At 42.5% G+C, this 144179-nt stretch overlaps 2 protein-coding genes across 4 annotated transcripts; one reads left to right on the plus strand and one right to left on the minus strand.

The window, feature by feature from the left end:
* The first annotated feature begins 6827 nt into the window (after positions 1-6827).
* IDH2 (isocitrate dehydrogenase (NADP(+)) 2) lies at positions 6828-25986 on the plus strand. The gene is made up of 11 exons (XM_088472936.1): positions 6828-7034; positions 12685-12776; positions 14137-14302; positions 17811-17971; positions 18061-18204; positions 18619-18755; positions 19335-19486; positions 22375-22487; positions 23595-23692; positions 25439-25534; positions 25634-25986. The coding sequence occupies exons 1-11, from the start codon at positions 6926-6928 to the stop codon at positions 25719-25721; spliced, it is 1356 nt and encodes a 451-aa protein (XP_088329062.1). The 5' UTR covers positions 6828-6925; the 3' UTR covers positions 25722-25986.
* A 13461-nt stretch (positions 25987-39447) lies between these two features.
* On the minus strand, positions 39448-116970 carry ZNF710 (zinc finger protein 710). Of its 3 annotated transcripts, none has more exons than XM_088473015.1 (7): positions 116701-116970; positions 101240-101301; positions 55260-55315; positions 50498-51973; positions 49044-49235; positions 47227-47401; positions 39448-42926 (listed from the first exon to the last, which is right to left on the minus strand). In XM_088473015.1, exons 2-7 carry the CDS (start codon positions 101247-101249, stop codon positions 42757-42759), a joined length of 2079 nt encoding a protein of 692 aa, XP_088329141.1. In that variant the 5' UTR covers positions 101250-101301; positions 116701-116970; the 3' UTR covers positions 39448-42756. The 3 variants fall into 3 exon arrangements, with proteins under 3 accessions (XP_088329141.1, XP_088329143.1, XP_088329142.1); XM_088473017.1 differs by lacking the exon at positions 55260-55315 and adding an exon at positions 62341-62444; XM_088473016.1 differs by lacking the exon at positions 55260-55315.
* Between the last annotated feature and the right edge of the window lie 27209 nt (positions 116971-144179).

The following is a 144179-nucleotide window of genomic DNA, read 5'->3' on the forward strand; positions in this document are numbered from 1 at the left end:
GACTGCATGCCAATGAAAGATTATTTACTGATAAGCACAATGAATTCGATATAGAAACAATAATTTTATTAATGTAGTCATCTATAGAAAATTTTTTTTTTATTTCTTTCTGATCATACTATACGATTATAATTACAGCAAAACTCAACATATTTCTCCAGGTCACTACTGCAATGTTTGTTTGTTTTTAGTAGAAAACTGACTAAAATATGAAGTCTTTTGTGTGGCACTAATACAAAAAAAAAACCCATTTATTTCAGAAAATCCTTTTGATCATGTACAAACTCGTGTGAATTCAGCACCTCTCCTGTTACCCTGTGTAGCAGTCATGGCCTGGTAAACCACACAGCATATACCGTGAATAGTGGATAGCTAGCAATAAGCTGAAATGAATGTGTACAATTTCTTCAAATCAAATTAATTTGTGCACATGTAGAGTTGGATTTAGAGCTATTATCATTACCAGTTATTTATATAGCGCAATTTATATTCAGAAAAGAATATATACAGAGAATATTTAGTCATATACATCAGTCCTTGCCCTGGTGGAGTTAACTATCTATATACTCTACCACATGTACACTCACATACACACTAGTGTTCATTTTTGTTGGTAGCCAAATAAGGTATATTTTTGGCGTGTGGGGGGAAACCAGAGTACCTAGAGGAAACCCACAAATGCACAATCTCCACACTGTTGGGGCTGTGGTGGTAATCAAACTCATGACCTCAGTGATGTGAGGTAATAATAGTTTCATTTAAATTGTAGAGTTCTATGGACTGGGGACATTCAGGTACAGCAGCAGCCACTTCCCAAGGTCAACCTGCTAGCAGAGGTACATTTTGAAGCTACTTAAGTCCCGGTGTAAAAGTTTGTGCTGCTCATACCTCACAGTACTGATCTTTTCTTTGAAACTATAAGATAAAAAAGAAATGTGTGTGCATACATATGCCCATGTGATGTAATCTACATTGGGAAAATGGAACAACCTATAAGAGAACAGATGGCCTTCCACTGTTCTGCAATTTGCAAGGCCAACAACATGGAGAAGAACGACTTACCAGTCGCAGCAAAAATGCACCACCACCATATAAAATGCATGGTTATAGACCATGGGCGAAGTGCAATAGGGTCCAAGCTTTCTTGTTAGTTCAAACTTGCACTGATTCACTGCGAGTTTGGTGCGAGAATGTTCCAAAACTCGGACTCTCACCATGTGCGGAGCCCAGAAAATCTCACAAATCGGAATAAGAGATTCATTACATGCAGTGTTTTCTTTTAAAAAAAGGGAGCCATAGGTCCCCAAAAGTCTCCTGTTTTGTACATCACTGGTCCTCGGATTAAGGTCTGTGGGGGCTCCTGGGCAACAAACGTGTGGGGGCTTATATATACACACATACACAGTATATAAATTACTTACTGCTTCAGAGGCAGGGAAAGGCATATTAGCCAGCAGAAGCAGAAGGGGCGGAGCCAAATATCGGCGGGGCTTAATCGCAGGCCGCTCAGATTAAAGAAAAAAAAACAGTTCATCTTGGGGATTGGGGCCGGGGACACTGTGTGGGGGCCCTGGGACGACGGTCCCTGTTGCCCTCCCTATAATACAGCCCTGCTGGTCCTATATAAGTAGCACCTGTGCAGTTTTTTCTTTGATAGGTTTTGTGAAGGAGAGAGTGTAGGAGCAGCATTAGGAGTTATCTATTTTGTTTTGTAATTTGCAGCATGGCATTTAGGCTGAGAGTATAAATTCAGGAGGTTTGTGCGGTTTAGCTTAAAAAGCTGAATTACCTCATGATCTGAGAGGAAGTCCAGGTCCATCCTCGCTCTATAGATTTGTCTGGCACGTACCCTAATTGGGCGCCCTCCTCTTGCTCTGCTCCTCAATAGTGATGATCCCACACAAATACAGCTAATAGGAACTTGGCAGAAATGCCATTGTTACACCCACACAAGTGATTTAGGTGTGCTTTATATAGGGGTTTAATTAGTACAAATTGGCTTCTTCTGTGTTAATTTGCCTCAGATGATGATCTACAGTAAAGCGGCACGCTGAACTCACCAGCCTAAAATGAGTCTATTATGTTGCAATTTTTTTTTTACTAGTTCTGTGAGAGTTTATAACTCGCAGCCTATTACATCCAGCGAATTGTATGTTTTTAATGGGAAACCTCTGGCTGGTGTGTTTGGGTGATTCGAGGAGTCTATTACATACGATGAGTTGGAACTCGCACGTTTCTAGCAGTAAAGTTGCACGCTTCACACTTTGACCATACTACATTTTGCCCCATCTGTCTATCCCTCCACGGGAAAAGGGGGGTGGGGGTGGTGTTTGCATGAATCTCCTGCTTCGACTACAGGCAAAGTGGACTTGGCATGATTAGCCCACATGGAGTCAATGAACATTATAGCCTGACATGCTCCCTTTAACCTTTAATTGGATGTCTTCTGCAGAAGTAAGTTCCTTGGTAACCAGTTGACGGAGGATGAACTATCAGTCTGCACTCTCTCCTCCGGCTTTTAATCTCACACAGAACACTTTTTGCCCGGCACAGGGACATCTGCCCCCCAATAGCTCTTATGCAGCTTGTCGCTTGGGGGAACTTGGTATGAATACCTTATTTGCACATAGATCCAGTGCATCACCTGTCCATCCTGGGGCTTGCAGTTCCACAAGGCTGATTCCTTAACTTGATATTGCAAGCCTCATTTATGTTTATATCAATCCATTAAGATTAATGTGAAGTTTTGCTATACTATTGATGTTATTGTATAGGTTATTCATTTTTATATAACGCCGAGGAATTCTTTGGTTTCTATTTTTAAAGCACCTCCGTCTAGTCAGACTTTCCTTTGTGAGTTTCTTTTTACTGATCATTTATCAGGCAGCAGCCCGAGACACTGGTGATATGCATCCTTTACTAATGACTGTTCCCGGCAAGGTCTATTATTATTAATATTATTATTATACCTGTGCTTTCCCTGGAGTGTGAAGTGAAGCTAGGTACAATATTTTTGATGGGATGACAAATGGGAGGATTTTTCGGCAAATCGAAAGCCCCAATATCTATGCTACACTGTCTACACATGTGATTTTGTATTAGAAGTTACCGATTTTTGGCCACTCTACACTGATTTTGCATATGTCCGTCTACTGGCAGTAGTCACAGGAAAACCAAGGAACTATGGGCAGATTATCACAAATGCGCACACACACTGCTCGATATTGGGAGATTGAGGCCGAGATTTTCTGTCATGGCCGAGTGATCGGCTAATTGAAGGAATGTGATTGTGGACGTTTTATCGGCGGAATGACGATACTCCTTTGCCTACACACTACACAATTAATCAGGCCGATTGCCCATTGGAAAATCGGCTTAATAATTTAGCTTTCCCGCTAGGCTGTTTTAGCGGGAACCAGGGGCCGCGTGGCTTGCTGGTGGGGAAAATTGCAGTATAGCGTTTACCGCCAGTGAATGGATGCCGGGCAGCTATTCACAGAGACATGAGTGCTGGGTGACGTGAGGAGCTTGCGCGGCCACGACTCCTGGATCAAGTTAGGTCCAGTCAGTACGGCAACGTCAGCCCGGACGACGGCCGCGTGGAGTCAGGTAAGTAGGGGACGGGGGGTGGGGGACTACTACTACAGGGGCAAAGGGCACAACTAAAGGGGCACTACTACTACAGGGGCACAACTTTAAAGGGCACAACTACAGGGGCACTACTTTAAAGGGCACAACTACAGGGGGCCCTGCATATGGGCACAACTACAGGGGGCCATGCATATGGGCACAGCTACAGGGGGCCCTGCATAAGGGGTGCTGCTACAGGGGCCATTACATAATGGGCACTGCTACAGGGGGCATTGCATAAGGGGCCCTGCTTAATGGGAACTGCTACAGGGGGCATTGCATAATGAGCAGTACTACAGGGGGCATTGCATAAAGGGCACTAGTACAGGGGCATTGCATGAGGGGGGGGTCTATGCTGAGACGGGAGAGGGGTCAGTGAAAGAGCGGGTCTGTGCTGTGAGGGGAGTTCTGTGCTGAGAATCAGAAATTAAAATCTAGTGCTATGGAATGTTTGAGGGAGGGGGGGCCCCAAAACTGGTATCTTGCCTAGGGCCCCATGAGATCTAAATCCGGCTCGCTCTCGAGGACCAAGGTTGGCTACACCTGGCCTAATCCTATCCTTCTCCCCCCACAGCAGTGGCGTAACTATAGAGGGTGTAGGGGGTGCGCCTTCTATGGGGTCCAGCGGCTTAGGGGGCCCGCCAGCACAGCAAGCATCCCCCTACCCTCTGTAGCACGGCCGGACAAGTTACAGGTTCTAGTTAGATCCAGTCAGATGCAGCATCTACGCGGGAGGACTGGAGCGTTGCCCAGCGGCCAGCGTGAGAGGTAAGTACTACACAGGGGTGGGGGCACAACATAAGGGGCACTACTGGGGGCATTACTGGGGCACTGCATAAGGGGTACTACATAAGGGGCTTTAATACAGGGGGCATTGCATAAGGAGCTCTAATACATGGGGCATTGCATAATGGACACAACTACAGGGGGTACTGCATAATGAGCACAACATCAGGGGGTATTGCTTACCCTGCTGTTATTGCATAATGAGCACAAGGCACCAGAGGGGCACTGTATAGGTAGACCTATGGGGACCTCATACCTCTGGTTACACCCCCGCCCCACAGCCTAACCTCCCTGTGTGGCCTAACCCTAATGTCGACATTTTTATGACAGCATGATGAATGTTGACATTATGATTGTCAACATATCACACTACACCCGCTTGGGTTTCCTTAAGTGTGCCTCAAGCTCCTGTACGCTCCCAATTTACCACTGTATGTGTGTGGGGGTGTGTCTATTATCTATTGGATTGCCAAAAGGACAAATATAAGTTCTGAAATGTTGATAACATAAATGGATTTTAGTGTGTTTTTACACAAGCCGACCAGAGTGCCACCCATTTGACGGTACTTCCGTATCTTTGCGGCCCCCTGCTGGATGTGTGTTGAAGATACAGAAGTAGCGTAAACTTCAGGAAATACTATTCGGACCCTTGCGGGCTCGCCACGCTGAGGGCACGGTGGCTCGCTTCGCTCGCCACATGGATTTATTCCCCCTCCATGCCCACTTGGATGGTAGGGAATGACGTTTGCACAAGCTTATAAGCCAGTGTCCAACATCATTCCCTACCATTAAGTGGACATGGAGGGGGAATAAATCCATGTGGCGAGCGAAGCAAGCCACCGTGCCCGCAGCGTGGTGAGCGCAGCGAGCCCGCAAGGGTCCGAATAGTATTTCCTGAAGTTTATACTACTGCCGTATCGTTGCGGTCCCTGGTGAAGATACGTAAGTACCCATTTGACTGATATATAGATATATAATATACACACGCACAGAATTATGCCAATAATTTTGGATTTCTTTTTTTAATTAATTTACACTATTCTAACACACAAGGAGACACAGACAATACAGCTTACATCCTTTCACAAGGTTGAAGGTAGGTGCCAGCTATGCCCTCCATGGAACTAAACACACCCAAAGCACAGAACACCCCCCTATATAAATCACACCTACATCGCACTTGTCACAACCCCAGATCACCAGTCACACTGCTCTGGCACTTGTCACACCCCCTGCAACTGCACACAATAGGCACATCATACATTTCAGCTCCAGGCATAATCTGGCACTTGTCCTCTGTAATCACTGAGACAAATGCCTACCCTCCAACATGACCCCTCCCATCAGGTACAAAATGCTGTTTCTGGAGTTCACCTAATTAATGAATGCAATCACCTGTGTTAAACTAGGTAATTGATGAGACAGGTGTTTCAACACAGGTGGCTGCAATCATAAATTAAGAAGGAAGTCCATGAGCAGAGCATTGTGTAACTAATGGGGCCCATACATCAGAGATGGATTTCCGCAATGCCATGATGCTGCAACCTGGCATCGCATGATCGCAGAAATCCAACATGTTGGATTTTGGCATTTGGCGATCGCGATCCAAAATTATCACAATTGTCAAATCGCGGACATTTAACATGTCAAATGTCTGCAATCCGGCAACGGATCTTAGAACATCGATGGTGGGCAATCGGAAATTTCCGATAGCAGCTCTGCATCGCGACGATCCATCGCAGATGTATGGGCACCTTTATGGAAACAGGTCATGTTGGAGGGTCTGCAAATGTGGAATAATGGTCATGTAAGTTTCCATAGTTTCATGACTCTGCTCGTTCTGTCTGTTACTCTGGAAGGAGGTTATGACATTGAGAACATGATTAACTTCCACAGGAGTGACATATAGTGTAGGGAAGTGTGTAATCAGCCTGCGGGCCATAACCACACGCCTGCTGCACACAGCTGAGCAGAGGACACTGCCCTCACCTTGGGAGCCTCTTCCCCCGAGTGCCAGAGCTGTGTCCCAGCCTCATCCCCACTGCCCTGCACAGGTTCACAGATGCCACCGCTTACCAGGAAAACATCTGTCCCGTATATAGTCACAGCATTGCTGGCAGTGAGGGGTCAGTGGGTGTGCGGGACATAGAACTGCGGGAGGCGGCAATGGGGGAGGGGAGGGAGAGCGGCTGGAGGTGACTGTGTCAGTAGCACTAGTTACCAGTAGTAACAGAAGCGTAGCACAGACGCGGCCTGTAGGTGGCGCCCGCTCCCCCCTCCCCTGTATCGCGCACACAGAGAGAATACATGAATGAATGGAGAAGTAGAGCAAGCGCGTGCTCCGGCTTCCCGCTGTCCCCGCCCACTCTCACAGCCTCTGCCGCTTGTGACGTAACCGCAGCTATAAATTGCCGCGATGCTGACGTGTGTGTCCTTCACTACCACCAGCCAGCCGCCGGGCTCTCTGTAACCATCCTGTGGCTCCCGTCTCTCCCCGTCCCACGGCGATATGGCCGGCTACCTCCGCGCTGTCACCTCTGCCTGCAAGTCCTCCGCTGTGGCCTTCGGAAAGAACCCCGGTGCCCTCGCCCCGGCCCTCAGCCAACAGCAGCGGAACTGTGAGTATGCGCCCGCTGTGCGTCCTTGGATGCTGCATTCCCCGGGAGAGGAGGGGTTTAAAGCCCCGCACCATACACCGGGGGGGGGGGGGGGGAGCTGTGGCCCCATAGCCATGGGAACTTAAAGTCCCAGCATACCCTTCCATCTTGCGTGCTGGGATTTGTAGTTCCACAGCAGCTGGGTAGCCTCGGCTTGTGCATGCCGGTGCCTGGTGGGCTGCGCTTCTTACAGTGTAGTAACCAGGCTTTGTGCAATCTCCCTTTATATGGGCATGTCTCTGCTGCCGGTGCCTAATATATCTGCCCCGCTCTCCAGCTGCCGCCTATAGCTCGCTGTGATGGAGGAGGAGGGTAGCTGCCGGCACTGGACACTTCCTTTGTGCTCGGCCTCAGTGCCCGGGACCCCCATGTACACGGTCCGCACTTGAGGCTGTACCCCTGGTGTGAGGACCGTGCAGCTGCCGGCCAGAAGGTCATCCAATAGCGGACTGACCTCTGCCGTCTCGGTCCAAGGGCGGAGAGACTGGGACCGGGGAAACATAGATGCATCCTTAGGACATGTACACTTGTCCTAGATAGGGAGGATGTGAGAGAGAGGCGCTGGTGCTGTCCCCGCCTATGCAGCATCTCCTCGCATGGGCTCCTGGCCGCCGTGCAGTATAGGCTCCGTATCATGTAGGAACCTGGCTGCCGGCTCCTGTATTGGCTGCAGAGTGAGAGGCTTTGTCTGTGAGTAGCTCAGTTGTAGAAGCCAGTGGGTGGTTAACCATAGGGCGTGATAGTGCTGAGACCCCCTCATTAGGTCAGTGCTAGTTTAAAATCCCCAGTGTCTCATTTACTGCATGGTAGGATAGTAGTGCATACAATACAGTACTGTATGTGCATTTAGAGCTTGTAACAAATGCTTTGGAACACTTTTTAAAAAAAATATATTTCCAAGATGTGACCTAGTGTATTGCTCGAAGTTGGATGAACTGTGGTTTCCTTGAGGTTTTGCTGAACTGGTGTATAGGGCTTGAATATGCTTTCCTCAGTGTCCAACCTGAATACCACAACTGCTTCCATAGAGCACGTCACCCAACCTCAGATGGAAAATATTCAACTTTTATACAGTGGGCTGCTTCTGACAACTGCACAGCAGTCATCGTTATAACATTGTGCAGTGCTGACTAAAATGTAGACTGGTCTTTATAAAGACTGTCACACAATTTTTTTTTTATTTTTTTTTAAATAACCAGTTTATTGTAAAAGTCCTGAAACGATGTGAAATCATTTTGCGGCCAGTAACAGTTCTAACTTTCCCTTGCACCCCACAAAGTTACGCAGGAAAGTTATTGATGTTAAGGTGCCTACACACTTAGCGATATTTTACATGATTTGCCCGATTCTGACGGCAAATCGTGTAAAATATGCCCGAATCGTGAGTGTCCACTCACAATGCCGATGCGCATCCCCGCAGGTCGTAAATCGCATCTTCAGATCTGCCGTGCTGTAGGAAAGATCTGACAGTCTGTCACGATGCACTGGAATAGTTAGGAGGTACGATAGATCGTTTGTCACATTGGGCAGTTTTTAACACCAAATCGTGCCCACGACTGCCGGGGAGCTGCTGGGGAGAGTACAAGGGGAAATCAGACACTATATCACTTCGTGACCACATTGCCAAGTGTGTAGGCACCTTTACTGTGTGATATTCTACCTTGATTTAGGCAGACAATCATTGCAGTGATAGCTGAGTACACACTTGGATGACAGACCAACCAATTTTGTTAAGCATACACACTTAGCAATTGGCCACATGATATTCCTGGCCTGAAGAACCCATTTCAGTATGCCCATCCAGTTTTGATGTAGTTTGGAATAGTTCTTGCAGCCAACATAGCATGCAGTCGTTTGGACGTGTGTACACTCTATAACAGGGATGGGAAACCTCAGGCCGCGGGGCCGTATAAGGCCCCCGGAATCATTTGGTCTGGCCCTCGGAGCCTTTTTCTGCTAGCCTCATCTGACTAGCAGGGTGCCTAGAAGGGCACCCTGTAGCCAGAATCTATGTAGCAGTGCTGCCTGGAGCGTCCTTAGGACGCTTCAGACTCACACCGCTGCCCTTACAGCTACCCGGAGCATTCTCGGCATGCTCCGGGCATTGTTGTAATTACCCGCTATTGTGGCCCTGCCCTCTTGTGAAGTCACATGGAGGGGCGTGGCCTGCATCTAGCCAACGAATAATATATATCAAAATGGTCCTCCATAGAAAAAAGGTTCCCCTCCCCTGCTCTATAAAATGTGAGGACGATATATCTCTATAATATATCGTCGTTCAGATATATTGTGTTTGTAGACATGTGGAGATGGACTGAACAATATATTGTTCATTGGCTGTATGCCCGATATATCGTCCTTTGTGTACCCAGCATGTATGGTATATGGTTAGAAGTGATGACCTCTATTTGTCATTGCATGAAGAAAATCAACTGTGTCCTGAAGCTTTATAGTGGCATTTACACTTGCTGAAGGCCAAAGTGAAACTGTCTCCACAACATAAAATGGTTAATGGTTATTTTTACTGCTCATGTAGTACTGGATATTCCCTCTTGTCACGTTATGGTTGCAGCTTCCCATAGTGAACTACGTTCATACTCTTGTCACAGGACCTGTTTGACCTTCAGGGCCCTAATGACCAGAAAGTACTGGTGAGCGACATAGAACAAAATGGATCAGATCAGACATCTGGCACCTCCATAAACCTAATGTGATGGTCATTTAAACATGGTTACAGAAATCTTGTAAGAAATGTGATTGACTAGCAGGATTGGCAAATCTTGGAGTATTTTAGATATTGTGATGGCATCACGCTTGTGTAATCCTGTTCAAACGTGTGTATATGTGCAGATGGATCTGCATATTAAAGATAAGAAACTATTCTCCAATACTTTGTGTAGTCCTAGGGGCTGAATTTAATAAGTTCTGGTTCTAGCCCAAAGCTGCGTACACTCGATACGATGTATCGTACAATATATAATTCTGAAGCATATCTCAACAATATCTTACACATTGTATAGTGTGTACACCCGATCTGGCATTGATTGCATAGTCCCTTCTGCTGTGCTGCACGTCAGATGGGACAATGCAACGAATGAAGCGGTATAGTTATATGCAGCATGTAACAGTACATCACACCGTCGTACGGCAGATCGTGCAGTGTATGGTGCACAATGTATTGTTGCGTTGCTTGCTGGATCGCACAGTCGTATGGTGTTTACCCAGCTATGGACAATGTGCTTCTGTGCATGTTTCCAACAATTACTGTACAAAATTGTTTTGAGCTATTAATTTCGAAGGTTAGAAAGTATTGGCTGTGTATGTTTCTTAAATTGGCTATCTTAATGATCCCAAAGACTTAACTGCCCTGCAAGTTCTTAACCATTTGCACAATATTGCTTTGACAACGGCCTGCATAAACAGAGCTAAACACTGTCAGTGGTTGTCTTTTGGAAGAATGTGTTACTTCCAGTGTAAAGAATGATCTTGGACTAGGACTTTGCTCTAGTGCTTATCAGCCTCCCTTATTTGCATATATTGTACAAAAATCTTGTTAAAATTGTCTACTAGAATGCTCACATTTTTCTGCTACATACTATACAGTGGCACTTGCTGCTGAGTTCTTGCAAATTTTCAGAGCTGGTTAGTTTTCTACACTCAAAATTGCTTAGATCGATACCCCTTTCACACTGCCATCAAATAACCTGATTTATAGCACATGAACGCTCAGCAACCCGGGTTACTGCGCAGTGTGAAAGGGCCCAGTTGAAATAACCTCGGTCGACCCGGCAATTCAACTCTGGTAACGAGCAGGATTGAACACTAGTTCAACCCAGGCCATGGTGTGGTGTGAACCGGTAACTTGGGTCGAGGCGACAGGGGCCCGTTCACTGCATAGGAAGGGCCGGCGATTGGAGATGATATCTCCAAGCACCGGCTCAGCAGTGATGGCGGTGACATATTCGACCTGTCATTGTCGGGCCGCCTGTCTGAAAGGGGTCTCATTGGGTAGCACCCGGGATGGACCAGTGTACTAATTCTAGGTGCGACTTGCCATTTGCGGTATTGCTTATGCTGGTTACACACCTGCAGATAAATTCTGCAGACCTGCTAAATGCTCAGACCAGACAGTGATTATCAGATCGGTGTGCACCCTGTGCAATTTTTGGCTTTGTGGGCAATGTCTGCAGATGTAGTCAACAGTGTCGGGGTAGCCATCGCACATGTAGCACATCGGCTACCGATCTGACTGCTGCAGGAGCATTTGAAGCCATTTATCTGTTAATGCATGTGCGCTATACAATTATTGGCCTGATCATACAATTATCTGCTGAATGACACAATTATATAGTGTGTACCTGTCTCTAGATTTTCTGTGACAGCCGATTGCTAATTTTAATAGTTTTCTGTCATATTGAGCAGTGTTTGTACTAGGAAAACCTTCTAAAACAGCGAGTGTCCTTGTCTGCTTATTGGAGTCGTGTGATTTCTATAAACATTCTCCAGGATATACGTGATGTAGCCTTTCTACAGTTCAGATCTAGACAGGCCTAGTTTATACATGTCCTTGGAAAGCTCATTCTCAAGGTTGATGTAGGTCAGGTGAGCGGCTTCTTATTGACAGTGGCAATCTTAACATGTGAATGTCGCTTGACTTATTTCCATGAGTGTGTATATATAAAGTAGATTTACGAATGTGTATTCCATCCACCATTTTTGTTTTTTTTTACTTTTTTTATATTTTATTTTTTTTCCAGTCACCTACTTGATTCCTATATTTATATCTGTAATGTGTTTAGCAGTAAATGTTAATTGTCAAAGGAGATCACCTTGTTTGCAGTGTAAATGAGCTATAAGGCACAGATTCTCCGCCTGCTCCATCTGCATGCTAGGCTTATGTTGCAGTACTCAGCTATTTTTATCTGGGATTGTAGAGCTGGGGGATGTGATCTGATTACGCATGTCACTCCATGCAGCTGCTATCTGACTACTTTCTATGAAACTGTTGGGTCTTTAGTCCTTTTAAGCTTGTAAGGCTTATTACAATCTATTGATAAGTGTACATAAAGTAGTAGCAAGTGAATTGATGTGCACATTGCCTGTGGCATGTACACGCTCACATACTCTGTACTGGGGCCAGCTAAGGAATAAAGTAGGCACTGCAATTCCTTGTGCTGAGGCTACAATTTACCTAGTTTGTGTTGGAAGCAGTAAGTCCATTAGGCAGTAGTGTAGGGATTGTTTCAATGGGGCGGGGGGGGATTCAATTGTGTTGGGGTGCCCAAAGTAAAGGGTCACCCATCAGAGCATTTCAATTGTTGCTCTGATTGGGTGTCTATTACTTTTGATGTGCCCAAAAGCACCAGGTTTAGCCACACAAAGCGACGAATCCAGTCTAAAGTCCATGTTAGGGCGCCTCAGGAGGCTGCGAGCAGAAATGTGCAGCCGCTGCTATGGGCACCCAAATGGCAGAACAATTAAATTGTTGCCTTCTAGACACAATATATATATATTTTATTTGTGTCTGTTTTTTAGAGGCCATTTTCTTACATATAACTTCCATTGATGGCTTGTTATAGACTCCATGGTTAACCCATTTCTGTACCTACAGATGCAGACAAACGTATCAAAGTGGCCACCCCAATGGTGGAGATGGACGGTGATGAGATGACTCGTATCATCTGGGAGTTCATTAAGGAAAAGGTGATTGCCAGTTCTTGTAAAGATGCCAATCTGTGCATGTGTACATTTTCAATACAGCCACTTTGTATTTGACCCAACAGATTAATGGAGCGTACACACGGTCAGATTTGTCAGATGAACGACTGAACGATTAAACGATTTGGACGATTTGACCAAAGTTTTGAACGATTTGAACGATTGAACGATTTTTGACTGCATTAAAATGAATGGAATCGTCCAAGTCTGACTGCAAACCCATCAGATGTCAGATATCGTTATCTGACAAACGGGAACGCGCATCGTTGATCGTCCATCGTTCAGGCATGTGATATGAACGATTTTCCTTCAGATATGAACGACTGAACGATTTTTAAATCGTTATCGTCCATATCTGAAGAAAAAATCTGATCGTGTGTATGCACCATAAGTGTACGTAAGCCTTATGCATGTACGCTAGATTTTCCATATGTTTTGCCTTAAGCCAGAGTTACACAAATCTTGGTCTTTCAACCATAACTACTCTGTCCTCAAACTGGAGTTTCTGTGTAGGTGTGTGTGTGGCTCTTGGCACATGTAGTAACAGTATTGTGAAACACTTCATGTGAACAGTACACTTGGAACAAGACATGGTTACCCAGCTGATGTATTCAGGCTCAACCTGACATTATTGGGGAATGTGTTGTTACTTAACAAGCATATTGACATGAGTCTAATTTGGGATATATACCCACTTCTGTATGTGTAATTGTATGTACTCATGTGGAGTTGTGTGCAGTTATAATTTGCATTTGTTTTTTGGTGTGCATTGAAAGTTGCATTAGTCACAAATTTGTGCACATCCTGCCATATGGTGACTATGGCGCGTTTTGTGCTTATGTCTCCCATACGTGTAGTGAGGCAGAACAGGGGTAGAGGGGCAAAGTACAGTAGGTTGTCCATGCAGCTTACAGAAGACTCCTGTGAAGATAAGTCTTGTAACTTTTGAATATATGACCAAAAAAGTAGATGAATATGGTGAGAACTAGCGGAACTGGCCTGTCCAGAGTAATCGATGACTTAAATGTAGTCTGATCAGCAGTCCCATAAGACAGTTGCTGACAGTCTCCTTATAGACAAAATGGCTAATGGACTTTCTTTAGCGAAACAGTAACCTATTGTAAGTAAAAGTTTGCATTAAAATAACAGACCCTGATGGCTGTTTAGAATCTTGATGTAGTAATTTGCATCACTCTTTCGAGGAAGTAAAAAGCTAAGACATAACTAACATCCATTGGCCTGAAAATGCTAATCTAGTCTTGTGAATAATGCATTATAGTCTTTACTGATTGATTTTTGTTATTTTACTACTTATTTTGACTAAATGTATACGTTTTCTTTGTAGCTGATCTTGTCAAATGTTGATGTTGAGCTGAAATATTACGATCTCGGGCTTCCATATCGTGACCAAACCAATGACCAGGTCACCATAGACTCTGCTCTGGCAACTCAGAAGTACAATGTTGCAGTGAAATGTGCCACAATTACTCCTGATGAGGCGCGAGTAGAAGGTAGTGTACCCGATCTATATATTTACATGTATATGGGATATGTTCACATACGGACTTTCTTCAGTATTAAAGTGCTTGAGTTCATTAAAGCGTCATATAAAAGCTTAAAATTCTATATATCATTCTTCAAGAAACTACTTCTCTATCCCCACACCGTCCCCCAATATAGGACACTGTAGATGCTACAGTATAGTCCTAGAGTCACTTGGGCATTCTAAACTGAGTGTGAAGATGTCATGAACAGAATACTCCGTTTGTTACATGCAGTATCACTGTAGGAGTTTCACACAACTATTTGTGTTATATGGATGGTTCAATAAGTAAGGTAACAAGACCTCTCGTGTGTAATGTTCTCTATTTTGTTCTAATTTCCTGCCAGGCCAGAGCAGGTAGACCACTGCTGCCCCTCACGGCCATTAGACTGCTCCTCATATCAGTCATATTGTCCCAACATCATTTGTAAGATGACAGGGCTGGCGGAAACATGGTGCAAACATTGAGCTGCATAGTGTGATTAGATTTCTAGGTCTAAAGGGCACATCAACAGCTGAAATTTGTTGAGGTGTACGGTGATAATGTCATGTCACGTCACGGAAACCGGTTTGATGCACTGCCTTTTATAATGGCAGGACAAACCTTCAAGATGAGCAGTGATTCGGCCGACCAAGCTCGTCCACCACAGAGGCAGTTTTTGCCGTATTGAAGGTCTGATTCAGAAGGATGGAACCATTAGAGCTAGTGATATTGCTGACAACTGAACGTCTCATTGGGTACTGTGTACGACATCGTTCATGAGCTACTGGGGTACAGAAGTGTTCACACTGGGTACTGAAGCAGCTCACAAAACCAATAGGATAGGATTCTCTTGTGCACTTGACGACATACCATGAGGAGGCAGTGCAGTTCCTTCAATGTATTGTTACATAAATAGATATATGGCTTCATCATGTGACACTGGAGACAAATCAAATGTCCATGACACGGAAATATGCATCGTCCCTACCTTTAAAGAGATTCCAACCTACTGTCACCATGACCTCCTTTGCTGATGGTTTTGGGACCACAAGGACGTGCTGCTTGTTTTCCTCACCGAGGGCGATACTGTGACTGCTGTCCGCTATTGTGACATGTTGAGCTGGTTGCAGAGGGAAATTCATCAAAAACTACCTGGTTTGCTGTGAACAGATGTCATATTGCTGCACTAGAACGCCAGGCCACACTCTGCTAACCGCACGCGAGAGTGGTTATGGTGGGATTTACTGGATCATCCTCCCTACAGCCCTGACATGGCACCAAGTGCTTTCCATCTCTTTGGACCATTGAAGAAGCATTGGGTGGAAGGCTATTTGCAACAGACTGAAGTTCAGCAAGCCATCATGTCCTGGCTTCATGCACTTGACACTGATTTCTTCTATCCCGGGATAGATGCCTTGGTCTACCGATGAAACAAATGCTTGTGGAAAATCTGTACAAAGGCCATACTATTGATTTACACGTATATGTAAGAGCTGAATAAATTTATGCAATAATGTCTTGTTACCATATTTATTGAACCACCCTCATAAAAAAGAACCCAAAAAACAAACTTTAAAATGTCCATATAACATATTGCTTGCTGGTTACAATTTGCCTTTATTTTTTCTTTGGGTATTTTTAACCTTTCAGTCACTGTATATACTTTTAATCAGCTTCACTGCTTTGCTTGGTGCTATAAAACTTGATAAGATTTTGACACTGTAGCCATTATAAAAGAGCAGTGCCACCTAGTGGCGGGAATATGTTTCCTGTGAAACTCCCAGGGAGTAAGTGATGTTGTAATCCTATAAACTCATCAGTTTAGATATATTTAAGTGTCATACTTTATTCAAGCCCGAGTATAAAAAAATGGAAGCAAATTTAAAGTGAAACTATAAATGACATTTAACACTGCCCATTTCAATGTGAGTGTAAACAGAAGACCTCCCTAAAACAGCCAACTATGACAGTGACCAGTAATGGATGTGTAATTTGCATAGTTATTAGCAGGCACTAAGCTAGCAAATGTGACCGCTTATAAGATAGCCATGTCTTTACTGACTCTAATACCCTCTGCTGATCTGTCTCACTTCTAGATGTAGTTTTGGTTATGGTTTGCATCATGTTCGGTTTTGTCTAGTGTTTGAATAGTCAAATTAACTGAGACTAATTTAAAATGGTGCGGTGTTAGGAAAGTGCTGATGTACTGTAACATTCTACCAAGTGGAATCACTCTTGGTCGTTAAAATTAATAGTTTAATATGTATTTTTATTCCAATATTATGGTGTGAAGTTAGTGATGTGAAAAAACTCTTGAATCCTGTTGGTCTTTAATTTATTATAGATATTTGACTGCTTTATAAACCCAGTACTAAATTGTATAATGCATTAGAAATATATTTAATATAAATATCCTCAAGAGTGCCCCTGGGGACACTTACATTCAATTGTACTTTCTTCTTTACATTATGGAATAAAGGTGATATTTACTTTTCTTGTGTAGACATTTTCTGCAAATGGGAGCATACCTTTAAAATTTGATGAGGCTGGGGGCACAATTATCTGCTCTATTACGGAAGTGCAAATACAATGTTAGACTTAAATACCTCCTAAATTAATTTACTTGCTTGCAGGGATGTCTAACTAGCATAGGCCCCTGGCAAGCATATGACAGACTGCCTCCTTACATGTCATTGTGTTAGTTTAAATCCCAGTGGTCGGGATGCTTGTGCTGGAATCCTGACACCAGACAGAATCCTGGCACCGCATCCAGATTAAGTGTTAGGGTTAGGCACTTGGGGGGAGGGTTAAAGGTAGGGTTCGGATACTTACCGACAGGTTTCTGTATCCTAACCCTGTCAGAATGCCGCTGTCATGATTCTGACCAACTGGATCCCATACCCAACCCGTTTAAACAATGTCTCAAATTTAGATCCTTTTTCTTGTGGTTGCTAAATATCCCTCCCAAATAGGGGGGTAGGGAAGATGAACACTGTCAATTTTATGGAAGCTAGGAAGTCCTGTAACATTTTGTATGTCTCCAATAGTGAAAAACAGATGGGGTTAGTGCACACTTCAGCACTGTGCATATAGGAAACACTGTACTTTGTAAAGTGCCTCTTTAAACAATATGAAAGTTTAAACCTACAAAGGTTTATCAACTGGCCAACTTGGGAGGCAATTCAATTCCGTAGCTCCCAGGAGAGTGCACCGAGCTATTCAATTGGCTTAGCTTTAATCCTGCGACTAAACTAGTGCCTCAGGGCAGCATTGTGTGAGGTAACCGAATCGTACCCATCACTTAAGTTGGAAAATGCAGTTTAGCGTGATTAAGCCCCAGTCATTAGTCACGGTAAACTGAATCTCCAGACATAAGTGCGAGGCGGGATATTGAATAGTTCCGGGCACTCATCATGGGAGCTATATCGCCATGCTAGGAATTAACTAGCCACCTAGCATTGCCCCATAGTAACAAATGTTAAATGTGTCTTAGAGTTTAAGCTGAAGAAAATGTGGAAGAGTCCCAATGGAACCATCAGGAATATCTTGGGTGGAACAGTCTTCCGGGAACCAATTATTTGCAAGAACATTCCACGCCTGGTTCCTGGATGGACACAGCCAATTACTATTGGCAGACATGCCCATGGTGACCAGGTAAGCTCGGTGATTATGGTATAATGGTTGAAACATGTAATGCTGCCATTGTTCTCAATAGCTTCACTTTAATTATATTTTTTATTTAGTACAAAGCCACAGATTTCGTCATTGACAAGGCCGGAAACTTCAAAATGGTGTTCACGCCAACTGACGGAACGGCCGCTAAGGAATGGGAAGTGTTTGACTTCCCTGCGGGAGGTGTTGGCATGGGAATGTACAACACAGACGAGGTAATCATGGAATTCCCGTATTGCACAATTGGTGTTGACATTAATGGCTTAATGATTCATATCCTATTAATACTGCATATTTTTCCGCAATTTGAATAGCCATTGCTTTAAAATATAGTTGCCCATAAAATAGTTTTTTTGGGGAATTGATGCTAATGTTAATGTCATGTATGACTTATAAAACACATATGTATTGTAATAAAAGGCGATAACTACTCAAGTTTATAATCTAAGGATGGAAGCTAGTAGTGCATGTGTGACTTTGTTACATATTAATGTTCTATTTGTCACCGCTATAACAAGCCTGTCTACATAAAATGATCCATGTGATGAAGGGAAGGCTCCTTCGTGCGTGCATGTGTGTAGTGTTAGGCAGCTATGAGACCTGAATATTCCTATTTGTTGCTCTTGTAGTCTATCTCTGGGTTTGCACACAGCTGTTTCCAGTATGCTATACAGAAGAAATGGCCTCTCTACATGAGTACAAAGAACACCATTTTGAAAGCTTATGATGGCCGGTTCAAGGACATCTTCCAGGATATCTTTGAGAAGTAGGTTTTTTTTTTTTTGTTTTATTTGAGTTGCAACACCAAAAAAAAGTGACGTCAAAACATGCTCTGCTTTGTAATTTAAACTTAAAAGGGTCACATTGTAACAGGCTGGTGGGTACCGGATGCCGGTGGTCAGAATACATTTGTCTGTCAGTATTCTAACGCTCCCTCCCCGGTGCATGACCTATCCTCCTGCCACCCAGTGCTTGATCCTAATGCTAACGCCCCCCCAATCTGTGATTGAGCATGTAATACTCATAGCTGAGGCTATAATTTATGTTTCAATAACAGAAGCTATTCTTTGTATGCCTCCATGCTCACCTCTAGGTGACACATGTAAGGAAATGTTGCACTATTGGACCTCTGTGCACCAGAATAATATCGTGATTAGTATGTTGGTGGATGCTGTAGTGGCCTAAAACTAAACATACTCCTATTGAAACCTGTATATTTTGTATCTTTACTTCTCTCTAATGGACTTGCATGTTAGACAGAGCCTTGGGTTTATCTGTTTTGTTCTAGCATGGTAGGTATAGCAAATTGTTCCCATGTAATGACCATAAACTGCTGTATTTCTAGGCATTACAAGCCAGAGTTTGACAAACTGAAGATCTGGTATGAGCACAGGCTGATTGATGACATGGTAGCACAGGTTCTCAAGTCTAACGGCGGCTTTGTCTGGGCTACCAAGAACTATGATGGAGATGTCCAATCTGATATTCTTGCTCAAGGCAGGTTGTTTTAAATAGTGATGTCTGAACATGACCTTACACTAGGCTTAGTGGTGTTTGGAACTTGCCATCGTTGCAGTCATCGTAGGTGGTGCTGTGTGGAAACCATTTGTGCATTTACTAGGGATCCTGCAACATCTCACAGCTATTTGTATAGTGGCACATGGGGCACACCCTGCTCCTCCCACATTGGCACAGGAAACAGCTGATATGCTCTGACATGAAGCTGGTGTCTATATGTTTGCTTGCACACATGCAGTGTAAATGCCTGTTTGCTGCTGCTGCTACAGATGTTTCCTCATACACCTCTCCTGTGCCATATGGTGCAATTCATGTACTGCATACTTTATTCCCTCAATTTGCATCATGAATCGTAAATTATGTACTAGCTGTTAGTTTTGTTGCAAATTAATTTATATAAAGTTGCAGATAAGCATGGTGAAGGTCACTAGTATTAGACCTGTCTTTTTACCTCTTGTGCAACTTTTTTCTGCTTTTTTCCTTTTTGTCATTGTTCGCCCTTGTTTGCTCTACTTGGGATTAGTGTAGCAAAGTCTGTGGTGTGCTAATTGGGACTATTTGGCATTACTTTGGCTTAGGTGTATGTGGGCACATCAATATGTTAGTACCTGATGTTATCACACCTACAAAATACATAGGAAAGTCTCTTTGCAAGTCTTTTCCACTAACACTTCAAAATGTGTGGGGATTGAATTGTAGAATTGGTGAAAAGAAGGCTTTCAAGTAACTCATGTGTGGGTTTTTTAAAATTTGTTATACAGATGTGTCAAATTAATCCGTACAGTCTGTGTAATAGTTGGGATCTGTATATGAAGTAATGCGTTGCTGCGTCTGTTTTCTGTGCCAGTTTCCGTTGTGCTTCATATACAGATTCAGTCACACAGATATAACAGTATTGCAGATGTACAGTCAGGTGCATAAATATTGGGACATTGACAGAATTTTCATATTTTGGCCTCTATTCACCACCACAATGGCTTTGAAATGAAACAAACAAGATGTGATTTATCTGCAGACTTTCAGATTTATTTTGAGGGTAATTACATCCAAATCAGGTGAACGGTGTAGGAATTACAACTGTTTCTATATGTGCCTCCCACTTTTTAAGGGGCCAAAAGTAATGGGACAAACTAAACAATCCTAAATCTAACTTTCACTTTTTAATAATTTGCTACAAATCCTTTGCAGGCAATTACAGCCTGAAGTCTGGAATGCGTAGACCTCACCAGACACTGGGTTTCAGCCCTGGTGATGCTCTACCAGGCCTCTACTGCAAATGTCTTCAGTTCCTGCTTGTTCTTGGGGCATTTTCCCTTCAGTTTTGTCTTCATCAAGTGAAATGCACGCTCAATCAGATTCAGGTCACGTGATTGACTTGGCCATTGCATAACATTCCACTTTTCAGCCTTAAAAACTCTTTGGTTGCTTTTGCAGTATGCTTCGGGTCATTGTCCATCTGCACTGTGAAGCGCTGTCCAATGAGTTCTGAAGCATTTGACTGAATATGAGCATATAATATTGCACGAACACTTCAGAATTCATTCTGCTGCTTTTGTCAGCAGTCACATCATCAATAAATACATGGGAACCAGTTCCATTGGCAGCCATACCTGCCTACGCCATGACACTACCACCACCATGCTTCACTGATGAGGTGGTATGTTTTGGATCATGAGCAGTTCCTTTCCTTCTCCATACTCTTCTCTTCCCATCACTCTGGTACAAGCTGATCTTTGTCTCATCTGTCCATAGGATGTTGTTCCAGAACTGCAATGGCTTTTTTAGATGTTTGGCAAACAATAATCTGGTCTTCCTGTTTTTGAGGCTCACCAATGGTTTACATCTTGTGGTGAACCCTCTATATTCACTCTTGTGAAGTCTTCTCTTGATTGTTGACTTTGACACATATACACCTACCTCCTGGAGAGTGTTCTTGATTTGGCCAACTGTTGTGAAGGGGTTTTTCTTCACCAGGGAAATAATTCTTCTGTCATCCACCAGTTTTTTTCCGTGGTCTTCCGGGTCTTTTGGTGTTGCTGAGCTCTCCGGTGCGTTCTTTCTTTTTGCTATATCTCTGATGGGTTTGTTTTGATTTTTCAGCCTAATGATGGCTTGCTTCACTGATAGTGACAGCTCTTTGGATCTCATATTGAGAGTCGACAGCAACTGATTCCAAATGCAAATGTCACACCTAGAATCAACTCCAGACCTTTTACCTGCTTAATTGATAATGAAATAATGAGGGAATAGCCCACACCTGTTCAGGAAATAGCTTTTGAGTTGATAGTGCCATTACCTTGGCCCCTTAAAAAGTGGGAGGCACATATAGAAACCGCTTTAATTCCTAAACCGTTCACCTGATTTGGATGTAAAATTACCCTCAAATTAAATCTGAAAGTCTGCAGTTAAAGCACATCTTGTTTGTTTCATTTCAAAGCCATTGTGGTGGTGAATCGAGGCCAAAATATGAAAATTCTATCAATGTCCCAATATTTATGCACCTGACTGTAACAATTTGCTTCTCAAAGCTGCACTGATTGTGACGTAGGCACATTTTCGGGAGAAATGGATGCTCAGTGGAAGCTGAGTTGCGTGAGACCTGGCAGCTCACGCCAGGCAATTTGTGTCATGGGCAGATCTGTTCTGTTGGCTACTTTGTTTGAGTGACTAATTCTGATATGAAAGTTTGGGCATTTTAAATTGGCAGTGATCACAAGGAAGCACTGAATTCATGTTCTCTTATTAATATGCAAGTAGGTGATTCCCACTCAGCAACTGCACTTGGTCACCAAAATGTGCTTCCTACATCACGTGTAATTCTCATCCAGGTCAGCGGCTTAATGTGAATTGCTAAATATTTGTTTCAGGCTTTGGTTCCCTCGGATTAATGGCATCTGTCCTGGTGTGTCCTGATGGAAAAACCATTGAGGCAGAAGCTGCTCACGGAACGGTTACTCGTCACTATCGGGAACATCAGAAGGTGTTTTTCTCCCCCCTCCTCCCTTCATTGCTTATAAACCTGATTTACTTGTTTAGTAATCTAGAAGTCTATCATAGCAAGTGACTTTCCAAAGAGTAGCATGCTGTTGGCATAATGTACTTACAAAGAAAATTCCCTGAGTCCTTGAAAGGATTTGTAGCAGATTCTGTACCCAGTGTAATGTAGAGGATGCAATGGGACCAAGCGAAGCCATGAAGCTGCCTGGTATAGTCTGGGTACATTCAGTTTCTGCGGCTTTTAGATCAGTGAAAGTGTTTAAACACTAAACTTTATGTATATGACCCTTTTTTGGTTTGGAAGGTTGTAGTCTTAGAAACAAAGCACTATCTGTGAGACTGATAGTGCTCCCACTTGACAGATGTATAGTGTGTTGTACCACACAATAGATACCACCTTAGAATGACACAATAGAGTATCTCAATAAAAAGGTGTATTTATTAAATTGACATCAAATATAGAATAAAAAATGGAAACAAATACATATAATGTCCAAAAATAAGCAATAGTGATCCTCCTGGTAGGTTACCGTTTTGGGTGGGTGGTGTGATAACACGATAGGACTTTACCTATCATGTTCTCACACCACCCACCCAAAACGGTAACCTACCAGGAGGATCACTATTGCTTATTTTTGCACATTATATGTATTTGTTTCCATTTTTTATTCTATATTTGATGTCAATTTAATAAATACACCTTTTTATTGAGATACTCTATTGTGTCATTCTAAGGTGGTATCTATTGTGTGGTACAACACACTATACATCTGTCAAGTGGGAGCGCTATCAGTCTCACAGATCTTTGTTTCTATGTTTACAGGTTATGGTGTATAATCCTTTTTTCTGTGAGGAAGTAAGCTGCACCCTATTTGTTTACTGCGTGATTTTATCCCCTAAATAATTGTAGTCTTGGACAATTGCCTTGATGTGTAGAATTTACTTTTAGTATAAAGTCTCATAAGACAATGTGCTTTCTAGGTTGTGACGACTCCATTGTTATTACTTAAATAAAATGTATAACAAGAGTGTGACAACTCCATTCTTAAAGATCAAGCTGTAACTTTTTTTTTTTTTTTTTCCCTCTAAGGGTCGTCCCACAAGTACAAATCCTATTGCCAGCATCTTTGCATGGACACGAGGCTTGGAACACAGAGGAAAACTTGATGGAAACCAGGACCTAATTGAGTAAGTCTTGTGGTCTGTAGGATAAAGTTGACATAATTTAAATAGAACTTTATCAGTGCTGATGCAATTGCAGTTTTCTGATTTATTTTCTAGACAAATCAGTCTAGTGGATGCAGAGAGATGTCTGAGTGAAGAATAGGGGCAATAGCTAAATACAGCATTAAGTATATACATTTTTAAGTTTAATTCCGAACCTAACAGTTTATAAACTAGATCATATACTGCTGTCGCCGCTGGGGTCCCAGAGCAAGTTTGATGACTTTTCCTAAAAAAAAAAAAAAAAAAAAAAAAAAGATGGCTTGCTCTGGAGGTGTGAGAAGAGACTAGTTCTATAGAAATCACCACATCTTATTTTCAGTCCCTAAATTGAATGTCAAAACCCCCGTACATATATCAGTCGCTCAACTGAACGGCTAGTATGTCGGCCAGTGTGTACCCAGCATAAGTCACCTGTGGTCAAGCATAGATATCCTTAAAACCTGGACAGTTAGGGTGCCTTTGGGAACCTCTGGTATATGGTATTTAAGATATAAATTGGCTTACATTCCATGGGCTAATAAAGCTGGGAACACGCTATACAATGTGGGTATACACACCATAGCTGTCAATCACATTGTCACATCTACTGTTCTGCACAGCGCATGGGATGATACAATGAACTACACTATTACATGCAGTGTGTATGGCGTGCGCCATGCTTTGTTGCATCACCGGGTTGTATTGAAATTGCAGTTTAAACTGGAGAAGATTGCACATTCTTTAAGACTTAAACTGCGTATCCATTAGGCGATTTTAATGAGCGATTGAACAATTACGACATTTTTCAATTGCTCATTAATCGTGCACAAATCTTGTACTATGTCCAACGACCAGCGATGCGCGCTCCCGCTGGTCGTTTCCTACAGCAATCATCTTTTGAACATGACTGTCAATCTGCCGATTAACGACAGATTGGCCGTGTTCAGGGATGAGGGAGGGTGCATGCACTGAACACAATATTATACAGTGTAGGCACTGCATAGGAAGACGAACGACTGTACGATTATGTCTTAATCGTACTGTCCATAGTCGGCAAGTGGATACGCAGCTTTAGATGACATCAGTGTACAATAAACCTTTTTATTTCTATGGGAACCAGGAAATGTTTAAAAGCAACAAATGTAAATTCAGGGAATAGTCTCAACTCCAACATTAAAGAGCAATCGGTGATTTGCAATTGTCAATCAGTTAAACAATGTATATTTTTGAAAATAAATCTATTTGTAGACTCTTTACATACTGGAACAATTTGTATAGTAAAAAACTCTGCAAACTATCTAGTCCTTTATGCAACAGACAGCAACTTGTAAACTGTGTACTGCTTAAAGGGTGAATTACTGTTACTGTCGGTAGATGTATGAAGTGTAGAAGTTTCCCGCGGCAACCAATCTGCTCCTACTTATTTTATAGAATGTACTTAATAAATACAACCTCAAAGCCGATTGGTTCAGTTTACTGCTGGGATAATGTGTGTACTGCAAGGACCAGGTTAGAAATCCACTATGGTTTGTAGGGATGTGTAATGGAGGTTTGGCTGCTTAAACATTGGCTAATCCAGTAATTTGCAATGTGTATAAATCTGGAATCTTGTTGACAAAGGACTGGCTTTATACAAACACTGTGCCAATCAACTTGAATACAGGCAATAGCTCCACCACACTCGCACTATATTGTAATTTAAATTTTTTATTTTTTTTTACCACACAGCTTTTCCTTAAAACTAGAGAAGGTTTGTGTAGAGACCGTTGAAAGTGGTGTAATGACAAAGGATTTGGCTGGCTGCATTCATGGAGGTTTCAGCAAGTAAGTGGGGAGTGGCTCTAATTCATGCATTTATGTAAATCTGAATTCCTCATTGACTAAATTGCAAACCTGATCCTAATCTACTTTTCTCTCCCTCAGTGTCCGACTTAACGAGCATTATGTAAACACAACAGACTTCCTGGATGCTATTAAGAACAATCTTGACAAATCTCTGGGGAAGAAATAAACTTTGCACTAGTACAATGGCCAGACCATTTTTTACCTCATTTTTAACCTTTGAATATAGGAAGTCACCTTTGTGGCTCTGGAACAAACTTTTTAACCCGTCTAATGCTGGTTGTATTTTTAAACACCATGAACAGCTGCAGAATTGGGACAAGTTTTATCACCCGTCTAGTGCTGGGATGTTACTGCACCTCTTGTATTTGTCATCTTACCTTGATGGTGCAATGTATAGCAAATAAACATTCACAAACTCTTCTCCTTGTAAACTGGCTGAGACTTGTATTTTCCTTATTTTGAACCTAAAGAGGTCTTGTTTGAATATGCTAATTGTAAGTTATTAACTACTTGAGTTTGTCATTGGTTGAAGGCAGCTCAGTTAAATTTAATGTCCCAGGGCTGTTCCGTAGCTGCAGTTTTAGTAGCCCAAGGACTCTTAATCCAGTAAAAGGGAGTCTGTTTTCAACAATCTACCATGTCACCTGCCCCTCAATACCCCTCTCCCCAAGGACCTGCCTGCAGATAGAAGGCATATCATGTGGTGTGCTTGCATCACACTACCCTCCGTAGGCTTAAGAGCACTTTGGCAGATGACTGGATTGACTTTCAGGCACATTCTTAACGGCTTTTTAAATCCATTCTTCCAACATAAACTTTCAATAGCAAGTGTCTGTGTCAGTGCTGGTTACTCCCATGAAAACCATGTGATTGAGGTAGTGATTACACGCCATGACTGGCCAAGCCACTGATGTAGATGGGCTGTGAGGATCAAGGATGTTTATTATTGACTTAATTCCTCACAACTAATTAAACAGACAAACAAGACAGATGCTCCAGCACAGAAAATAATTGCTTTTGTAGAAGGGAAGACTTTATAAAATTAGAGCTTCATATAGTCCCACAATATTACAAAGTGATTTACAAAGAATAAATTATTCACAGCAGTCCCTTCCCCTAGTGGAGCTTACAATCTATATTCCCTACACACATGTACCTGGTTAATAGATTTGTTTTGTCAGGAGCCAATCTGTTCCTCTAAAGTATAGGAGGAAACCCATGGGGAGAACCTACAAACTGTACACAGATAGGGTCAATGTGGACTGTTGGCAAATGTGCAGTTGTCCTTTCTCACTGAGCATTGCCCCTCTATCTGTGTAGTTGGTATTGCAGCTGGTCCTCACAAGCTTACACTACAGAACAGAAGGTGAAGACAGAACCTTGCCAAAATCAAGGGATTTAAATCTAGTGCTACAGTGTTAAACCAATGCTAGTCTACATAACTTGAAACTGTAAATTGATGTGTAATAGAAGGAAGTAGTTTGCTGTAAGGATGTTGTATATACTTTGTAGCTTGTTTACATCTTATTTGTGCCTGAAATTTCTATATTGAAAATAGGAATGGGCTGGCTGCGAGCCCAAACAGCAAGTTTTAGTCGGTCAGACACTTGCATCTCTAGAGCCTGTCTACAATAGAAACAAATACTAGTAATTTATTTTTCCCCATCAGAGAAGAGTGGAATTGCACTTGGTAAAATCACTGTTCATGTTAACATTAGTAACTGTAAAATGAGTTTGGCCTACCTGCAATACATATTGTGAACAGCATTAAATTAGGTCATTGCCCAGATAGTCTTATAGGGGGCATCCACTACAAGAGCTGAAAACGACTGCACGATGGACGACCTTGTAATCGTGCAGTCGTTTGTCAGTCGTTGTGATGAGCCTTCACTGAACGAGCGGACGTTCACTGCTGGGTCATCCATCATCTGGAAACATGCTGAGCCTGACGATATCGTCAGGTTGACCAGCATGTTTGCACGATGATAGATGTCTAAAAGACCAGATTTTCGCACCATCGTTCAACTTTATCGTCTAGTGGATACCCCCCATTATATACATTAGGTCAATTGTCAGATGGCCATAATTCATTTAGTTATGACTGATATACACTTCCTATTTACATGTACAATTTACTGGCTTATTTATACAGTTGGAAATGTCAGTTCATAGACTGTTTTACAATCTCCGAAGTTTGTATGTGCTGAGTAAAGAATTAAACAAAATACATGTAAAAGGAAGACTTTTCAGTGTTTTCTGTAACTGCATGGGGGGGTGGCTTAGCCTGGTTTGACTTTGTGTATGGTAAATATTTAGCAACATCTAGTGATCATGTTCTAAAATGTAAAAGAAATTAAACAATCGATTGCAAATTGCACGATTGCTGCAATCAATTGCTGATGTATGGGGGCCTTTAGAGACCAGTGCTTGGAGATTAAGAAACCTCAAGTACAGTCAGGTGCATAAATATTGGGACATTGACAGAATTTTCATATTTTGGCCTCTATTCACCACCGCAATGGCTTTGAAATGAAACAAACAAGATGTGCTTTAACTGCAGACTTTCAGATTTAATTTGAGGGTAATTACGTCCAAATCGGGTGAACGGTGTAGGAATTACAACAGTTTCAATATGTGCCTCCCACTTTTTAAGGGGCCAAAAGTAATGGGACTATCAACTCAAAAGCTATTTCATGGACAGGTGTGGGCTATTCCCTCATTATTTCATTATCAATTAAGCAGGTAAAAGGTCTGGAGTTGATTCTAGGTGTGACATTTGCATTTGGAATCAGTTGCTGTCGACTCTCAATAATACCTCTTTTCCACCAAAAACCCAGGTCCAACCTGTGTTTTTGGACATGGTTCCAACCCTGGTCAGACCCATTTACACTGCACCTTTGATCTGGGTTACTCCCAGGTAAGCCCTGTTCACACTGAACTCAGGTCTGCCCTGCTAAACCTGTGAGGTCATAAAAAGTGGGAGGTGACTGCTCCACAACCACCAATCAGCTCATTTTAGGCATGATTCAGATCAGATAACCTGGGTTGCACCGTTTACACTGCACCATTACCTGGGTCCAACCCTGGTAGATACCTGGGTTGGATTGCAGGGTCACTTGACCCAGGTTATTTTTCAGGGACCATTTTACACTGAGCTGCGACCCGGGTAGACCCAGCAAAAACCCAGGTTTTTGATCTGGTGTAAAAGTGGTATAAGAGATCCAAAGAGCTGTCACTATCAGTGAAGCAAGCCATCATTAGGCTGAAAAATCAACCCCATCCTGGGCAGACTAGCGATCAGGTGTAATGCTATGGCCAGGAGACCCGGTGAAAGGGTTCCCCTGGCTGTGGCACACCCCAGTGAGTCCGGTGCTGGTTATGGGAAATACAGGGGACCCCTACTCATTTTGTCCCCTGTATTTCCAAAACAAGGACTGGCTCACTGAGCCCAGTGCTGGTTGTACTAAATACAGGAGGCCCCTACATCTTTTGTCCCCATATTTGGACAACCAGGGCTGGCTCTGAAAATCTGCAGCTGGTTGTCTAAATCTGTGAGATCTGTGCATGTATCTGTCTGAAGCAGGTATGAGAGGAGTGTGGGAATACCTGTCAAGTGACAACCGCATCGTGCAGGTCTGAACGACATATCGTTTGTCGTTCAGTAGTGTGTACACGATAGGAGGGGAATCGTTAATGAGAGAAATCTTCCTGCATGTACAAAAGATCTGAAGATGTGACATTGGGATCGTGATCGTGTACACAATGGACGATATGAACGATTTGTGGTTCCGATGCATCTGAATCGGCCAAATCGTTCAGTATCGTCTAGTGGCCTTTTAGACTTAAAGTATCAATCTTCTGTTTGTTAGGCCAATTATTTGATCTTTTTTTTTAGATTCCAATCTGTTTTTACATAAAATTATGCAGAAATCTCCAGCAAAGTGGCCAAGCACTTCAGATCGCAGTCCCCATTATCAAAGGGAGACATGTCTTTCACTTCTGTGAAAGACCTCTAATTTGCTGGGGATGTAACTCACGGGGACAGTGGTTACCGCAACAACTGTCCCTGCGAGTTCCCTTTTGTACATAGTGTGGATATTTTCATTAAAATTAAAATATCCCCTGCAATATGGATATATAAATAGTGATTGTTTATGCGATTATTAGTACATGGACTCCTTGGTCCTTAAACCTTGATAATGAAGGCATGGTAGAAGGGATAAATTGCTGATTACATTTTTCGAGGTGTATCTGGGATTCATTTATTGTCTACACCCTGGTGGCATTTACACCTTTTGTGGATAGAGTACCTATTGCTTAAGCTGGCCACACACTAGACCAACTTACATCCAACCATCCAACTAGTTGATTGGTTGGAATGAAAACCTGGTAAGGTATGAAAGCAAATGACAATCAGCAATTTGCTCCCAAACGCCAGAAAATGGACAAACTGTTTGAACAAATTGTTTAGATCAAACATTTAACAAACTTGTCTTAATGACCATTTTCATCTGTTTTCTGGTATTTAGGAGCAAACTGACCATTTACTCCCATTCCTTACCAGATTTTCATTCCAAAAAATCAACTAGTTCGTTGGATAAAAGTTGGTCTAGTGTGTGGCCAGCTTTACTCTAGTGCAGTGGTTCTCAAACTGTCCTTAGAACCCCACACAGGTCCTGTTTTTCAGGTCACAGGTGTACTCATTACTTACACATTTTAAAAGATCTGCAGGTGGAAGTAATTATTTCTCTCAGGTCCCCATTTAGCAACAAAGGCAAATACCAGCAAAATATGAATGAAAAATTCACTGGTAATTACCCTTCCGGCGAAGTCCAGTGAGGTCCTCTGCTGGGCTGCTGGCAGCCTAACGCTGCCAGCGACTGGCTCGTGTTATGCGCATATGCATGACAAGGGGAGTGCTATAGGGGTTATGCTTCGTTGTTATAGTGCGGCCTTAGTCCTCAAGGCACCCTAATGGTCCAGGTTTTAAGGATATCCATGCTTAAGCACAGGTGATTTAGTTAGTACCTCAATCTGTGTGATAACATCTGTGCACAAATATGGATATTATTTAAGACTGGACTGTTATGGTGCCTTGAGGAATACTTTGAGAAGGGGCCGATCCCAAAAACCATGATATAACCGTTTTATTTAATGGCCTCTTACCATCCCTGTGCAAGCAGTGAAAAGCTTTCTTAGGTAGTTCAGTGAAGTGCTGTATACAAGCAAACAATGATTCAGGCATCTGATATCCAGTAGTAATGCTGGCCATACGCTAGCGAGATTTTGGGCCAACTGCCTGATTTTCAATGTGTCATACGATGAATCGTGTGGAAAACCTGTACTTTTTAAGGTATGATACGATCTGATGCTTGCTCCCGCAGGTCTTTAAACGTATTGTTTGAGCAGATGTGCAGCCCATATCTATCGTGATCGTATGCCGATTGTGCCGTGTATTTGCGCATGCGATGCATTGTGCGTCCGAGTGGCGTCATTTGTTAAAGACTGACGCACGGGTGAGGGAGATCCGTGATGCATGCATCTGTCTTTAATAAAATAATCGGATGCACGGATGGTTCTCACTGAACCTTCCCTGTATCTATGAAAAAAAGCATTTTTTATTTTTTTTAATTTTAAACACTACATTCTACAAGATAGGGTGCTGATATGCTAGGCAATGTATGAACTGTCAGTGGCACTGACTGTTCCGACAACTGCAGCCGCTGATATCGTCTGCAGTTGATGGCCTAACACCTCAGCAGGGACAGTACGGTTGGGCTGCACGTGAGATCTCGCGCAAGCCCAGTGGAGCTGGCTAGGGCGTGAGACAGTGCATCATCACTAGACTTGAAGCGCCGTGGGCTCTGGCAGGGATAGCCAGAGGGGGGAGTTTTCACTCCCCCACTCTGGCAGATCAGGTGTTAATAAATCTCGTTGGTTTTGCTTTGTCTCGGTAAACATGTGAAGCAGGAAGAGCTATAGCGACACGATGGGTGCTGCTATAATCTCCACCTAAGTTAGGAGGTGCCACGGTTATTATATTGGGTAACAGCTTGAAGTGACTGAATATTGCCGAGCTGTTAATTCTCCACATCCATTCTCGTTTGTAGATCTTGTACAGAAAGACCAGGTCTCTCTAGTTATGGTCGAGGGAGCCTGGAGAGAAGTACGTATATATTCCCAATGGAAGGTGATTTTATACTTATGGCAGATTTTTTTAGATCTGGTGACAACTTGCCTCCTAACAGTAATGTGTGGCACAAGCCTACTCCAGAATACTGACAAGTCAGTGCTGAGTTCAGGTGATTGAGATGGTGCCCTAGACCAGGCCTGGACAAACCTGAGGCTTTCCAGCATGCTGTAACAGCTGATCGGTAGGCGGGTATGCTGGGACTTATAGTTTCACAACAGCTTTAGAGCCACAGCTTGGTCAGGACTGCCCTAGACTAACCCCTCAATGGGTGATCAGTGGAGACCCATTGCAAAGGCGTATCCTGAATTATTCAAGATCTATTAGTTATTTAGACATTTGCATGTCTTAGATGCTGGGGAGCTCATCAGCAAAGGCTTGAGGTTCTCAGAGTACCGATGGAGAGGGAAATAATGCTTTTCATCATTTACAGTGAGACATTTGTAATCTCAATCTCGAGGCATCTTGTGCTGAAAATAAGTAAACACTACATTTGTTGTTATTAAATACTACAGCAAGGAGGGTTGGGGGAAATCCTGGCCTGCTCAGTAAGATATTTGACATGGTTCTACAGATCTCCAGAAACATCACTATCCTATTGTGTGAATGAAAAGAATGACAGAAAGGTGGGCACTGCTTAGATAGAAGATGATGCTTTCTCTGATTATACTATGGAATAGTATAGAGAACTGTTAAAAAAAAAAAAAACCCCAACATTTTCTTCAGTTTCAGAGAATCAATGTTTGAGGGATACCAATAGTTACTATAACAATGTGGATGAAGTATGCTCTCTGCAGCAGTAAGATAGGCATCAAAATAACTCCACAAAGACCCTGCCAACTCTTTGGTTGAGGCTACCTAGGCTGTGAGCACACCTGTTGATAAGTGTCCAGCCCCCAATCACACATTTGAATGCAAGGTCCCCAGGTAGTGATCCCTCCCTACAATATTTGTGGGTATATCTTGGTGCTGCTGTCATAGGAATGTCTACACTACTCTTGGTAATAATTGTGGCCAAAATGCCTATAAGAACACATACATTTAGACTTCTTGCGAAATAGGGTTAATCCATCTTAGCTGAAGCAGTTGTGTGTGTCTCCAGCCAGTTCAGGAGACAATTCTTTATTCTTGTTCTACATCTGTTAGTGTTATGCTAGAAGGGGTGTGGATTGAAAAAATTCTACAGTATTTAGTGAAGACAGTCAATAGTTCAACACGAAATGGACGACAGGCAATAGGTAGACAGGGTCAAATAGTAGGCAGTTAAGGTTGACAGGGTCAAAAGGTCAACACACAAATGATTGACACAATTTTTGTTGTTATTTTAACCTTAAACCTCCCCCTCCCACCTAGGGGCATATCCAATTAGCGGCTAATTGGCGGGATTCAGTTAGCGGGGATTCCTCCCGCAGGAGTCCCTGCTGACTGACTTTACCTCGCACCTCATGGAAGAGCGAGGTAAAATTTGCGGAAAAGCGGCCTATTCTGCCTTGTGCGAGAGGTAAAAACACACGGATTCCGCAGTTCTCGCGGGATCAGTCTATGCACGCGCGTGAGAACTGAATTAACGGTGCAGGGCAAAGGCTAATTAATCTAATAGCTTAACCCTCACCGCGGGACTATTGGCCGGAAATTAGTCGCAGGTGAACTCCCGCAGCTAATTGGATATGCCCCCTAGTGCCTAACCCTAAAGGTGCATCCACATGTAAAGATTTTCTGCCCAACCATCCAACTAGTTGATTGGTTGGAATGAAAATCTGGTAAGGTACAGTATGAAAGCAAATGACAATCCACAATTTTCTCCCAAATGCCGGAAAATTGACAACAAGTGTTGTTTGAACAAATTGTTTAGATCAAACATTTAACAAACTTGTCTGACGACCATTTTCATCTGTTTTCTGGCATTTAGGAGCAAATTGCTGATCATCAGTTACTCCCATACGTTACCAGATTTTCATTCAAATCAACTAGTTCGATGGTTGGACAGAAAATCTTTGTGTGTATGCAGCTTAACTGTCCCCTTTCACAGCCTAACCCTAAAATTCATGAAAATTATGAAAAACCATGTGTCGACCTATTGACTGACTGTCTAGACACTGTAGATTTTCCATCCCTGTACCGCTAGAAGAGGTAGACTAACACTGCATAGCTTTACAGTAATTTAAGTAAATTGTACTTTTTTACTGTAAATGTTCACATACAGCACTAATCAAAGGATTATGGAGTATTTTATTACTAATTTAAACATACATGATTTATTCTGTGTAGAAGATATAGGCTAGCGCAAATAAGTTACAATACAACCTTTATTAAACAAACTGATACAATTAACAGTGCTACATCACACTTTATAAATAAAACAAGCAAAATTTAATTATTGTCAAAGAAGCATTGATCACAGTGTGTGCATAATGACATAAATGTATCTTTGTTTTGTTTTAATGAAAGCTGTTGAAGGTAGCGTAAAATGCTTAGCTTCAGTCAATCACCTCCTCTAATATATGTGACCTGGGTTTGTTGTAGTAGAAAATGTCTGCAGCATCAGTGATAGTGGGAGACTTATATTCACAGCACCAGATACAAGTAAGACAGAGCTACTGTATACCACTGTTACCAGTGGTGTTAGCTTTAGTTACTAATAAATAGTGTTAACCTCAGAAGGTAGAAGCTATAATTTAACACTTGTGACGTGTAATATAAAGACACTGTCAACAGAGAAGGAAGATTGGTGTATTTACTTGTTATAGAGCATCTTTTGGACTATACATGTACACAAAGAAACAAACAATGACATCTGCTGGTGTCTCCATTCTCCTGCTTATGGGCAACCTCTTCCCAATCAATTCTGTCCCTCACATATAGCAGGAACCCCCAGCTACCCGAATTAGAGAGCTGGCTCCCTAGTATTGGTGCTTGTTGCAGGTAGAACTACCACACTGTAATCTATGTATTCAACATGAGGCCCTCCAGCCGCTGTGGTACTACATATCCCAGCATGTCCTGCCACAGTTTTGCTATTAGAGCATGCTGGGATGTGTAGTTCCACAGCACCCTGTGGGCGGCATATTGAAAACCCCTAATCTGTCTATAGTTCTTCAATATGCTCCCTTTTCCCTCCGATCAGAACTGTGGAACTGCCTCATGGCTGAAGTCCCCCACTGTTCCGGAACCTACAAGTCCTAAAATGCTGAAGAGCTGCAGATGGAGGATGTCCAATACATTGCATGGCACCCCTGTAGTTCTGCTAATTAAGGGTGGTGGGTTTATTGACCTGTGGTTCTACAAATTGGGAGAATGTCAATGTTGGTCTCCTTTAAAGGTATGTCTGATAGGAGGAGGGGGGGGGGGGGGGGTGTTACCAAAAAGTCTAGTTACAGCTCTGCATGTAAGTTTTGAGGCATGCTTCATCCTTTGAAGTGCAGCTTTTATACATTGCTATTCCTATTTTGAAACTATTTTTAGATTTGGTTCACCATAGGAGAAATATTAAAAATCAATAAAACCGAGAACTAGTGATCTGTGAAAATTTTCTATAGTAACTGTGTTGAAAAAGAAGCGTTACCCATAGTAACCAAGCCATTTTATAAATAGACTGGAAAATGAAAGTAAATGTACAACAGTATCTTTTCTACACAATGACCTGAAAACGGTATTCATCAATGTCCGCCAACTTGATTATGGTGCATACCTTTAGGAGAGTGATATCCCCAAAGGCTGGGTAGGTGAAGAAGGTGGCACTAACTTGAAAGCAGGTGAAATTTCAAGTGTGCTGCCTTCTTCATCTACTGATATTTTGGCACCTTCCTTGCATTTGTTTGTGATGTATATATATTTTTTTATTTATTGGTAGCAGACATATTTGAGCTTTAGGTTGTGTTTTATAAGATTATATAAGATTTATAAGATTATTTGTGAGGTACCATTACAGCTGATCTACTTTGGCTGTAGATATAGGCCACCTACGCTGTCTAGATACAACATCTATTTATATGTTTGGCATCAATGAAGGTAAGATGGGAAAAACCATCAAGATTCATATGCAGTGTACATCTTCACATTTCTACAGCACAGTTAGTTGACACACATTAACAGGTGGCTCACACCCTTTCCACGTTTACTGGTGTCCGTCACCTGTTCCTACTATATCCCAGCAGGGGATGAGTTCAGCATCCCGGCGGTCTGAATGCCGATGCTTACATTACCGACACTGGCCAGAATTCAAAGTAGTGGGGTTGGGGGGGAGGTTAGGATTAGGGTAGGGAGAGGGTTAGCATACCAAACAACAAGTGTCGGTATGTTAACCACTTCGGGATTCTGACCGCTGGGATCCCAATTGTCGGCATTTCATACCCAACCCATCCAGCAGGAGCTATTAAATCTAATGCGGTGCAGATAATAATGCTACTGGTTTTCTAGTGCTACCAATAACACAGATTATAAGCATATGCCACTTCTAAAGTTTAAATGTCTTTCAGCTATACTGACACAGTTACTGATGAGCTGTACCAGTCTGGTCCCACAGGCTAAATTATGTATTTATGTATAGTATATGCTTGTTTGCAGAGCTCCATTGAGCATGCAGCAGTGTGTGTAGAAATAAAAAATAGGAAGCACAGGCAGCTGTTAGAATCCAGGATTTTCAATGAGATATTGTAGGAATGACATGTTTACAATGGGGCAAAATTAGCATATGAAGAACACCCTATAAGTCCACCATGAGATAAGTGCTGTGTTTTCCCTCAGAGCCTCAATTGCAGTGTCCTTCAGCACAGGAAGTCCCGTGAATAATATATTATATCTGTAGTTGTGATAATAAGCTCCTAGAATATTACATGTTTGTGAATTTTTACTTAGAAACTTGCTTTGTTGCAATTGTAGTGAATGTTTAAAAGATATTTTTTACAAATGCATTTGATAAGGAGAGGTGAATAGATAGTGTACGCACACATCCCGGGTAATTACAGCACCCCAACATTGCAGACTTTACAGCACACCTCTATGAAGTGTCGGGAAACATCATCTGCACTGTTAGTGACTGCGAGGTCAGAACACCCGCACCTTGTGACCATTACTACTAATTCAATACCCACCTAGGAATCTACCAACCACCCATAATGATACAGACAGTGACAGCATTCCAATTATTCCCTTTACAATAAAAGCTCAAAACATAACAACATGGGTACACGTTTCAGAAACTGGGATGGTGTAAGCATCTCAAATCACCAAAACTATAAATATGGCACTAATATTAACTTATTCTAAGGGTATATCTATTTAAGAATCTTGACCTCTCATGTAGTACAGAAAGGTGCCACAAAGATTTTATATAAAAATTGAATAAACGATGTACAGCTTAGTACTGGTGTTTCTCTTTTATGGAAAAAAAAAAAAAAAGGAGAAAACCACAAATATTGAGCTCTACAAGCTCTGTGTGGTGACATCTAAAATAAATGTATCTGGTTTTCTGTTTAGAGACTACCTAACACCTACACCTAGTAGAGTCATAATTTTATTTTGGGCTGAAAAAGTATTCAGCTTATTGATTCACCAGGAAATAATGACATCACCAAGGCATTATACAGAAAGAGCCTCAATCTTCGGCCATTTTACTACTTTCCTAGTGAATTAATTACATTGACACTGCCCAACTAATATTCACCAATCCCAACTTGCCTTCATGCAGTAACGGTCCTAATCCTAATGTATTATCTGCATGAACATTAAACAAATGGCTACATTATTTGCATGTGACAGGTCCACTTTAAAGAGTCATACTAATAAGCACTGGGTATGGCATCATCCAATGACTGTCACCTGACCATAGCGTTATTTTGTACTAGAAGAATATACAGTAATACCAGATTATATTCGCCTTCTCTCCTGGAATGTTCTGAAAACGCTCGTATTTGCACAGTGATATGGTGGGTAGGGGCTCGATGAAGCGATTCGCTGTGTGAGGAGAGGTCCATAAAGTAGGTAAGTACGTATTGCGTCAAATATACTAGCGTGCAAAAGTCTTTGGCCACAGCTTATATGTTTACTTATATTGCTCTATCTTAATGAATATCAACTTTAATTGCTACCTAAAATCATTATCATGATTAGTAACGGGACTTTCGGACTTTACAAATAATATGGTAAATTGTACATATGAAGTAAACACAAGCGTATTTCATTTTCATCGCAGTCCCAAGAGTATATTGATATGCTAAAGTACATAATTTAGCTGCCCATTAATAAATCTGGTATGCAAGTTGATTAATTTGATTCAATAATAATATTTTTTATATAAAAATATATTTTTATTAATTGAATATTTTATATCTTACTTTTTTATTTTAATTTCCTTTTTATAGTGTTAAAATCAATAATAATAACCATAACTCTTGTAAAATGAACGCAAATATTCACTTGAATTGCGTGGCAACATTCAAATACTTTCTGAAGGCGGCTATACTCCGACAAATTGCTAAAAAAAATAAAAAATTCCACGTTCTAGTGTAACGTATACATTAGCTTAATACAAAGAAACTTGTACAAATGTCACTAAAAACACTCTGGACAACCCAGATGTGCAGCAAAAACTTTTCAGAACCAGAAGACATCAGTATGTTCAAAGAATGGTTGGAGAATGTGTGGTAGATAATGGTATAAGTCATACAGTTAAACATGGTGGTGGTCATGTCATGATTTGGGGTGGTTTTGGTAAAGGAAAAGAAACAATACTACAGTGTTTTAGTACACTTGTACCAAGTGGAATTCAAAATATTGGCATGGGGTTCATCATGCAACAAGATAACGACCCTAAGCACAGATCTAAACTGTGTATCAATTATTTGAAAAGTAAAGAAAAGCAGAAAGTTCTACAAATTATGACATGGCCTCTTCAGTCACCGGATCTCAATCCCATTGAGAAACTCTGGATGAATTAGACAGAAAAGTTTGTGTAATGGCTCCAACAAATACTAAAAGCCTATGGGAATGTCTGAACGAAGCCTGGAAAGGCATAACTTACGAAACTTTAGAAAAGTTGGTGTCACGAATGCACAAATTATGTGAAGCAGTGATACGCGCCAAAGGACACATTGATGAAAGCCAAATTTAATCTGAAATTTATGTTATTCTATAAAGGTATAAATAATTTTGACAATGTTTAGTCACAATATCATGTGAAACATTATTATGAATAAATATTTTCATTATTTCACTACATTTGGTCTTTTATTAACAATTATTTTCCTTGGCCAAAGGCTTTTTCACGCTTGTGTATGATTGCATGTGTTGCTAATGTGCTGTATTTAAAATACATTAATGCTTAAAAATTTCTGCCATCAAATACTGACGGGATGAATCACTAGATGCATGACAACAGGTTTTATGGGTCATTTTTCACATATTTTCAATCACGTTCTAGCACAGGTGAAAGCAACCTTCAGGTGTTAAATGTATAAACTTCCAAGTTGTTATGACAGCAGTAATTATACTGTAAGGCTGCTGGCTGGCGAAGTCGGCAATTCTGGTTCAACCTAGGCCTTTTCAGCCATACTGATTTGCTATATTTGGTAGTGAAGTGTTATATTATATCAGTTGTCAATTTATTTTCATACAGTTAAGGACAGTGACAAATCATTGGTAATAGCACAGCTCTGCTTTCTGTTTTTTATTTACTTTGTAGTACATAATATCAGTTTTCTGGAAGAAACATACTATCATTAAAATAGATTTAGAAGACAAGTCAAAATATTAGACCAACATTATAAAATAAATATTTTCTTAAATATCTACATTTTGGGTCATCTTAATATTTTCTCATCAGAAACACAATGTCACAAAGCGATATATTCAGTAGCAATTAAATAATCTGGATACTAACACAACAGCTACAGTGTATTTTCAAATTGTTTAAACACTAAAGGGGACTATCCATTACACAACTTTGTGAACAATCTGACCAAAACCAAAGTCGTGTAATGGATAGTCGGCAAGGACCAGCAATGCGCGTGCACGCTGGGTCCTTGCCGTCCCCGACTATCTACTGAACATGCCTGTCAGGTTCGGCATATTCAGAGATAGGAGGTCGGGCTCCTGCACTGAATGATGTTCAGTGAACGCCATTCAGTGCGGGCACCGCACTTCGGTGACCTGACTAAACGCTAGACGTTCAGTCTTTCAGGTTTCCTAGTAGATAGGCCCCTTTACACCAGCAACACACAAGTCCATCCTGTTGCTCAATACTCACTGTTCAATTTTGCCAAATTGTATGAGCACAGGTCAAGAATCCTTTCCTCTTCGATTTACTGGGCGAGTTACTGCAGTCAGCAGATGGCATATAGTGGTAATCTTCCCAATGCATTTACTAATAATAATAACTGTGAGATGCGCCAGTCAGATGTTGGTAAAATACAAACAAAATATAGTGGCAGCTATGGAAATTCCCACCCAACAATGGGTGATAGAGAGTAAATACTAAAACATATAGGTGCATATACAATTGGGCGCGAGATTTAGCGAGTTAAAAACCTTTATGCGCACTCCCGCTACCCGCGGTATTCGACTGAAAAAATAGTGGTCGCAGGGTTTTCAGCTCTGAAAACCCCACGCTGCGTAAAATGAAAAACAAACCAAAAAAAAAACCTACCTTGCAGGAGGTCTCCGCGGGTCCCACTCTCTCTTCTTACTGGAGAGGGGACTGCTGGGAGTCCCGGGGGCTGATGGGAGGAGCAAGGGATGCTGGGAGATGTAGTTCTCCCAGCGCTCATTCCAGGGGGGCCACACACACCGCATCGAGTCTCTCTCTCTCTCTCGATCTCGAAGGTGACTAATTAAGCTAATTGGATACTTCCAATTGCTTAATTAGTCCTCAGGGGGATGGCCACAGGGGTGTCAGAGCAAGTCCCACCCAGTGATTTTTCCTAAAATCATCGATTTTAGGAGAAATCACACTTGCTTAGGAGGTGCGTGAAAGAATACCTCCCGGTGCATGTTTTTTTAAAAAAACCACGCACCTAATAGAATAGCAAAAAACACGCACTTGCAGGAAAAACCTCGCAGGTGCAGGTTTTTTGCTATTCTCGCACACAATTGAATATGCCCCATAGTGTCAGCGTCTCGTAAAAGTATAAGGAAAATCCAATTTGTCATATGAAATCTAACAACGGTCACAAAATAGGATTACAAGCAGAGTCTCCCAGCAGGGTTATGGTTTCTTTATGAAGCATGTTCTCATTTGAACTATTCTGCATCTTTCCCACAGGAACTTTTGTAACATCAATGTTATCATGGACTGGCCATTCAAGTTACCAGAGGATCCTCTGAAGTGTCCCAAAGCATAGGACCTAATTACATGGTTGAAAGAAGTAAAATATGGGAAAAGTTATTTCACTTTCCTCTAATATCTAAAAGCATGGATAAATATGGCTATACTGTAGATTGTGTATTTAAATAATGAAATGGTTTTATTACATATTTTTGTTCTAACCATACAGTGGGTCTTTAGAATTAGATACACTGGTGGTCCCTCCATGAACCAGTCAGACACAGCAACTGTCTCACTTGTGAGTTTATCTTAGTGGCAATAAACATTACTGTTGGGTAAACTTCCCTATTCAGTATGTCAAACTGATTTTTAAGACACTTAAATAATTTTCCACTAGTCACGATGTATCCTATAAATAGAGTACAGTGTAACCTACAGATCAGTAACAATCAGTTTAATATGGAGGTAATATAGAGAGCATTAGAGGTAGAAAGGCAGCAGTCTTTGTTGCACTGTGTATTTAATTAAACACATTCTTCCTCAAATCAATTTTATTAAAAAGAAAAATCTCTTTATCAAAGCCCATGTAGAACAATAAGAAGTAAGATTGGTCCATGTTAACTGCTCGGCAGCCTTGAGTATATGTTTTAATCATTTCCTAATCAACCTGGGAAATTTACAAACTCTCTATTGATATGTCCTATTCCCAACTAACCTTTTAGTGTGAGACAATGTTCCTCTGAGCTTGAAACAAAGATAGTAGATTAACCTCCCTTGCAACCCTAGGTTTCCTGATAGCTGTCATTCAAGATATTGGACTGTATTTCATATACACAGGTACACAACAAATATGTGGAAAAAAGCAAACCTATAACCAGTGTCAAACTACAAAAACATAAATTACAGTCTGTGCATGGTCAATAAAAGGACCTACTATAATGTCCTAAAGTCCATCTTCTTCTTATCAAGCCAAAGATGTATCTCACAGCCATAACAAAAAGGAACCTGCTGACAATGTCCTTCTTCAGCAAGCCATACCTGGGGAAGCAATGAGCTGGTCTGGCCCATTATCCATCACTGCTTCTCTAAAGGCCGGTACACAGTAGACCAGTGGTTCTCAAACTCGGTCCTCAGGACCTCAAACAGTGCACTTTTCCAGATCACCCAGCAGGTGCACAGGTGTATTCATTACTAACTGACACATTTTAAAAGATCCACAGGTGGTGCTAATTATTTCACTTGTGATTCTGTGAGGAGACCTGGAAAACATGCACTGTTTGGGGTCCTGAGGACCGAGTTTGAGAACCTGTGCAGAAGACTATGTCTAATGTGTACCGACCTCGTTAGCATCAGGACCCCGCGGTGTGCCAGCATCGGCAAGTATGTACACACTTGCCGATGCCGGGAGGGACAGTGGTGGCCATGCTGCATTCAGCAGCATGGCCCCCGCTGACTATATCGCCTGTCGGACCTGCATGCAGGGCCAACGGACAATGTCACTGGCATCGTCAGCGACATAGCAAGTACACACTGGCCAATGTGGATGATATGTCGTCCGATCCAGCACATATTGTCTAGTATGTACCCGGCATAAGGCAAGGTCACAGCTAACAAGTAGATGTTCTCTTGTCAAAGATCAGAGCTCAAACTAACTTCTTTCAATAGTGAGGGGAAACAAAAAAATTTAATTGGCCATTAGTGATTCAGCCAAATCAGGGACTTCCTTCAAGTCTGGAATTTTGTCTTGTATAACTATAAGACGTTATAATAGACCATTTCCTTCATAGTCTGTTCTGTCATTGAGTGATCTTCAGTCACATTCTCAACTTCCTTGTAAGTGTAGGAGTTCTCCTCGTAGTCGCCCATTTCCTGCTGGCCATCCATATCATTGGCTTCTTGGTCTGGAAGGTCCATCATTGGGTCTAAAAGGGAATAACAAACAATTTTATTATTCTGAGGGTAAATGGTCATAGCACCACTTTCTCCACGCTATGGTACCACCTTAGAGTTTGTTACAGATCATGAAGCTTAGAATCTACATTAGACTGCATTTTACCAGTCACCAGTTACAAGGTGTAATAGTGTCAACAAAATAACAGTTTTCACAAATAATTATTTAAATCAAATTAATCATAAGCAATAAGTGTGTGGTTACTTTAAAATACATTTTTATGTTAAATATTGCTTGAAGGAAAATCAATACTAGATATTACCTGCCTGTGCTTTAGAGCAGTTTTGTACAGTTTTCTGTATTATTTGGCAGAACAATATGATTTGCCCAATACAAGGATTCAAAATAACATTTGTCCCACTTATTTTCAGTATTTTGCTACGTGCAGTTTGTTCATCGTTGACATCAGTCCCTGTCCTTTTGGAGCTTGCAGCCTAAACTCTCAACCACACATGCACTGGGGTCAATATTTCTCAGAAGCCAATTAATCTACCCATATTTCTGGGATTGTGGGAGGAGACCGAAGCACCTGGAGGAAACCCATGTGAACATGGGCAGAGCATACAACATCTACAAAGATAAGGCCCTAATTGGAATTAAATGCATTACCTCAGCATGGTAATACAGCGATGGTAACCACTGTGCTATTATGCCACCAACTTATAGCTGCTGCATCAGTCCTCTCCTGTCACATCTGATATGTTTGTGGGGCTCTTGTTCCTTCTCTCCATAACTGGGCTTATGCACCTTTTTATGGGCGACTCTCCCCTCTTCATATTTGGTCTCTTTGCACTTGCTTTGTGTGGTATTTCCCCCTCAAAACATACTAGGGGGGGGGGGGGGGGGGGGGGGGGGAACAACTCCCCTCCTCCCTGGGACCCCAGCTGAGATGTCCCCTCTGCAGGGCCAGCCCGAGCCTAATTTTGTGGTAAGCGGATATAGATTTTGGCGCCCCTTGTTGAAATAAAGCCTCATATTTCGGTGTGTGAAATATTGGGAGTGCATGTAATAATGTAACAATGACAAAATGGAAGCTAAAGATCAAAATACCAGCTTTATATACACATGGCTATAATTTAATACTATACTCAGTGGTGTCAATAGTTTGGTGTAACCGAGTGTAGTAACTAATGGTGTCACCCTACATGGACCTTCTCTTGTGTCAGACAATACAGAATCCTTATTAATAATATACAATGGACCCAAAAGAGGGAAAAAAAAACACACACATTAACCTCCAATGTGTGGGGCCCCATGTGATAAATAAAAAACACATACATAGGCCCCCACATGAAAGTAATAAAGCACATAGGCTCCACATTAAAAAAAAATCAAAACACATTCTGCCCCCACGTAAAAATAAAACAGATATCGCTTTGCAGAAAAAAAACCGCACATAGATTCCCACATGAGAAAACACCACACACATTAGCATCCACATAAAAGTAATAAAACATATAGGATTTGCATGAAAAAACAAAACAAAACACACACATAGGCCCCTACATGAAAATAATTAAACACACACATAGACAGCCACATAAAAAAGACACACACATAGGCCCCTACATGAAAATAATGAAACACACACATAGACAGCCACATAAAAAAGACACACACATAGGCCCCTACATGAAAATAATTAAAACACACATAGACACACACACAGACTGCCACATAAAAATGTATGTGTTATAGGGCCCCTATACAGCAGGCCCACCCTGGGTGTTAAGCTACAAATACACCCTAAGAAACATATTCAGGGAGAGGGAGACAGCCAGTGGGTGACAGGGAGAGGGTGACAGCACTAGATGACAGGGAGTGGGTGCCAGAGAGAGGATGACAGGAAGAAGGTGACAGGGAGAGGATGATGACAGGGTGAGGGTGATGGAGAGAATGACGACAGGATGAGGGCGACAGCACTAGGTGACAGGGAAAGAGTGATGACAGGGAGAGGGTGAAAGCACTAGGTGACAGGGAGAGGGTGACGACAGGGAAAAGAGTGGCAGCACTGGGTGACGGAGAGAGGGTGACAAAGGGTGACAGCAGTGGGTGATGCCAAGAGACAGTGAAAGCAGTGGGTGACAGGAAGAAAATTAACAATGGGTGAAAGGGACAGGGTGACGACAGGCAGAGGGAGACAACCAGTGGGTGAGAGGGAGACGACAGGGAGAGAGTGACAGCACTAGGTGACAGGGAAAGGTGACGACAGGGAAAGGGTGACAGTACTAGGTGACGGGGAGGGTGACGACAGGGAGAGGGTGACAGTACTAGGTGACAGGGAGAGGGTGACGCCAGGAGACGGTGACAGTGACGACAGATCCCCGGCGTCCAAGCAGCAGCACAGCCAGAGAGAGCTGGGGTTGGAGGGGAGGAGCGGGGAGAGCGTGGCCCCTCCTCCTCTTCCAGCCGGGCACAGACTCTTAAGCTGTGTCACTCTGAGGGGGAGGAGCTCAGGAGAGGGGAGGAGAAGAGAGCGGCCACTCCTCCCCCTCCAGCTGTACCCAGCCTGCTGTCAATCAACAAAGTATGGGCCGATGTTCCGGCAGCGGCTGTGGCTGGCTGCCGCTGCGCAGCGGCATATGAGTCAGTGTGACTCATTGTAACTCCAGCAGCACAGCGGTGGGACAGATGACGCCCTTACAACTTGGTGCCATACGCGGCTGCGTACCCAGCGTAATGGGCCGGCCGGCCCTGTCCCTCTGTTCTCACTGACAGGAATCAACACAGTAGGGATGGCCATCAACCATTGATAGTCTATGGACGATGGCAAGTATTTTTTTGATGGTTTTATGTCTGTGGTACAAATTCATCGAAGGTAGAGCCATCGATGTCCATCACTAGCTCTATGTATCACTCCACCCTCTATTTCTCTGACCGGACAAGTTACACAGAGCTGCATCACTCTACCCCTCTCTTCACTAACAGGCTACACACAGAGGGCCTGATTCAGAACTGCTCGCGAGCGCTGAGCGCTCGCAAGCGGGCCGCTGGTGCCCTAGTGCGCATGCACACAATACATCTCCCCTTAGTTCTTTCTTTTGAAAGGTGAAGAAAAAAAAAAAAAAGAGATTTACATTATGCTCTCATTGAGCTCATTGACCTATGCAGAGAGACACAAGAACACTGCACATGGCTGACATAACTGATCATGAAACAGGGACAAGGGAATGAAGAGCATGTCCTATTTTTTTGCTGTCCCTGATGCATCATCTGCTTTGGTAAGTTGTCCATCTGCACTGCAGCTAAGTCTCTCCAAAGATAAACAATGTCTACGTGAGTATCGGGGACCCCTCTGTTCACCAGTCCAAAATATAGAACATAAGGGTTACTAATTAAATATGACAATTTGCGTCTAACAATAACAGTGAGAGAATTGCTAGCAACACCAGTCTAAATCCTAGAGTCACAATCTTATAACCTTGAACCATAGCCATAGAAGCTGGCCAAAACATTCTGCGTACATAGGGGAGTAAAATGTATGTCCTACGAGGTTATAAATAAAATCAATACACCCGCATCATCTTGTGAGAATGAATGATTTTTTACTGTTAGCTTTTCCAAAAAGCTTTATTAATAATACCAAAGTGTTTATCTATATCAGTATTTCTCAAACAGTTCACATTTTCCAGACCACTTAGCTGGTGAACAGGAGCATCCATTCTTAACTGACACATTCTAAGGACCCCCAGATTTTCTGCAATACATGGACTTAGAGCTGGAGGACAGAGTTTGAGAAAAAGTGATATACATAATAAATTCAAGTGCTGATAAAAATTTATATCATCATGTTAGTATGTAGTTTGTATGAACTCTGACCCCTCCCACCAGTTTAATACTTCCAAGCAGCTGGTACCATGTACAGTATGGATAAAGCAGAGTGTGGGCATACTTCTTTTCTGTTTTTCACATTTTACCTTGTGCTATCATGGCTGCTTTCAATAAAGGCTATAAAAGGCCTAGTTGGGTGTGATTCCCAATCCAGCCCTTGGATAGACGTTACCCTCTGTACCTGACAGGTGAGTGCATTTAACTGCAATTTAATGGCGTTTTGGCACTTTGTGTGGATCGGTAACTAGAAGTACAGTGCTGGCGGCTAGAACATTTGGGAGAATCACAGGATTGGATGGCTGCAGCACCAGAGACAAGGAAACTCCTTTATTTTAGCATATGTTGGTAAACTCCATCCAAACCAAATGTTATGTTTTAGGTGAAATTCTTCGTCTGAGAATAAGTTTTCCTTTAAAGTGGGAAGAAATATGGATTCTCACCTTGATTTTCTAAACTAATGTCCATCACCCCATGTTTAACTTTCATATGACGACTGAGGTTGCCTTTCAGGTTGAACTTGCTGGAACAATAGGGGCATTTAAAGGGTTTGTATCCGGCGTGAAGGTGCATGTGGCCCAGCAGATTATACATTCGATTGAATGACTTCCCGCAAACCTAGATGAGAAAACGATATGAATAAATAGGCAGACATAAATGTGCAGACTGATTATCAGTGCCTGTCATGGGATGCGGTGCTATGGACTGGCCTATTCTCTATTACCGGAAACAAAATGAGACAGGGCATCACAATGAGACTGCCAAAACTGAAAAAAACAAAAAGTGGAGCCAAACGGCATACTGTACATGGCCAGGTGTCTTCTGGTGTCATAACTGTAACTGGGGTGGGGGGTCCTCAGGTTGCAGTTTAACATGTGCTTTTTGTTTTTCAGTTTTAGTATTTGCAGTAAGGTACAGTTTCCATGTTTTTGACAGAACAATCACCAGGTTCTTGTTTTAGAATGGTAAATGACAAAAATACAGTGAAATGCTTTCTTATACTGACGTGTACCCATTGCCTCTGCTTAGAGACAGCCATTGTGGGGGCAGAAGCAGTAAGAATGCAACCTGTCATTTCACTTTGAGCCAGTAGCCTCACTCTTGACCATTGCGACCATCTTTTTTGCCGCTCGCATAAGCTGTGGGTGGTCACCCACAGCTATGCGAGCGGCCAGGAGGCCGCTCCAATTTTAGGTAGGAGGGCCCTGATTCAGAGCGAGCGCTCTGGTCAGAGCGTCTGGCTCTGAATCAGGCCCAAAGTACCAACCAATCAGCTCCTAACATTTTTCAAACACAGGGGTCTATTTACTAAGCTTTGTAAGGAGATAAAGTGAACAGAGATAAGGTACCACCAATCAGCTCCTAACTGTCATCTCACAGGTTGTGTTTGAAAAATGACAGTTAGGATCTGATTGGCTGGTATCTTATCTCCGTTCACTTTATCTCCTAACACAGTTTAGTAAGTAGACCCCATAGTCTGTAAAGTGACAGTTAGGAGCTGATTGATTGGTACTTTATCTCTCTCCACTTTATCAGTCTCCAAGGCTTAGGACAAGATTTGCAACAGGGGTGGGGAACCTTTTTTCTGCCGAGGGCCATTTTGATATATAAATAACATTATTTGCAGGCCTGGTGCAGGCCACACCCCCTCCAAGTGACATCACACGGGGGCGGGCCACAATCGCCGGTGATTACAGCAATGCCCTGAGCATCCTCAGGAGCTGGTTGGGCAGCAGTGCGACTGTCTGAAGCTTCCTAAGGACTCTCCAGGCGGTACTGCTGCATAGATTCTGGCTTCTAGGCACCCTGCTAGTCAGATGAGGCTAACAGAACAAAGCTCCAAGGGCCAGACCAAATGATTCCACGGGCCTTATATGGTCCCCGGGCAGGAGGTTCCCCATCCCCGATTTACAATATGGCTGTCTATACTGTATAGAGAAATTATAGTCAATGCCTATTCTGCTCTGAAGATGCATACAATGCTACATAAACACAACACAATAGGTCAGGCCTGGCCAACCTGTAGCTCTCCAGCTATTGTAAAACTAGTCCCATTAGGGAAGCTAAACCTGTGGCAGGGCATGCTGGGATTTGTAGTTTCACAGCTGGAGAGCCACAGACTGGCCAGGCCTGCAATAGGTTAATTTCAGGAATTCCTGGGTAATTAAAATCACTGAATTTGCGTCATTGCCATCCACACAGTCAAGAATAGCCCAGTGCAGAATAGCCCATTATTGAGGGGAGATTGTCTGGCTTGTACCTTGCATTTGAACGGCTTGACAGGGGAGTGCACTATCATATGGGTCTTCAGCGTTTGCTTTTGCACAAAGGTCTTAAAGCAGATATGGCACTGGAATGGGCGAACACTGGCATGGATCAGCATGTGACGCTTCATGTTGGCATGCAGAGTGAATTCCCGCCCACATACCTCACATTTAAATTCCTTTACTCCCTGAAATAAAGAAGAAATCATTTATATCAAAGAATGATCAGACATGTGTGAGACATTAATTCATAGTCCTTATTATTATTATTAACAGCTATTAATGTAGCGCCAGCATACTCTGTAGTGCTTTAATAATTGGACATATCGGGTCCTGGGTACACATCAGAACAAGATAATAAACGACGGAACGATCACTCATTCCGTCCTTCATTACACTGACAGGCGCCTTATGCGATATCGTTAAGATGGATGTGCAGCACATTCAGCCTGACGACATCGCATGCGAATGCAGGAGCGCACATACTGTACATACTGCACGATCTGTGGTTCAGACTTGGCCAAATCGGCAAAATCAGAACGTCATCGTGCCAGTGTGTACCCGCCTTAAGAGGGCTCTGGTCACAAGCTTACAATCTGCAAAAATAGGAGTTTGATGAATAAAGTGGAACAACAAGGTTTGCTACAAACAGAAACATGTGAAGAATGCAACCTATCAATTCTCCAGCATCTAGTGCCTTCTCCGAGACATATATTTGTGACATTATTTTTTTTCATGTAAAACAAAACCGAAACGAGAATCCTCACTTCAGTTAAGTAAATCCTTCAAATTATTATAAGGAACATTGTTGGTTTTACATCTACACAACACAAGAGGGAGCCAGATAGTTTCGTAACTTTACAACCAATAAGTAAGAAAAAAAAACAGCAAGTCCATCTGCAATAACTCAGGGAACGGAGACATTGGTAGACGTCATGCTTTTTTTCTTTTCTTTCATAAAGTCATTCAAAATTGAGTAAATGAGTAAGCACCAGTTTCCAGTGTAGTCCTAAGACGGATGGGGGATAATAGGACTGTCATGAAGGTTTATTAAATGTTCACAAAAGCTCACTCATGGCATGTATTGTATGTAGCAAATGTATGAAAGATTTTTTTTCATATTCCATGGGTGGTCCCACTATCCAGACTACTGGCAGAACACAATATATTTTACATATCAGTGGGACTTGCAGAACAGGATTAGCAACCTGCAGCACGCCTGTTATTGTTATACAACACCCAGCAGGCTCTGATGATGTTGTCCATAAATAAGCATGCAAGGTAGTAGGAGTTACTGTTCATCATACCTGCTTGCATAACTTTCACAGAACTTTCTGTATTTGCAGGGTTTTCATTGGTATACCCTTTGAAGAACTTTATTGGGGAAAGAGGGTTCAGTGAAAATGCTAAAGGCATTGTGGGGGTTATAAAAAGCCAAACTTTAACCTACCTTGTGTGTAAGTGAGTGTTGTTTCAGATGGTGGATTTGGCTGAACTCCATCCCGCACTCCTTACAGACAAACGGTCGCACATTCTGATGCTTCAGCATATGGTTCTGCAACTGACTGCGATAGTGGAAGGATTTGTTGCACTCCATACACTGGTACATTGTAGGTCCTTGGTGTGATGAGATGTGTCGTTTCAGCTGTGTTAGAGTAGCAAAGTCCAGACCACATTCAACACAAACATGGCACCTGCCGTTTTCATGTTTTACTTCATGGGCTTTCAATTCACTGGGATAGGCAAAGCCCCGACCACAAAAGCGGCAGCTGTAGGGTTTGATGTCTGTGTGGAGTAACATGTGTCTTTTCAGATGGCTGGTCTGTGTGAAGGCTTTGTTGCATACCTCACACTTGTGCGGTCTTGTCCCTTGGTGAGTGAGGAGGTGAGTTTGTAAATGACTTGGCTGTTTGAAAAGTTTGTTGCAGTGTGGACAGGAGTGGGGCTTGATGCCGCTGTGGCCAAGTATGTGTGTGACTAAGTTGTATTTTGAGGTATAGGATTTCTCACACATCCGGCACTGCCACCGCTTCTGGCGGTCACCAGCCTCCACCAGATAAGAATCATCAATCTGGACATTTATGTCTAGCCTGTCCAGCTGGGCCTTTTTGTTACGTTCAATTGTGTCCGTTTCAAATTCGTTAGTCTCTGGCCAAACATAGTTTTGAAAAGTTTCCTCTGTCTTAGGAGATCCGACAATATGGGCTCTGGCGTCACTAGGCTGCATTAAGCTAGGGCTAAAACTGCATTGCCTTTGCATACTCCCCAAATTGGAATTCCCTGGTGTCAATGGCATTGGTGGAAGAGGGTATGAGTTCTGGAGCGGAGGCTGTAAAATGTGACTATAGTCAGACTCTACCTCATGCCGTGGTCTTTCCCTAAAGTGGCGAGGTCTCTTTGGCCTCCTGCGAAACGTGCTGAGGTCAATCATTTTCACAGTACTGTTTTGCACAGCGTTCTCACTTGTCTGCTCCAGAGTATCTTGTGAAAATGTTTCCTCACTTTCTCCCTCTTCAGTTTTGGCTTCTACCACTACCTGGCAGATCTCTCCATCATCTTTCTCCTCCTCAGGCTGTTCATATTTAATTTTAGGAACTACTCTGACTGGCAGCCGCTTCTTCCTCCTTGTGTGTTTTTCTGAGTCCAAGGCCTCTTCTTCCAGCGGCTCAACTGCAACCTTTCCCCCTGAGTTCAGGTAGGTGTCACCTTCTGGCTGCTCAGCCTCAATAGGTCCATTATCTGAATAGTCACTCCTGGAGGCAGGAAAGAAACCACTTGGGCTGATTGTGGCACCAAACAGCTCATTTTCTGACACCAGGCCCAAAACTGCAGCCTGTGCAAGAGACAGCACCACCACAGCATCAGTCTGGGTGCCAAAGTCAGTGAACCGTTCCATTTTACATATCATCAGAATGGTGTGCCCTCCCTACAAAGAAAAAAATGAAACATTTTTATTACGTTATCTTAAGATATAATTTTCATCTAATTTTTGAGATGGAATTACAAGTCTGCGTTAGCAAATAGAAATATTGTTTATATAAACTAGCAAAACGACATGGATACCGTGATGGAGGCTACCTGTGGTATGGGAAATACACCTGGATCAGTTTCTAATTTGGCCGTATGAATGGACTAATCACATCGAGCCTGTTACTGCAGTCAGCATATGACACACTTCTAAAGAGACGATATGGAGAAAAAGATTTTCAATGGAATCATTGTAGGGAATTGTACTTGTTTTGTGGCCTCGCATGTGTCAATAGTGGGCAGCACGGTTTCCATAGTGGCTAGCAATACCGCCTCACAAACATACGTTTGATTCCTGACTAAAGCACTATCGGTGTTGAGTTTGTATGTTCCCCCATATTTGCGTGGGTTTCCTCTGGCTACTCCAGTTTACTCAAACACTCAAAAAACATACTGGTAGGTAAGTTCACTTCTGACAATAAGTTAACCCTAGTGTGTATGAAGGATGCGTTCGGCATCCCGACGATTTGGATGCTGACGCCTACATTACCGGCGCCGGAATACCGACACTGGTCATAATCCCGCGCCAGCATCCTGACCACTGGGATGTCGAAGGTAAGTAGTGGGGCTGGAGGAAGGGTTAGGTGTAAGGGTTAGGCACTAGGGGGATGGTTAGGTTTAGGCACTAAGGGGCGAGGGTTAGGTTTAGGGTGCAGGGTGGGGGAGGTTAGGTTCAGGCACTATCGGAGGAGGTTAGGGTTAAGCACCAAAAGAAGGTTAGGGTAGGGAGAGGGTTAGTATACCATCCAACAAGTGTCGGTGTGTTAACTCTGGCGTCGGGATTCTGACCTACAGTATCCCGACTGTCGGCCAGTGTGTACTCAACTTTATTTAAATATTCTCTGTAAAACAATGCGTAATATGTGTACACTATATAAATAACTCAATAAAAATAATAAATAAAATAATTAATGGCAATATCGTTGTGTGGCCAGCCTGACTCATTTTGCACAGTAATACAGGAAACAGGTAATTGTAAAAGCAAATATTTTTAGACATTGTAGGGAACACAAAACATTTATAGTAAACCATACTTGCCAATTCTCCCTGATTGTCAGGGAGACTCCCTGAAATAGAAGCAATCTTCCCGTCTCCCTGAAGAGTCTAGAAATTTCCCTGACTGCACCTAAAGGCGCGTATCCACTTGCCGACAGTGAAGGACTGAACGATTATTATATCGTCATCGTTCGTTAGACTGTGCAGTGCCCACACTGAAAGATATGTCATTCAGTGCAGGCACCCTCCCTCATCCCCGAACATGCTCAACCTGATGATATCGTCAGGTTGACCGTCATGTTCGAGCAATGAGTGATGCCGACAACGACCAGCGGGACTGCGCATCGCTGGTCATTGTCGACATTTTTCTGCACGATTAATGAGCGACTGAATGATAACAATGTCGTAATCGTTCAATCGCTAATTTTTCTCCTCTAGAGGATACGTGCCTTTACCCCCATTATGAAACTTATATATATATATATATATATATATATATATATAACAATAGAGATATGTACATTCAAATGGGATCATTAGTATTGTTTCCCTACATTGGATATAAGGCTCAGTGATCCCTATGGCTGCATGTATTCTCTGAAAAGTATAAATGTGTTTTCATCAACAAGTATATCTTATGGTGTATACACACGGGACGACTGTCAGTGATAATGATATCGCTGAACAATCTCCTCTCGATATCAATCATCCAGTATACCACCAACGACCCGCGATCAACGATCATGGGTCCCTATAGTAACCTGGTCGATATCGACCAGGATGGCCTGCATGCATGGGCGATGGACGATATCGTTATCGTCCATACGTGCCTGTGCATCGCAGGTCGTTGGTGGGTTGTTAGGGACCAAAAAATGCATGATATGAACGATATGATCGTTATTATTCATAACGAACATTTTAATAGTCCCATGTGTACACACCATTACATCCAAATGTAAAAGAGCCCTGAAGCTGTTAGTAAGTACATTTTATGACACACCTCTCAGATGTAGCAGTACACACCCACTTTACCGCCACGCTCATAGGTGTTGCTTCCACAATCTCCCTGAAATGCTTTTTCAAAAGTAGGCAAGTATGTAGTAAACTATGCATTCGTTTTTCTTGTATGCTACAGATTTCCTTTTTAGCACAAGAAAAGTTTAGCACCAACACAGTGCTTTTCAAACGAAAATGGGTAACTAGTTAAAAGCAGTGGGCAATAAATGTGAATATCACATTCAGAGAATTTTTGCTCAGGCAGTAAAACACCCATTTTCCTGACTTCGCCCCCATTTTACCTGTTCTAATGTTACATTATCCCAATATTTACGGTTGTTCTCTTACACAGACCCATCATTTCCTAATCAATTTCAATGGACTATTTACCTGTTTTCACACAAAATTCTATGCATCAAAAAATTACAGGACTTTGTAACTTGTAGTTGCTTTCTGGTAGTTTTTTTTTTTCAATTTTATAATATTGAAATTGTTATGACCAAATAATTAATATTTTAGTACTGGAAAATTATAAAACAGCCAAATTCTCTAAAAATTCTTCTTTTAACCAGTTTGCGTTATGTCTACTTGGGAAACATGGCATATAGTCCTTCCCTACTGCTTTTTATATTGCGAGTAAGCACTTTCAGCTACTCTTTGCCAGGTCTGGCCATTTGGGTTGGGTACGGGATCCCGGCGGACAAAATCCTGATGCTGGCATCGTGACAGGGCTAGGATACCGACACCTGACGGTCAGCATCCCAACCCTCCCCCCTCTCCCTGGTGTTGAAATCTAACCTCCCCCTCTCCACGCTCTAAGCCTACCCCCCCCCCTTAGTGCCTAACCCTCCCTCAAGTGCCTAACCCTAGCCCCTAGCCCTAACCCTCCCCATAACTCCACTCAGTGGCGTAAGTTCATTCCAGGCGCCCAGAGGCAGACAGGCTATAGATAGATGAAGGCAGCAGCTGATGGTCTGACATGGAGCTCTCCATAGTGTATGGTGGCTTCTCAGGTGCCGGGAAGGGGTGCCATGTATTGGGCGGCCATGACAGTACACTCCGGGTACATAGTTGCAGCCCTAAGTGGGGTGAATATGTTGTGGACAATGGAGGAGGTGCCCCTTCAGAGCTGGAGCCCGGCGGCATGCGCCTCCATTGTCTCCCATAGTTCTGCCACTGACTTCACTACTTACCTTCGAGATGCCAGCGCCGAGATTCTGACAGGTGTTGGGATTCCTGTTGTCTCCTGCTGTAAATGAAAGGCGGATGAAAAAAAAACACATTCTCCTATGCTATAATTCCAGCACATATTTATTTTCAAAGACTTGGTATGGGAACATTAACAGCTGCTTTAATTACAAGAAAACATGGCACAACTGATTTCATCTACAGGAGAATAAGACTGTTGTAATGGAAATTAAATCTAGAAGGAAAGAGTACAGTGTTCCAGACATGGTCCCTAGGCTAATGTTAATCACAAGGGGTTAGCAAAATGCCTGGGATGAGATATGGCGGAATGTTAGGAGTTGATGACACTTCAGACCGGATCAAACATTTTAAAGCTGTTCTCCAAATCAGTTAAAAAGACTGCAGACCACTAAAACTGTATTTTTTAACACTCAAAAGTGTACATGAAACCACTAAGTGGCTGCTGTACATGTTGAATGGGGATTGAATGTTGAATAAAAGCAGCTGTTTGTATGGTTTACGGAGTTCCAGTCACTATATGGTTAAGGGGAAAAAAATAAAGCCGGATATCCTTCCTTGTAACAATCAATATTTGCTCTGTCTGTTCTGGGCTCCAGGGCAACTTGTCTGATAAGGTGAGAATGCAACCTACCTTCTTCATATTAAAGGGAAGATATACCCCACATACAAAAATATCTATCTAACTTTAAAAAAATAAAAATAAAATTTCACTCAAACATATGCACTTCAGTTGGTCTTATATGAGAACCTTGAACCTTGTGCCCAAACTTGTTATTTAGGATGGTTAGCCAGCTTTAATAACCCAATACCTTTTGAAAATGAATAAGACTATTAGGGACCTATGTATCAGGCTTTTTGATACATAAAATTAATGTATTGCTCCTATGTACTAAAAGCAAAATCTAGGAGATTTCACTGAAATCTCTGGCAAAGTGCTAATTAGCGCTGCAGATCGAAGTCCCCAATATTATCAATCTGACCCCTGCGTACTAACAGGCCCGCTGAGAGCCGCAGCGGGCTCAGGCAATAGGGGGCGTGGCCTAATCGCAGGAGGCATGGCCACGCCCCTTCCTGAAAAAAAAAAAAAAGATTTGCAGCATCGCGAAGTGGTGCTGCGCGCTGTGGAGGGGGCGCTCTGGGCCCCCTCAGCCCTGCTCAAAGCCAGGGGGGGCGCGATAAGTGTGATCACTCCCCCCCACAGGCATAGGAGACTGCTGTGGCTGCTGCTCAGCAGCCACGAGCAGTCTCCACTGCAGCTCAGCACACGCTGTGTGCTGGGCTGCTGTGAGGGAGGGGGAGCGGCGCCGGACCCGGGCCCCCGCTGGGCCCCTCAGGAAGCCCGGGCCCCGGTAATCTGTACCCGCTCCCCCCCCTCTCGGCGCCCCTGCGTACTAACTCCAAAAAGCAAAGCTTTTCGGAGTTTAGACCCAGTAGTTTACACCATCTTCAGATGGTGTAAAGTACTGTAAGCTTATTGGGGCTCCAAGTGCAGGAGAAAGATCTTTCGATCTCTCCCCCGCAGCCCCTGGCCAGTTCTGGAAGCTGACAGTGTGTCAGCTTCCCCAGGAGAAGTGTGAAAGACTTCTCCTATATGCCGGGGATATAACTCATGGGGACAGCGGCTACCACAACTGCTGTCCCTGCGAGTTCCCCATAGTACATAGCCAGGATATTTTCATTAAATATTAAAATATTCCTGGCGAGTTAGGTACATCTCTCTCAAAGCCCCTGGCTGGCTCCGGAAGCTGATGCTGTGAGCATCGCAGTGTCAGCTTCCCCCGGGGAAGTATTTCACTTCTGTGAAAGACTTCCACAATTTGCTGGGGATATAACTCGCGGGGATAGCGGTTACCACAACCCCTGTCCCTGTTAGTTCCCCTTTGTACATAGCGGGGATATTTTCATTAAAAATGAAAATATCCCCTGCGAGTTGGACCGATAATAATCTCGGCAGTACCACGATTATTGATACATAGACCCCTTAGTCTTCATTCTAGCACCCTGCACCTCTCACAACCATTGCAGTTCTTCTATCCTGTCTGGAGTGTCGCCCTCTCCTCTGGTGCTTCTTGCACACTCAGCTAAGGGAACAACCGCTGAGATACAGACCAAAGTGTGCTAGAAGCACCAGAGCAGAGAGCAACACTTAAGGCAGGAAAAAGGAACTGCAAGGGTTATGTCAGTTGCAGGGTGCTAGAATGAACATTACACTATACTGCTGTCATGAAGCCACTCTCCTTAATCACAGTAAAGGTGGATACACATTAGACAATATGTCGGCCAATTTGCTATATCGGGTGGGTACACACGGTAAGTGTGTACCCACCTTAAATCGAGAAAACATAATTTGTGGATCAAAAGATTATTAAAAAAAAAAGATGAATTTGGATATTCCTCGCTCAGATGACTAATTTATTGTTACAGAAAAAAAAAAGGGATTTTCCCTCCAGCACACCGCAGCAAAATCAACAAAAATACTTGAATCCTACATGATAATAGAAATTCAGAGGTATTTTTCTGTAGCTCAGTGTAAACCCCACCCTTTACAAGCACCTGTGCAATGTCATTAAGTTGATGTGAGCGACCACCATACTTTTTGACTAATTTATTGTTGTACATGGCCTTGAACAACTTTTTAAAGTCCCCATACACCTAGCCGATCACACGTTTTTCGACTTGACGTATGTTCAGTCTTGTGGAAATCGTGCATTTTTTCATCCAATGCGCGCTCCCGTGGGTCCTTCAATCGTATCTTATGATCATATGTCCATCGTATCGTGTTCAGAACATGGCATTTTTTTTTTTCATGCGATCCATCGTGTGGCAATACAGTCATTTCAATTACTGTTTGTCCCTATTCCCTAATGAGCACGTGAGGCACAGGATCGATCATACGATTGATCCTGTGCAAAGAAAAAAAAAACGTGCCAACGGAACTGCAGGGTAATCGGATGTAAAACGGATCGGAAGCTGATCGTGTAGGTGTATGGGCACTATTACTCTTTACTTTCAAGCATTTTTCTGTGTTTTTCACTTCTGTTTTAAGAATCAGGTCTTTTTTGGGGGGGGATTTCCTAGGGCAGTGATTACCAAACTGGGTGCCAGGACCAAATTGTCAATGCGATAGGCAGCCGCCAGCACTAGTTATGCCTATCATAAAATATGTGGACAAACAAAAACCCTGCCCTTCAACTCATAACTGACCCTAAAGCTGGGTACACACAGACAAATTGCCTACATCACTTAGTGTGCATGGGTGGTTGCGCGCTCCCGCTGTCACTAGGTTTGATGTGCTGCACATCAAACCTAGTGAACGTCGCTAGCGAACTGTGGTATGCTGTGATCGTTCCGTCCTTCTTTAACTCGTTCAAGTGTGTACGGGCAATCCCCACTCAAGGGCATTCGTTCTCATGTCGGAATGAATGCCCATCGCTCCAGTGTGTACCCACCTTTAGTATGACAGATAAGCACAATTTACGTAATTTAATACTTTTTTCTGAAACTCTTGGCATAGGGGGTGCCGTGACAAAAATGCTGATTCTCTAGGGAGCAGTGACTCAAGAAAGTTTGTGGACCATTGCCTTGGGGCACAACACAAAGCTCTCTGCGTATATTTTTATTCAGTGCACATTCTATAGCTGTGTCATATCCATGAGCAGTGGAAATAAGCAATTGGCCTGATGATGGATGAAAAGCTAGTACGGGTAAAGTCAGCAAAAAAAATATTTAGCAGGAGTGTGTGTACGTACAAGATAATAAACTAGTTTAATGGAAATGCCCTTTAAGTTTTATGACAAGCAATTGTAGTCATTTTAAGGAGGAGTATGCCAAGAATCAGAGCATATTATTGCCTATAATCCTCGTTTCTTGCCCATTGTATGCCCTCAGTCTAAAGTTATTACCAGTAACACTGATTGTCAGGAGAGGTGTACTGATCTAGTGGGAGGCAGTCACCTGTCCACATATGAGATTAAGGGGTCTATTTACTAAGCAGTGTTAGGAGACAGAGTGAAAAGTGATAAGAAAGTGATAAGGTGCCAGCCAATCAGCTCCCAACTGTCATATCACAGGCTGTTTGAAAAATGACAGTTGGGAGCTGATTGGCTGGCACCTTATCACTTTCTTATCACTTTTCACTCTGTCTCCTAACACTGCTTAGTAAATAGACCCCTATGTTATTGAGGGCGGGGCTGCATGTGACAGGGAAAGTGCCATGATGTGCGGAGGGAATGGAGGAAAGCCGCAATATAAGGACGGAGACTTAGATAACAGAAGGAGGAAGGTTGCCAATAACACAGTGTAGAGGGGTGCAAGTAAGGCATCACTGCGTGTCGGTAAATAAATTCATAGCTCAGGCCACACTGCCCCCATACATCCGCTTGCAAAAGTAGCCATTACCAATATCAGCGTCCAATTGTATCATCCATATACCTGGTACAAGAGATCTGTCTGAAATCAGATGGGTCTCTGTGTACTCGCAGCTCTGAATATCCCACAATTACCACTACAAGCCCTCAGAATGCCAACTGACGCCCAGTTACACCCATTCCTCCACAAGCAGTGGAGATGTGCCTGAGATGCGTATGTCTCGAAATGTGCGTAGTACCATATGCTCCGCTCAGGCACATGCACAATGCAGAAAATCGCAAACCAGAATTCATACCTCCCAACATTAGTGAATATAAAAGTGGGACATATAGTGCGCCGAAATTACACGAATAGGGGATGGAGCCTACCGTCGATGGGGTGGAGCTTACCGTAAGTGCACCCTGTTTGGTCACTCTGGGGGCATGCCCAGCACCCCCGGAGATGCTGGGCTACTCCCAGAGTCTCAGACTGCACAGTAAAGATGCCGTATGCATACCTACGGCATCTACTCAGTGTTTGCTCTCCCCAACTTCCCCCACACACCGTGGGACATTGCGGCCCGCGGGTGGGACAGTCCCAGAAAAACGGGACTGTCCTGCCCAAAGTGGGACAGTTGGGAGGTATGAGAATTGTGTACAACTCAGATTCAGGCCCTTGGTGTGACACTAATATTAGCTCCCAAAAAATATTTATAAACACAAATAGAAACTGTTGGATATATTTACTAAAGTGCGGGTTTTTAGAAGTGGAGTTGTTGCTCATAGTAACCAATCAGATTCTACTTATATTTTATCTAGCATCTTCTAGAAGATAATAGCTAAAATCTGATTGGGCAAATACTCCACTTTAAAAACCCACACTTTAGTAAATATACCCCTAAGCCTCTGCACAAAATAACACATAGCCATAAAGTTCACAACTAACTAGCATTAGGAAGATGTCAGTGACACTGCATGTTATCACTAGTGGGTACTAGCATATATATTACGCAATGTTGGCCCAAGCTGGCACAGATAAATGTTGAGGTTAGGATCTCTTTCAGGAGTAGAGTAAAGCTCTATACACACTAGACGATATGCTCCTTGAGCGATATCGTCTAGTGTGTCTCTGGCAGGGTGTGCTCAATGTCGTTCATGACATTGAGCACACCCACTGAACGATATCATTAACGATATTGTTCAGCGCCGGGCTCTCTCCCCCATTCCCCAACATGCAGCAAGCTGACAATATAGTCAGGTTGGCCTGCATGTTTGCCAGATGAACGATAAAGAAGAACGACCTGCGGGAAAGCGCATCGTTGGTCGTTATCGTTCATCGTTTAGGTGAAAAAAATGTACGACAAAGTGAATGATAACTATATCATTCAGTTGTCCACTTTAATCGCCCAGTGTGTACGCACCTTTAGCAGCAAGGTGTCTTTTTATTTATTTCAACAGTGAAAATTTGGGGCGATAAGAAATAGAAAGGGTAGAGAAACATGCTGGAACCAATATGGCATTGATCTAGGATCTGAAACTCCTGGTTTTTAAAAAAACAAATCAGTCTGCAGCAAATCTTGTGCAGGAACAGCAGAACAAGTACAACAGTTTAAACCTTTTTAGGCAGTTCTAATGGAGATTTTCCAAAAGAGAATTTACTATAATGGGCAATTCAAATATATGGGAAAAACTCTCATAAATAAATAAAAAAAAACTAGGAACCATGCCACCCAAAATGCAAGTTTTTCCTCCAGTAATCCCAGGGCTAGGCAGTCTGGGCCAATTCCCTCCCACATATAACAGGAGAACTAATGTGAATTCAGCTCACATTCAGTTAGCACCAGGGCTCTGTTAGATTATGTTTTTTTTATTTCCTACAGGATTACAAATTTCCCATTGGACTACCCGAAAAAGAAGAAAGTAGATTTATTTTATAACAAAGCATAGAAAGGGGGTATTTCATATTAAACCATCACTAGTGAAATACTTTTTTTTTTAAATTGATCAAAATTGACAGAATTTGCGTGATTTAGGATTAGATCTATTTAGTAGATTAGAAAGTTTGTTCAATTACTTCACAATGTTATTATGCTGCTTTCAATTTATATGAAACTGCTAAACAAAATAGATCTGTAATATATATCCCATATTTTGGTTATTTATTGGTTCAGACAGTCAAGCATACCGAAGATAACCTTCAAGAGTCAGTAATCTATGACAAAATAAAACAAAAAACACAGAAAAACAAACTATTTAGTTGAATGTAGCTATATTGCTTTATGTTACACTTTTTTTTTAAATCTGTAGATTGTTGATTATGAATATAGTTATTCAAAATGTATACATGCTCAACATTCATAGCATCAGCAAAGAGCCTGCTATTATCCTTCATATATTATAAACTAGCTGTTGCTTTGCCCATGATGAAATCACTACTGCCAAAATATTCTTTATTTGAGGAGTTATAGTTGTATTGCTTTGCATAGGCGCTCTGTTGCGGAAGTGGCCCACGTGACCAGCAACGCTATACAGACTGGTGGCAGCAGCGCCTCACCCACCACTCACGCCAATGTCACTGTGTGCCCTGTGCACAGACTGCTATGTAGCCTATCCTATTCCAGTGACGTGTGGTGAGGTCAATGGCTGGGGAGGCACACATGGAGATGGGTCTGAGTGCTGGGAGCCTGTCTCAATACATTTTGTTTTTGTTATTGCTCACCTTTAACTTGATCACGATGAAACAAAGTGCAGGTTATTTCTCGGAGTTCCTACTACAAAATGATGCAGTTTTCATGAAACTCTTTTCCATAGTTTTTGCGCCAACTTGGAACAAACATACAGAGACAGCGTTCTTATTATATTAGTATAGGTGTGGAGGAAAAACAGAGCATACAGAAACTAGGTACATATAAAAGGGTAGACGTCGGGAAGCCGATGGACGGAATCCCGACCTTCGGCTTCCCGACCGTCTCATCCCGGCAAGGGTGAAATGACAGGCGTCGAAATCCCGACGCCTGTCATTTTCCCTACGCCGGGAGCCCAACACCTGGCTTTCCGGTCGAAGGAAAGACGCGCGCGGACAGCAGCGCGGTAAAGGGGGGGGGTAGGTTTAGGGTTCCTGGGGGGGGGCTTAGGGTTAGGTACCCCCCCAGGAGGTTAGGTACCCCCCCAGGAGGTTAGGTTTAGGCTAGGGGAAGGGAGGGTTAGGCACCCCCCGGGGGATTTAGGTTTAGGCGGTGGGGAAGGGGGGGGTTAGGTTTAGGCTAGGCACCCCTAAGGGAGGGTTAGGGGGTAGAATAGGTTAGTCAATACTTACCTTTCGACGATCGGGATTTTCACTGCTGCCGGGATGCCGCTGTCGGGGATTGAAATCCCATATAAAGTAGACAAAAATTGTGCCCTGCTAATTAGAAAGCTTACAATCTAGTGGGAAAAGGGCCCAGCTTATACAAGAGGAGATGGGGAAAATAGTGAGGGTGTGCCAGTATAAAGCTTGTTGCACACCTATACAATCATTGGGCCGTTCTTTTGATTCCCAACCCGTTCATGCAACATATTATGAGTGTGTATGCACCTTCGATCATGATTTCTTGGAAGAAAACTGGTTGCATTGAAAGATCAGGTTTTATGTGCAGTTTAATTTTCATCCGTTTCCACGGTACAATATGGGACAAATAGTGAAGAGTGTAGGCACTTTCCACCGTTCTGCCCGTACTCCTCTAGCGCCACCTTTGTGTTTTTTCAGCAGATATTTTAGACAGAAGAGTTTCCTGGATCACAAGTTAGACTCTATAGGTGTGTACGCATGAATCGGCACTTTGAACGTAAGTGGAATCGAAAGTAAAATCGAATTGAAAGTATGATTGTACAAGTGTATACTTAGCTTAAGTAGAACAAGAGGGTTAAAATAAAGGATAAAAAAGTGGGATTTCAACAGAATTTTCAGATTTCATGACTAGAGGTGAGTCTGATCGGGTGTGAAAGATATTCACGGCTGAGTAGTAGCACCCAAGACATCTTGTAGGTGGGAGTGAGAGGTAGGTATCAGAGAGCTGGTGAGGCCCTGTTCAGAGACAGATATAAGAGGACGTGACAGTAGTTTGAGATGAGACGTGAATGTATGTGAGGGCTGGAAGCAGTCGGGAAGCCGACGGACGTAATCCCGACCGCCGGCTTCCCAACTGTCTAATCCCGGCAAGTGTCTAATGACAGGCGTCCAAATCCCGACACCTGTCATTACACCTACGCCGGTAGCCCGACACCCGGCTTACCGAACGAAGCTAAGCCGGACGCGGATAGCCGCGGGTTTTAGGTTAGGGGCTCCCGGGTGGGATTTTGGGTTAGGCAGCCCCCGGGAGGTTAGGGTCAGGCTAGGGGAAGGGGAAGTTAGGGTTAGGCACCCCCGGGGGGGAGGTTAGGGTTAGGCACCACCTCGGAAGACTTAGGGTTAGGCTGCGGGGAGGGTGGGGTTAGGCACTTAGAGGGGGGTTAATGTTAGGCATCCCTAAGGGATGGTTAGGGGGTAGAATTAGCTTAGTTTATACTTACCTTTGGACGTTCGGGATCTTCACCCCTGCCGGGCTTCTGCTGTCAGGATTTGAACCGCTGGCGGTAAATCATACTGGTTCCATGAGGGCAATGTTGTCTGACTTTATAGCTTAAAGAGTAATTGATTTGGATGTGAAAAGTATTGGTAACCAATATAATGATTGTAAAGTGATACAATAGATAGGGAGCAACGAGAGAGGAAGAACACTCTTGCTGCAGGATTTAGGAGGGCTTGAAGTGGGAATAGAGGAGTAGGAAATTCCATTATTCAAGACAGGAGAAGAATGGATAAGTGTTTGGGATTCATCTTAGGCAAGAAAAGGTGTACTCTAATAATACATTGTAGATAGAGACGACAGTATAGGAAGAGAGACTGGGTGTGAAGAGTACAGCAGAGACAGGAGTCAAGCATGATACTAAAAAAGAATGAGGAAATCATGGTGTACAAACAGTGTATAAGGGGCCGAAGGAAGCCCACTGACAACTGCAGTGCCACATTAATATGTTCTTAGTACGCAGCAATATTAAACTGTACACTTATTAGATATTAATACCATGAGGAATGAAAGGTGTTCTAATTGACAATTCATGAAGTCTGAAGTATTGATTTTGTATAAGATGTCATGGTAACATCAGGTGAGGACAGTTAGTGACAGGAAATGATAGACTGTGACAAGTAATAAGAAATAGCTAAGTGATGTTTAAGTGAGGAAAGACAGATATATGAAGGTGCCCACTGTTCCGCTCCCTGCTCTGTCCCAACCTGACCCCTCTCTGTCAGCTGCCCCGCCCCCGCTCTATTCCACCCTCCCATTGCTGTATACCACTTACCTGTTCCCTTCCCTCCAGTTAGGACCTGTCACATTGCTCTCGCAGTGGGAGCCATTGGAGGGGCGCATTCATGTTGGAGACGGGACAGACCTTAGATTATTATATACTAGTAGCTGAAGTCCCCGATGTTGCTCAGGTTTAAATTTTCAAGTTATTAAGTTTTATTATGTGATGTCGTCCAAATCCATACAGTGGACGTTCCAGAACAGGCTCCTTGGGTTCAAGTTCTGCCCGGCGCACTTCGCCGTAAGGTTCAACCAGGACCCCAACCACTGCATTAGGCATCCCAGACCAATTGCCATCCTTCTGTGACGTTTTCATTAAAATCCATCAAGTGGAAGAACCAGAACAGGCTCCACATATCAAAGTTCTGCCCAGTGTCCCCAGGTTAAGGTTCTGCCCAGTGTACACCATCGGGAGGTCTGACTGTGACCTCAACCGCCTAGAATGACTTCTGAAATCCAATGTTACCACTCTGAGGTTTTCGGACAAATCCATCCACTGGAAGGCTCAGTACAGGCACCCCAGGTCAAAGTCCTGCCTAGCGTACACAAATGGGAGGTCCGACCGGGACCTTAACCCCCTAGTATGTCTTCTGGGATCCAATGTTACCGCTCTGTGAAGTTTTCGTCCAAATTATGTGATGTCGTCCAAATCCATCCAGTGGAAGGCCCAGAACAGGTTCCTGGGTCAAAGTTCTACCAGGCGCCCACCGCTGTGAGGTCCGACCAGAACCCCAACCACTCCATTAGGCATCCCAGACCAATGTGATGTTTATATCCAAATCATCCAGTGGAAAGCTCAGAACAAGCTCCCCGGGTCAAAGTTCTGCCCAGTGTACACCAACGGGAAGTCCGATCAGGACCCTAATCCTCACTAAAAACTGGACCACCTCAAGATGGTTTCATCCCAATAGGACAAATGATTTTTATATAGAAGATTACTATTATTATGACTGTTATGCCAGGTCACTTCAGACACTGCCCCGTCATCCAGTCTGTCAGATATCAACCCTTCTCTACGGTTTAGACTCCTGCCTCTCTGTCCCGACAGACATCCATCTAGCCATTGCTCCATCCTCTCCCAATCTGTCCCGAAGAACCCCCCATGTCGATTTGTCCCAAAGTCCGCCAACCCCCTCTCATCCTGCCCCACCTCATTCGCTGGCATCAATAATTGACTTGTTCCCAATGGCCAGTCTTCCTCTTCCAAGTAGTGGGAGGCACATATAGAAACCGTTGTAATTCCTACACCGTTCACCTGATTTGGATGTAATTACCCTCAAATTAAATCTGAAAGTCTGCAGTTAAAGCACATCTCGCTTGTTTCATTTCAAAGCCATTGTGGTGGTGAATAGAGGCCAAAATATGAAAATTCTGTCAATGTCCCAATATTTATGCACCTGACTGTATATACACTTTAATTGGCTCCCAATAAAAATTAACCTTAGCGTGAGCATGTGGTAGGGAATATAGATTGTAAGCTCCACTAGGAAAGGGGCTGATGTGAATGGCCAAATATTCTCTGTAAAGGTGCTGCGGAATATGTGTGCGATTACATATATATATAAAAATAACTATGTATGTGTATATCTAATATATAGATATACACATACATACATAAGCACACTGTATATACATACATACACACACAAATAGAAGCTTAAAGATTTTCTGTTACACCTAAGTTCTTTTAATTTATCCAGTCAAGCACTATGACACATAATTGTGTCCAAACAAATTGGTTGGCTTGGGAAACACTACACAAGTGGTTAATCTTTAACTCTAACCGGCACTAGAGACAGATAGTGAGAGAGGAGAGGACTAATTCAGAGCCTCAATAAAAGTTTAATCAGTTCACATAGGTCAGTGCAACTTGAGCTAGGTGCAAAAATACCAGAGATGAGTGCATTCAGACAACTACACTGCAAGTAAAGCCTCAGGTCTTTGTGAATAACCCCAGATAAAAAGGGATATTTTGACAATAGTCTGTGGTGGAAAATGAAATGGAGCATAGCTGAGAAACAGTACTGTATCATCACCAGATGCCGATCTCCTTGGCACTGTGCTATTAGTCACTAAGTGAGAAGTCTGTAGATTTTTTCATAAAGCCCTCATTCCGAGGAGGTTTGTTATGGAATAAAGAAAGAATTACTCCTTATTAGAAAGGGTAGGTTCCTGGCATGGCCTATCGTCTGTGTTTTTTTTATATTAGCGGTAATTGTGAAATACAGTGTTAGCTCTGTTCAAATACACAACACTTAAACATATGTAGGCAACAAGTATGGATATTTAACTGTATGGACAATTTGATTCAGTATCCATGATTCAAACAGATGGAATGTAAATTTGTATTTATTACTAGCAACATGTACAACAATCAGTGTACAAAGCAGTATTTGTATTAAAACATACCTAAAAGTAATTGATTTGATTATCTTTGTTATAGCCTGGTACCGAACAGTATGCAAGGTGGAGCCAGGCAAATAAAGTAAAAAAAGTCAGTATGTATTACTGGTACAAATAGTAAGCATGACCATATGCACGAATCCAGTATGCATTCACCATCCCGGCGGTCTGGATGCCAACGTTTACCTTACCGGCACCAGAATACCGGCGCTGGCATCCTAACCGCCGGGATGCTGAAGGTAAATAGCGGGGTGGGGGGGGGGGGTTAGGTTTAGGGGTTAGGCACTAAGGGGAAGGGTTAGGCACTAGCGGGGGAAGTTAGTTTCAGGCACCAGGGAGGGAGGGTTAGGGTTATGGTAGGGAGAGAGGGAGGGTTAGCATACTGACCACCAACTGTCAATATGTTAACCCTGTCGGGATCCAGGCGTCGGGACTCTGACCGTCTGGCTCCAGTCTGTCGGTATTGCATACCGATTCCACAAATCCACCCACACTGGCTCTGATATACCACTCCTCATTAACAAGTTTAGCAAAGCTCCTCTTAGTATCTATAGGAAGAAATACTTGGTGGTCATGTGTGTAATCATTTACTATTTCCTTTCTGACATTATAATTTCTGATTCTTTCAAAAATAAGCACAACCATAATGAGTGAGGTTGGGAACTAAGATTATTCATTCAGGTAAATGAAAGTCAGCAAATAAGTTACTGGCTTGATCTGTAAATCGGCACTGCCATGTCACACAGGATAAGAATTAAAAAGGGTTAAATAGGAAAAGAGTGTTAGAACCAGACAAAGGAAAAAAAAAGTCAGACAGAGGAGGAGACAGCTGCAGAAACAAGGGACGCTGTCACTTAGGGAGGGAGGACAGGAAAAGAGAGAAAAGAAAAGAAAGAGAAAAGGGGAGGGGGAGGATGCTCATAGAAAAAGAAAGAGAGAAAGAGAGAAAGAGAGGGGGTGAGGCAAAGCAGGAGGAAGATTGGAGACAAAGAAACAGACAGAAGAGAGGGACAGGAAAAAAGGGTGTGAGATGTTACATTATTACATACATTAACTTGTATATTTTATATCATGTTTACATTTGTCAAAGATACAGTGTATGGGAAGTACAGAATACTATTACGTCACAGTCTATAGTATCTGTCTGTAACTGGTCCACTGTGGGGCTATTAGACAAGCATTCGCACAGCGGCTTTACACTTGTTGGTAACATTCAATATAAAAACAATACAAAGTACACATCACAAAACAAATGCTACTGAACATATAAGGGAGAGAAGTGACTCGTGCTTATATATGGCTTTAATGTTTTTAAAGTAGTCTACGAGTATTTACATTTCCAGTATGTGCTAAATGTACACAAAATAGCACCTTACTGGAGGGTAAGACCATGTAAATCCCACTGAGAAGCATTAGTGAGCACATTGTACACAGAAGGGACTTGTATCTTTACTCAGCATCTCTGTGCACTCAGGAAGGCTGGCATGGCTCTGTCTACAGAAACCCATAATGACACCGGTGCTACAGGCAGATTGCTTTACATGTATTCTGTACCGGTGCTACAGGCAGATTGCTTTACATGTATTCTGTACCGGTGCTACAGGCAGATTGCTTTACATGTATTCTGTACCGGTGATACAGGCAGATTGCTTTACATGAATTCTCCCCAATGTAGTGGCTCAAGGATCATCAAACTCTAATTCCCACGCCAATGCATATAGCAATACATTATAATTGCATAAATAAATATCAGTAATGTATATAAAATATTGACCAAAGAAAACTGGTTAAAATGTTTTTTTTTTTTTTTTTTAAACGGCCATAAAGAAAAAATACATACTGTGCATGTTAACTGTAGAAACCATTTTGGTAACTGTAGATCAAATTGTCAGATAAGTGGAAAGTGTGTGCAGTAGTATACTTGCAGGGGTGCCACCAGTTGGTAGTCCAGGTTGGTGATTCAGGACTAAATCAAATTATTTATGGTCCATGTGATAGGCAAACCCAGTGTTGGTGACTGTCAAACATAAAATATGTGGAGAAACATAAGCACAACCCTGTCCACAACCACCTAATTGACCCTCAGGATGACAAAATTTACTTCATTTAATATTTTCTGTTAGGGAAAGCTATGGATAGACATGTACTGGAGTAACCCTTGCCAGAACGGTAACATCCGTGTCTTCCCAAAGTTATAGAGCCTTCCCTTTAATGCTGGAAGTTAGTGCACATATCAAGAATGCGTATGCAGATGTGCACCAACTTATGAAAATTACATACATTTAGGGTCGTATTCAATTAGGAGCGTCATTTCGCCAGTGTAAACTTATCCCCGTACTCAATTGTTGCGACTTTTCACCGGTGCGAAAACGCAATGCAAAGTGCCCGGCGGGAAAAGTTTCGCCTATGAATAGCTGTTGGAAAAAAGTGCAGAATTGCGGTTTTGGGGTGCAAAGGTGGGGAAACCACCCTGCACCCTTAGGACAGGTCCCCAAAGGTAAACTGCTTCAAAAATGTCTTTAAAAAAAAAATAAAGAACACCCCAAAAAATGACTTTGAAAAAGGAGGTGAAAAAAGTACAAAGTTGGGCTACAAACTTAAAAGCTAGCGAAATTGACTTTGGGGGGGGGGTCTGCAAGTATGGGGGAGGTATATTTTTTATTGCAGGTGCACGCTGAAGGTGTTTAACGCTTTTTAAGACCTCACTTTTTAACCATGTTTGCACCCATTTTCATGTACCCCAAATTTGCTGCGACCAGTTATTTTCACACCCAAAAAATGCTAAATGCCACCACTTGTGCAAAGATGCTAATTAGCAGCTAATGAGAGCATTTAAGTACCCCAAATAGCTTCAGCAGGGCTATTCGGGGGCATCTACCATAATCCCCAATGTTAGTGCATCTTTTGGGGTGTGTCAGGCTGATTTCCCCAAATCTGACAGCACTTTTCGCCTGTTGAGTTTCGCCGTGACGCGTTTCCACGTCCTTTGGAATTGAATACGGAGATAAGCGGGGACGCGCGTGATACTTTTTCGCATGCAAAACCAGTGATGTCGGCAAAAAGTCCGGCATGCAAAAAGTTCGTGACTTTTCGCTTCTAATTGAATATGCCCCTTAATGTAATAAAGTCAGAACATATAGTTTTTCATACTAAGATTAGAGGGTGTGTCACCTCAAAACATTCTCTACACAAATAAATACAGTATGACATGAAATACACTAAACAGTTAAAAGTAATATAAAGCACACCAACAAAATGCCAATATTGTTATGATGCTGCCCTTGTTTGATACAGATTGAAATGATCAGTCATGCAGCTGTGTCCATAAATAACTTACATTTTCTAACTTGTAAGCTATAGATTTATTGGGCACATAAAATCATTAAACTACACAAGAACAAAATAAGGAGAATGTGCAGTGGCAAGACTAAAAACTCTAAAAGTTTAGAGAATACACAAAAGATAGGGAAACATGATGTTCATTATAGCAAAGTAAGAATTACAGGAACAGCTGTCCTACGGAGCGAGGTAAGGTAACGAAAGAGTTAGTGACAGAAGAAAAGTGGAAGATGGATTGAAGGAGAGGAAAAAGAAAAGAGGGAGGTGTATTATGAGAGGAAGAAGAAAAGATGAGGAAGATAAGAGGAGTGCTGCAGACAGAGACCAACAGTGGAGGGGCAAGAGATAGATGTGATGAGAGAAAACAGCAGAGGTAGAAAGGACGGGAGGGGGAGAGAGGTGGAGAAGGACAGACTGTGAAAAGTGTGTGTGAGGGAGGGGGGAGAAGTAAGCAATGGGAGGGGATGTAGAGTGAGAGATGATAAGTGTGCAGAGATGGAAAAGAGAGAAAGAGCAATGAAAAAAATCCACAAAGATGAAAAGAGAAATGGAAAGCAGGAGAGGATGGACATGTGAGAAGGATGGGGAGGGGAGAGGGCAGGTGGAGCGAAGGAGAGAGAATGGAAAAAAACTAAGAGCGACAAAAAGCTAGAAGAGAGGGGGCAGAATCTAAGGTAAAGGAGAAGCGAAGCAAAAGATAAAACAACAAATTAGGTCGTAGATAGGAAAAGAGATGGGGGTGTCAGAAACATGTGGATTTGGGTGGACTGAGTGAATGATAAAGTAGACAGTGTGTAGAAATGGGGGAAGGGATGGATGGAGGACAGTAAAGTACAGAGTGATGGGAGAGGTGAGCTGGGGAATGAGTGAGAGGAGGAACATACAGGAGATGAGAGAGGAGGAGGGGACATGGATCTCTACTGAGACAGAGATCGGCAGTTTGAGAGCAAAATAAAACAAATGAAATGAAATTAAAGTAGAGGAGAAATACACAGTATAAATATATGACAGATGCATCTCAAAAAAATATCAAGGATACATATAACAGGTTAGGAGAATGATGGTCATTTCACAAAGGGGAGGGGGCAGTGAAACTGGTACAGAACACCGGGAGGCAGAAAAAGACCTGATATAACACAAATCTGGAGGAAAAGCAGAACTGCAGTGCTGGAGAGGAGTACAGGCAGGTTGGGAGGGTCAGATGTGAGCAGGAAGATAGAGAAGAGACATGGGTGGAGTTGGGGGGGGCACAGAGTGGGGAGAAACAACTGAAATAAATGAGACAAAAAAAAAAAGAGTGTGCTTTAGAAAGATAAGAGAAATGGCAGTCAGGAAAGAGGAAAAGGAGAGAATGATCATGACAAACAGGAAAAGGGCAGGGGGTGGAGGGAGGGCTGGTATGTCCCTAAGACAGGGTGGAAGGAAAGAGTGGGAAAAAACTGGGGAGAGGAAAAAGATATATGAGGGATTAACTGTGAAGAGAAAACAACAGCAGGGGTGGGAGGAAGAAAGGAGGAGATGAAGGGGGGAGAGACAGATGGAAGACAGGAGAGGGGGAAGGGAGGAATAGAGATATGAAGAGTAGGGAATATGAAGAGTGATCTGGAGGAAAGACTGAAGTTGCTGAGATGGTGACGATAAGAAGCAAGGAGGGAAGTAAAAAAGAGATCTGATACTAAGAACAACACAAGAAACTGATGAAGAGTTAAAATAAGAGATAGACAGGCTTGAGAAACACTGATAAGAAACAGCTGAAGTGTGCAGGAGGGAGACAGCAGCACAGAACAGAAAACAAATGGGAAAAAAGAGAGAGAGTAAACTGACCTTTTGCGCTAGACAGAGCCTACAATACACTGATAGCCACCGTTGGTACTAACACCACTGGCCAAAAATCCCCTCTGACTGTTTTACTGGGTCAGAGATACCTAGTGATAGGAAAGAGGAATACACCAAGCCATCCCAGCACCAAGGCAAATATACGGTGCCAACTTCTGTGCTCTCCTCAGCACATATTACTGCCACAGCGTTATTATTCTTATCTCAAGTCAGTAACTGCTCTTCATTCAACAGGTCTTCAGGCCCTATATTTGTAACATCAAGTAGAGCTACCATTATAAGAGACATGTTCTAATAGTATAGCATTGCTTTACACATTGCTTTTATTTAGGGTGTAATATTGTCTGTGGGATAAACTTTTTTTATACAGCAGGTTCCCCTGGCTTAATAGTGGAACCTGTATAAATATACAGGACCACACTCAGGATAAGCTATATGGTCTCTTCTCTTGGATAAATTGTGTCATCTGAAAATAAAGGGTGTTCTGGATAATGAATATTCAGAATAGTCAGACAATTTTCTTGTAAGGCTAAAAGTGGAGGGGATAAAAGTGTCGAAAATTAATCAACCAATACATAGGGAAATTTTCCGCAAATGTACTAGTATTAGATTTGTATGCAAAAATATATTTATAAAATGAGGCAATGTAATAGCCAGCGAGTTGCAGTAACTTGCAAGTTTTCGGTAATTTAGCTGCTAGATTTAAAGTGGCAATACTTTAAAAAGCAAAAAAATCCCTGGTTTTGCCGTTTAAGATATTGTCGTTTAAAATTGACCGCATTATTTTTTTATACTCAAGTGCACCACCAAGGTATCAAGAAAGCGTACAATTAAACATTGTAGATTTAAGATTTAACATGGTGTCATTACACCTGAAAATATAGGAGATACTCTTCATGGAAAAGAAGCACAAAAAAAGTGGAATGTGTTTTTGTAGGGTTGCCCGAAACCCAAAAATCCTCATGTTCTGAGTATGCCCATGAACAGAGTGTTTGCCAAAGGTTTCAGTGAACCCAAATTCTCTGTGATTTCATATCACGTTGAAGCACATTCAGAAAGAACTACCACGGATGCCTTATATGTGTCAGTGTGTAAAAGCTTCCTCTAGGACAGGGGTCTTCAACCTTTGGACCTCCAGCTGCTGTGGAACTACACATCCCCGCATTCCCTGCCACCGTTTTGATATAACAGCATGCTAAAACTGTGGCAGGGCATCCTGGGATCTGTAGTTCCACAGCAGCTGGAGGGCCAAAGGTTGAAGGAGAAATTCAAAGTTTGTATGTGTGCGCTCTGAATGAGGGCCGGCCTCCATGAAAATGGAGCGTCCTCCTGGACGCTCGTATAGCTGTGGGTCACCACCCACAGGCTATACGAGCGTGCAGTTTGATGGCCGCGATGGTCTTGACCATCGCGACCATCGAAACTGCGAGCCGGAGCCTGCGGTTGAGGTTTTCAACCGCAAGCTCCGGAGTGATTTTGGCTCTATCAGAGCTAAAATCACTCCCACTGACATCACTAGTGATGTCAGTGGGCCGGCTTCTGACGGGAGGCGTTCCCGTGGGAACGCCCCCGTCAGGGAGGCACGCCCCCGGCACGCCTACCAAAGGGGGCGTGCTGTCAATCAACATCGACAGCACGCCCCCTTTGATCAGACACAACGAGCGAAGGACTTTCCTTCGCTCGTCGCGTCTGGCGCATGCGCACGACGGAGCTCCCTCCGTCGTGCGCATGCTCAGTCCAGAACATCGACCCACTTGCGAGCGGACAGCCGCTCGCGAGTGGGTCTGAATCAGGCCCATTGTGCCTTATAACACATTTTTTCCATGTATATAACAGCTACATAATGGGGGTAAGGTGCAATCCGGGCGATTGCTACTATTTTAGGGAGTCTCCCTGACAATCAGAGAGAGTTGACAAGTATGTATGATGATGTGGTAGCTGTGTTATTGAATGAAAGAGGGAGACTAAGGGGCCTATTTATCAAGCATTTCTTTTTCTTAAAACTATGTAGTTAAAGCAGTTTCTGCATAATTTTATGAATTGTTGCTATATGCTAACAGATTAATGTAAGAGATTTTACATAAATCTCCTGCAGAAGAATAATTAGCACTACAGACTGCAGTCCCCATTATTATCAATGAGGACTACGGTCTGACCCCTATGTACCAAACTCAGAAAAGTAAAACTTTTCAGAGTTTGGCCCCATAGGTTTACACCAACCTCAGATGGCGTAAAACTCTTTAATCCTATGGAGGCAATCTTGCAGGAATAAATGTTACGATTCCTCTCCTACAGCCTCGGGCCAGCTCTGGAAGCTGTCACTGTGTACATGCGCAGTGTCAGATTCCTCAGAGGAGTCTTTCACAAAAGTGAACGACTCCTCAAATATGCTGGGAAAGTAACTCGCAGGGACAGTGGTTAGTGCTACCGTGGTCCCTGCAGGTCACAAATAGTTAATCGCAGGGATATTTTAATTTCAAATGAATATATCCGCCCTGATAATTGCAGCAGCGCTTCGATTAGTAATGCAGCCCCTAAGTTCAGTGTCTAGATACCATATACAAGCAGACCAAACTTCCCACACTGAAACTCCCTTGCATCAGGGGCGTATCTACCCATTGGCCAGGATGGCACTCCACTCGCCAGGGGTGCAGGTCGTGGGGGGGCGCTGTCTGGCGGTGCCACCTGTGGCCAGGGGGTAGTCAGGACGGGACTGCCAGGACTGGAGTCCCGGGCCCGCCCCTCATCCCTATGTCCAGCGACAGACAGCCGCTAGTGCTTGCACTTGCTGGTGGCTGCCTGGTTTAAATTAAGTTTTTTTTTTTCTTTGAGACAAGGCGCGCGTGACGTCATGACGTCACTTGCGCCTCATCACTGCACTGAGGACGAGCCAGCCGCCGCAGCTGCACTCAGAAGATTGAAAATAAATGATGCAAGTGTCTCTGGTCTGTGGGGAACCGGGGGCTGGAGCTGGGGAAGGGGACTGGCTGGTCAGACAGAAAGGGAGGGAAGGCTGGCTTCAGTAATGCTCCTGGCATCCTCCGGTGTGGTCTGGTGCCCGGCTTTTTGTGCAGTCAACTCCACTCTGTTCCATTTCTCCTTGTTGGCACCATCTTGGATCCTCTGTGCTCTGCATGCTGCAAGCTCCTTTGCTGCAGTACAGAACCTAGTTGTTGACTGGATGTCTGGGGAGCCTGTCCCTGGGACTGGTCATCTCCTGGTCAGACAGAAGTGGGAGGGGATGCTGGATTTGTAGACATAAGGGAGTGCTGGCTGAAGTGGAAGGAAGGTCCCTGGGGAATCCGACTGGGTGAAACATGGAAAGGTTACTTTTTTGTTTTTATTATTATCTCTATCTTTTTTTTTATTAAATAAGTACTAAGAGTAATTAATCTGAAAATATGGGGGAGGGGGGGGGGCGCCTGTCCATTACTTTGCCACGGGTGCTCTGACCCCTAGATACACCCCTGTGCAGCATATATATATAAAATCTAAAGGAGCATACACACTGCACTTTTTCCGAGATGGCCCTGTCGAATCGGATGAAAATTAAACTCGTTCATAAGATGCGATCCTTCAATTTGACTGGTTTTCTTCCAACAAAACATAATACATACTCTTGCGTTATTGAACGAACGACTTGAAATGGAAAGAACGGCCCGACAATTGTATAGGTGTGCACCCATTTTAAGAATAGCAATCTTTGACTACAAATAGGTTTATTTGCTTCAACAACAAAACAGTTGTTTCTAAACTTTAGTATGTTGCTTATTCTTTGCTTCTTCAAAGCAACAGGCAATAAAAATAGATTTCTCAAAAGAGAAGTGGATATCAGTGGGATAAGTAGTTAGCAGGTCCACATCCATTTCTCTGATAAGCTATCTGCAGCTATCTCAAGTCTGCTTCTATGCAGATGAGCACCTAACTGATTATCTAGGCTCAATTAGTTTAATACAGCCACTGCAGTTGCTACTTGCCAGGAAAAATAAAAGTAATGAATTTGCTGCTGTGGAACTACAAATACCAGCATAACAACATTGCCTCGCACTTGCAGGGCATGTTGAGACTTCTAGTCCTATAGTGGCAACTGAAGTACTACCACCACTGCTGAAGACAAACATACGACCCCACCCCCAACAATAAATGATCAGGTTACAAATCCACTTTACTTTGAAGACTCTTCCTCAGACTCATAGACCAAGCATGATCACACAGGGTTGTAGAAAACAAAGAAAAGGAGAAGCACTACTACAGTGTAGTTGGTCAATGTATACACCTGGGAAACTGATAGCGCCAGAAAATCCTCCAGGGACATATAATGTCCCGGCTAATTAAGGCAGGCACCTATAGACATTACTTTATAGCATTTATATAGTACAGACAGTTTCCATATATTACACGAGTCTAGAAAAAGTCAACCCTTGAAAAATCTATAGAGAAAAGACAGTGGAAAGCACTACAGACAGGGTGTATATAGGAGGGAGGGGTGTATAGAAAGACAGAGACAGCAGATAAAAGAGAAGGAAGGAGGGCGAGGAGTTTGGTAGAGGTGGAAAGGGAGGGTGTAGTGAAGCAAACAAACAAGGCAAAATAAGTGTGACAATAAGAGGAAAATCTAAGGAATATAAAATAATAAAATGTGGGGGTTGTATAGAAAGGATGATGTTGAAAAAAAGGAGGATAGTTATAGACAGATATAGATACATTTGCAGAAAGCATTAGAGAACACGAATGGCTATGAGATAGAACAGTCCCAAAGAGTAGAATGGATATAAAGCGAGTGATTAACAATGCAGGTTCTATTTTGGTTCTGTATTTTTCCTCAATATATTTATTTCTTTAAATACACGTCCAGTGCAGAAGGTCACCATCTCTTTGTTCTGTCCAATTTGGGTCTAGCTACCCTGCTGGTCCTTCTTCAATAGTAAATGGCCGTTTCCTTCATCAATCCCTACTTCTTTAGCCATTTTGTTGGTTCTGTATCGCAAGTTATTAGTTATGCCCTGAGCGCAGCGTGTGGCTGCCAGCTGGTGTTGAACTACAACTTACGGCATGTTGTGCCGTCCAACTATGTCTGGCAAAGCAGGTTGCTGCATTCAACAACAGCTGTCAAACAACAAGTTGGAACAGAGGTGTGAGTAAGAGAACTGGAGAGAGCAGTTATGGAAGAATTCATTGAATAAAATTGTGTACTGTGATGACTAGAGGCAGTAGAGAAAATTAAATATGGTGTGGATATAGCATGAACAAGAAATACATGGTTACTAAACATTATTCTAATAACTAAAACAGATGTATAATAAAAGAACAATATTTACCGATATTGTAAAAATGCTGCTTCATAATGAAAACACTAAGGGGTCTATTTACTAAGAAGTGTTAGGAGACAGAGTGAAAAGTGATAAGGTGCCAGCCAATCAGCTACTAACTGCCAACTCACAGGCTGTGTTTGAAAAATGACAGTTGGGAACTGATTGGCTGGCACCTTATCACTTTTCACTCTGTCTCCTAACACTACTTAGTAAATAGACCCCTAAAAATATTATAAAACATTAGGGGGTGAATTTACTAAAGTGAGAGTTTTTAGAAGTGGAGATGTTGCCCATAGCAACCAATCAGATGGGAAGTAACAGGGGGTGGCGACTCAAATGAAGGTGTGGTGCGACCGTTTCAGGAGCGTGTCTCAGCCTGCGAATGCGAATTTGTACACCGTTGAAAAGGTTCCAGCAGCTTATTTCCGATGGACATTCTGAGCAACCATAGAGTTGCTCAGAAGATTGATAGTTCGGCAGATGTGCGACCGACGCTTTGTCTGTGTACGCAAGCAGCAGATTTGAGACGCTGACAGTGGGCAGCTCAGTACAAATCATATTTTCTCAGAACCGCTGCGTACAAAGACACAGCCCCGACGGGATTAGCATTCACCTCTGAATCAGGCACCCAGCCGTCCTGCCAAATTTCACTGTTGGGGACGAATTCTTCATCAGTCACTGCAGAGCCCGTATGTATATCTTTTTCTGGTATTGCTTCTGCGACAATAAAAAATGGCGCTACAAGCCCTTCCCTGGTGTACAAGCGTGTGTCTGAATGTGCAAGGATGGAGATTCTCAAACCCCGCTTTACATGCAATTATTGGTCGCCCGAAATCTGCACCAGCCCCGTGCTAGGTGCAGATTCTTCATTAGAGTATGGACTCCAATGCGAACATTGATTGCAACCATTTCAGCGACCAGCCGGCGTCACTCCCTTAACATATCTATAAGACCGTCCATCTCCGTGCATCAGATTAGCCACCTCCCTGTCACTGCCCAGTACATTTAAAGACATGTCTGAGTCCATGTGTTTCAATCACAACTGCATCCAACATCGACACTGCGTGCTACTCAGAGTAAGGTCCTTAATGTAGTTTTCAGTGTCTGAGACACAAAGAGGCAAAGCGACATTTCCAAGACACTGTTATTTGAACTGAAGTCTCTAGAAAGCCTTACCATGTCACTATCATATAGTCAATGTTTGTAACAGCTGCTGTTATGAAATCAAAGCTAAAATACTGTTTTTTTCCCTGTATTTATGATCCCTCACACTATGTTGGCACAAATTGTCCCCTGGAGGATACAGTATTTTATTATCTGCCTGTGGGGTGATAGAATAGGAAGCTGTACATTATGGGGAGGCTGAGAGATTTACTGAACAGTTTCCCATCCCACAAGTGTATTCAAAGCACCATCTAAAATACACTATGCAGGTTATGACAGACGTGTCTTACATAGAGAGTCGCTAACACTGTCACTGTATGGTATCTTGCAAAACTAACAACAATTTTCTATAGGGAATAGTAAAACCCTGAGACCTTCAATTCTTCTGTTTACAACAAATACACACTTATAATGTATAGTTTTCAAAGAAAGTATGTACAATAGGTTTATACATAAAGTGTGTAATGCAAGAAATATATATACAATTACACACATCAAACCATTATAACATTTGGGCCACTGGAATCACAATGAATTTTTATCACAATTGAAAAGTGATTTCTACCTGCACACCTCAGACTAATTATAGTATTCTGCATTTGTATGCAGGTGTTTTTATCTGATCAATATACTGTAGCTGCCCCATTCAAATAAATAAACATTAAGAAACATGTGGGGTTTTTTGTGTAGTTACTTATTTGAACTAATATTTATGAAAAAGCTACTATAAAAAAAATTATTATTATTTTTTTTAACTTGAACATATTTTGTTCTCTACTGGCTGTGAATTGGAGACAGGAAAGGCTGCATGGATGCTATGAAGCTTCGAAATGGTTTATCTGGTCTTTCAGTAAGAAAATGTCTAAAATTCCCTTCTAACTTTTCTTTTCAACCAGTTCAGGCAACAGTTTCTTTTAGCTTTAATAGGCCCCAAACCACTAAAAAGCAAGTGGCTTAAGGGGGAGTTACTACTAACATTGAATATAGTGGAATTGAAGGACACAGGACACTGAAGACAACCTCTCAGACTCTGAAATAACTGATAACAGAATACAAAAGCTTACAATCAACTACAAATCAAATTTAATTACAATAGCGAGCTATTAAGATATGAGAACTTTAACACATTTTTGTGAATGTTATTAGTTTCCATTTTAAAGCAATTTTGTATTTTAGGTTCAGTAGTATTTTAAAGTTTATATATACTGCTAATTTTAACACCATATTTACCTAAAAGAACACCCAAGATGCAGAGAGGGAGGGGAAGGGGTTTAGGGTGCAAAGTAACTTGGTCTGGGCCCAATAGTGAAAATTATGGTAGGGGCAGATAGGGCTCCATCTCCATCGGCTCATCCATGGCCCCAGCAGATACAGTGCATCCGGAAAGTATTCACAAGGCTTCACTTTTTCCACATTTTGTTATGTTACAGCCTTATGCAAAAATTTAATACATTCATTTATGTCCTCAAAATTCTACACACAGTACCCCGTAATGACAACATATAAAAAGTTTTTTTGAGATTTTTGCAAATTTTATTAAAAAAACCCACTAAGAAATCACATGTACATAAGTATTCACAGCCTTTGCCATGAAACTCAAAATTAAGCTCAGGTGCATGCAGTTTCCACTGATGATCCTTGAGATGTTCCTACAACTTAACTGGAGTCTACCTGTGGTAAATTCAGTTGATTGGACATGACTTTGAAAGGCATACACCTGTCTATATATGGTCCTACACTTGACAGTGCATGTCAGAGCACAAACCAAGCATGAAGTCCAAGGAATTATCTGTAGACCTCCGAGACAGGATTGTCTCGAGGCACAAATCCGGGGAAGGGTACAGAAAAATATCTGCTGCTTTGAAGGTCCCAATGAGCACAGTGGCCCCCATCATCCGTAAATGGAAGAAGTTCAGAACCACCAGGACTCTTCCTAGAGAGGAGAACCTTCCAGAAGGACCACCATGTCTGCAGCAATCCACCAATCAGGCCTGTATGGTAGAGTGGCCAGATGGAAGCCACTACTTAGTAAAAAGAAAATGGCAGCCCACCTGGAGTTTGTCAAAATGCACCTGTAGGACTCAGACCATGATGAGACAAAGATTGAACTCTTTGGCGTGAATGCCAGGTGTTATGTTTGGAGGAAACCAGGCACCGCTCATCACCAGGCCAATACCATCCCTACAGTGAAGCATGGTGTTGGCAGCATCATGCTGTGGGGATGCTTTTCAGCGGCATGAACTGGGAGACTAGTCAGGATAGAGGGAAAGATGAATGCAGCAATGTACAGAGACATCCTGGATGAAAACCTGCTCCAGAGCGCTCTCGACCTCAGACTGGGGCGACGGTTCATTTTTCAGCAGGACAACGACCCTAAGCACACAGCCAAGATATCAAAGGAGTGGCTCAGGACAACTCTGTGAATGTCCTTGAGTGGCCCAGCCAGAGCCCAGACTTGAATCCAATTGAACAACTCTGGAGAGATTTAAACATGTCTTTGAACCGACGCTTCCCATCCAACCTGATGGAGCTTGAGAGGTGCTGCAAAAAGAAATGCGCGAAACTGCCCAAATATAGGTGTGCCAAGCGTGTGGCTTCATATTCAAAAAGACTTGAGGCTGTAATTGCTGCCGAAGGTGCATCAACAAAGTATTGAGTTAAGGTTGTGAATACTTTTTTAAATTAAATTTGCAAACATCGCAAAAAAACTTCACACGTTGTCATTATGGGGTATTATGTGTACAATTTTGAGGACAAAAATTAATTTATTCCATTGTGGAATAAGGCTGTAACATAACAAAATGTGGAAAAAGTGAAGCGTTGTGAATACTTTCCGGATGCACTGTATGTATTATGTGCAGTCTATAGTGACTGCGAGGACCAATAGTTTCCTCTTGGTCCACGCTGTCACACCCCTCCTGGACTGCTAGTACAGTATTGGCTTTTGTAGATTTGGAGAGAGATAAAGTACCAACCTATCAGCTCCTAAAGGTGGGTACACACCTAATAGATATCTGCAGATTGCCTGATCTGCAGATAATGGTTGTTCATTCACTCTGAACAACCATCATTTACCATCTGACCGCGGGTCCCCCTCTGCAGCAAGTGTACGGGCAGTTGGCTGACCGCCCATACACACAGCACTATGAGCAGATATATCTGTCATCGGCTGTGCTGCACAGCTGACGCGATATGTTCGAACGCTGTCGTTCACAGACATATGGTCTGTACCCATTGGCCGACGCACCCACAATATATTGGCCGTTCAGTTGACCGGCAGATATATTGGCCAGTGTGTACCCAGCATAACTGTCAGTTTACAGGCTGTGCTTGAAAAATGACAGTTAGTAGCTGATTAGTTGGTACTTTATCACTCTCCAAGGCTTATGCTGGGTACACACTAGATGGCATGTGTACCCAGCGATGTGACCCACATCCCCCCCTTCCCCCCACCGTCAGGCCGACATAATGGGTGGCCCATACACACTGGACAAACCGATATGCCGCCACCCCCCCGCTGCATCGTCTGATTGGACTGCATGAGGGAAGATCAGATGATGCGACTGATGACCCCACGGGAGAGCACACCGCACAATATAGTGCGTACACACTTGCCAATTTTAACGATTTGTCATTCCAATGCGTTGGAAACTGGCAAAAAGTAAAAAAAAATGGTCTAGGTGTGTAGGTACCTTTAGTGAATAGACCCCATGGTCTGTCATCAGTGTGGAATCCCAACATTCATCTCATTGGCCCTGGGAATGCCAGCTGGTATGTGCCACACATTAATCACATCACATTCTAGTTTTTACTACGGCAAATCATTCCTCAGTTTCCTCTTGGATAGTATTGCCACAGATAGCTGTGAATAAGTTGGTTGTTGCTACAGGACCCTAAAATATAATGTGACTCTTCCCAGGACATAGCAGAATGTAAACAACCTGCAATACGAGGGGAGAGGAAGGTGACACTGAGAACAGTTTTCCTTGCAAAAAGTATCCCGAAAGAAATGATTAATTTTATAGGTCAGGATAATTATTGCTTAGAGTGGAAGTTAAGTAAATGAGTATATTTTATCTTGAGTGGAAAATAGTGAAGGTGTGGTTTATGTGCCCTGCCATAATGAAATTACAGCACAACCTTTATGAGCAGGATCTTTGTACCATGTCTCATTTCTACAAGTCCTTTCTAAGCATTAGCTTTATCTTTACATTTTCCTGCTCCCTTGCTGAATTTAGCTTTTTAAGATTGCAGTAAGCCTCTCATAACAAGGTGCTTACGAAGAAGGGGTAAGGGGAGAACTGACTAAACGAACTGCCTGACTGAGGGCCAAAGATATAACCTATTGTTTAGCTTCCTACTTTCTCCATCTTCCTGTTTTTTATTTCCACGCTACCTCTGTGTAATAACATTTAGTACTGCAGGAACTCCTTTACATGTTACAATAATTGTAGATCCTTCTGGCCACAGTTTACATTTAAAAAGGTCTTTATCTTGACATGTTAATATCTATTATGCCAGAGGCACCTGTAAAATAGAAATAGCTTATCTTCAATAGGAACCTGCAACAATACATTAGCTGTTTGGCCACATGTTATTACTAATAAGCAAAGAATATAACTAAGCAAATTATGGTGAAAATGCCAACCATAGAGGCTGAGCTTTGCTATATGGGATCATTTTCTCCACTTGTATTGTTATTCTGCCTGAAACATAAAGAAAATAGAAGCGACTATGCAGGGTTGAACGCAAGTCACATTTGTGGACGTATCCTGCGTGTTTTTGCACTGATCATCATGTTCAGTAGCTAAGTTGTCACCTGCAACTACGGATGATGGGGAGTCGCATGCAACATAGGCTAAGTAATGTGAGGGCAGAGTTGTGTGCACACGTATTACGCCGGTTTTCAGTTGTGTCTCTGCACCAAGGAGCGAGCTGGTACTAGTGCACACTGATCAGTTATTTTAGGTTGTCCCTATTCTTATACACCACAGGTTCCCAAACTCAGTTCTCAGGACCCCAAACAGTGCATGTTTTCCAGGTCTCCTCACAGAATCACAAGTGAAATAATTTGCTCCACCTGGGGATCTTTTAAAATGTGTCAGTGAGTAATGAATACACCTGTGCACCTGCTGGGTGACTTGGAAAATGTGAGGACCGAGTTTGAGAACCACTGTCCTACACTTATGCACACAATTTGCGTCATAGTTCAATGATCCCTACCACTCTTGCACACCCACAGTTCACGTACTTTCTGTATACCAAACAGAAAGAAATACTCAACTTAGTCAGGCTAAATACGCTGTGACCCAAACCATTGCACAGATTTTCAGGAGAATGTTTGGTTTTCTCAACCTGCATTCCATATGAAACAAGATACAAGAAAAGTTAAGAGAAAACATTCCGGACCCAGCAACAAGGTATCATAGTGGGCAGACGACCCATAAATGGAATAAACTGCAATCAGTGTCCATCCGGCATTTGAAGAAAATAAAGGGAGTATATGAAATGTGTTGCGTTGTCAAGTGATCAATAAAACACTATTGGAAGGTATAATTAAGCTACACCCACCTCAGTGACCACTGTGCTTGGCATTCTTAGCACTTGACAGTGGTTACAGATCTGTGGATATCATAAATACATCACATACAAACATGCATATCATTCAGTGTGATCTAAATGATAATGATGGGTAAGTAATTATCTGGCTCTGGCATAATGACAGGAGGACTTTTCAACTATAGGCCCTGATTCAGACCAGCTCGCTGCCGGAGGAACGCCTCTGTTTGGCCAGCAACCCCCCCGACCCGCCTACAAAACGGGGCGAGCTGTCGATCAACATCGACAGCCGTCCCCTTTGTATTGAGCCCCGGAGCGAGAGAATTTCTCTCTCCCTCCGAGGCTTGCGCACTGCCCGGCCATCGACCCACTTGCGAGCGGATAGCGCTTGCGAACGGGTCTGAATCAGGCCCATAGTGTGTAGTAGTACGAAGGAGCAGTATATGCTTATGCATTTGAATTATTCAAAATGGAAATTGAATATAGTATTGAACTAATTAATCCATACATTAGCATGACAAATGTGATGGCAGCAGTATTGGTGCCCAGTCCTTGTTCATGTAAGTCTATGTAAATGGAATAATACATATCCATGCCACAATCTGTTTCAAACCCGGGTCCAGCCTATTTAAATTGTACAGGAGCAAACCAAGGCAATCCAATACATCCATGTACCTTATGGGAAAACTATCTACCTTCCATATAAATTATGACAATAATGGCTCCTTCATAACTACGCAGTTTTCTTTTACATCACATGTCCTTATCACGCAAATCTTACGTTGAAACACCTGTGATAGTGTCGTGTTTCCTGTAGTAACATATCATGCTACATTTTAAAATAGGTCAATTCATAACATTATAAAGTAGAACCTTGAAATTCATTGATCTTCAAGATTTACTTGTGAGTATTCCAGAATAGCAGCCGTTTAGTTAACATGGGACATCCCAGCTGAAGGTGTAGCAATAGAACCTTTTTTTTATGTAGGCTGCTCTTATTGATTAGAAAGCCCAATTCCTAAAAAAAAGTTGATGTTTCAGGAACCATGGCAGTGACTATTTTCACACCCTGGTTTCAATTCTGTAAATAAAATTAGAGGAATTGTAACTGTGGCCTAGAAGAAGTCATTAGGTTAAGTTCAGGTATTGGCAAACCGAAAAGTCCATCCTTTACTAGTAAAGTAAACCATGTAACAAAATGTATATTTAACACTAAAAAGAGTGCAATAATTTTGCTGTATAAAATATATACAATAAAAAAGTTAAAATTTATTAAACAAATTAAAAAATAATGTGTCCTTCCTTCTGATGAAACCAGTTTAGCTTTGACTCCTTTGAAGACTGAGCAGCCCACAGCTGAAGTGCACCACCAACCTACAATAGTCATCTCACGATTTTGGTTTGATCTCCAGCAGGGACACTGTACAGATTGCAGTGACTGTCTAAGCTGCCAGTCAGTAGACAAGAATCCACTACCCAACTGCTACGTACACCACCACGGGATTCACAAGCAGCAAGAACTGCTGAGCACAGTGGCATCCCATCTATCCATCCTGCCCGCAAAGAGTGAGAAGCTAAAGCTGGGTACACACTGACAGATATATTGGCCAATCAATTGATTGGCCAAAATATCTGCTGCCCGTCGGCCAGTGTGCACCCACGATATGTCGGTGAACCTCGTCGTTCACCGACATTTTGCACTGGCTGTGCTGCACAGACATATCTGTCCATCAGCAAGTGTGTACGGACGGTCGGAGATATGTTTTTTACTATGCTGAAATAAAGCATGTGATTTTTAAAACTGCAGAAGACTGGTGAGTGCACCCCTACATTATACTATGTTATTGGTATATGGAGTTTTCCCATATGAAATATGGCTGTAGCACCCCAGCAATAAAGTGAGTGTGGACTCAACAGGATTCTCTCATATATATATATATATATATATATATATATATACATACACACACACTGTATATATAAATAAAAACAAGGAGTTGACTATATAGTACATTCTGTTGAAATTAGTGCTCCTATTTTGTGTTTCTTACATTAAGTGATACACCTCTAACAAAAGTGTTGAATTGAGCAGAGAAATGCGCAGTTCCAGTCATCTCTCAGGAGGTCTTTCATCTATGTGGAGACCGGCAACAGCTTCATAAAAAGTCCCATTAAATGCTTTGATCACTGTTTGGTGCACTACCAACACGTCAGTCATCCAGAGACTGACAGGTGGATAGTTCAGTGGCAAGCTGTTGAGTGCACTATTTCTAACATCATGGATCCCCACTCTATATCAGTGGAACAGAATTTCACAACTGCACTGCAATAATTCGGCTGCCTCTCTCAATACATTGTTTGCCGCTCCTTATTTGATTCCCCATTGACATATAAATGTGCAAACAAATTTTGTTACTGCTACTGTCAAATTAGTATGCAATTTGGGAATATTATTCACATCCAATTTTAACAATGCTATATCCACGATTACTACAAGGATTCCTCCGGGGTATGTCAGTGGAAAAAGTTTTCATCTCCTTTGTCAAACATTACAGAGATTGGCTTTTGGGATTTTAACCAACTACATTTTACTACCTCCTGTTTGGAAAAATTTATAAGGCACTTACTTATTGCAGAGGTGTATTTCTATTTCTAGATGTATTATTTGCTATATATGTAATTATATTGTTGTCTGAAGCTTGTTTCATTTTGTTGCATCATTTTGTGTCTATTTTTTAATATGTGTAATAAATTGAAACTTATTATATATATTTTATATTGTGACAGTTACTGCATTCTTTTTGGTGGTGAATATAAATTTTTACTTTGATTTACATTTTACCTTGCAGATGATGTGGATTGAGCTGCTTATATATCAATTGGGCATCATATATATCAATTTATTCATTTTTGTTTAAATAAATAATTTGTAATCTTTGTTCACCCGAAACTAGTATGGTTATTTCTTTACCAGTAAACCAGGATTTTCAAAAGCTTCATTTGATCTACTATCTGAAAACACAAATAATAGAGGGCTGAATTCACAAACTTCTTAAGCCAGCATTGGCTTAATGTTGTATTGTAGCATTCGGTCAACCAATGCCACTGTTAAGTTTTAAGTTGTATGGTACCAATGTTCCTTTATAAATAAGTATGTTTAATAGTACTTCACCCTGTGCTCCTAAATAAGATTATAGAACACTGGCAAGACGTGTTTCTCCAGATTTGGCTCTGACAAAGAACATGCTGAACAAAACAAATGTAAAGGAAACCCGGTAACTTCCAATAATTCTGTGATAGTGTGACATCTGGGAACATTGCAGGAAAGCGCGTCCTCGGTGCACACAACCTAGATCTTGAGTGGGGCACGGAGAGAGCATGCTAAAGTCAAGCACAAAGTAGGGCAGTGCTCCTCTTGCTACAGACCTCATCAATATCGCAGAGACCTTTCTGTCTTTTAGTTTGGAATCAATTTAATCATTTCCACATGTGACGGTTGCATGATAAATGACACAGCCTATAGATGACAGCGTTCCAACATGCTGTACAACTATATATACACTACCCTTGTAAGAGGTTGATTGCTTCTTCAAATTCAGTTTGAAATAGGTCTCCTGACTCACTTTTCTAAATGGGGTAACAGGCTAATGGATTACACATTACACAAGGTAAAAATAATTGTCTCGTATGGTATCCTCCTGGAAGGACAGCCAGGCAACAGTGTGATAGAATCTCATTCATATTCACATAGAACAGGATTTACAAAAAAAAGCATTCTTGGCGTAAAGCTTCTTTTAAAACACTTTTTACACACAATGGGCTTGCTTCTGAGTTGCCGTGTTTAGCCGCTTTCAGAAAGCGGATGCTTTGTTAATGGAATTCTAATGCGACTTCATGTGGGTATTCGGATGGTAGATAGACAGTAATATATAGACAGTCAAAAGACACCAGAAGTTAGACAGTGAATAGTTCGACAGGGAAAAAAGGTCGACAGGGTCAAAAATGTTGACATGGTTAAGAGGTCAACATGCAAATGGTCAACACATAATAGTTGACACATAGTGTTTCATGAATTTTAGAATTAGGGTTGTTGTTAAGATTAGGGTAAGGCCCTCGGCGGAGGGTTAGGGTTAGGCTGCAGAAGGGGACGGTTAGGTACTAGGGGGAGTTTTAAACTGGGTACACACTGACAGATATATTGGACGATCAATTGATCGGCCAAGATATCTTGTGTGCGTCAGCCAGTGTGTACCAGCGATATGTTTGTGAACGACGTCGTTCACAGACATATTGCGTCGGCTCTGCTGCACAGCCGATGGCAGATATATCTGCATATACGAGGGATGTTAAATAAGTAATGCTTGAATGCTCATAACTCTGAAATAATATGCAATATTTGAAACGTTGTCAGTTTTAGTTTAATATGTCTGCTAGCTGTATATGTATTTTTGTTTAGGTAGTCCAAGAAATACCATGGAATCCAAAATGAAACAAAGAGCCGTCATTGAATTTCTGGAAAAAGAAGGCTGCACTGCTACAGAAATCCACAGAAGACTGAAAAAAGTGTATAGTGAGCGTACAATTGACTATATCAATGTCAGAAAGTGGATGAAGCATTTTCAATCGGGAGAATCGTCCGTGTGCGACAAAACTCGTGGTGGCAGACAATCAACTGCAGTGACAGCAGAGAACCGACACAAAGTCGATGCCATGATTCAGAAAGACCGTCGTGTCACCATCAGAGATGTCAGTGATGAACTTGACTGTAGCCATGGCACTGTAAAAACACTAATCAATGATTTGGGATATCGTAAAGTGTGTGCTAAATGGGTTCCAAAGCAATTAACCAGGGATCATAAGGCCCAGAGGGTGGAAGTGTGCAATGAACTTTTGACCAACTTTGAAGCCATCCCTGAGACGTTTTTGGAAAATGTCATTACAGGAGATGAGACCTGGGTATTCCTTTATGACCCAGAAACAAAGGCCCAATCAAAGCAATGGAAACACCCAAGTTCACCTAGGCCAAAAAAGTTTAAATCACAGCGATCCGTAAACAAAGTCATGGCCACATTCTTCTGGGATTGCCGAGGTGTTATTCTCATCGATTACTTGGAACCAAACCAATCAATCAACAGTGATTGATACATTATTAGACTTAAGAAGCTGAAAGAAGCCATCCGCAAAAAAAGGTCAACAATTCCACTGTCAAATGTCATCTTACACCACGACAATGCCAGACCTCAGACTTCGATGGCAACATCTGCGGCCAATGCCAAAATGGGGTAGGCAATAATGCCACATCCACCATACAGTCCTGATTTGGCCCCTTCTGACTTTCATCTGTTTGGCCCTCTCAAATACTGTCTCCGGGGTCAACATTTTGAAGACATAGAGGTTGTTAAAAATGCCATACGTTCCTGGGTCAAACCACAACCACTGGAATTTTTCCAAAGTGGATTCACAGCTTGGGTTGAGAGGTGGAGAAAATGTTTGAGGGCAGATGGTGAATTTTTTGAGTAGAGTCATTCTGTTACTAAGACTTCAAAGTATTTTACTGCAAATTTTCAAATCTGTATCTATAATAAAATTTGAGGCATTACTTTTTGAACAACCCTCGTATATCTGTCCATCGAGCTGTGTGTACGAGCGATCAGCTGTTCGCCTGTACACATGCAGCAGCAGCGGGGAGGGGGTCGCGCCAGCCAGCGGTATCCGCGGCTGCCTGGAAGATGATAGTCATTCAGGGTATATGAACGACCATCATCTACAGATTTATCTGCAGAAATATCTTTGCATTGTGTACCCACCTTTAGGGTTAGGCACCAGGGGCAGGGTTAAGGTTAGGATTATGGTTAAAAGATATGTCGACCTTCTACCCTATCAAACTAAGCTCATGAATATCATTTACATGTTGACCTTTTGACCCTGTTGACCATTCACTTTCTACCTTCTGGTGTCTATCTAGTTACTGTCTATCTATCATTCCACACCCTTCATGCATATGCATCGTGCCGCCCCACTTACTTCAGGTCGTTGACACAGCCGTCATCAATAGTATCAGGACTTACACTTACTACCTGCTGGATGCAAGAAATCTCTATAAAATATGCGTCCCCTCTGTATACGCTCAAATTTTTGGACGCAACTCTGGTCACACTTACATGCTGGTTCTCTTTCATGTGAATGCCCAGTTGACACTCTAAAATGACTACTTTACATACGGGGCTGGAATCCGTCTGAGTCAGAATCGCCCAGAAATGCACAAAGGAGTACATCAGCGCATGTGCAATTGTAAAGACTCGGTGCATGCGGTTTGATTCAGGATCAGACCCAATACAATGTGAGTCAGAATACGGTACGTTCAAGTAAACAGTTCTCTAAAGTCACATTATGCACTAGGCAATTTGGGAGCATTGCTGATACAACCATAAATAAGAGCACTGCTGGTATAACCAATGTTAGCAGGGTTGCTAATATACATGTGTAGTGGTCACAGCACTGAAAATGCAAAGGAGCAATTTTTGTTTCACGGAGCAAGTGGAGACTGCAACATATGACAGACTCTCTCCAACTGCACATTCAGCTGAGAGGCTCAGAGTATAGACTCTGAACTTAGAAATGGCGTCCTGCAATAGGCTTCACTTACAGAAATTATCTTGGGTGATATGAAAGCAATTTGATGACGGATGGGAACTATGGCCTTGAATTCACAGGCATCAAAAAGCCTCCATGGTACTTTTCACATGCTTAGAAATATAGGTTTAGTTTGTGAAAGTGGGATGGACTTTGGATGCAAGGCAATGCTACAGGCAACACTGCCTCATGTTTAAAGTAGGGATGTGCAGGCTCGGATAGGTTCGAGTTTGCACGTGGAGTTCGGATTTTTCCCTCCAAAAAAACGGAACTCAGAACGAGGCAAAACGTCATCTTACATGGACGAACATCATCATTCCTGGTCTTTTGTCCAGGAATGATGATGTTCGTCCATGTAAGATGACGTTTTGCCTCGTTCTGAGTTCCGTTTTTTTGGAGGGAAAAATCCGAACTCCACGTGCAAACTCGAACCTATCCGAGCCTGCACATCCCTAGTTTAAAGCACTCCTGGCATTGATAGAGAGTGTCCGTATATACAGATATGTGTAAAAAGGATATGTTTTCCTTCTTCTTAGCCAGGGTAAAGTGTATGATATGCTTATCAGCTTGTTTATTCTTTTATGACATTCTTCCATTTGTTTTGTTCTTTAATTCTAAAGCTTAGGCCCTTACAATTCACTTGCTTCCATTTCTAAACTCCTGCCCCCACCGGCAGGCATATTCCAGCCATCTCTTCTTTCCATACCTCCCTCAGTCCTTCTTTCTCATTCTTTTCGTTACCCAGGCAACAGCTATCTTACTTCTGTGTGGATCCCTCGCGCCTTTCTCCCCTGTTATCTTTCTCTTTTTTTCCCCTTTCATCTATCTCCACATCTCTGCCTTCATATAAACCTCTCCGTCATTGTCTTTCACTTTAATCTCTTTCTGCCTTCTGTTTCTCTTTCAACACGCACAGCTTTAGACACACACAAATCAACACAACAACTTCTTGTACTGCGTCTCCTAGTGCGCACAGGTAAAAAGAAGAACAATTCCTAACTCTGCTTAGGTCATTTCATTTAATAACATATAACTTTCTTTTTCCATGAATAGTAAGCTATTTGCTTTATAATTATTTACAGCGTATCAATAATACGTTTTCTGAAATAACACAGAGCTGAATCTGAGTCAGACAGAATTCTCTGCACACACAGAAATGGCGAGTTTTAGTATACAGCTCATGCGCAGATGCGAACATGCGCATTTTTGCATATCTCCATCCTATTCTGACCTTTGCCGGTTCTGTCTTTCCATGAAATTGGTATTTCTGGGCAGGAACTGGGCGTCAACTGTGCGATCACAGGGAACAGCCCAGACTTGTGGGAACGTAGCTAAAACTTCATTGCGATTCTATGTCGTGCATATGGAGAATGGAAGGCTGGAATCCTGTTTCTGATGTATCTCTTGCACCTGCATGGAGCTGGCATAAGTGCTGATACTAATGATGGCAGTTACGGCAGTTGGAGTAAAATCAGTTGTTGACGCGGCTTCCTGCTTGCAGACGCACAGATCCTCACATTTGCTTTACGGAATATCGCATTAACTCAGGCTTGCCTACCCTCCCGATTTGGTCGGGAGCCTCCCGAATATCGGGTGCCGCTCGGAAGGAGGGAGCTGAATGTCGGCAAGTATGCATTAACTTAAGATAGTAAATCTGGCTTCCACAGCAACCCATAAATACAGCTACTTTACGTCAGACACAGAGGGGTCTATTTACTAAGCAGTGTTAGGAGACAGAGTGAAAAGTGATAAGAAAGTGATAAGGTGCCAGCCAATCAGCTCGCAACTGTCATCTCACAGGCTGTGTTTGAAAAATGACAGTTGGGAGCTGATTGGCTGGCACCCTATCACTTTGCACTCTGTCTCCTAACACTGCTTACTAAATAGTCCCCAGAATCTCTTGATACAGATCAAAGTCTAGTAGCAACTAATTTGATGTCACAAGAAGGTAGCAATGATGGCAGGCTACGGGAATCATTTGCTAAGTGGACCTGCAAAGCATTGGAACTACAATTGGCAAAGTGATGTCAACTGTAGTTCAGAGCGGAGCAACGGGCACACTGAGATGAACTGGAATATAGTCCCCCTACTAATTTTATACAGAGAGTTTGGAAAGTCCCTCCGCAGTGACTGTGGGGGAGATGTATGAAATGGCGTTATGGGGTTTAGTGGTATCAGCGCATGTTACGTGTGCTGATACTGCTTCTTCCCCATGTACAAGATGTGTTTGAAATGACGGGGGCGTGGCTTTTTTTTTTCAATTAGCCACAGGTGCTGCTGGGGGGTTTCTGATCAGCGTATACGCAGATGCACTACAACCGCCGGTCAGAAACCGAAAGGGGCAGAGTGCGAGTCGCCGAAGAGGTGAGTTAACATTCTCCCTCTTTGAGCAAAAGTTTTTTATATACATTATGCAATGAATACATGCATGACCCGGAGGTGAAGCTGGTCCACACAAATAACGGCGTTAGCCACCCGGTAATACATCTCCCCCTCTGTGCTAATTGTGTGACAGTCCAAAATTCAAATAGGGGAGCCACACCAACGCCAGAGAGTCCTGGCTGTTGATGTTTGGCAGCGTTTTGGGTGGCAGTTGGTGTGGTTTCCCTATTTAAATTATGGGCTGTGCTGCAGTCTCACCTCTGGAGCTTCCACTGTCTATCACACACTTAGCCCACAGTCACTGTGGAGGGACTTTCCGAAATATATAAGTTCACCTCAGTCTCCCTGCTGCTTTGTCCAGCCCCTTCCCTGTCTGCTTGGTAAACATACCGATTGTAGGGGTGGATAAATAGCAAAGATGCCCCTACCTCCAAAGTACATTTGTACACAACAGGAGAGAGGAAGTACAAAGAACAGACATTGTGGCTAAACACTGCTAAAACGGTATATTCATCCACATGTGGAGTTGTACACATCTATGCATCACACCTCCCCTATCCATACACTTGGTTTCAAAGGCGTCATCAACAGCAGGGAGCACTTGCACCAGCCCTACCCATGATGCGAGATTGATATATAAACAGGCATATCTTTGCATAGATCGAAACTCTGTCAACATGCTCTCTCTGATCTTCGCCTACATGCCCAATTACTACACAGTTACGCCTGATCAGCTGCTAGTGGAGATGCCCATAAAATGCTTACTCTGTGCTCCACAGCATGTACAGTGAAAAACACGCACGATCCATCTGCAAAACTGACTTGCATTCATTTCAGCATCAGCGCCATGACCATCTACTGATCTCCTGTATGATTATGTAACATTGCCGCTACTGACATAGTTGTAGAGGAGAGGAAACACATGTGTTTATGTATGTGTAGTATACGGTGACAGTGCGCATGTTCAGTGCTGGGAGATGTGGTGCTTCAAATTTGAACTCATGCCATTTTGTTTATCCTTTTGATCATATTTTTAACAGAATCAGGTCTATTGCTAATAAAGTATTTTTTTTCCTTTATGAAATGTTGATTAGTGTGGCTTGTTTGCAAAAATGGACCTATTGGAAGAAAGTCATGATCTAAAGGATATTCCCATGTAGGGTTTTAATTTTAATATCCCAGTTTTCAAAAGAAATCTATTAACTCTGGCTTATTAGTGATTCACAGACTACTTGTAGGAATCCCCCAACAGAGCATGTTTTGTAGCCTTCATCTTCCAATAAAATACAATCTTACTTTATGTATGTCAATGGGAGCCTCTTCCAGATCAACTTGTCTTGGCTTGTTAAATCAACTGTGAATTACGAAACTGAGGTAATTGTTCTAATAACAATGATGTTCTTTGGTTCTATTTTAGGGAATACCCTTTATATGTACAAGTACATAAATCCAGTTTGTCTAGTTCCACCAGTCATTGGGTAAGGCTTAAAACCAGGTCACAGGAAAGAAGTTACTCAAGATACTACTATGGAGATGTCCCCTCTTTATTATTAAGGGCCAACCAACAATACCGACGTGCAAATTTACTCCCAAAGGGGGAGGGAAGATAGTTTACATGACTAATTACTTCTTCCAAAGGTTTATAGTATTTCACCTATTTAAAATATTATTATAAAAGTTTAAGGTTAACAATATCTAACAACATCCTCTTTCTACTTCCCTGTGATATTGGCAACAGCCATATACCTGTTTTTCAAGTTTCCGGAATTGCTAACCTTGTACTTCCATGCTAAAATCCTGTACCAATTGTCTGATCCTCTACAATGACCTTAAAGTAGTTCTTTGTGTGTAGCTCAGAGTCTGTCACTGGACACCATCTTGAACTTCCCAGATTTTGGCTGTAATGTGAAGTATACCGAGCCAGCACTACAAGCCCATAAGTACCTTCAATAGCAAAATCTATCTGCATCCGTATGCCCATAAAATAATTAGAGCATGCACAATGCAGGTAAATGTAAGAGCTGTCTGAAACATTTTAACTGAAACTCTCACAATAACTACAGCCCTATATATGTTATCTCTATTTCCGTTTGTTCAAAAAATATAGATTTTTTTAACATTGCAGGCCTTTAAAAATAATAACAGTGGATCCAATGAGATTAACACATCCTAAAAACTAACATCTATAAAATAAGGAGAGTTGTGTGCTAAAATGGTGGTAACAAAAGTGCAAACTCAAGAGTTAATTCAGCTGTTCAGTTCCTGGCTGTGAAAACCAGAATTGGATCTTCTTTATCAAATTAGCTTTCTAGTTCATTATTAAAATAGGCTCATTTCCTACAGCAGAGCTAAAACCTAACTAATTAGAGCAAATTTACCTCTGCAAATGTTATTCAAAAACAGTTCATACTGTATTTGCTGCAGTATACATGACTTTTGTAGTCTCAGGTTTCTTGTACATGTAGCATGAAAACTATGAGGCAATACATACGTGTCCTCATACATTAAACCTTTATGCGCCATATGGATTCCAGTGCTGTGCTCTTCTTCCTCAGTTTTGCTACTTTTTTGCATCTTAGTTCACATATAGTGTACTAGGTACTGTGGCAAGATCAGGATAAGGGTGGCATCTCCTGGGGCAAATGGCTGCACTTTAGATGCAGCAGCCAAGTAGTAGTGCACCAGTCCAGGTCTTTGGTACAAGTATCTGCAGCTAGTTTTATTATCAGCACAAAAATAAAAAAAGGAAATCCTGCCCTGTCTTGCTCTAACAAAACAAAATGATTCCCTCTCTCAGAGTGGAGGGACCTAACATACCTATCACAAAACAGAAGTCTTTAGCATAGCACTTACATTCAGTAATCACAGAATCTCTCAACAGGCCTCTGATCTGTTCCAAAGGCAGTGAGACACTGACTACAGAGACTGACACACCCTTTATCAGCCTCTCACAGATGGCCTGGCAATCAAGGCTGCTATAATTGGTTTCTACCATCTACCAAACAGAAGTTTTTGTCACAGTATTTAGGATTAGTTTTGTGTTGCAAAAGAATTAGTATAAACTTGCAGATAAAGCATATCTTTTGCCTTACTGCTACTTTTTCTCATTATTGCGATCTGCTTCTTCAATTTTGCATCTTACTTTGCTTATAGTGTACTAGGTACTTAGGATTGGTATTTTTGTTCTTCAAAGGAATTGGTATAAAGTTGCATATTAAGCATAACAATGATGGCACGGGTCATTTATTACACACCTGTCTCTTGCTTTTTTTACTTTAGATTGTTTACTTTTCCCTCAATTTTGCTTCTATTTCCTCCATTGCGTTACTAATTTCCTGCATTGTGCTACTTTTTCCTCAAAGTTGCATCTCAGTTCATTTATAGTGTACTAGGGACCTAGGATTAGTGTTTTGGCGTGGCTATTTCGGAAAGTCTGTGGCACTCTAAACATAGCTATTTGGCTCGATTTGAGAATAGGTGTACGTAGATGCATCTGTAGATGTACTGGAAGGTGTTACATGTTCTGTGCATTAAGCTGAGAAAACTGCTGCAATACACCCACTAGTACAAAGTCAAACCATTTCAATCTTCTTACCTTGTGCTATTATAATAGGCCTGTACATATATGTCCCTTACTTGCGAAGAATGGCCATTTTGGCCAATAAATCTTACCAGAGGGGCTGGGCTATGCAAGTGGTTTTGGGCAGCAACCTAACAAATATAGATCATAATCATATAGGATCAGTATGATAAAAATGTGACAGCAGGGCCTCCAACGAACCAAAAACAAGATACTGTCAGCTATTATAAACTTTTACTCATAAGGGTTCCAAAGTGTTTGCAGCGTCGCACAAGGGGTAAACATAAAAATACAATAAAATTACAGGACATATGGCCAATACACACATTACTTACTATCAAATATTGGCTGTTGGTCATAGTTTAGTATATAAGAATGTGACTTTCTGACTAGGAAAAATCAGACCCGTATTATAATATTCAATATAGGTTGAGTTCCTATATACAAAATGATTGGGATATCGGATTTTTCAGTATTTTGGAATATTTGCATACCATAATGAGAGACTGCAAGGACGGATTAAGGGGGGGGGGGCGACACGGGCCATCCCGGGGCCCCCAAACACAGAGGGGCCCCCTCTGCAGAGAACAGGTGTCCAGCACAGTCAGTGCTGCTGCATCAGCTGTCAAGGGGGAGAGGGGCCAGCTTTACACTAACGCATAACACCCCCCCTCCACCGATGCCTCCCCTCCACCAATACGGCAAGCCCCGCCCCCATATCCCTGGAAATCATGTCATTACATTGCGGGGGGTGGAGCCTAATGAATTGAGGAGGTGCCCGGATCCTTTTGAAACCTGTACCAGGCCAACAGCAGCTGCTGCTGCATCAAGTGTAAGCATGTATGTGTATTGTTTTAGTGTGTGTGTGTATGTATGTATGTATGGGATATTGTGCATATGTGTTAGTGTATGTATGTGTTAATGTGTATAAATGTTAGTGTGTGTATACTGTTTATGTGTATGTGTGAGTGTTTTCTCCTGTCTCCATGTAGCCTGGGCGGGGGCTTAGGTTTGGCTTTATGTGGCTTGAAGGGGGCCCCCACAACTAAGTTGCCCTGGGGCCCCCACAAGCCTTACTCCATCCCTGAGAGACAGGACCCAAGTCTAAACACGGGATGCATTTATGTTTCATATACACCTTATACACATAGCATTAAGGTAACTGTATACAATATTTAAAAAAAATGTGCATCAAACAAAGTTTGTGTACATATTAATTTGTTTCATATACACCTTATGCACACAGCCTGAAGATAATTTTATACAATATAATTTAATACAATACTTTTAATAATATTGCACGTTAAACAAGGTTTATGTACATCGAATAATCAGAAAGCAAAGGTGTAACTATCTCAGTCGCGCTCAAAAAATTCAGTATTTTCAGAATTTTGGATATGGGAGACTCAACCTGTACTTCCAAAGCCATTCACTGTAAAATACTAAATTACCACCATAAACGTCACCTGCATTCTGGGAAATGTTGAATTGTTCTCATGACTTTTCAATGATGGGAAATTTGTTAAAAGTTTATTTGCAGTATAACTAGTTTCTTTCCCCCCTCCCCCACACCACAAAACAGAAGAAATACTCAATGCAAAAGAGAGAGAGAGAGAGAGAGAGAGAGAGAGAGGGAGGGAGAGAGAAAAAACAAGCAAACATTAGAGACGAAAAAGGAACTGAATACAGGAAGAACATTAAAAGAAGAGAAAAATGCAGTCTGGAGAGGGGGAGAGAAAACACAAAAGGGAGTCATGAAAAGAAAGGAGGGGGAAAGGGAAGGGATAAAAAAAAAGAAAGGAATGAAAAAAAGAAAAAGCATTTTGAATAGAGAACTGTACCCAGATGAATAGTGTGTACATAAAGGAATGACTGCCTGAAAAGAAACAGCCAAATGAAATAACCTCTCTTCTAGAGGCAGTGCCAATCAAAACGACAATGCTAATATACTTCCTTTCTTCCTTATGCTTCTACTTTCTGCTTTTAAAATGGGCCAAGGAAGAGCTGCCCAAGTGGGGGTGGAATTTTAGTGATTACCACATACTTCCATATTAATACAAGGGAAAGCATAAACAGAGAAATACAGACTGAGAGACAGACAAATACAGACTGAGAAACAGACAGAGTATGAACATTCCAAGTCACCGCAGCAGCATTCCGCTCAGCAAGGTCTATTATACCAGATACAGAACTCAAAGCTGAGCTGTAATGTTCTTATTTACAATAGGGAATTCATTATGCCATACAATACAGGTGTCTTAACTATAATGATGTGGTAATGTCAAAACAATTAAAACACTGGGGCTGATTCAGCATCGCATGTATGTGCAATGCTGAACGCAGATTCCAGATTATCGGGAATATGTGCGTGCAGAGGACCCATTCTGCGAATGTACAAAACGGGTCCTGTGTGATCGCACGCAGCCATTTCTATGCCTCTGCCTGATTGATAGGCAAAGGCATTTAAGGGGTGGTGCGGGGACGGCCGGCGTTCTCGGAAACGGGGCATGTCCGCCCTGTTTTCCGAGAGTGGCAAGGCCACGGACGCAGTTTCCTGGCTTTGCAAGCCGGCCAGCCTGAGTAAGCTGGTGGTGAGTGCTGGGATCGTAAATGCAGCAGGGGGTGTCATACACATCCTGCTGCATTCGCATATTCGCAAGGACAGAATTGCAACGCTACAGCGTGCAGCTTCGCAATTCCATCCTAAGATGAATCAGGCCCACTATACGGAAACAATAGTATTATAATTTACACAAGATTATCATTGTATAATACAAAAGTGATGTTAACAGATGTAGGCTATGTACTCCTTTAAGCAATATCAGTTGAAACAGTGGGTTCTGATGTCATCAGTTTAGTGTTTAGTAATAATGCACCCTGTACGATAAATTATCCGCGCCAGGGGATTCAAACAGTGAGGTTTACCCCACGCGGTAAACTACAGAGGCGGACTTTTCCTCGCAGCACCTGAAGAAAAAGTCTGCTAAAAGAGGCTCCCGCTGCGAGGTAACGCGCAGGGAAACTAATGATTCCGCACTTTAACTCATGGTTTATCGTGCAGGTAAAAGATTTAATTGAATAGCATTTCTCCGCATGGTGCAAGTTACTAGATGCAGGGTATCAAAAAAATTTACATCAGGAAATGCATTTTAACGTATATGAGAGGAGAGAGAAAGTACCAACCAATCAGCTTCTAACTGTAACTTTACATGCTGTGTTTGAAAAATGATATAAGCCGATTGGTTGATATTTTCCCTCTCTTTTATACTCCCCCCACCCACCTTCACCCAGTTTGTGACAAAGCGATAGTTTTGGTTTCTTCATCATTTTTGGCAACAGAGCCATAAGAAAGAAGTCTAATGTGCAGCAAGCGGGATTGCTAATGTACATTGCTAAATGTGTTCCTCTGATGACTCCAATCTACTCTACTGTTGGTCCCCACATAATCCAATCAGGTGGGCACATTGGCACAGTTTCAGCCATTTGGCAATCAGGACGTACGACCAGTTCTACTAGTGTAGCCATCATTAATCATGGATCGAAGGGATTTTTGGAACCCTTGTTGACATTTGACAGAAGCACAGTAATTGTAGTATTACCTTAGTTGCAAATATAAGAGTTTTAGCAAAAATGTAGATATTATATATACCTAAATTATTTTTATATTATTGTATTATCAACACTTATAAACATAATCGCATTCTATCATTAAAACTGCAAAGAAGCTCTACCCAAAAATCCTCTTCACTCTAATATGACAAAGACCTGTGAAGAAGATCACGTAACTTGCCCACAAATTAACCAGCCCAACATTTCCTCTGCCCACCAAGGAAAAAGGATTGTTACAGCTGAATATGCTTTATTAGCCAGTCTTTATTCTCAGTAATAGAGAAAGGCTTCAGATCCAGCAATATTGCTCTTTGCTAAATGGAAAAATCCATGTAACCCTTTTGTGACCAACTATATAACTGAATGTAATCACCAGGCTTTTGGATGCAGAGACATATGGGAGAGACTCATACTTACTGATTAACATGGAGTGTTGACTTCAGGCACCAACTGTTGTAGCGTCTTCACAACTGATTTGTCTAGAGGGAAAATGACATATTGCATAAAAATGTTTGTAATCTGTACCATTTTCTATTGCCAATAAAAAAAAAACTGTTTAAAATACATATGGTTATAGGCAACTTATCCAAAAAAATTACAATTTCACATATGATGCCTATTGTTAAAAGAAAAATAAATCATTGTTATTCCAACGTTTTACAGGTCTATTTTCACCCAACTTAATAACAAACAGTTAAACATATATCTGTAGTGTTCATTCTAGGGTGGGCAGGGCGGCTAACAAAGAAGGCCGTCCCTCTGCGTGCATCCAAAAGTAGGGGCATGGTCACTAGAAAAGGGGATGTGTCCTTGACACGCCCCCTTTTCAGCACTGTAGGGGACCCCAACAGCGGAGCACTGCGACCTGAGAGTGGGGACGGCTGTTTCAGCAGGGTACCGCCATAAGGGGGTGTGTAATCTACCATGCAGTGCAAAGAATGTATGTTTCCTAGGAGACTGCAAGTAAAATTACTCGCAGCTTTTCTCCTCTATCTTCTTTCCTCGTGATGCAAGAAGGTATTGTAAGCCACACACCTTTTTAGGTGTGTGTTTTCAGAAGGATCTCTAGGACCAAAGATAAGGCTAGTATGTGGGCTGATAGGGGCTTTCGTATAGATGTGTACAACTTGGCAATTGCAGCCAACTTGCATTCAACTGTGCATTGGCCTCGATGTGAGAACAAAATTGTTGCATGTGTGGACATTTTTAAAACAAACTGGGTAGATATAAAAGCACTTCAGTTATTTTAGAAATATTATCTTAAACATACTGAAAGTAAACATAACAAAATATATATTTTTCACATTTAGTTCAATTTGTCTATTATAACAACAGACTTATCTAAGCTGCTGGAAACTTTGTATATAGTTGGAAATTAGGACTATTATTACACAGAGGATACTTTCCTAAAACGTGCAATATGAACAGAGAATAAGGGAACAGGAAAGATAAATTTAGAACTCCTAAATGCAATCCATCATTCTGTGTACTTATTTCCTTCTTAAAGGAAATCATCAAGAAACAACCAAGATTTTTTTTTCTTCAAGATAATCTACAGATTTCCTACTACTGTATTTAAAAAGAGAGCCAATTATTATTTGTGCGTGGTAGAAAACTGAAATATTTTTTCCACTGAGTAATGAGATTGGATCTCACCCAAGTCAATTCTACACAATTATTAAAAATGGTGTCTGTGGATTTTAAAAGCTGAAATACCTTCACTGTGACATATTTTGCAAATGCTCCATGTATGAGGGCTAATGCACTCCGTACTATAAATTAGGAGTATAGAAGCCAGAGTGAGAAGTTCCGTGACCATACAAAGTGAGGAGGCTGTAGGCAGATTGCTTTTTATATAGACCTCAGAAATCAAAGGTGACTTAATATCTGTACTAATTTACAGTAGACAGGTACATTATTCCTTATAAAACACCAGTTTTCCTAATGAATGATTTTAAGTGATAACATACGAGCTTTTTGTAAAGATTTTATTTGCAACAATGTATACATACATTAAACATTACTTGTGCTTTATAATATAATACACTTTCATTTCACCACCCTATATAGGTTCATTATGATAAGTTTCAAATCAGTATTTTTAGGATTATTTTAAATAACGTTAGGGTACTTTATGCCCCAAAACACATTAACAAATAATGACATCTAGTGTTATAATTACAAAAATGTCTAGTGTCATAACTTTTTTGTTAATGCATTTACCTGCAGCTCTCTACCGGCCAAGCAATGTCACACAAATACAAGCCATTTCATAAGCTACACCTGTCCTGCGAATAACCTGGGGTTTTCATTATATTATATTTGACTTAAAAATATTAGCTCAAAAATTACTTATTGTTGTTTTTTTTCTTTTTTTACTTATTAGGTGTATATATATACACACACACACACACACACACCTCTATAAAATAAGGTAGCATTTCTCTATTTCTGGGTACTGCGTATAAACCTTAAATTTACATTGGAATGTCTTTAATATGCTGTATAATGCTATAAGGAAAACTTTTGGAAAATACAGAACATAGGGCCTGATTCAGACACACTCGCGAGCGGCTGTCCGCTCGCAAGTGGGTCGATGTTATGGACTGAGCATGCGCACGACGGAGGGAGCTCCGTCGTGCGCATGCGCCAGACGCGACGAGCGAAGGAAAGTCCTTCGCTCGTTGTGTCTGATCAAAGGGGGCGTGCTGTCGATGTTGATTGACAGCACGCCCCCTTTGGTAGGCGTGCCGGGGCCGTGCCTCCCTGACGGGGGCGTTCCCACGGGAACGCCTCTCGTCAGAAGCCGGCCCACTGACATCACTAGTGATGTCAGTGGGAGTGATTTTGGCTCTGATAGAGCCAAAATCACTCCGGACCTTGCGGTTGAAAACCTCAACCGCAGGCTCCGGCTCGCAATTTCGATGGTCGCGATGGTCTCGACCATCGCGGCCATCAAAATGCACGCTCGTATAGCCTGTGGGTGGTGACCCACAGCTATACGAGCGTCCAGAAGGACGCTCCATTTTCATGGAGGCCGGCCCTCATTCAGAGCGTGCGCTCTGCTCAGAGCATACGGCTCTGAATGAGGGCCATAGTTTTTTAAATTCACAACAGTTTGCTTTCTAACAGAGACAAAACAATAGATTGCAAAATTAAGCAAAAAAGTGTTAATAAATAATCTCTTATATACAGTATGGCAGCTAACAAAAATAAACAGTCCACTCATCAGTGGAAATATTCATGTAAGAAAAAAAAAAATCTGAAAAAAATAAAATGGTCATATTGGAAAAAAAAATTCTAATACTGTATATATTTAATTATTTTTCTTGTATGAACCACGGCAAATCTTCCTGGGTTATACAGCAACATGTACAATAAACTTGTTGCCATTCTAAAACTCAATTGTTGAGTGCAGGGAGTCAGATGAAAGTCCTTGCTAATTACACGGTTACATTCCCTTAGAAATCTTTTAATTTCCATTTAAAAAAAAAACCACACACACACAATTGGCGGCTGTTATAAACAATGGACATTATGATTAAGAGATCTAATGAGCAGAACAAAATTTTGCGGAGTTTGGAAAAAGAACATTTACCAACTTTACTAGACACTGATATGGAAAAGACAAACACACTTACACCTAAAGCACTTTGTGCTGAAACAAAAGGGAACATTTGCTAGGTATGTTTTTTTAACTGGAAGGGCGGTATTCAATTGTTATAGCGCACCCAGTCTATTGTCTAAAGTGACAAGAAATCGCGGGGCGCTATTCAACTGTTGCAGATTTACACGCTGATCGCACCTATAGTGGTCGAGTTTAGCCGCATAAAACGTCTACCCCCGACCAAAGTGCTGGATGCGATCGCAAAAAGTGCTGTTTGGGCGCCCAAACAGGTAACTTTTCACCCATTTCAGCTCGCACCCCCCCTTGGGCTGCGAGCTGAAATGGTGTGCTGGCAGCTGATTGTGCCCGACAGGAGCAACAATTGAATAGCTCCCGTTGGGCGCGTAGGGGGGATGATACAATTGAATACTGCCCGAAGGATGCTGCTGGATCTGCCTTTCAGTCTCATTGCCCTGACACAGCAGTGACATCGGGAGGTATTTTCTGGAAATAAAGAGGAAACGGACAGATCAAAAATATTAATTACTAAATAAACATCTAGAACTTGAAAAGTACACCTGTAGGGAATAATATATGTATTTTACATCATGGCATTAATATGGTATTAAGAAGCAATTATATGGTTCGTATAACTGGGTGAAATACCTAATTAAAGGTAAATAATTACTTTTTACACCTAATTATATGTACTGCTATGAGGGGTATTTGTTATAATGAAAATTTGTCTAACAATAAGTAGACATTCAAGCTGGCCATAGACTGTACGATTGTGCAGATGATCCGACAGAATGGACAAGAGGCAAAGCGATGGAGCGATAGTCAATGTGCCTCAATATACTGCAAGATATATGGAGGTGATCTTTACTTCACAACATGGAAGTGGCTGAACGATGTTCATACAGGTTTCAGAATCAAATGATCCCAACCGTTTTCCAGCCATTCTCGTTCTGTGAACGAATATCGTTCATGTCCACTCAATGTGTGATAATCATTTAGAACAGTTGTTTCATTGACTTTTCTGAGTGATTAACACCCAGTGCAAGACCAGTTTTACACCAAAAATCCATTTTCACCAGCGTACTGTCAGAATGAATCTACGCTTTGAATTGAAAGAACTTTAATCAGACACATGTATGTACACACGCACCTTAAGTATTTGAAAAACACTTCACAATTGTTTCTAAAGCATATTTAAGCACCACCAATCATTTAAAAAAAAAAAACAGCTTCTAGGATAATGACCATTGTTACGACTGCAGTGCTGAAGTACAGGGCCAAAAAAAGAAAATTATAGTTACAACACCTTATTAATTGCTAACTTTTAAAGTGCACCTGTTGTATAATCACAAAGTAGACAGCCATTTTGTAGGTTGAATCGGTAATACTCATGCAGTCTGCTAATTCATGAGGAACCAGAGACATGGGGGTATATTTACTAAAGTGAGACTTTTTAGAAATGGAGATGTTGCCCATAGCAACCAATCATATTCTACTTATCATTTAACTAGCACCTTCTAGAACAGTGGTCGCCAACCCGTATCCCGAGAGCTACCAGTAGCTTACGGTCATAATTTCGGTAGCTCAGAGTGAACTATGAGGAAGTAATGAGGCCTCTGGTGCGCGCTCCCCTGTGGAGTCAATGCCGCGGGTTGAGCTATGGGGAAGTGCATCAGGTGATTGACATAGCTGCTACGGCAATCACCTCACACGCTTCCCTGTAGCTCCACCCATAGCACTGATGCCACGGCGGAGCGCCAAAATACATGACTGACAATGCCTGGATTTAATTAACTTGATATGGCAAGGCAAGACATTTCTCCAGAACAAGAGCCTGCAGTATTACAAAGCAAGTTGCTAGACCAGTTAACGTGGACACAGTACAGGTTGAGTCTCCCATAACCAAATATTCTGAGATACGGAATATTCTGTATACAGAAAATTTTTAGCATGACTGAGATAGCGAAACCTTTGCTTTTTGATGGTTCATTGTACGCAAACTTTGTTTAAGGCACAAAATTCTGAAAAATAAGTATAAAATGACCTATAGACTGTGTGTATAAGGTGTATATGAAACATAAATACATTTCATGTATGTACACAAACTTTGTTTGAGCCACAAAATTATTGAAAATATTGCATAAAATTACCTTCAGGTTGTGTGTATAAGGTGTATATAACACATAAATGTATTCTATGTTAAGATTTGGGCCCTATTCCTAAAACATTTCATTATGGTATACAAATATTCCAAAATACAGAATATTCCGATATCCAAAACACCCCTGGTCCCAAGCATTTTGGATTTGGGAGACTCAACCTGTACAGATTTTCTTTTTTCTGCAATTTTAGTAGTTCTTCATGATGTTTCATTTATCTCTAGTAGCTCACACCTCAATTAAGTTTGGGGACCACTGATAATAGCTAGAATCTGACTGGTTGCTATGGGCAACATTTCCGCTTCTGAAAACTCTCACTTTAGTAAATATACCCCATGGCCAAGGAATCTGTGCCTAGTCAACTTTATTTATTATTTATTACCAGTTATTTATATAATATATATATATTAAACAGTCGAGTTTACAATCTCTATTCCTTATCACATGCTCACATACATTTACACTAGGGTTAATTTTTGTTGGGAGCCAATTAACCTAACAGTATATTTTTGGAATGTGGGAGGAAACCAGAGCATGCGTAGGAAACCCACGTATGCACAGGGAGAATATACAAACCCCACACAGTTAGGGACGTTGTGGGAATCGAACCCATAACCTCAGTGCTGTGAGGCAGTAATGCTAACCACCGTCTGTGCTTCCTTTAAACATGATTCAGATCAATAATAAAATGCCCATACCATAAAAAGTGTGATAGGATTTGATGTCCTCACATATCAATTTAGATGCTCACACAAGTTATGTTTCTAGGTCACATGTCTTCTTTACCTTTTCTTTGAAATAGAATATAGTGTGATATTGATAGCAACACAAATCTGTCATGTGGCAACTCAAGTCAAAGTACTTTTTATTTTAATGGCAGGTGAAACAAAGTACATGATAGAACCGTTCATATATGCATTGAATAGTGAACATGCTACTAATGTAGGAGATTAAGAAAAGTGAGATTTGCAGGCTATTTGAAAAGATTGTGGGTAATGACATGCAAACATTCCCATTATAAGCTTCATTTTCACTTCCTGACACATTAATGCAGCTTATTGAGCATCAACAGCATACCAACATGCAGCCAGCTCAAATACGGAGCGATCACAAAGAGATGAAGAAGTCATTTCATTTGTGCAAAAGCAGTCACTATTGTGGAACCCTTCTACCAAAATACCAATGACAGCTGATGGTTTTTAGTTCTCCACCTACTTTTATGTCAAACATTTAGAAAATCTAGGCATTAAAGTGAATGACAGTAAAAATTAGGTTTCTATTATGTTGAAACAAAATAAAAAAAAAATATCAAAAGAATTTGTCATTTGGATAATTTCTTTACAGAATATCACTCACAGTAATAACACTGCAAAGTGGATGAAAAATCTTTTAAATGACATATACATGCCATTAAAAACTTGTATAAGCTGAAAAGCCCTGCTTCCTGCATAAGTTGAAATGCACCTCTTAACCATTTTATTGCCTGGAAAGTTTTGAATGATAGGTCTGTTTGCTTAGATGAGGCTTGCGCGGTCTTGAAATCTCAGTACACTGTAATTTCATGCATGAAATGCATCCAATTTATAAAAATATATTATTTCTTCAGGGGAAGTACAGACACCAGCACCTTTGAATAAAATAATTGTTGAATAGTTCCTGAGGAGTTAGGTCATAGCCCAATTTTATTTACTTCTTTTTAGTTTAGATAGTCAACCGTTTCATATTTTACATGTCGTACAAAGCTCAAACATTTTTGATACTTTTAACTAAAGATCAATAATATTATATATACATGCTTATACAGGTTTGCAGTATGTGAGGGAGTCAGCAATTATTTGCATTTTTCATAGATGTAGTATTGTTTCTATATTATATGGTTTTGAATATTTTTATTTGGCTTCCAAAAACCATATTAATTCCATCCAGCTGCCAAATTTGTATTTGTGCATACACATAAATATACCTTTTTTTTTTTTTTTTTTTTTTTTTAATGAAACAAAAAAAAAAAAATCACCTCTATAATATATTACTGTATTTCTACCATCCAAACAGACATACACAAATATCCTGTTGAGTAAATAGACCTAACATTTATTCTAGTATTGTTGTGCATCTTGTTTCAGGTGTACAAATATCCTGCATACAGGTGAGGCGGCCATTTTGTGGTCAGAAAAAATATTCATGACAATGATGCTATTAATTCATTAGGAGTCTGTGGGCCAAATGTAATAGGCTGAGAGTTTAAAAAATGTGAGAGTTTAGCAGTAAAACTCTCACACTAAGGGGCATATGTATCAAAGCTTGATGTGAGATAAAATTGTGAGATATATATCACCAACCAATCAGCTTCTAACTTACATTTTGCAGGCTGTGTTTAAGAAATGATAGTTTGTAGCCGATTGGTTGGTGATATATATTTCACAATTTTACTCACATCAAGCTTTGATACATATGCCCCTAAATCTTGACAGTTTTTTGAGCCTGAAAAGGGATGCAGTTTGGAAGCCGATGGTCTAAATCCCAACCGTCGGCTTCCAGACGTTCTAATCCCAGCGTGGTACTAAATCTTGACGCCTGTCATTAACCGGATGCCGGAAGACCGATGCCCGGCAACCCGATCAAAGTGATGCCGGGCGCCGAGCGCGGACAGCCGCGGTTAGGTTTAGGGCTCCCAGGGGGACTTAAGGTTAGGCACCCCCCCCGGGAGGTTAGGGTTAGGCTAGGGGAAGGGAGGGTTAGGGTTAGGCACCCCAGGTGGGAGGTTAGGGTTAGGCCCCCCCAGGGGACTTAGGTTTAGGCGGCGGGGAAGGGGGGATTAGGGTTAGGCACCACTAAGGGAGGGTTAGGGTTGGGGGGGGGGGTGAATTAGGTTAGCGATACTTACCTTAGGGACGATCAGGATTTTCACCCTTGCCGGGCTGCCGCTGTCGGGATTTGAACCCCGGCGTAATACCTACTACACCCCCTGAAAATCATGCAAGTTTGCATGTTCTGTGACTTTATTACATTGGCTAAGTTTAAAAATGTGAGAGAGTTTTCGCTCACATTTTCTAAACTCTCACCCTATTACATTTGGCCCTATGAGTTCACAGAAGCACAGAGCAACAGGTACCATAACATGCACATATGTACAGTGCATCCGGAAAGTATTCACAACGCTTCACTTTTTTCCACATTTTGTTATATTACAGCTTTATTCCAAAATGGAATAAATTATTTTTTGTCCTCAAAATTCTATACACAATACTCCATAATGACAACGGGTAAAAAGTTTTTTTGAGATTTTTGCTAATTTAATAAAAAAAAAAAACGAAGAAATCACATGTACATAAGTTTTCACACCCTTTGCTATGAAGCTCAAAATTGAGCTCAGGTGCATCTTATTTCCACTGATCATCCTTGAGATGTTCCTACAGCTTAATTCTACCTGTGGTAAATTCAGTTATTTGGACATGATTTTGAAAGGCATACACCTATCTATATAAAGGTCCTACACTTGACAGTGTATGTAAGAGCACAAATCAAGCATGAAGTCCAAGAAATTGTCTGTAGACCTTCGAGACAGGATTGTCTCGAGGCACAAATCTGGGGAAGGGTACACAAAAATATCTGCTGCTTTGAAGGTCCCTATGAGCACAGTGGCCTCCATCATCCGTAAATGGAAAAAGTGCAGAACCACCAGGACTCTTCCTAGTGTTGGCCAACCGTCTAAACTGAGCGATAGTGGGAGAAAGGCCCCAGTCAGGGAGGTGACCAAGAACCTGATGGTCACTCTGTCAGAGCTACAGCATTCCTCTGTGGAGAGAGTAGAACCTTCCAGAAGGACAACCATCTCTGCAGCAATGCACCAATCAGGCCTGTATGGTAGAGTGGCCAGACAGAAGCCACTCCTTAGTAAAGAGCACATGGCAGCCCATCTGGAGTTGTCCAAAATGCACCTGAAGGACTCTCAGACCATCAGAAACAAAATTCTCTGATCTGATGAGACAAAGATTGAACTCTTTGGCGTCAATGCCAGGCGTTATGTTTGGAGGAAACCAGGCACCGCTCATCACCAGGCCAATACCATCCCTACAGTGAAGCATGGTAGTGACAGCATTATGCTGTGGGGATGTTTTTCAGGGGCAGGAACTGGGAGACTAGTCAAGGTAGAGGGAAAGGTGAATGCAGTAATGTACAGAGATATCCTGGATGAAAACCGGCTCCAGAGCACTCTCGACCTCAGACTGGGGCGACGGTTCATCTTTCAGCAGGACAACGACCCTAAACACAGCCAAGATATCAAAGGAGTGGCTTCAGGACACCTCTGTGAGTGGCCCAGGAAGAGCCCAGACTTGAATCCGATTGAACATCTCTGGAGAGATCTGAAAATGTCTGTGCACCGACGCTTCCCAACCAACCTGATGGAGCTTGAGAGGTGCTGCAAAGAGGAATGGGCGAAACTGCCCAAAGATAGATAGGTGTGCCAAGCTTGTGGCATCATATTCAAAAAGACTTGAGGCTGTAATTGCTGCTAAAGGTTCATCAACAAAGTATTGAGCAAAGGCTGTGAATACTTATGTACATGTGATTTCTTGGGGTTTTTTTTTATTAAATTTGCAAAAATCTCAAAAAAAACCTTTTACACGTTGTCATTATGGGGTATTATGTGTAGAATTTTGAGGCCAAAAATGAATTTATTCCATTTTGGAATAAGGCTGTAACATAACAAAATGTAGAAAAAGTGAAGCGCTGTGAATACTTTCCAGATGCACTGTACATGTATTGAAACAGTTACATTACTAATACAGGTTGAGTCTTCCATAGCCAAAATGCTTGGGACCAGAATTATTTTGGATATCAGAATCTTCCGTATTTTTGAATATTTGCATACCATAATGAAATATCTTGGGAATGGGACCCAAATCTAAACACAGAATGCATTTATGTTTCATATACACCTAATACACACTGGGCCTAATTCAGGCCCACTCACGAGCGCTGAGCGCTCGCAAGCGGGTCGATGTTGCCCAAGTGCGCATGCGCACGACAGAGGCGGCTCCGTCGTGCGCATGCGCGAGACCCGAATAACGACGTCCCAAGCCGGCTCCATCGTGTGCATGCGCACTGGGCCAACATTGACCCGCTTGCGAGCGGGTGTGAATCAGGCCCTATGTTCCCTACTACACTAACACAAATATACTTTTTTTGTGTCAGAAGCTAATTAACCTACCAATATGTTTTTTGGAGTGTGGAAGAGAGCACCCAGAGGAAACCCACGTAAACACAGAGAGGAGACACAAACTCTGCACAGATAGTGCCTTGGTCAGGAATTGAACTCAGAGCTCAGGTCTGTGAAGCAGAAATGCGAACCATTACGCCAACCAAGCTGTGGTATATACACACTTCAACACACTGGGCCTGATTCAGCACTGCTGAACGCAGATTTCCGATGTACGGGAATCTGCGCAGGCACATGACCCATTCTGTGCATGTGCAGAATGGGTATGCAATCACGGCAGGGAGGGGCGGCGATGGCCTCTGTTTCCTGAAACGGAGGTGTGTCGCAGCTGTTACGGGGGAAGGGAGAGGCCAGGATCTCCGTCGTTGGACAACGCAGCCTGGATAAGTAATGCACAGGAGGAGTGATGCCTCCTGCTGCATTACCATATGTGCAAGGATCGCAATTGCAAAGCTGCATGCGTGCTGCTTTGCAATTGCGATCCTTGCTGAATCAGGCCCACTGTCCCTATTTTACTGAGACTGTTGTGATTATCAGATGAAGGAAGGGGTGTGGCCTCATGAGAATGTGGGTATGGAGGCTGATCCATCCAGGGCTGTACAAGATTGGGGAAGATCTTCATGTAGTTTGGTTTCTGATTAAGGAATGGAGTTTATTGTATCCCGATTTTGCCTTTAAATGATGGGAGGTTTGAATGCAGAACATGTAAGGCTCTGGGTGTTAGGCCGCATACACACTAGACGATAAACTTAATTATATTAACGATATCGTTATTGTTCATCAAGTTCAATATCGTCCAGTGTGTATGCACGCTCCCGTGGATTGTTAACGATGTCTTTCATTGTCCGTACTTGTAGGACAACCTGACGATATCGTTAGGTTCTGCAAGTTCGGGGATGAGGGAGGATGCCGTCACTGAACGATATTGTTCCGTGTGTATGCTCAGTGTCGTTAACGACATTGAGCCCGGCAGTGCAGAGGAAACACTTAACGATATCGCTCAAGGAGCATATCGTTAAGTGTGTATGAGCCTTTAAAATTAAGTGAAAGGCATTGCAAAACACAACACATTTGTGTATGATCTGAAATCTTAAACTTGAAATCATGGAGACCCTCATCTTTGCCAGACCACTTATACATATTGGGCAAAATGGAAATGAGCTCATCATGTTAGAATATGAAACAATACATGTGTGCAAATTAAGTGGGCAATTCAATTGTTTCTCTGGAATTTAGCAAAGAGCCAGGAAGCTATTCAATTACTTACTGCAACGGATATTATTTCCCATGATATTGCGATTAGCGGCAATAAACTGCAGCTCCCAGGCCAAGTGCTGGGCATGATGTAACTGTCAGCTCATGGCTAGCCCCACAGCCCTACTTTAACACGGATTTCTGCTCGCACTACAGGAGGGTGCCAGCAGTAATGCACAATATGTGCAGCCTCGGAGCTAGTCACAGGAAGTACTTGGATAGCTCCCGTACATTCCTGCGAACGATTAATGACTTCTAATAATGCAGTTTTACCCTCTATCATAGGAATTGCAAACTCACATTATCTTTTTGTCCATGCTGATAGGGGTTAGCAGTTTGATAAAACTGATTTCTGTGGCACCTCTCAAACCACAATTGTTTATAGTTCAAAACAGAGGTGTGTTATTGCCAGAGATAGAACGCCAAGTAAGAAACTCATGGACCCAAATTTTAGGGAAAAATGTAAGTAAAATTGGGTAGAAGTTCAAGTATGGGGAGTGGGGACTGTCAATGAATAATTCAGGCAGGCATACAACAGGAGAGTCTAACTCTAGCTGCATAGAAAATCCTATAAACAATCACCCAGGAATGATGATAACTACAACAGGGAAACTGGGTTGATTATCATAGGGAAAACCAGTTCCCAAGCTGGTGCCTCTATTAGTGAATAGAAAGGAAGGCAATGCAAAAAGAATATGCCCCTCTCCTAGAGGCTAACAGCCTCATGCTGAAAAGCGCTGAGGCTCTTCAAAACATCCCTGGTGGTTTGGATATTGAAAGAGGGACTCCAGCTCCAAGCACTGACTGTTGTTTTGTCACCCTCTTGAAGCCTTTGTCCATTGTAGTCCAAACGATGATAAGAAAAAAAAAAATCTCTGTAAACACAACCACACCCATATACACACACAAGCACTGACCGTCACTAAATGAACATATCCAGGAGTCTTCTGGACACCACTTCCTTGACCAACATATCAGTAGTGTGGAAATTGATTTTTGGCATTAAAATACCTTCCTTCAGGTAATTTTATAAAGGAAACTGGGAGTTGAGGATTCCCTGTAAGAATGGATGAGCTGGCCAACCAATCAGAAGAGGGTAATATCCCCATGCTGCAGACTGGCTGCCAGAGGAAGGAGAGTGTAATAGACTCCTGGCTATGATAGCATGTGCGTCGGCTTCTCCCTTTGGATTATGCCGGGTTAAATACAGAATAATGAAAGGTGAAGGCTTCAGGTGGAATAAGAATAGCAGCATTCTGTTGGATGGAAAAGTAATTTGGTTTGTATGGACTTTAATAAAGGGCTTAATAAAGGGATGGGTACTGTTCAATTAAACTTTATTTTTGTAGCAGGTGGTTGTGTGTAATTATTTTTACATTATATTTTAGGAACAACAAGCCAGCGTCTTGGGGGCCTCTTGTCCACTATATGGTGACACCAGCACATTTAAACAATAGGGTGGTAGGTTTGTACTTCTTCTAACAGACAAGCCCCAAACTGACCAGATAGACTTTTATAGTGAGGACCAGCTTTGATTGGTCATATAATTTGCTGGGAGCATTGTAAGAAATATTTATTAACCATCATAGTTTTAACAGTACTAGTCCTGCTAAACTATGACATGCCCCTCTGCCCTCAAGCAAGGAGGCTAATTAAACATTTTTTACCAGAAGTTGAACCTGTTATCCCAATTCTCACAGGCTGCAATGAAACGCGCCATATTGCAGTCCAGTTCTGAAAACATGAAAGCAATCCAAAAACTGGTGTGCGAGTACTGACCATTGGGATCATCTGTCCCGAGTCTGAGTCTTTTAATCCAAAAAGATCTAGCATGTGGTTTATGTAACTAGAAGACATGAAACTGTCCTTCAGTTGTGAGGGAAGTAGGTGAAAGAGTGATTAGATTGTGATGAATAGAGACAGATCAAGGCAGGGAGAGTGAGAGACAGAGGGCAGATACATAAAAGACTGCAGAGGAGTGGAAGAAACAGGGCGCAGGGAAAAGGAGAAAACACAAAAGGGAGAGATAAACATATGAACATGGAGTAAAGACAAAGAAATTAGATGGGTGTGGGGAGAGAGAGAGAGAGAGAGAGAGAGAGAGAGAGAACAGAAACATGAGAGGGACACAGGAGAGAAAGAAAGAGGAATGACAGAAACGAGAGGAGAAAAAGGGAATCAGAAAGTTGACAGGAACAACTCAAGAGAGAATCAGAGGACAGAAACATGAGAGAAAGGGTGACAGAGAGAGAACAGAAATGAGAGGTCAGAAACAAGAGAGAGGACATAAACGAGAGAGATAGAGATATGACAGAAACGGTTGGGAAATATTTCTTGTGGAAATTCGCAAAGTGAAATATTTTCACACAAATTTACTAGCAATCTCTTGCCAAGAGATGGATTCCGTTGAGAGTCTGTCCTGGTGAAGAGCTGCAATCAGTGTGATATAGTGACGCTATCATACCACTTCCTGGTTTGGGTCCTCGGCGCACAGTGCACGGACATCGCATGCATGAAGGGGGAGTGGGGCGGTGAGGGAGGGAGACGGAGAAAGTCAGATGCTCCCTCTCCATTAAAACTTTGCAAATTAGTAGCCCATACGCTACTATAGGATAAATCTGACAGCTTCGATAACTGTCGGAAATGGAGGGACTGCAGCAGATCTCAGCTGCTGACCCTCCATGGTACATTCAGGAGATACTTTGATATTTATCAAAGCTCGGAGATAAGTACCAACCAATCATCTTCTGTCATTTTTCATACACAGCCTGTAAAACAACAGAAGCTGATTGGTTGGCACGTTATCTCTCTACAAGCTTTGATAAATCTCCCCAGTAATATTTGCAGTTATCATATTTTCAGTTATCCCCCTGAAAAAGGCTATTATAAATATCCCTCTAATAATATTTAATGAGAGAAAGAGAGAGAGAGAGAACAGAGAGAGACAGAGAGAGAGAGAGAAAGAGAGAGACAGAGGAGACAAGAGAGACAGAGGAGACAAGACAGAGAGAGAGACAGAGAGAGAGAGAGATGCTCCGACCATCATCAGCTCATCTAACAGCAGAGGCAGCAGCAGCAGTGCCAGGGCTATTAGGGAGCGGACTTGCAGTGAGTGCCCCGCACACCCCCCGGTACAGGATGACACACACGCTGCCAGCTACTGACATGACAAAGTTTATTATAGTTACTAATCTGCAGACAAGGGATAAAGGAAACTTCCAGTGTATGAATAACCCACAGCCTGAGACTGGCTTACAATGACACACACAACCCAGCGGAGGTAAAAGACATGTTACCACGATACACTGCCCTGGCACCTCTTATCTGCCCACTCTGTAGTACCCACAACAGGCGACCTCACCCCTCCCTGTATAATGCACACCTATATATGTGTGTCTGATACCAGAAGTGAATATGGAAGTGAAAGAGAAAACACGCTAGTGGCTCTCTCACCGTGCCACACACCCCTTTCCCCGGCACCGTGTCCCCGCACCGACCCTTCCACTTGGAGAGCCCAGCACCACCCAGGGACCTCCGAGGGGTCAGGGGCAGCGGTCGAAGTGTCAAGAAATCTGCAGAAGAGGGCATTACATGAGACAGAGGAAAGTGAAGGACTCACCAGGGCAGTGTAGGGGGTTCCCGGGCGGAGGGTCTCAGGGACAGGCGGCAGAGGTGCTGCTGCTGGGATGTCTCCTCTCTCTCCAGGCTCCCCGGCGTGCAGCACAGTCTCTCTCCGGCAGGAAGGAAGAAGGGAATGAGGCAGGGCTGACGTGAAGGGATGCAAAGCAGCAGCTCCTCCTAAGCCTCGGTGTCTGTGAGAGAAAGAGACAGACTGGGAAAACACAGAAAAGAGAGAGAGAGAGAAACAGCAGCAGCAGCCACCCAGCCGGGAGCCTTCTCTCACTCTATCTCTCCCTTTTGTTTTCTCACTTCCTCCCCTCCTCCTCCTCCACCAAGTTTTCTTTCTCTTCTTACACCAAAGACTGTTTTTTTTCTCCCTTTGAAACTCTTCTAAGATCGTTAAAAGCAGAACTTGTTTTTTTTTCTATTATTATTCTAATTATTGTCTTCTGTCTTCCTCCTTTCTCTTCCTTCTTTCTTTCTGCTACATTCAACAGGGCGTAATGTAAGGTATATATAAAATATGATAGTGTATGAATAATGCAAGTAAGACTGTAGTGGCTCGCTTTACAGTAAGCAGATGTGGATAATGTAACATTTTATTGAGAAATTTGATAGGCAGCTCTAATAATTATGATTTAATGAACATATTTTTATTTTATCACTGTTTTGGCTAGATTTCACCACTGGAGAAACATATTAGTGTATGGTGGCCAGAGTCTTTTTCCATACAACTGCTACAGTACATCCCTTTTGCATATAACATCCCCATAACCATGTGCAGACTCAGGGCCTGATTCAACAAGGATCGCAATAGCGATTATGCACGCAGTCTGACTGCAAAGATATGCTAATGATTACAATTGCACTCCATACGCAGCCTAACATAAGGACGTCCACCTTACCTTACACTCATCTGTAATACTTAACAAAACTGCGAAACCATCGGTAACATTGAGTACAATCGGAGCCTCACGCACACTTGCACAAGGTCTGAGCTTACTCAGGATTTGCTAACATCGCACGCAGTGAAAGCCCAAGCTACGTGTGGTATCGCAGTGGCTAATTTATGCACACCCCTGTAACGGTGTTCCAACGCCCTGGCACGCCTGCGTTTTGCCGACAACCCCCCCCGTCACCACCCAGAAACGGTACTTCCTGTCAATCACTTTGCAATGGGTCTGCGTAGATTGCAGTCCCGTTTGCAGTGGAGTGTTCACACACCCGCACTGCAATGCATGCACAGAACGCAACAATCGGCCAATTGCGTGTGTAATCGCAATAGCGATCCTTGCTGAATCAGGCCCTCAGTGCGGGCCCCGTTCTCTCTGGCAACACAGTCGATTCTGGCTTGGTGCCAGAATCTACTGTGAATGCGCGGGTCTCTAGGAAAATGGTGCCCGCGCCTTTTCCCCAGGGACAGCTCTACTGCGTATGCGGAAATCACTGGGAAAATGGCCGTCGCCGAGCTGGAGACTGCGGAGAGGTAAGTATAATTATATATGGGTGCAGATACGCCATTGCCTCTTTCCCTCTTATTACATTTCTTGGTAATTTTTTAGGCCCACCTTCACATTTTGTTATACTCACCATATGCCAGGGCTCGACAAATTTTATTAAAATGTAGAAGCCAGCGTAAAAAAAAATTTAGGAGCCAGATCATCAAAACCAACCAAAATATCTGAAAACTTGTAAAGACCACCATACAAGCCCCTTCAATGCCCCATCAGACCTCCCCACATGCCATTAGACCACCACACGTGCTTATTCAATGCCCATCATCCACATGCTTATCTCTTGTGTCCAATGTATAGTATAAAACACAGTACTGCCCCCAATTCATAGCATGACACACAGCCGGGCCCCTAATTCATCTCATGTCACACAGCAATGCCACCAATTCATACCATGCCACACAGCAGGGCCCCCATTTCATTGACACACAGTAGGGCCTCCAATTCATATGCCACACAGCAGGGCTCTCAATTCCTAGCATGCCACAAAGCAGGGCCCCCAATTCCTAGTGTGCCACACAGCAAGGCCTCTATTTCATATCATGCTACGCAGCAGGGCCACTATTTCATACCATGCCACACAGCAGGGCCCAAATTCATAGCATGCCACACAACACAGCCCTTAATGCATAGTATGTCACAAAGTAATGCTACCAATTCAGAGTGTGCCTCATCGTAGTGCTCCTAGTTCATAGTATGCCATATCATGGTGTCCCAAATTCATAGCATGACACACCGTGATGCCCCCAATTTGTATGCCCAAACAGCAAGGCCAATCCATAGTATGCCACATAGTAGGACCAATCCATAGTATGCCACACAGCATGGCCAATCCATAGTATGCCACACAGCAGGGACCCCAATCCATAATATGTACACAGCAGGGATCCCAATCCATAGTATGCTACACAGCAGGGATCCCAACCCACAGTATGTCACACAGCAGGAATCTCAATCCATAGTATGTCACACAGGGTCAATCCATAGTATGCCACACAGCAGGGCCCCCAATTCATAGTATGACACACAGCAGGGATCCCAATCCATAGTATGCCTTACAGCAGTAACCCCAATTCATACCATGCCACACAGTAGGGCCTCCAATTAATAATACTTTTATCAGAGGAAGACCTTAAATGTCTGCAATGGACAATTTGACTAAGTAACTTATGGCCCAGTGGGAGCGGGGTTAGCTGAACAGTGCGACAGACTAGCTTTTAGGACCGGGCACCAAATAAGCCATAGCAGACGGCCAAGACATTATGGAGGTGTTTAGAGGGTGGTGTCAGGGACTCCGTTTCCAGGTCCCGACACAGAGCCAAGTCAGCAGCCTTACTTACCTCCAGTTCGGGGTCCTGGGCAACCGCAGATCAGCTTCACGGCAATGCTCCAGCCACAGGCCTCAGGTCTCTCCACACTGACAGGCGTCCCTCGTGCAGTCTGATATCATTCTCCATAGTTGCCGGTGTTGTCCTCAATTCATGGGCACGGCCATCTTGTTGTAGCCAGAGCCCATCGGTATTTCTTGGTTCTCTAGTCAGCTGAGAGTCAGCCACCAATCAGCAACAGGCAATACTTATTTAAACTCTTCCTAGATGCTCATTCAGTGCCTGTACAACGTCTCTTCAAGTAATAGTCTTTGGCTCCTGTTACCTTCCAGTGTTGGATCTGCTACGCATCTTTATCCTTTGCCCTTTTAACCAAAGACGCTACTTTGGCTCAAAACCCACTACTTTGGGTCAAAACCCGGAGCACCTAGGAAGGCATATCTGTGTGTTCTATCTATATCGCCAGGACATATCACAGTGTTCTACACCCGAAGTTTGATGCACCTTTGTGTACTCAAGTTCTACACTTTCTTCAAGCCTGCCATTCCACACAGTCTATCTGGATATACCTCTACAACTTGTGACCTAGGATTCCCGTCTCGTCTTACTGGGCGTACCCCGGTGACTCAGACTCAGGATTTCTCCTATCGTCTAGTGAGGATAATTCAGTATCATCTGATTTGTGTCCTGCTTGTCGTGGAAATTTATACATCAGTACTAGTCGTCCTACTCAAGCTAAGTTGTTCTTCATCCTGGACTTTTACTTTCGCTCCTACTCAGCGTTCCAGTCAGTTCCTTCTTGTTTCAGATAAAGCCTTCTATCCTTCACCATCGCTGTGGATATTATTTCTCATATGAGGAAAAGCTATTTAAAAACTCCTCAGTTTCTACTACCACGGTCCCAGCCCGCGGAGTCTGATTCTTCTCAGGAGGCCAATTTCCCTTGAGTCCTGACAGGTGGTGGCGCAGTGTTAATGTGCAGCCAGAAACAAGATGTCTAACTGTGTTTGATGGCTGTTTCTGCTCTGATTCTTCACAGGGGATGCCTGAACCTGGGATCGCCTGGGGTGCCAAAGCTGCTGGGACCTCTCTCATAAACCACAGTGGTCAGTGCTCAATTCTCTCACCGAAAACTAACAGCAAGGTGCTAGACACAGAGCAGCACTGATGGGACAACAATGCAGTGGGTGCTGCAGCCAGTAGCTCGCTCCACAAAGGTCCCAAGGGTGACAGCAGGCACAGCCTCTTGTGTACGGTAGGCACAGTGCAGTCACCTAGCTGCCCTTGCATTACACTGCATCCTCCCCGACTCAGCCCTGACTCTGGTATCTGCGTCCTCTTCAGCTGAGCTGTGACTTCTGGGGCTACGGAGACCGCGCCCGCAGCACAGTGCATGCAAAGCTTGAGCACAGCCACTGTCCCGGCTTGCTGGCCACCTACCTGTACATGTCGCACTGTCAGTCCTGCGGAAGCTAACACAAAATCCAGTCGCCAGGTCAAAATACTTGGTCGCCATGGCGACCTGGCGCCCGGGATTTGTTGAGCCCTTCTATATGCTGTTTAACTGAATAAAATAATTAAAGAGGTGAGTGGATTAAGGTGTTATGTTACAGTTAGAAGAAACTGTGATATTTACATATATGAAAGATAAGTATGACATTTAACATGACTTGGACATAGCACTTTAATATCAGTGAATAGACTACCAATATTTAAAATAACATTGCAACTATGATCCCTAGGTGATAACACCTTCTTCCATTACAAAAAGTAATTTTTCAGAAATTTTTTATATAACACCTTCATCCACTTGCCTCTTCAATTATAAGGAATATAAAAAAAAGTCTCATATTGGGCGGGATGTAGTAACGGGAAAAATGCAGTAAAACCCCTGAAAATGCAGTTTTCGTGGGTTTTACCGCATTCCCCATATGTACAAAGCACTGGAATGCATCTTCGTCCCCCTCCCCAGTGTGCAGCAAAAGTGTTTACGTATTTTTTATCTGAAAGGGGGCGTGGCCACGCCTCCCCAACTAGGTCACAACCTCTTTCCCCGGGCATGACATGGCTCTCTATGCCCCTGCTAACGAATATGCCCTTGGTATTCAACATTACTTACCCCTCCAGCAAGGTCCAGCAATGTTTCCTTCATGGCATAAGAGATACAGTGACAAACAGCGGTAATCTTAGTTTACCGCTGTTTGTTAAATATTGAAAGGAGGACATAATCCCTTTAACATTCGTTGTTAAATGGGGCCCTTAGTGACAGTTGGTAAGAACTGTGACCCCTCCCATCAGTGTTAGTGATGTCACTTCTAGACAGTTCCAGCATAACACACATCTACAGTCTTCAACATTTGTTATTTTTTATATTTACTACTTAAAACATAGACACTCCTGAAAATTAGCCAATAACAACATCACAACATTATCCGCAAACAAAAAAATATAACAGTACAGATTAAAGGAAGAAGGTGCACAGTGATGTGCAGGCCACAGGGAAACAATCTGCAGAGGAGTAAAGGTGAGGATGTCCCAAAAAGTAAAGATGAAAAGAAAAAAGATAATCAAGTGTTGATAAAAGAGATATGGACAGCTGCCGGAGAGATGGAGTAATAATGGGAGAAAAAGAAAATGTGTAGGTGGCTCTAATGAGAGGCCGGAGGGGAGAGAGAGAAAATAAAACACCAGTCAGCGCCAGGAACAATTAGTTTACTGATACACACGTACCACTATAGTGTGGATGCAAATGATCAAAACCACTGCAACATGTAGCTCCTCAAAGTACTTCTCTAGATTGAATATTATTTTTTTTATTCCTGATTTTTTAACCTCTGTCTTGACCCCTGCCATTTTTGGATTGCTTCCTGTCTTGAGTTCTGCTTGCACCCTGAACATTTTTGCCTGCTGTCTGTCCTGACCTTAATCTGGATGTTTTGGACGCTGGTCCTTCAACTATGGGCAGCAGTATAGTTTTCCCTATTTTTACTCAACTCATATCTCAACTGCAACTTACATTATTGCATAGTGTCCCTCCCCCAAATGCTATGTTCACAGGACTGGGGGTATTTTCCATTCTAAAATTAAGGATGCTGCTATAGGTGAAGACCATGACTAGCCTGATTACAGGGGCTCATTCTAGAAACAGTGATTGGCATTATATATACAATTAACAGGTTTGTACATTTATGTGTCACAAGGACTCATCTAGGTAGTAATGGGGAAGTGTATCTTTACACATGATTGGTTGCTATGGACAACTTCTCCACTGGTCCACTTCTCCACTCTTATATTATAATGTCCTTATTAACAATGTTAACTAGACAAAATTTCATGTTGAGTAGGGATACAGCTTTCACCGTAATAATATATTTATTGCATAGTTAACCCTGGTGGATTTTATACATTTTGGGTGGGGGCCAATAGGTTTTTTTTTTAGCATCATTGGGTATGTATTTTTTATTTTATTGCCATTATATTAGCGAAAAACAGACAAAATAGAGGGAAGGGTTCACACAACCGTCAATTTTCCATAATGTTGTTTCATAGTTACTTTCATTGAATTAGATCAGAGCTTCCCAAGAAATGTAATAGAAAATTTAGTTGGCTTGTCCTGTCGAGTACAGGGATACCGAATATATCTATTTTTTTTCAAAGTCTGGCAAAGTTATACAGCCAGGAAGAAAAGTACATTGATTCATTAATGTTAATTGCAAATGTTTTTTTCTTTAATATAAAATATGCACATAGCTGAGAGGCAGAGAAAACAGGGCCAGTGATATAAGGACAAAATATGAAAAATATAGTTATCTCCTTGTAGGGGTCTGGGCAACATGCGTGCTGTGGGAGACACATTTGTAAATAAATGTATGACACCTACACAAAACACATGAGTCAGTCAGAATGGGTGACATGGTTTTATGGTGCATTATGGGAAGTAGGATTGAGAGAAACATAGACATTTATAAATTATATTTTTGTTTATATTTGTTTCAACTGTTTTTACTACAATGCAGAAGTTCTATTGTACTTCCATTGTGTGGATAAAGAGCTGTATCCAAAAGTCTATTAGGTTGATACATGTCTGCATACTCAAAAGTGCATTATTTTACATCAATCTGAAGTGTTTGTTGGACATTTAAAGTTTGGGGTGCAGTTCTGTACTGAGAGCAGTATATGCTCTCGGTAAAACAGAATACTTGTTTACCTTTAGTTGTGGCACCTAATGAAAACAACAAACTTCAATATATTGCTTAGTGTTAGAATTTGACCCAGATAACATGACAAATGACCTATAGACCCATATAGAAAGGTTGTTTCTGGAAGTAGTAGAAGGTTACTTCTGCCAATACTGCGTCTCCATTGTCTCCCCTATCATAAAAAATATGATATAGATATATACACTGAAATGCCAAAAGTCATGGGACAGATGCCTAGTATTTAGGACCCCATCTAGCCCGGCGAAGTGCAGCAACTTGATGTGGCATTGATTCCACAAGTGGACAGAAGACCTCTGGAAAGATGTTGGCCCATGCCATTTGGATAGCTTCCCACAGCTCCCTGATATTTTAGGTGCAAGATCTTGTATGCAAGTGGACCTCTCCACTACGTCCCATAGATGCTTGATTGGGTTCATGTCGGGTGCACGTGGTGGCCACACCATTCATCTGAACTCTCCAGAATGCTCCGCGATCCAATTCTGGACAATTTGGGACTGATGACACAGTACATTTTCCTGCTAAAATATTCCATCATTGTGTGGGGTACATGAAGTCCATAAGGGCCGCAAATGGTCATCAAGCAATACAGTGTAGTGGTTACTGATCAATGACCTGTTCAGGCGGACCAGCGGACCCAATCCATGCCATTTGAACACACCCCACACCATTATGGAACCACCACTAATCTGCATGGTGCCTTGTTGACAAATGAGTTCCATGGCCTTATGAGGTCTGTGCCACACCAGAACTCTACCATCAGTCCAAAACAACTGGAACCGTGGCTCATTGGATCACACCACATGTTGCCAGTCCTCCCGGGTCCAATTAGCGACGTCACGAGCCCAGGTGAGGTGCTGTGTCCAGTAATGTTGACAGGGGCACTCTGGTGGGTCTTCTGCGCCCATATCCCATGGAAGCTAAAGAACACTGCACTGACCTGCTACATATGCGTCTGGTTCTTCCAGTATTGAATGTGGGTGTGATTTGAGCCAGTGTCGCTTGTCTGTTACATGGACATTTCTGGCCAGATGCCGCCAGTCATGATCATTAAGCACCCATGGTTGGTCACTGCCAAGAAAAGAATAACACACTGCGCTACCACTTACAGTGTCACAATATTTTTTATGAATAAGAAAGGAATAACAAACTTCGCTACCACTTACAGTGTCACAATATTTTTTATTACTAAGAATAACACTGCGCTACGACTTATAGTGTTACAATACGTGGATGATAAACTGCGGTCTAGCCAGCAGTGTCATCAAACAATAATAGCGTAGCTTGCACACTCAAAAAAAAAATGAAAAACAGATCTTTTTTAAAACATTTTTGGTGGAATGCTAATTTTATTTAACTTTTATTTTTTTTACACTGGGGAAGAGCAGCCCTGGACGAGGCAGCAGCGCCTTGATGAACAAAACAGCACCCCTTTATGGACAACAAAGCACCCCTGTGGAGTGCGGATGTACCACCTGCAGAGTCACAAATACGTGGATGCTGAACTGTGGTCTGGCCCGCAGAGTCACCGAACAATCGTTTTTTTATACTGGGGAAGAGCACCCCTGGACGAGGCATCATCCCTTGCTGAACAACACAGCACCCCTTTATGGACAACAAAGCACCCCTGTGGAGTGTAGACGGACCACCTTTAGAGGCACAAATACATGGAGGATAAACTGCAGTCTGGACGGCAGTGTCACCAAACAATAATAGCGTAGCTAGCACACACAAAAAACCCCCTGAAAAAAAAATATATTTTTATTATTTTTGTGGAATGCTAATTTTATTTGACTTTGATTTTTTTACACTGGGGAAGAGCACCCCTGGACGAGGCAGCAGCCCCTTGATGAACAACACAGCACCTCTTTATGGACAACAAAGCACCCCTGTGGAGTGCGAACGGACACCTGCAGAGTCACGTGAATGATAAACTGCGGTCTGCCTGGTAGTGTCACCGAACAATAATAGCGTAGCTAGCACACACAAAAGATAAATGAAAAAAAAAAAAGATTTTATTTTTTGTGGAATGATTCATTTTAACTGTTATATTTTTTTATACTGGGGAAGAGCACCCTTGGATTGATAGTGCACCCCTCCATGACACAGCATCCCTTTATGTACTGCAGCCCCAGCCCCTTTTTGGACAACACAGGAGCCCCCCTTTATGTATTGCAGCCCCGTCCCCTTTATGGACAACACAGCAACACCCCTTTATGTACTGCAGCCCCCTTGATGGACAAGAAACCACAGCAACACTACTTTATGTACTGCAGCCTGCCTTTATGTACTGCAGCCCCAGCCCCTGTATGGACAACACAGCAGCAGCCCTTTATGTGCTGTAGCCCTGGCCCCTTTATGGACAATACAGCAGCACCGCTTTATGTACTGCAGCCCCAGTCCCTTGATGGTACTGCAGCCCCAGCTCCTTGATGGACAAGACAACACAGCAGCACCCTTTTATGTACTGCAGCCCCTTTATGGACAACACAGCAGCAGCCCTTTATGTACTGCAGCCCCTTGATTGACTGGACAACAGTGACAGCACTGCACCCTTGAGATGTTGAGAACATGTGCACAGACAGAGCAGCACAGAGCAGGTCTGTTCTGTACACTCTCCACAGCCGGAGTGAAAATGGTGCTGATCACCGGGACCTTTATAGAATCCAAATCACGAAGAATCCGACAGCGGGATGATGATGTTTTGCCTCGTTTTAGATTCCGAGTTAGGCGGGAAAACCCGAGCCAGACTAGGATCCTGTTTGGATCCCCTATGTTCGGGTGGGTCCAGTTCTCTAAGAACCGGTCTTGCTCATCTCTAATTTCAATGGGTGCAACATGTGTCAATGAGAGGTGGTGAGTGAAGGGTATTTTTGTTCATGAGGTGTGAGGTATAGGGCACCTATATTTCTACCTTCATTCCCACTCTTGTCAAAAGCTGGCTATGTCACTGCTTGGCACCCCAACATCACTAATTTCACATGCCTCTCATTTACTCCTAAATTACACAATATGCTACTCAGACACAGGGTCATAGAGAGTGGTGCCAGGCTGGGATACTGTAGGGGGCGTGGCCAAATTGTGCAGGTGTGACCATGCCCCTCTAGAAAAAGGTATTGATATTAATTGTGGTGCCACATGCCACACGGGGTACAATAATAAGTCTGCAGGCAGCAGTGAAGTATTGTGGAGGTTCCTTGCAAGTTTGGGGTTGCATTTCAGCAAATGGAGTTGGGGATTTGGTTAGGATTAATGGTGTCCTCAATGCTGAGAAATACAGGTAGGTACTTGTCCATCATGCAATTCCATCAGGGAGGCATCTGATTCGCTCCAAATTCATTCTGCATATAACAACTAACGACCCCAAACATACAGCCAATGTCATTAAGAACTATCTTCCAACAAAAGAAGAACAAGGATTCCTGGAAGTGATAATATGGGCCCCCACAGAGCCCTGATTTCAACATCATCGAGTTTGTCTGGGATTACATGAAGAGACAGATGGATTTCAGCAAGCCTACATCCACAGAATATCTGTGGTTATGTCTCCAAAATGTTTGGAACAACCTCCCTAATCCTGTTCCTTCAAACACTGTGTGCAAATGTACCTAGAAGAATTGATGCTGTTTTGAAGGCAAAGGGTGATCGCAGCAAATACTGATTTGATTTAGATTTCTGTTCTGTTCATTGATAAAAATAAACTGTTAACACTTCTATTTTTGAAAGCATTCTTACTTTGCAGCATTTTTTCCATACATGCCTATAACTTTTGCACAGTATTGTATTGATATAGTATTGATATATATCTATCTCCCTTGACACCTTTTTTCAGCATTTTTAACACGTGTTAATCACATATCCACCCTCCTGTTTCTACCTGTGGGACGGAATGCCTGTAGCCCCTAAGCAAAAACTATGGGATAAAGCAACAAATATGAGACAGGCCAGTTGGCTTCCCGGTGTCACGGCTACAGATTCTTGAGACTCCTGAGGAGAAACAGGCTTGACAGGTGGTACAAACTGAGGTGTTTTAAGGAATGACCTTCTCATGAAATAGCACCGGCACGCAATGTTAAAAGTAAACAGGATTTATTCAAAGAAAGGACTGTGCTGAAAAGTTCTAGATACTTAAGCATAAAGTCTCCATAAAGCAAAGTTCAGATTATCACAACAAGAAGGTGTCAGGATAGCCACGCAAGAACTAAAGTTCATATAGCACAAAGTTAATATACCAACTAACAGGTGTGGAGTTGAACTCCGTAAAGGTGACGAAGATCCAATATGGGGCTGAGCCCCAAGACGTGACAAAGATCCAGAATGAAGTAGGGATGTGCAGGCTCGGTTCCGTTCGTTTTTTTTTACCAAATCTTATTGGCTATCCAAAACTCATGACAGCTGATACCCAATAAGATTCGGTTAAAAAAAACGAACGGAACCGAGTAGAACCGAGCCTGCACATCCCTAGAATGAAGTGGTGTGGGGTAGACCCCTGAGATGTAATTGAAAATCTGGTATGGAGTGGTGTGGGGTTGAACCCTGGGACGTGACTGAAATCCGGTATGGAGTTGAGCCCCAAGGTGCAAAGGAGATCCGGTATGAGGAGGTGCTGGGGTTGAGCCCCAAAACGTGACGGAGGTCCGGTGTGGAAAGGTGCAGGGTTGAGCCCTGAAGTGCAGTGAATATTCGGTATGGGGTTGAGCCCCAAGACGTGACGGAGGTCCGGTGTGAAGAGGTGCAGGGTTGAGCCCTGAGATGAGGCAGAGGTCCGGAGTGAAGAGGTGCAGGGTTGAGCCCTGAGATGAGGCAGAGGTTCGGAGTGAAGAAACTTTTATGATGCAGTTGACAACTGTTAGTTGAAGGTAAACATGAAGAGACCATGTAACGGCAGCAAAGCTAGGCTAGTAGTACAGCAGAGACTACCAGCAGAGTTAGGTTTAGAATTGCAGCAGAGAGTTCAGTAGCCGCGCTGGGATCTGTAGTGCTGTCAAGCATCTGTAGCAGAACCGGGCAAAGAGAGTCAACAGCATATATCAAGTACAGCGAGGATCTGGCAGGAGACCAAGGAAGAACCTGAAGGTAACATTGCACAGACAGCAATGCTCAGTTAGTAACAGACTTTTATACCAGATGCATGAAATCCATTGGAAGTGTTAAAGCATGTGACCCAGAACCAGGTTTAGAATACCAAGTAATCACGGACCACAGCAAGCAGACGACGCCCAAGGAATAGAGGATCACTTTAACTCTCAGAACCTTGGCAAGTGTAGTTTATCTTTAAACATGGATACAGTTCGGGTTCTGACAATACCCCCCCCTTTTTGGGTGGTCTCCGAACACCCACCAGGCTTAAGAGGAAATTTAGAATTAAAATTATATATCAGTCTAGAAGCATGGACATTAGAAGCTTTTATCCATGACCTCTCCTCTGGACCATAACCTTTCCAGTCTACCAGATATTGCAATTGATTTTGATGCTTACGTGAATCCAGAATCTTATTAATTTCAAATTCCACTCCTCGAGCAGTTGATACAGGAGGCATTTTAGGCAAACTGTCATGAAATCGATTAAGGATCAATGGTCTAAGCAGAGAAACATGAAAGGAATTAGGCATACGCATGGTAGGTGGTAACTGTAACTTACATGCCACTGGTTTGATAATTTTCTCGATACGGATAGGTCCAATGTACCAAGGAGCAAACTTCATGGTAGGTACTTTAAGTCGCAAATTTCTAGTAGATAACCAGACACGATGACCAACAGAATACTTAGGAACGGCTGAACGTCTTCTGTCAGCAAAAATTTTGTATCTATGAGACGCCTTTTTAGGTGATTTATGTACCTGTTTCCAAATTTCAGAAAAGTGCTGGAGAGTAGCTTTGGCTGCTGGAACATCCACAGTGGGAACAGATCGAAGTTCAGGAATCTGAGGGTGCAGACCGTAGTTGGCATAGAGTGGACTTATACCTGTAGCAGAAGAATAATGAAAATTATGAGCAAACTCCGCCCAGGGTAGAAGATCTATCCAGTCATATTGAGATGAAGAAAGGTGCATCCTCAAGAAAGTCTCCAAATCCTGGTTCACCCTTTCAGTTTGTCAATTTGACTGAGGATGATATGCAGAAGAAAATTTAAGTTTAATTTGTAACAATGAACACAGAGTCCTCCAAAAACGAGCGACAAACTGAACACCTCGGTCAGAAACTATTTCAGAGGGAAGTCCGTGAAGACAGAATATTTCTTTGATAAAGATTTGTGCCAACTTAGTGGCTGATGGAATTCGTGCTAAAGGACAAAAATGGGCCATTTTGGTAAACTGATCCACCACTACCCAGATAACTGTACATCCCTTGGACTCAGGGAGGTCAGTAATAAAATCCATACAGGGATGGGTCCATGGTTGAGTGGGACTGGGTAATGGATGGAGAGGACCCACTGGAGCATGACATGGAGATTTATGTTGTACACACTTGGAGCAAGAGCATATAAACTGTTGAATATCTTTTTTATAGAAGGCCACCAATATGACCGTTGAAGGAAAGTGTACATTTTATGGACACATGGGTGACCTGAGAATCGTGAATTATGAGCCAAGAGAGAAGTTTACCTCGTAACTCAGGTGCCACCAATGTCCTCCCGAGAGGTGGAGAAATGGAAGTTGAAGAAAAGGCCAGAGGATTTATTATAGGATACCTTTGATCTTCAATTTGTTCTTTCTCCGCCAACATCGAGCGAGAAAGCGCATCAGTCTTCTTATTCAGCGAGCCAGGGCGGTACCTGAGAACAAAATCGAAATGAGAGAAAAAAAGTGCCCAACGAGCTTGTCGTGGGTTTAAACAATGTGCTGATTTTAAGTATAACAGATTTTTATGATCCGTAAAAATGGTGAATGGATGTTTTGCACCTTCCAGCAAATATCTCCATTATTCTAAAGCAAATTTAATGGGTAAAAGCTCCTGATCCCCAATGGAATAATTACTCTCTGCACTAGAAAATTTTCGTGAAAAAAAAACACAGGCTACTGTTTTCCCATCAGCAGCCACTTGGGACAATATAGCTCCTACTCCATAAGCCGATGCATCCACCTCCAAGATAAATGGTTTCTCAACATCCGGCTGAACTAAAATTGGAGCCGCTGAAAATGCATCTTTAAGAGTCTGAAAGGCAGCAAGAGCCTCTGGGGACCACACTGCAGGATTAGCCCCTTTTTTAGTCATGGCTGTAAATGGGGCCACAATCATAGAAAATGCTCTAATAAACTTCCTATAATAGTTAGCAAAACCTAAAAATCTCTGAAAAGACTGGGCAAAACCCAGTCTTGTATGGCCTTAAGTTTCTCAGGGTCCATCTGAAGTTCGGTACCAGAGATAACATACCACAAAAAGGGTATGACCGGGACCTCAAAAACACATTTGGAGATCTTACCATAAAGTTTATTGGCCCAGAGACGACAGCACTTCCTTGACATGAATGCGATGGTCAGAGAGACTCCTGGAAAAAATTAAAAGTCATCAAGATAAACAATAACAAACTGGTAAAGTATATCTCGGAAAATCTTGTTCACAAACTCCTGGAAAGCTGCAGGGGCATTACATAAGCCGAAAGGCATAACAAGGTTTTCATAATGACATCTTGCGTATTAAACACAGTTTTACACTCATCACCCTCTTTCATCCTGATCAAATTATAGGCCCCCCTTAAGTCAAGCTTGGTAAACAGTCGTGATCCCTTGACCCTATCAAAAAGCTCGGTGATAAGGGGTAAAGGATATTTGTTGTTAACCGTAATCTCATTTAGACCTCAAAAGTCAATACAAGGACGGAGTCCTCCATCTTTTTTTTTTACAAAGATGAACCTAATAAACCCCTTACGCAGATTCTCTTGGACATATTCCGTCATGGCTTGAGTCTCCGGAATGGAGAGAGGATATACTCGGCTTCTAGGTGGTGTTTTACCCGGAATCAATTCTACAGGACAATCCCAGGGACGATGTGACGGGAGTACATCTGCAACCTGCTGAGAAAAAAACGTCCACTAACTCGTGATAGGGCTGTGGAAGAGAAGGCGGAATATCAATTTTAACTTCATCTAGTTGGACAACAGGAGTCAAACAATTCAATTTACATTTTGGACCCCAGGAAAGAATTTGAGAACCAGTCCAATCAATATGCGGGTTATGAAGAGTTAACCATGGTAACCCAAGGACTACATCATACGCAGAAGCAGGAGTACCAAAAACTCTAAGGTTTCCTCATGAAGAACTGCAATCCTCAACTTTAACAATTTAGTTTGATGTGTCACACTTCCATTAGTAATCTTAGTCCCATTCACTGCAGAGAGGGATAGAGGACGAGGCAGCTTGGTAACAGGAAACTGCAATTGTTGAACTAAAGATGACGAAATAAAATTACAGCCACTCCAGAATCTATTAACCACTTAACTGACAAATTTTTTTTCAAAAAACCGCTCCGAAATTGTCGGGTTTTTTTTATGATTGAATTAGGTCAAGAACATCTTTTTAAAACTATTTAAACGCAATTTTTTTTAAAACACCATATACTGTAGTTCTGGTCATTGACAGCTGTACCATCGATGGCCGATAGATTCAACCATCGATAGACACAGTCGATTGTTTGACATTGGTCGGGGCTCCACACACACTATGTATATATATATATATATATATATATATATTATATATATATATACACACACACATACTGGTGTGTATATGTATATATCCATGTGTATAGATCACACATAGTGTGTGTATATGTATATATCCATGTGTATAGATCACATGTGTGTATATATATATATATATATATATATATACACACACACACACACACTTTATATATATATATATATACACACACATACACAGTCAGGTGCATAAATATTGGGACATTGACAGAATTTTCTTATTTTGGCCTCTATTCACCACCACAATGGCTTTGAAATGAAACAAACAAGATGTGCTTTAACTGCAGACTTTCAGATTTAATTTGAGGGTAATTACATCCAAATCAAGTGAACGGTGTAGGAATTACAATGGTTTCTATATGTGCCTCCCACTTTTTAAGGGGCCAAAAGTAATGGGACAAACTAAACAATCCTAAATCTAACATTCACTTTTTAATGCTTTGTTGCAAATCCTTTGCAGGCAATTACAGCCTGAAGTCTGGAACGCATAGACATCACCAGACGCTGGTGATGCTCTGCCAGGCCTCTACTGCAAATGTCTTCAGTTCCTGCTTGTTCTTGGGGCATTTTCCCTTCAGTTTTGTCTTCATCAAGTGAAATGCATGCTCAATCGGATTCAGGTCAGGGGATTGACTTGGCCATTGCATAACATTCCACTTTTTAGCCTTAAAAATCTCTTTGGTTGCTTTTGCAGTATGCTTCGGGTCATTGTCCATCTGCACTGTGAAGCGCCGTCCAATGAGTTCTGAAGCATTTGACTGAATATGAGCATATAATATTGCCCGAAACACTTCAGAATTCATTCTGCTGCTTTTGTCAGCAGTCACATCATCAATAAATACAAGGGAACCAGTTCCATTGGCAGCCATACATGCCCATGCCATGACACTACCACCACCATGCTTCACTGATGAGGTGGTATGTTTTGGATCATGAGCAGTTCCCTTCCTTCTCCATACTCTTCTCTTCCCATCACTCTGGTACAAGTTGATCTTTGTCTCATCTGTCCATAGGATGTTGTTCCAGAACTGTAATGGCTTTTTTAGATGTTGTTTGGCAAACTCTAATCTGGTCTTCCTCACCAATGGTTTACATCTTGTGGTGAACCCTCTATATTCACTCTTGTGAAGTCTTGTCTTGATTGTTGACTTTGACACATATACACCTACCTCCTGGAGAGTGTTCTTGATTTGGCCCACTGTTGTGAAGGGTTTTTCTTTACCAGGGAAATAATTCTTCTGTCATCCACCACAGTTGTTTTCCGTGGTCTTCCGGGTCTTTTGGTGTTGCTGAGCTCTCCAGTGTGTTCTTTCTTTTTAAGAATGTTCCAAACAGTTGATTTGGCCACACCTAATGTTTTTGCTATCTCTCTGATGGGTTTGTTTTGATTTTTCAGCCTAATGATGGCTTGCTTCACTGATAGTGACAACTCTTTGGATCTCATATTGAGAGTCGACAGCAACTGATTCCAAATGCAAATGTCACACCTAGAATCAACTCCAGACCTTTTACCTGCTTAATTGATAATGAAATAATGAGGGAATAGCCCACACCTGTCCATGAAATAGCTTTTGAGTTGATAGTCCCATTAATTTTGGCACCTTAAAAAGTGGGAGGCACATATAGAAACCATTGTAATTCCTACACCGTTCACTTGATTTGGATGTAATTACCCTCAAATTAAATCTGAAAGTCTGCAGTTAAAGCACATCTTGTTTGTTTAATTTCAAAGCCATTGTGGTGGTGAATAGAGGCCAAAATATGAAAATTCTGTCAATGTCCCAATATTTATGCACCTGACTGTATATATAGTGTGTGTATGTATGTGTATGTATATATATACACGCACAGTATGTGTGTATATATATATATATATATATATAAATATATATATATAATATATATACACATACATCTAGGGCTTTGCTGTTTATATATATGGGGTGGGGCTTGCAAAAATGGAGGAGGGAGAGAAGGGGTTGGCTCTTTGGCCAGCGGCTGCTCCCTCTACTATTTGCAGCCACTGGGGAGCTGCTAACAGGGCTGTGGGGTGGAGAGAGAAGTACAGCGCTGATAGTGCTGTCCTTCTCTGCCCGGCGGCTGCTCTGCCATCAGCCACCGGGCTGCTGCTAGCTCCGGAGGAGGGAGAGATGGACAGCGCTATCAGCGCTGCCTTCTCTGCCCTGCCAGCAGCCGCTGGGCTGCTGCTCTCCGGAGGTGAGAGAGAAGGACAGCGATAGCAGCGCTGCCTTCTCTGCCCTGTCGGCGGCTGCTCTCTGGAGGTGGAGGGAGAGAAGGACAGCGCTATCAGCGCTGCCTTCTCTGCCCTGCCAGCGGCCGCTGGGCTGCTGCTCTCCGGAGGAGGGAGAGAAGGACAGCGCTATCAGCGCTGCCTTCTCTGCCCCAGTCAGCAGCCGCCGGGCTGCTGTCAGGGGGGGGTGCGCCTTCATTGGGCTGTCCAATCACTGCTAGCAGTGATTGGCCGGCCCATGGGGAGGGACAGTGTGCAGAGGGATCAGGAGGTCCCTCTGTGATTTTTGGCTGCTAGAAAATTATTTTCCAGCAGCCGCCCACAGAGCTTTCCTGACTGGTCGTATCAGATATGACCATGTCAGGGCAAGCCCAGTCTGGTATGGTTGTATCTGATACAGCCATGCCAGGCAAGTGGTTAAAGCAGAAAACACTTGACACGGCGAACAGACATCACATGATAATAACAGTTATTAAACAATCTTGTTTGGAGGGAATTTTAGCGAGCACCTCTAGTTTGACTTCCCCTCCATCAACTAGGGGTGACCGTTTCCCGGCCTTACTGGACATTTAATCAGAAAGTGCTCAGGAGATGCACAGTACAAACACAAATTAGAACATCTTCTACGTTGTTTCTCTACCTCAGATAAACTGGACTTATTAATTTGCATAGGTTCATCAGTTATACCATGAGATGAGCGAACCTGTGGAAGAGCAGTCTTAGAGTGATCACTACGGCCTCTTTGCACCCCTCGTTCACGCATCCGCAATTCAATTTTAATAGTTAGAGAAATCAACTCAAGTTTCTCAGGAAGATCCCAAGTTACCAACTCATCTTTTAGTCTCTCAGAAAGACCATTCCAATACGCAGCTCTTAATGCCTCATTATTCCTCTTAAGTTCTGCAGCTATAGTCTGAAAGCGAACTACATACTGACCAACTGGAGACGTCCCTTGTTTACCCTGCAGGATATCCACAGATGCGGCCACCGATCTTCCGGGTTCATCAAATATCCTTTTAAAGGCACAAATAAAGGCTTGATAATCAGAAAATAAGGCATCATTCCTCTCCCACAATGGGGAGACCCATTCAAGAGCAGTACCAGACTACAATGAAATTATTTAAGCCACCTTTGTACGAGGTGTAGAAAAGTTTTGTGGCAATAACTCAAAATGGATTTCACATTGATTTAGAAATCCTCTGCAGGCTTTGGGATTACCATCGAAATGAGTTGGAGTGGGAAGTCGCAGATGGGAGGCGGAAGCCAAAGGGGTAACCACAGATGCATTCATATCAGGAAATGGAGTTTATCCAAATGAGTAGAAAAATCCTGTAAACATTGCAAAACTTGAGTTTGAGTATTTTCCTGTATTTCAAGACGAGTGGTCAAACCCTGAAGCATCTGTACCCTAATAGCCTGTTCCAGATCCAAGTTCATTTTATGGTCTGTGCAAACTGTCATGGCTACAGACTCTTGAGACTCCTGAGGAGAAACAGGCTTAACAGGTGGTACAAACTGAGGGGTTTAAGGAATGACCTTCTCATGAAATAGCACTGGCACACAATGTTAAAAGTAAACAAGATTTATCCAAAGAAAGGACTGTGCTGAAAAGTTCTAGATACTTAAGCATAAAGTCTCCATAAAGCAAAGTTCAGATTATCACAACAAGCAGGTGTCAGGATAGCCACGCAAGAACTAAAGTTCATATAGCACAAAGTTCATATCATACCAATTAACAGGTGCGGAGTTGAACTCCATGAGGTGACGAAGATCCGATATGGGGCTGAGACCCAAGACATGACAAAGATTCGGTATGAAGTGGTGCGGGGTTGAGCCCCGAGATGTAACTGAAAATCCGGTATGGAGCAGTGCGGGGTTGAGCCCTGGGACGTGACTGAAATCCGGTATGGAGTTGAGCCCCAAGGTGCAAAGGAGATCTGGTATGAGGAGGTGCTGGGGTTGAGCCCCAAAACATGACGGAGGTCCGGTGTGGAAAGGTGCAGGGTTGAGCCCTGAAGTGCAGTGAAGATTCGGTATGGGGTTGAGCCCCAAGACGTGACGGAAGTCCGGTGTGAAGAGGTGCAGGGTTGAGCCCTGAGATGAGGCATAGGTCCGGAGTGAAGAGGTGCAGGGTTGAGCCCTGAGATGAGGCAGAGGTCCGGAGTGAAGAAACTTTTATGATGCAGTTGACAACAGTTAGTTGAAGGTAAACATGAAGAGACCATGAAAAGGCAGCAAAGCTAGGCTAGTAGTACAGCGAAGACTACCAGCAGAGTTAGGTTTAGTATTGCAGCAGAGAGTTCAGTAGCAGCGCAGTGATCTGTAGTGCCGTCAAGCATCCGTAGCAGAACCGGGCAAAGAGAGTCAACAGCATATATCAAGTACAGCGAGGATCTGACAGGAGTCCAAGGAAGGTAACGTTGCACAAACAACAATGCTAAGTTAGTAACAGACTTTTATACCAGATGCATGAAATCCATTGGAAGTGTTAAAGCATGTGACCCAGACAGAACCAGGTTTAGAAAACCAAGTAATCACAGACCCCAGCAAGCAGACAACGCCCAAGGAATAGAGGATCACTTTAACTCTCTGTATACTCCATGTGATACACGCCAGCAGCCCGGAAGGATACTCCAGCGACCACAATGGAACCTTGGCAAGTGTAGTTTATCTTTAAACAGGGATACAGTTTGGGTTCTGACACCCAGCCTATGCTCTAATGAAAACTTTAAATTTTGCAATGCCAAGGACAATCTAGTTATTACCTCAATGGTCTCTTTATTTTCAGCCATTCACTTCAACGAAGAATGATTTGTAATCAATCTAAATTTTTGCCCTAAAAGATGACACCTTAGTGTTCCTAATGCCCACTTATTAGTGGCATAATTTCTCTCATTTATATTCAATTTCCTACTTGAATAAATAAGAGGATGCGCTTCACCTTTGAGACAACACAGCACCTATCCCTAGCTCTGATGAATCTGTCTGCAAGACATATTAATTTTTAAAGTCAGGTGTTATCAAAGCTGGGGTGCACAACTTTGCCTTCAATGCCTGAAAAGCCTTTTTTGCCTCAGGATTCCACTTAACCATAACTGACTGTTTTCACTTGGTTAGGTCAGTCAAAGAGAAAGCAATGGTGGCAACATTGGGCATAAATCTTCTATAATGCTCCGTGAATCCTAAGAAAACTCTCAACTGCTTCTTATTTAGGGGTTGTAGCCAATTTTGTAGTGCCTCAATTTTATTAAGTTGGGGCTCTCTGACTATGTTGTATCCAAGATACGTCACCTCTTCCATTCCTAAGCAACACTTTTTTGGGATGGCTGTCAATCATGCCTCACAGATGGAGTCCAACACTGCTTGTACCCTGGGTAAGTGAGACTGCCAATCAGCACTCTAGATGACTACATCATTGAGATTAGCAGCATACTGTCTATGAGGCCTTAGTATTTTATCCATCATCCTCTGAAAGGTGACAGGTGCCTCATGTAGCCCAAATGGAAACATCTTGTACTGGAACAGACCCTCCAGTGTAGAGAAAGCTGTCTTTTATTTTGCATTGTCTATCAACGGCACTTGCCAGTACCCTTTTGTTAAGTCTATAGTGGTTAAGTACCATGCTGTTCCCAGCTTTTCAATAAGTTCATCCACACGAGGCATTGGTTAGACATCAAACCTAGACACACTATTCAATTTACAGAAATCATTGCAGAAGTGTAAGCTCCCGTCAGGTTTTGGGATGATTATAGTGTGACTTGACCACTCACTATGTGACTCTTCAATTATATCTAACTCCATCATTTTTCAAAATAAATGTAAACACAGATGCCTGTTGGGCTATTGGTGTTCTATAGGGCTTTAGGTTAACCTTAACCCCTAGTTTAGTGATCATTTCATAGTTTTACAAATGATCAGTGATGCGCTTCAAAAAGTTGGAACAATAAATCTGTTGGTCATCATAAACACCATAAACAATTAGACATATGAAAAACAATGATTTAGCGCGACCTCTGTTGGGGTTATAATACATCTCACTGATGTTTAGAGTCACAAAAGTACCCTAATACCAATTAAAAGTCTTCTGATATGAGCATCTAACTCTTCAATTCATTCAACCAATCTTATGGAACCAATGATTCCTCTCCACTTCTCTTAATATATGCGGTAAGTTTCTGGTTCTCCCTTTATTCCCTCATAGTATTTGTTTTTTCACCAAAAACATATATGAGGAGGGGAAAGACAAAGAGACTCTAATTGTGAAACTCCATTTTATCACTATAAATGTGAATAAAACATATTAAAAAAAAAACACCCACAGGTGAGGCAGCATACCAGATATAAAGGTGTATCAAGCACACCATTAACAGCTTAGTGACAATATACAGGTACCTCCACCATGGATGTCTGGATCTGGAACAGCTGTCTCTGTCCTGCTCTCCACCAATGTGTTTCGGCTAAAAGGAGCCTTTTCCAAGGTATAATCAACCGGGTGGTATGAATCCTATTTATCCCCCCTGGTGGCCATCCATTGGTGGACCGATTCAGGGGAGTGACCATTCAGAACCAGCTGGTCCACCAAAAACTCCACTGGCTGCTTTAAATGTAGAAAATCTGGAATCCTGGGATGCAGTCGTAATCTCTTGCAATGGCAAAAGGGAAAACCTTGTTCCACTCTGATGAGAGCTCAGTGTTCAGTTCCAAATAAGGCTGATAGATGCTGCACCACCTTTTTGAAGGCTTCATGGTCTTGGTGCTGATGTTTCCAGAGTTCATCAATGGCCAATTGCTGTTGCCTTCGTATCTCCTCAACATCCAATTGCTGTTGCCTCTGGGCCTACTCAATGGCTCATTGCTGCACCCTGATAGCTTCCTGCTGAGCCACAGTAACCTATAGCAATGCCTTTACTATGGCGTCCATGTTATATATTGGTGCAAGAGGGGGTGGAAGCAAAATCTGGCTTCCCTAAGCACCTATGATGACACCAACAAGAAGTTCACAAAATAAAATTTTTTTATGGCTGCAATTTAAGTGCAATGCTCAACATGTGTCGCAAGATCAAATTAGGGTTGTCGTGTCCTGGGTTAAACAGCAGCATCTTGCATGCAGCAGCCATTTTGCAGAACACCAGTACAAGTAACCGTAGCTAGTTTTATTTGAGAGCACAAAACAAACAAAATATAAAAATAAATGCTAGTCTGTCAGGCTCTAACATACAATTCCCTCTCTCAAGATGGAAGAACCTAGTGTCCAACTCACAAAACAGCATTTAGCACAGAACTTACAATCACAAGCAATGGCCTCTCTCTCTCTTTCCAATGTCATTAAGAACTATCTTCTGTGTAAAGAAGAACAAGGGGTCCTGGAAGTGATGATATGGCCCCCACAGAACCCTGATCTCAACATCATCGAGTCTGTCTGGGATTACATTAAGAGACAGAACGATTTCAGCAAGCCTACTTCCACAGAAGATCCGTGGTTAGTTCTTCAAGATGTTTGGAACAACCTCCCTGATGATTTCCTCCAAAAACTGTGCAAGTGTACCTAGAATAATTGATGCTGTTTTGAAGGCAAAGGGTGGTCACACAACATTTTTGATTTAGATTTCTCTATTGTTCATTTACTTTGCATTCTGTTAATTGATAAAATAATGAGAGTTATGGTAAGAACTTACCTTTGTTAACTCTCTTTATTTGAAGTCCATAGGGTCCACAGGGAGACGGGGTTTAGGTGAACAAATCCAGGAATCAGGCTGTTAAAGCTTTAGCTCCCAGGATGCACTGGGTCCACTCTCCCTATAACCCGAGCCAGAGGCACCTCATTTGGTAATAAGCCAAAGGCAGCAGGAGGATAAGAGAGAAGGAAGGATGGTACACTCAAAGAAACACTCTCACAGAAAAGGAGATGGGAAACTGGTGACTAGCAATATCGCCCATATGAAGCCAGGTGCGTCAGGTCGCGTGCCCTGTGGACCCTATGGACTTTGAAGAAAGAGAGTTAACAAAGGTAAGTTCTTTCCATAACTCTCATTTTCTTTTTCAGGGTCCACAGGGAGACCTTGGGGATGTCCCAAAGCAGTCCTTTCAAGGGTGTGGATGCTCCTGCGCTGAGAGGAGAATCTGGTGCCCAAAGAAAGCATCCTGAGAGGCAAAGGTATCAAATGCATAGAACCTTAGAAAGATCTGGACAGAAGACCACGTGGCCGCCTTACAAAGCTGAACAGCCGAGGCACCACGGCAAGCTGCCCACAAGGGACCCACAGACTGAGTAGAACGAGCCTTAAAAGAAGTCAAAACAGGCAGGCCTGCCTGTGTGCAAGCTTCTGAGATAGTCATACGAAGCCTTCCATCCAATGTTTGTTTATTGACTGGCTATCCCTTCTTGGGAAATCCGTAGAGCACAAACAATGAGTCTGATTTCCAAAGAGAACTGGTACGGTCCACATAAATCCTGAAGGCACTGACCACATCCAATGAGGCCTCACCTGCCGAGAGGTCTGGTGATAGAAAGGCTGGTACAATAATTTCCTGATTAATATGGAAACTAGAAACCACCTTAGGTAGGAACTCAGGGCGAGTATGAAGCACCGCCCTGTCCTGATGAAATATCAGAAAGGGAGGACGATGAGAGCACTCACAAATCTGACACCCTCCTGGCAGATGCAATAGCCAGATAAAAAGAGTCTTAGCTGTCAACCACTTAAGATCCACAGAATCTAGTGGTTCAAATGGAGGAACCAAAGAACTACTGCCAAATTCCAAGTAGCCATTGGGGGGACAAAGGGAGGTTGAATCCAGAGGACACCCTGGAGGAAGGTGTGGGCATCTGGAATCGGAGCATTCTACTTTGGAACCACACAGATAGAGCAGAGACATGAGCTTTCAACGAGGCCAGATGTAAGCCGAGGTCCAATCCAGCTTGAAGAATCCAGTATTCTGGCAATTCGAAACACCTGAGCGTCGTAATCACTTGTACAACACCACTGGAAATATGTATGCCACACTATATGGTAGATCCTGGCGGAGGCAGGCTTATGCACTCTAAGCATTGTGATGAGGACCGAGCTAGAGAACCCTTTGGACCTTAGGAGGGATGTCTCAAGAGCCACGCCATCAAAGACAAATGATCCAGGTCCGGGTAAAGGCAAGGACCCTGAGACAACAGGTCCAGATGTTGAGGCAGCAGAAATGGAGTATCGATGGAGAGACTCCGAACTGACGTCTGGGTCTAGCTAGAGCAACCAGCAGGACAGTGCCTTGTTTGAACTTCTGAAGAACTCGAGGAAGCAGGGAGACTGGAGGAAATAGGTATGCAAACCGGAAGGTCCATTTTACTGACAGAGCATCCACCAGGCTGAGAGGTCATCATTTTTGAATCTACAGCACATGTTTTTACTGTATGCATTTATATTTCATGCATCACTCTGTATTCATGAATAAATTTCATTATATGTCTACACTGACCTATGTCATCTATACGGTCGACTCAGCATTTATGTTGAGGAGCGCCTAAATACATGGTAATACCTACTTTTATACACACAATTCAGACTTTGGTTTTCACTAGGGAAAACCGATAACCATTCACGGGCTGCTTACCCTCAACAGGAGCGCCCGGTTTCACCAACACACCACAAAATCTCAGTATGTGACACACCTCAGCAACATTGAATTATATATATATGAGGTCAGGTATGAACCACCCTAACAACATCTTTATTAGGGCAGAATGAGAGAAAGGGTATAGCCATAAGCTGACTGATAAAAAAAAAATATATACAGATAGCGCTAGCACAATTCACATACAATGCAGGAAAGACGCTGCAAAGCGGCACTATACTCAACTACACAGACAGTGTCTGGTAGGAAATAGCGCTACATACGCTGACCCTGGGGAGAGTACGCTGACCCTGGGGAGAGGTACGCAGGGGGACCGGACTACGCTCTCCTGGGAGAACTGCGACTGCACCAGCGAAAATATCCACCGGAGAGATCAGCGGTGGCATGTCCGAAGGAGAGCAACTCAGTGAAGCCAGACCACAGTGGAAAGACTCACTGAGCTGAGGAGCCGCTTGAACAGGGAAGCTGTATCCCTTGGACGGTTATTAACCCCTGGCACGCTCGTTTCCCACACCAATAAGTCCCTGGTGGTCCAGTGGAATGCAAAGGCCGGAGCCTGCGTCCACACTCAGCACTTCCGGTCTGTCTCCTGAGACCGGAGGTATCGACTGCTATAATATGCGGGTTACTGCAAGCGGCGACCCCCCTTACCTGTCCCCTGATGTCCGTGGGCAGTCTGGGCCCTGGCTAGCGTTGACCACCGGAATGCCTGCCAAGATCCCCAGATCAGTACTGGTGTTGCGGCATCAGAGGGGTGATAGAGTGGCAGCGCAGACGTCCCACGGACAGTCTGCTGCTGCACGCTCTAGTAGTAAAACTAAAATAATATTAAATAAATAAATACAGCTTTAAGGGCTGTCTAAACAGCCCCCCCCTGCGAAATAATGACCCGACTCCAGCCGGGCACCAACAAACTGAGCTGCCTCTGGTTCGGGGGCGGGGTATAGGGAGAGTGGACCCAGTGCATCCTGGGAGGTAAAGCTTTAACTGCGTGGTGGCCGGATTGGTTCCCATCATCTGCACCGCAAGGTCTCCCTGTGGAGCCTATAGACTCTGAAGAAAAAAAACTCTTAACCCTTCTATTTTTACAAAAGTATACAGAAAAACTAAGCGCCATGAGGGTGTGTAGATCAGTAATGAAAATAAATTACAAATGTGTAAAAAAGCTGCCCTCCACCTGGGAGTAAGCCACCACTCCCAATTGGCACAATACAATGCCAAAAAACTGTAAGAAGAGGATGTAGGTGGAATGGCGCTAAATACACATATCAGAATAAAAACAATTTAATAATGATGAAATAGTTTTATAGAGTGCAAAACATATTGTTGAACAGTGCTGTTAGGCAAACAATGTATTGTAACAATAAAAACTGATACAAGTAAAACAATGTCTCTACGACAGTGAGTAAATCAAGGAAAAAATATCCTAAAACAACTGCAACAATATAGACACAATATTGTAACTGTATGAATGTCCATGCGAATAGAGAATGTCTCAGAAAATTATTTTTGTTTATGGATATTGATACCGGTAGACAGTCATGAATGGACCAAAAAGAATTGGGAGCACCCTAAAATGACGACTGTCAATGACCTGAATGGTGAATAAGCCGCTCAAAAAAATATAATGTCTCACGTAGAGTGTGCTCACCTCTCGGTCACAGTATGTAGTTTTTCCAGGAGTGGATGCGGCACCAGTCTGGAGGGAGAAACAGACTGGCTTGCGGCTGGAGGTGCCGAGGGCTTGATGGAAGTGCTGATGCACATGCGGGAGCACTGGAATGTGCTGTGACGATCTCAAGATGCGGCAGTGAGTGTTCGCCGGCGGTGAACAACCGGACTC

The sequence above is a fragment of the Taudactylus pleione genome, unplaced genomic scaffold (assembly GCF_031769625.1).
Source record: "Taudactylus pleione unplaced genomic scaffold, aTauple2 ptg000129l, whole genome shotgun sequence".
Taxonomy (NCBI): domain Eukaryota; kingdom Metazoa; phylum Chordata; class Amphibia; order Anura; family Myobatrachidae; genus Taudactylus; species Taudactylus pleione.

Excerpts from the sequence above, each read along its gene's own strand:
- IDH2 (XM_088472936.1), top strand. The coding sequence starts at position 6,926 with ATGGCCGGCTACCTCCGCGCTGTCACCTCTGCCTGCAAGTCCTCCGCT. Across the intron at positions 7,035-12,684 it reads CAGCCAACAGCAGCGGAACT|ATGCAGACAAACGTATCAAA; the intron begins GTGAGTATGCGC and ends CTGTACCTACAG. Across the intron at positions 19,487-22,374 it reads ATCTGATATTCTTGCTCAAG|GCTTTGGTTCCCTCGGATTA; the intron begins GCAGGTTGTTTT and ends TATTTGTTTCAG.
- ZNF710 (XM_088473015.1), bottom strand. Across the intron at positions 49,236-50,497 it reads AACACTCACTTACACACAAG|GGAGTAAAGGAATTTAAATG; the intron begins GTAGGTTAAAGT and ends TCTTTATTTCAG. Across the intron at positions 42,927-47,226 it reads CATTAGTTTAGAAAATCAAG|ACCCAATGATGGACCTTCCA; the intron begins GTGAGAATCCAT and ends ATTCCCTTTTAG.